Source organism: Schistocerca nitens, chromosome 12, assembly GCF_023898315.1.
Source record: "Schistocerca nitens isolate TAMUIC-IGC-003100 chromosome 12, iqSchNite1.1, whole genome shotgun sequence".
Classification (NCBI taxonomy): domain Eukaryota; kingdom Metazoa; phylum Arthropoda; class Insecta; order Orthoptera; family Acrididae; genus Schistocerca; species Schistocerca nitens.
The window spans coordinates 10,649,967-10,788,836 of record NC_064625.1 but is presented as its reverse complement, the minus strand read 5'-3'; the positions used below and the strand labels follow the sequence as shown (position 1 = coordinate 10,788,836).

At 44.3% G+C, this 138,870-nt stretch overlaps 1 protein-coding gene and 3 non-coding genes across 4 annotated transcripts; 2 read left to right on the top strand and 2 right to left on the bottom strand.

The window, feature by feature from the left end:
* Positions 1-18,176: 18,176 nt before the first annotated feature.
* LOC126215137 (synaptic vesicle glycoprotein 2A-like) lies at positions 18,177-99,783 on the top strand. The gene is made up of 12 exons (XM_049941800.1): positions 18,177-18,287; positions 21,291-21,401; positions 29,700-29,861; positions 47,450-47,612; positions 52,360-52,481; positions 60,404-60,645; positions 69,637-69,806; positions 78,233-78,397; positions 81,331-81,581; positions 86,724-86,883; positions 92,818-92,945; positions 99,588-99,783. The coding sequence occupies exons 1-12, from the start codon at positions 18,236-18,238 to the stop codon at positions 99,647-99,649; spliced, it is 1,788 nt and encodes a 595-aa protein (XP_049797757.1). The 5' UTR covers positions 18,177-18,235; the 3' UTR covers positions 99,650-99,783.
* Trnap-cgg (transfer RNA proline (anticodon CGG)) lies at positions 19,060-19,133 on the bottom strand. The gene has a single exon. It is a non-coding gene; the product is annotated as a tRNA-Pro (tRNA).
* A 1,969-nt stretch (positions 99,784-101,752) lies between the features above and the next one.
* Positions 101,753-101,827, bottom strand: Trnat-ugu (transfer RNA threonine (anticodon UGU)). The gene has a single exon. It is a non-coding gene; the product is annotated as a tRNA-Thr (tRNA).
* A 712-nt stretch (positions 101,828-102,539) lies between these two features.
* Positions 102,540-102,614, top strand: Trnat-ugu (transfer RNA threonine (anticodon UGU)). Its single transcript has one exon. It is a non-coding gene; the product is annotated as a tRNA-Thr (tRNA).
* Positions 102,615-138,870: the final 36,256 nt, after the last annotated feature.

Genomic DNA, 138,870 nt, shown 5'->3' with positions numbered 1-138,870 from the left:
CACACCAGTACTCTCCTATTGTCGGCCCCAGATTTTCTTCAACTCTGTTAATTTATATTCCCATATAATAGTTTACATTATTAATTTCAAATAAGTAAATCTGCAAAGATATAAGCTATACGTCAACTTCAATACCTAATTACACTACTGGCCATTAAAATTGCTACACCACGAAGATGACGTGCTACAGACGCGAAATTTAACCGACAGGAAGAAAATGCTGTGATATGCAAATATTAGCTTTTCAGAGCATTAACACAAGGTTTGCGCCGGTGGCGACACCTACAACGTGCTGACAACCGATTCTCATACACAGACAGCAGTTGACCGGCGGTGCCTGGTGAAACATTGTTGTGGTGCCTCGTGTAAGGAGAAGAAATGTGTCAAATCACGTTTCCGAATTTGATAAAGGTCGGATGGTAGCCTATCATGATTTTTGTACAGAAACCAGATGGCAGTTATAAGAGTCGAGGGGCATGAAAGGGAAGCAGTGGTTGGGAAAGGAGTGAGACAGGGTTGTAGCCTCTCCCCGATGTTATTCAATCTGTATATTGAGCAAGCAGTAAAGGAAACAAAAGAAAAATTCGGAGTAGGTATTAAAATTCATGGAGAAGAAGTAAAAACTTTGAGGTTCGCCAATGACATTGTAATTCTGTCAGAGACAGCAAAGGACTTGGAAGAGCAGTTGAACGGAATGGACAGTGGTTTGAAAGGAGGATATAAGATGAACATCAACAAAAGCAAAACGAGGATAATGGAGTGAATTAAATCGGGTGATGCTGAGGGGATTAGATTAGGAAATGAGACACTTAAAGTAGTAAAGGAGTTTTGCTATTTAGGGAGTAAAATAACTGATGATGGTCGAAGTAGAGAGGATATAAAATGTAGACTGGCAATGGCAGGGAAATCGTTTCTGAAGAAGAGAAATTTGTTAACATCGAGTATAGATTTACGTGTCAGGAAGTCGTTTCTGAAAGTATTTGTATGGAGTGTAGCTATGTATGGAAGTGAAACATGGACGATAACCAGTTTGGACAAGAAGAGAATAGAAGCTTTCGAAATGTGGTGCTACAGAAGAATGCTGAAGATAAGGTGGGTAGATCACGTAACTAATGAGGAGGTATTGAATAGGATTGGGGAGAAGAGAAGTTTGTGGCACAACTTGACTAGAAGAAGGGATCGGTTGGTAGGACATGTTTTGAGGCATCAAGGGATCACAAATTTAGCATTGGAGGGCAGCGTGGAGGGTAAAAATCGTAGAGGGAGACCAAGAGATCAATACACTAAGCAGATTCAGAAGGATTTAGGTTGCAGTAGGTACTGGGAGATGAAGAAGCTTACACAGGATAGAGTAGCATGGAGAGCTGCATCAAACCAGTCTCAGGACTGAAGACCACAACAACAACAACAACATGATTGCCGTTTATCGAATCGCGACATTGCTGCTAGCGTTGGTCGAGATCCAATGACTGTTAGCAGAATATGGAATCGGTGGGTTCAGGAGGGTAATACGGAACGCCGTGCTGAATCCCAACGGCCTCGTATCACTAGCAGTCGAGATGACAGGCATCTTATCCGCATGGCTGTAACGGATCGTGCAGCCACGTCTCGATCCCTGAGTCAACAGATGGGGACGTTTCAAGACAACAATCATCTGCACGAACAGTTCGAAGACGTTTGCAGCAGCATGGACTATCAGCTCGGTGACCATGGCTGCGGTTACCCTTGACGCTGCATTACAGACTGGAGCGCATGCGATGGTGTACTCAACGACGAACCTGGGTGCACGAATGGGAAAACATCATTTTTTCGGATGAATTCAGGTTCTATTTACAGCATGATGGTCGCATCCGTATGTGGCGACATCGCGGAGAACGCATATTGGAAGCGTGTATTCGTCATCGCCATATTGGCGTATCACCCAGCGTGATGGTATGGAGTGCCAATAGTTACACGTCTCGGTCACCTCTTGTTCGCATTGACGGCACATTGAACAGTGGACGTTACATTTCAGATGTGTTGCGACCCGTGGCTCTACCCTTCATTCGATCCCTGCCAAACCCTACATTTCAGCAGGATAATGCACGACCGCATGTTGCAATTTCTGTAGGGACCTTTCTGGATACAGAAAATTTTCGACTGCTGCCCTGGCCAGCACATTCTCCAGATCTCTCACCAAATGAAAACGTCTGGTCAATGGTGGGCGAGCAACTGGATCGTCACAATACGCCAGTCACTACTCTTGATGAACTGTGGTATCGTGTTGAAGCTGCACGAGCAGCTGTACCTGTACACGCCATCCAAGCTCTGTTTGACTCAATGCCCAGGCGTATCAAGGCCGTTATTACGGCCAGAGGTGGTTGTTGTGGGTACTGATTTCTCAGGATCTATGCACCCAAATTGCGTGAAAATATAATCACATGTCAGTTCTAGTATAATATATTTGTCCAATGAATACCCGTTTATCATCTGCAATCCTTCTTGGTGTAGCAATTTTAATGGCCAGTAGTATAGTTCCTCCCTTTCTTATAGCCACACTGGTGCTCTCCTATTGTCGGCTCCAGTTGTTCTTCAACTCCGTAAATTTATATTCCCATATAATAGTGTACATTATTAATTTCAAATGCAAAGATGTAAGTTATACGTCAATTTAAATACCTAATTACTTCCCGCCCACACTGTACAATAGCTCAACAAGTCAGTCTGCTCACTTAACAAACTATTGTGGTTGCTATAAATTCATATTTTTTCTAATGCATGTAACAATAAAATTTTCGGAGAGAAATGCATTATTTTTATTCTGACGTTTGAGGAGTCTACGGAGTGCTCACTGAAACTTCCTGGCAGATTAAAACTGTGTGCCCGACCGAGACTCGAACTCGGGACCTTTGCCTTTCGCGGGCAAGTGCTCTACCAACTGAGCTACCGAAGCACGACTCACGCCCGGTACTCACAGCTTTACTTCTGCCAGTACCTCGTCTCCTACCCTCCAAACTTTACAGAAGCTCTCCTGCGAACCTTGCAGAACTAGCACTCCTGAAAGAAAGGATATTGCGGAGACATGGCTTAGCCACAGCCTGGGGGATGTTTCCAGAATGAGATTTTCACTCTGCAGCGGAGTGTGCGCTGATATGAAACTTCCTGGCAGATTAAAACTGTGTGCCCGACCGAGACTCGAACTCGGGACCTTTGCCTTTCGCGGGCAAGTGCTCTACCAACTGAGCTACCGAAGCACGACTCACGCCCGGTACTCACAGCTTTACTTCTGCCAGTACCTCGTCTCCTACCTTCCAAACTTTACAGAAGCTCTCCTGCGAACCTTGCAGAACTAGCACTCCTGAAAGAAAGGATATTGCGGAGACATGGCTTAGCCACAGCCTGGGGGATGTTTCCAGAATGATATTTTCACTCTGCAGCGGAGTGTGCGCTGATATGAAACTTCCTGGCAGATTATCAGCGCACACTCCACTGCAGAGTGAAAATCTCATTCTGGAAACATCCCCCAGGCTGTGGCTAAGCCATGTCTCCGCAATATCCTTTCTTTCAGGAGTGCTAGTTCTGCAAGGTTCGCAGGAGAGCTTCTGTAAAGTTTGGAAGGTAGGAGACGAGGTACTGGCAGAAGTAAAGCTGTGAGTACCGGGCGTGAGTCGTGCTTCGGTAGCTCAGTTGGTAGAGCACTTGCCCGCGAAAGGCAAAGGTCCCGAGTTCGAGTCTCGGTCGGGCACACAGTTTTAATCTGCCAGGAAGTTTCATATCAGCGCACACTCCGCTGCAGAGTGAAAATCTCATTCTGGAGTGCTCACTGTTTAACAGATGCTGACTAAATACAGATTTGCTACGTCCTACTCCAGTGGGATTTTCTTTGAAGCGCATAAAGAAATTACGTTCTGTCTGCCCTACATAATATTTATCACACTCGCCACATTTAGTATTGTAGATACTGGACTGGTAGAACATATTCCGGTGGTCACCTTTTGCGTGTTTTAGTTTGTTATAGAAGAGTTCCTGATGATGTAATTCGCTTTAATATTTTTATTCCGGAATATCCGACCCTTTCCTTGTCTGAAATATTGCCCATATACGTCATACTGACGAAAATACTTCTCTCTATAGCTGCCATACTTGTCGGTCCTCTTATTACCTTAGTTACGAGGAGCGTTCAATAAGTAATGCAACACTTTCTTTTCTCGGTCTATTTCGGTAGATGAGGAATTTTCTGTGAGACATGAGGAAAATGCTTATATATATATATATATATATATATATATATATATATATATATATATATATATATATATATATTGTGGTGTCACCGCCAGACACCACACTTGCTAGGTGGTAGCTTAAATCGGCCGCGGTCCATTAGTACATGTCGAACCCGCGTGTCGCCACTGTCAGGATCGCAGACCGAGCGCCACCACACGGCAGGTCTAGAGAGACGTACTAGCACTCGCCCCAGTTGTACGACGACGTTGCTAGCGACTACACTGACGAAGCCTTTCTCTCATTTGCCGAGAGACAGAATAGCCTTCAGCTAAGTTAATGGCTACGACCTAGCAAGGCGCCTTTAACCATTTGTAACGTTGCATGTACCTCAAGATAGAGTCTCACTTGTATCATCCAGAATGCTGTATACCAAAGGACGATATAAAAGTTAAGTGTTCTAGTAGCTACGTTCTTTTCTTTATCACATTCATTACGAATCCTGTTCCAGACTTAACGCCAGACGGCGTGAGTTGACGCGTGCCCTTTCGGCTACTTCACTGTGGACTGGCTGCCTTAACAGTCCAATATATATATATATATATATATATATATATATATATATATATATATATATACGAAGTTCCCATAGGTGGCACTATACGCAGCCTTCAAAATGGCGTCTGTAACGGAGGTGTGTTCCCCACCAGAGAGCTGAGTTCCGTTTGGCTGAAAACCAGAGCATCACAGATATTCACAGGCGCTTGCAGAATGTCTATGGAGACCTGGTAGCGAACAAAACCACGGTGAGTCGTTGGACCAGGCGTCTGTCTTCATCGCAAAAAGGCAGCGCAAACCTGTGTGATCCCCCGCGTGCCTGCCAACCGCACACAGCTGGGACTCCTCCAATGTTGGGACGTGCGGACACACTAATTCGACGTGATGGAAGGATCGCAGTCAAACACCTCGCTGCGCAACTGGACGTCTCTGTTGGGTAGTGCTGACACCCTCATTCACCAGTTGGGATAGGCTACTCGAAAGTGCGTTCCCTCTCGTTTCCTCGCCGCCTAATAGAACACCGTAAACAGCAACGAAGGACCATCTGTGTGGATTTTCTCGTGAGGTACGAGGCTGATTCTGACAATCCTCACAGACGATCTAACTTCCAACTGGACACAAGACGCCAATGCATGAAGTAGCGCCACACCACGTCTCCTCCGAAGAAAAAGTTCATAGGCGCAGCCAGCCGGTATGACCTTGCGGTTCTAGGAGCTTCATTCCGGAACCGCGCTGCTGGTACGGTCGAAGGTTCGAATCCTGCCTCGGGCATGGATGTGTGTGATGTTCTTAGGTTAGTTAGGTTTAAGTAGTTATAAGTGTAGGGGACTGAGGACCTCAGATGTTAAGTCCCGTAGTGCTCAGAGCCATTTGAACTACCAAAGCCGCATCCGCAGCTGGTAAAGTCATGGCAAGCGTCTTCTGGGACCCTGAAGGGGTTATTCTGTTTTATGTCCTCCCTCATGGTAAGTTTATTGTGCTATCCGAAGAAAATTGAGGAAACGACTTTAGAGTGTTCGTCACCACGAAAATACAAATGAACTTCCTCTTGTTCGTGACAGACAAAGGCCTCATGCAACTCTGCGACCGGAGAGGAGCTCACAAAACTTCATTGGACTGTGCTCCCTCATCCACACTACGGTCCGCATCTCGCACTTTCCGACTTCCATCTGTTTGGGCCAATGAAGGATGCACTACGCGGGAAGAAAAAGGTGGATGTTGGGGAGCTTACCGATGTAGCGAGGCGTCAGCTCCGGCGTCGATCAGTAGAGAGCTACCAAGAGGGCACACAGTCCCCCCCCCTCCGCTCCCCCCCCCCCTGGCGCCCTTCCCACCCCCACCCCCCCCCCCCACCCCTGTAATGTCGAGTAAGGCCGTCGCTCTAAACACAAGTTATGTTGAAAAATAGGGTTTTGTAGCCAAAAGAGGGGGAATAATATGGTGTACTGGAATCCTGAATAAAACCAAACTGCTTTCAGGAAATAAATGTTTTCCTCTACTTACTGAACGGTACTCGTGCAAGAGTATCCTCTCTTCCAGTTTCAAAATTAAGATTTCTTTTACAGTTTCAACAAGGTCAAAACGTAAAGTTAACATTCGACGAAGCAGAGCCGAAAGTAATGTGGTTTTATATTTATAGGAATGACCAGATTTTGCATTACTAACCGAATCTTTAGTAACAGACTTTCTGATATGTCGGCCTCTATCATTTACAACTGTCAAATCCAGGAAACTAATTAATTCGTCTTCTTTGCGTTCGAGTGATAACTGCGTACCACTCAGAATTTCTACAATGTTATCGATGTTGTCTTTTGTGTCTCCGTAAAGTTTTCCTTTTGTATTTAAAATTTGGACTCTGCTTTCTAGGATTTCTTTAAAATATTTACATTCAATACAGTTTATGAATATATCCACTACTCTCCCAGCGAGGGAATTTCCATAGCCAGTTCACCTTTTCAATAGCATATTTTATTACTGAGAGAAGAACAGTTGAGATATAAAATATTTTTAAGCACTAAAAATTCTAGCAATTGATTTCTGTATGTTTCATCAAATTAGTCATAATAATGTCGATTATCTGTTTGATAAGTACGTTACTATAATGATTTTTTATGTCTAACGAGGTGAGGTTTGCATCATGTGGAACTTCTGTGTTACAGACTCCAAGGACTAGGCTGTAACTGTTTTTCGTACTGAACATTTGTTCATGAGTGTGTACCTTCATTAATACATTACTTAACTTTTTATTTAGTTGATAAGATGGATGACTATGTTAGTTGCAATCGGTCTAATAGGAAATACCCAGATTTCCAATTTCGGCTAAGCTCTCAAAAAATGGTTCAAATGGCTCTGAGCACTGTGGGACTTCTGGGCTCATCAGTTCCCTAGAACTTAGAACTACTTAAATCTTAACCTAAGGACATCACACACACCAATGCCCGAGGCAGGATTCGAACCTGCGACCGTAGCGGTCGCGTGGTTCCAGACTGTAGCCCCTAGAACCGCTCGGCCACCCCGGCCGGCGGCTAAGCTCTCAGCATAGGCAATTGTGGATTCATTACTTTTAAATATTCTTCCTCTTTAGGCATAAACAAAAACATTATTGTTTTTTACTACTTCTCGTTGAATTTCAATTCCTTCTCCAAATTATCTTTGGTTTCCTTCCCTGTCTGGTCAATGTACACGCTGTACTACATCGTGGCTAAGTTACAACCCTCATCAACCACTGTTTCCCTTTCATGTCTCTCTACTCCTATAACCTGCCGTCTGGTTTCTCTACAAGTTGCACATAACTTTTTGCTCCCTGTATTTTTGCCCTGCTACCTCCAGAATTTCAAGGAGCACTCCCCTCACCATTGTCAAAAGATTCCTCTGTCTGGAAATGCCATAATCGCTGGTTTGCCTTTCTTTAACCTATATTTTAAGATGAGTCGTAGGGTCAGTACTGCATTGCGTGCTCCTATATGTATCCTGAACCCAAACTGATTCGAGGGATCGGTTTCAATCAATTTTTCTATTCCTCGGTAAATAATTCGTGTCAGTGCTTCGCAGTCATGACTTCCTCAGTGACAGTTCGGCAAAATCTAAATTTGTCAGCACTTTCTTCCTTTGGAATTATTACATTCTTCATGAAGTCCGAGGGTATTACGGCTATCTCATGGACCATTAATACTGAAGTACTCCCATAAACTGTGTGTGGTGACATGCGTGCCTCAGCGATCCAGATAGCCGAACCATAGGTACAACCGTAACGGAAGGGTGTATGTGCAGAGATTACCCTAACGTGTGGTTCCTGAAGAGGTGAAGAAGCCTTTTCAGTGGTTGCAGGGGCCACAGCCTGGATGATCGGCTGACCTGGCCTTGTAACATCAACCAAAAGGGTTTTGCTGTGCTGATACCGTGAACGGCTGAAAGCAAGGGGGACACTACAGCCGTAGTTCCCGAAGGCATGCAGCTCTACTGTGTGATTCATAATTGGAATCAACCGTTTCACACAAATGCCTGGATGTAACAATTTGTAGGGATATGAAATGGAATGATCACATACGCTCAGTCTTAGGTTAGGCAAGTGGAAAGCATCGGCGGGACATGGGAAGAATACTGGAGACTGCTAACAAATCACTTGTGTGTCCCATCTTAGAATACTATTCGAGTGATGGGACCCATCCCATCACAGGGGATACTCAAAGTATTCAGAGAAGGGCTGCACGAATAATCACACGTTTGTTTCACTTACCAGATTAGACTGTCACGGAAATGTTGTAAAACCCGAATGGACTGTTGAAGGTAGACACTAATTATCCACCAAAAGCCTCCTTCGAAAATTTCAAGAGGCATTATGAAGCGAGGAACGTAGAGATATTCTTAACCCCGTACGTGTGCCACTCGCACATTCCGTGGAGTCTAAATCAGGCTAACAGCAGCAGACAAAGAGATATTTAAACGGCTTTCTGCACTTTATACGCGACTGGAACGAGAAGAGAGCTGGTATCATGCAAAGTTACCCGTCATGAACGTCATGGTGATCTGCAGGTGACGTATATAGATTTTGATGCAGATGTGGGCACTGTTTGTGGCACAGACCTTATCTCGGAGCGTACGCTGATGAGAAGAGAATAGCCTGCTTTGCGAACAGCGTACACTTACTACGTCACTCAGCATCTGAGCAGACACTTGAAAATTAGAAGTATCGCCTTTAGAGCTACTTGTTCCACCAGGACTATTGTTCTAACAGGTGATTAAGTGATCGGACTCTATGTTCACTACCCAACACACGCAACTGACCGAAAATCGGCCATCCACTGATCGTTTCATCCAGCGGGTGTGAGCAAAGTTCTCCAGCACGCACTCCTTAAAGAGATTTCTTGCCTTGTCTAAACTTCAGCACGAACTGGGATTCGAAGCCGGATTCCGAAGACCTGGATGCGAATCGTGTTAAGAGAGTCAGATGTAAAGCGCCAGGGAGTTTGAGAACTGTGACAGTTTCATTCAGTACTATTAATGCGCGAATTCGTCCTTCCAAAGCACTTATTTATCTACTCATGTTCCCAGTTTCTCATGCAGACCATCGTGTAAAACAGAAGTAGTATCAGGCGTTCCCCAAGGAAGTATTTATAGGAGGTCTGCTGCACCTAATGTACAGAAATGATTTAAGAGACATTCTGAGCAGTCAACTTACATTGTTTGGAGGTGACGCTGTCATTTACCGTCTAGTAGTCATCTGACGACCAAAACCAATTGCAAATTTATTTAGAGAAGATATCTGTATAGTGCAAAGAGTGGCAGTTGAGTGTAAGTAATGAAGTGGCCGAGGTAATCTATATGAATACTGAAAGGAGTCCGTTAAATTTAGGTCACACGATAAATCACACAAATCTGCAGGCTGTCAGTTCAGCTAAATACCTCGGGATAACGACTACGAACAACTTAGAATGGAATGATTACATAAATAATGTTGTCGGGGAAGCAAACCAACGGCTGCGATTTATTGGCAGAACACTTAGAAAGTGTAACATGTCTGCTAAAGAGACTGCCTTTCCAACGTTTGTCCGCCCTCTTCTGGAGCACTGCTGCGCGGTGTGGGATCCTTACCAGGCTGGATTCACGGCGAACATTGAAAAAAATTCAAAGAAGGGCAGCTCTTTTTCTGTTGTCACGCAATAGGGTAGAGTATGTCACGGATATGGTGTGTGAACTGAGATGGCAGTCATTGAAACAAAGGCGTTTTTCGTTGCGGCAGGATCTTCTTGTGAAACTTTAATTACCAACGTCCTCATTCGATTGTGAAAATATTCCATTGGCGCCCACCAAAATTGGGAGCTATGAACATCATGATCAAATAAGAGGAATCAGAGCCCGCACAAAGAGGTTTAAATACTCGTTCTTCCCGCGCACCCTTCGAGAGAGGAATGTCAGACCAATAGCTTGAAGGTGGTGCGATGAACCCTCCGCCAGGCAATTAATTGCGAACTGCAGAGTAATCATGTAGGTGTAGATTACAATGTACTGCTGTCGAACTTATTTGTAAGAAAGCTGGCTTGGAAAGTTCTAAATAATGGCCTTCCAGTTTCCTTATGACTCGTTTGTTCTACAGTATTTGGAAAAGTAATGTAGCGAATAGCAGAGTCACACATTAAAAGAAACAGTTGGTTAGCACTTCACAGTTTGGATCTCAGAGAAACTACACAACCGAGACATTTTCACCGAATATCAGGAACGCTGAATAACAAAACATGACCTCCCGGTGTTGGGATCTGTCCAACGCACTTAATACTGTAGATCCTTGTAGAAACTGAAACAGTCTTTGATCGCGCATGTGTTTATATAATTTAATTATTGCTTTCGAGAATTATAATCATCATCAGATTCATTTTTTCATAAACTTAGTAAACGGAGCAAATAAAACTTCTAGCCATGATTGGCAACGTCACATGATAATACGATGATAGACGGCCGCGGTGGCCGAGCGGTTCTAGGCGCTACAGTCTGGAACCGTGCGACCTCTACGGTCGCAGGTTCGAATCCTGCCCCGGGAATGGATGTGTGTGATGTTCTCGGGTTAGTTAGGTTTAAGTAGTTCTAAGTTCTAGGGGACTGATGACCTCCGATATTAAGTCAAATAGTGTTCAGAGCCATTTGAACCAATACTATGATAAAAACTCATGAGCCGTTTGCATACTATACTTACAGTTGCAACGTAAACAAGTGGCGGAGGAGGGGGGGGGGGTGGGAGGGTCACCGCAAGGTATCGCAGCTGTGAGCATAGTATCTGACGATGGTCCTATTTTACGACTCATGAATGTTCGTCATAATATTATCAGGCTTTCAGTTCTCATGACAAAGCCAACATGGTTAAAAATTTTGTTTGCTTAGTTTGTTAAGTTTAAGGAGAAATATGGACTTATAATCATCGTAACGAACGAAACTAGTAATTAAATGGTTTAAAGAGATATGCACTCAAAGACTGTTTCTAGTTTCTTCGAATTCTTAAACATGGTATCACTGCTGCCTTCATGATCATTTCACCCTTCACCATTCACCAAGTGTAGATCTTCTACTCCTTCAGAAAAGAGGGCAAGGAGAAGCGGTGCATAAATCTGGGAGGGTAGGAAATGATAATGAGGGGGGACATATTTTAGAGCTCCACTGGGTTCAATTTTGAGTCCGCTTATCTTTGTTGTATGTGTGAACAGCCTCCCGTTTAACGTACACCAATGAGAGTTGATACATTTACAGAGGAAACAGGCGTTATAGTTAGATTGTTTATATAGTAATAGAGTTAATTGTTTATAATATGCTTCAATATAATAATAAGTGGCTGTGTGTAAAGCATTATCCCTTGCTTGCGAAAGTTAAAATTCAGTTCCGTACAACAAATATAGTAACAGCGACAGTTAATGTATTATTGCACAGCTTTGTGAACAGCCATCTAGCGAACTACGAGGAAAACAGCCGATACCATAGACAAGGCTAACACTGAAGCCGCATAACACTATGGTCCCCTGCTTAACAGGTGTTGGTCCTAATTTGGAACACGGTACAGCAACAATTCCTGAGTGGCGTGGATTGCACAAGTCTTTGGAAGGTTCCCTGGGGTGTGTGAGGCCAGACGTCTGAGCACAGGCCACGCAGTCATTTAGTACCCAATCTACATCTACAGCTACATCTACATTCAAGCGCCTGGCAGAGGGTTTATCGAACCACCTTCACAATAATTCTCAGTTATTCCAGTGTCGAACTGCGCACGGAAAAAACAAACACATATACCTTTCCGTGCTAGCTCTGATTAACTTTATTTTATTATTACGATCGTTTCTCCCTATATAGGTCAGCGTCAACAAAGTATTTTCACATTCGGAGGAGGAATTTGGTGATTGAAATTTTGTGAACAGATTTCGCCGCAACGAAAAAACCTTTGTTTTAAGGATGTCCATCCGAAATCCTGTATCACGCCAGTGACACTCTCTCCGCTATTTCTCAATAATAGAAAACGTGCTGCCCTTCTTTGAACTTTCTCGATCGTCAATCCTATCCGGTAAGGATCCCACACCGCGCTGCAGTTTTCCAAAAGAGGACGGACAAGCGTAGTGTAGGCAGTCTCCTTAGTAGATCTGTTACATTTTCTAAGTGTCCTGCCAATAAAACGTAGTCTTTGGTTAGCCTTCCCCACAACATTTCTGTGTGTTCCTTCCAATTTAAGTTGTTCGTAATTGTAATTCCTAGGCATTTAGTTGAATTTAAGGCCTTTAGATTTGACTGATTTATCGTGTAACCGAAGTTTAACGGATTCTTTTAGCACTCTGTGGATGACCTCACACTTTTCATTATTTAGGGTCAATTGCCTATTTTTGCACCATGCAGATATCTTTTCTAAATCGTTTTGCAATTTGTTTTGATCTTCTGATGACTTGACTAGTCGACAAACGAGAGCATTATCTAAGACGGCTGCTTAGATTGTCTCCTAAATCGTTTATAATAGATAAGGAAGAACAGAGGGCCCATAATATTACCTTGGGGAGCGTCAGAGATCCCTTCTATTTTACTCGATGACTTTGCGTCAGTTGCTACGAACTATCACATCTCTGACAGGAAATCAAGAATCCAGTCACGTAACTGAGACGATATTCCGTAAGCACGCAATTTCACTACAAGCCGGATGTGTGGTACAGCCTTCAGGAAATCTAGAAATACGGAATCAATTTGCAATCCTTTGTCAATAGCACGCAGCACTTCGTGTGAGTAAAGAGCTAGCTGTGTTTCACAAGAACGATGTTTTCTAAATCCGTGTTGTCTGTGTCAATAGACCGTTCTCTTCGAGGTAATTCATGATTTTGGAACACAACATGTCTTCCAGAATCCTCCTGCGCATCGGCGTTAATGATATGGGCCTGTAATTTATTGGATTACTCCTACTACCTGTCTTGAATATTGGTATGACCTGCGCAACTTTCCAGTATTTGGGTGCGACATATCATGGACATCTCTACAAAGTATGATAACTATCGGACTGGTAGTTGATGGTGTACTTTTATTTCCGGCAGTGTATATCCAGTATCTTAGATACAGTGCCTGAGAAAAAAAATGGATCATCCAGAAAGAAACAAAATGGAACTTCACGGTTGGATATGGTATGTGATGTTATTTGAGAGAATCAAGTTTACAAAAAACATGGGAGTAAGAGGTCCAGTTATCGGTACGAGGCTGCACCCCTCTGGCGTGGACGCGGGCACTAGTTTTGTCGGAAAGGCTGTCACATAAAGCCGTCGTATTTTCTCCTGAGGCAAGGTGGCCCACAGCCGTTCCAGCTGGTCTCTGATATTCCGGGTATTCGCACTGGGACAGAGTTGGCGCCCGACCCGGTCCCACACGTATTCTGTCGGGGACAGATATGTCGGTATCGCTGGTCACGGGAGTGGCTCGACATCAGGCAGACAGTTCACAAGCGCTGTGTGTGTGTGGACGAGCATTATCCTGATGAAAAATGCCACTACGTTACTGTCATATGTGAGGTGACACGTGAGGACCAGTCACTACCAGCCGGCCGCCGTGGTCAAATGGTTCTAGGCGCTTCAATCTGGAACCGCGCGACCGCTACGGTCGCAGGTTCGAATCCTGCCTCGGGCATGGATGTGTGTGATGTCCTTAGTTAGGTTTAAATAGTTCTAAGTTCTAGGGGACTGATGACCTCAGAAGTTAAGTGCCATAGCGCTCAGAGCCATTTCAGCCAGTTACTACCAGCCATCACCCAAAGTCATACCTGATGACTCCCAGACTGCGACACCAGGAGTCAACCGCTGTGCTTCTCCAAGACACTGAAAGACTGGAACCTATTCCCAGAGCGCAGCCGTACTCGCGCACGATGATCCTCCTGGGTAGTCCACAGCCACGATTCACCGCTGAACACAATCCGAACCCATCATCAGTAGCTTATGCTTCGTAGTCACTGTACCCTGCCAAATGCAGCCTTTTGTAAGAACTGTTTCATCCCAAGGTGACGCATTGGTACAGGAATGTTATTAAAAGTTCCAGAACGAAATTAGCACTCTGCAGTGGAGTGTGCGCTGATATGAAACTTCCTGGCACATTAAAACTGTGCCGGACCAAGAATCGAAATCGGGACCTTTGCCCCCAAGCTGTGGCTACACCGTGTCTCCGCAATATCCTTTTTTCCATGGTTGCTAGTTCTGCAAGGTTCGCCGGAGAGCTTCTGTGAAGTTTGTACTGTAGTAGACGAGGTACTGGCGGTACTAAAGCTGTGAGGACGGGCCGTGAGTCGTGTTTGGGTAGCTCAGTCGGCAGAGCACTTGCGCGCGAAAGGCAAAATTCCGGCACCCAGTTTTAATCTTCCAGAAAGTTTCAGTCTTATTACAAGTTGATTGTAAAAACAGTAGTTGGGTGCAGATCTGTAATTCACTTACTACACGTTTCGCCCAGGTAGGGCTTCGTTAGATAACATGAAGGTATTCAGGGAGGATAAACAAATACGAATAGCTGGCTGGCATGGTCATATACCATACTACCAAGACCATCTAACAGGACACATTCAGAAAATGGGAGCAGCGTACATTCATGAACGCATATCCGTGTTCTCTGCTGCTATGACTCCTTTTGACGTCGTATATCAGATAATTCCATCTCTCTTATATTTCATATTCACGTGTTTCGTTCTGTCTTTTCGTTGCTCAGATTTATTTATTCCTCATTTCCAGTACATTCCGTTCTGGTTCTCCTTTCGATGCAGCATATGCTGATGGCATTAATTTTTACGTGACATATGCCCGTGCCGTTAATTTTAACGTGTGTCTCCACGATCTTATACTTTATCTTGGTAGTGTGGAATATGACCATTTACAACTTTGTCCTACCTGTCCACTTTCAGTTTATCTGGTGAAGCCCTACCTGGACGAAAAGCGTAATAAATGAATGACAAATCTGCAATATACGACTGTTGTTACAACCAGCCTTTTGTGTTGTTAACGGCAACCTACGAATGGGCCGGTAATTCGCCAGTCCGGGCGATGTTAGTCTCCGACCAATAGCGTGGAATGACGCAGAATGTTGCAGGGACTATATTATTTCTTCTCGGATGGCATGCGTAGATCTGAAGGGGCTACGGTGGGCCTGGTGTGCAAAACGGCGGTCCTCCCTTTTGTCGGTGGGTCGTGGTGGGCAACGGTGTGGACGAGCGAGGCGTGTGCCGGCCATCGCGTTCCCAGGCAGTCCAGCACCGGGCCACTCTCCCATCCGAATGCCCCTGAAATCCTGACACTGCACGATTCAGCCAGCCGGACAAATCTAGACCCACAGCGACGGCCCTTTGAAACTCCGTCAGGTGCTGATAACGCCGTCTCACACGAGTACGCGGAATCTCCGTAACTTCCTTAGTGGTTATTCACTGTCTGACGCTGTTCAACACCATTATACACCCTACGAGGCATGGTAACAGCAATGAAGCTCAAAATGTGGAAAATTATGTTAATGGGGATAAGGAAAAAAAACCGTGAGTTCGGATATAGCATTTGTGGAGATCTGCCGGACATAGTCACGTCGTTTTAAATATCTGGGTGTAAGATTGCAAAGCGATATGAAATGCAAAGAGCATGTGAAGGCGAATGATCGACCTCGCTTTATTGGGAGAACTCTGGGAAAGTGTGGTTCGTCTGTAAATGATGTTATTGGGATCCATTCTTGAGTAATGCTCGAATCTTAGGGATCCGTGCAAGTCGGATTAAAGGAAGACATCGAGACAATTAAGGGGCGGGGTGCTAAAATTGGTACTGGTAGGTTCTTCTCTAGAAAGATTCCCTTAACCGCCTGGGCCATCCGGACACGCTTCCTGGCTGACCCAAATTCCCAATTCGACATAACGTCAATTCAGTTTCTTTGTCCATGTACCCCTGGCTCGCAGAGTAACCTGTATTCCCGCAAGAGGGAACGAAATCTGCTGTGCATCTGCACTGAAGAAACAGTGTTTGACTGTCAATCCTATTGAAATGTCACATGCCCGACAGAACAGACACCACGCACATGATATGTTACGGTGATGCTTCGGGAACTCATATGGGAATCCCTGGAAGGAAAGCGACCATCATTTCGAGAAGCGCTGTTGAAAAAATTTAGAGAACTGACATTTGAAGCTGACTGCCAAACGGTTCTACTGTCTCGGACATGCTTTGCACGTGAGGACCACAAAAATAATATAAGAGAAATTAGGGCTGTTATGGAGACATACATATAGTCGTTTTTCCCTTGTTCTATTTGCGAGTGGAACAAAAAAAGAAATTACTAGTAGTGGTGCGGGGAACGCTCCGCCACGCACCGTAAAGTGAGTTCCATAGTATGAGTGTCCATATAGACCTACGCTGAAGCGCTAAAGAAACTGGTACAGGCACGCGTATTCAAATACAGAACTATGTAAAAAGAATACGGCGCCGTGGCCCGCAACGCCTATATAGGACAACAACTGTCTGGCTCAGTTGTCTGTTACTACTGATAAAATGGCAGGTTATCAAGATTTAAGTGAGATGGGACGTGGTGTTAGAGTCGGCGCACGATCGATGGTACACAGCATCTCCGATGTAGCGATGAAGTGGGGATTTTCCCGTACGACCATATCACGAGTGTACCGTGAAATCGGGAGTCCGGTCAAACATGAAATCTCCCACATCGCTGCGGCCGGAAATAGATCCTGCAAGAACGGGACAAGCGACGACTGAAGAGAATCTTTCAGTGTGACAGAAGTACAATCCTTCCGCAAATTGTTGTAGATTTCAATGCTGCGCCATCAACAAGTGTCAGCGTGCGAGCCATTCAACGAAACATCATCGATGTGGGCTTTCGGAGCAGAAGGCCTGCTCGTGTGCCCCTGACGACTGCACGACTCAAAGCTTTACGCCTCGCCTGGGCCCTTCAACTCCGACATTGGACTGTTGATGACTGGAAACATGTTGCCTGGTCGGACGAGTCTAGATTCAAATTGTATCGAGTGGATGGACGTGTACGGGTACGGAGACAACCTCATGAATCCATGGCCCCTGCATGTCATCAGGGGACTGTTCAAGCTGTTGGAGGCTCTCTAATGGTGTGGGGCGTGTGCAGTTGCAATAATATGGACCCCTGATACGTCTAGATACGACTCTGGCAGGTGACACGTAGGTAAGCATCCTGTCTGATCACCTGCATCCATTCGTGTCCATTTTCCATTCCGACGGACTTGGGTAATTCCAGCAGGACACTGCGACACCCCACACGTCCAGAATTGCTACAGAGTGGCTCCAGAACACTCTTCTGAGTTTAACCACTTCCGCTGGCCATCAGACTCCCCAGACATGAACATGATTGAGCATATCTGCGATGCCTTGCAACGTGCTGTTCAGAAGAGACTTCCACCCCCTCGTACTCTTACGGATTTATGGACAGCCCTGCAGGATTTATGGTGTCAATTCCCTTCTGCACAACTTCAGACATTAGTCGAGTCCATTCCACGCCGTGTTGCGTGCTGGTGGGGCCCCGCAAGATGTTAGGCAAGTGTACCAATTTCTTTGGCTCTACAGTTTAGAGCACTAATGAACTGTGGTGGTCATTTTACTGTCACACATTCTAGTCGTTCACATATCTAGTGAGACCTGTCAGTATACGAAGTCACGTTGACATCCGCCCGTCTCATCTGGCTGCTTTGCCTTTTTGGCCAGGCAGCACACAGCGGACCGCGTGTTGCACTCACTATGACGAGACAGATATTCGGTGTACGAGGTGAGGTGCTGAGGCGTACAGCTGACTGCGTCACGGGTCACGTCCTTCGCCAGGGTGGTGCGTTCGGACGCGTGTTATTCGCGCTTATCAGAGGATCCGTCGGCTTTGCTGGGTGTATAAAGGGCGGCTGCCGACGCGGCAGAAACACTCGTGAGAGGAGGCGTAAAGCGAAAAGACGGCGACGGCGACCAAGGAGACGGCGGCGGCGGCGGCAGCGGTGGCCATGGGGGCAGTGGGGGCGGCGGCGGCGGCGGCGGCGGGGGCGGACGCGGCAGGTCAGTCGCTCGGCTCCACACGGCGGGCTGCCCACGCGGCGAAGTGCTGCAAGTGGCCAGTCTTCCGAGTACAGCACTGCTGCAGGCGCTTTCATTTTGTCTCGATGGGAACCAGGTCGCGGTTGTAACTTAACAATTTGAGAGAATAATTCGGCTCAACCAAACACAATACACTATGATCATAAACTGTGACTTAAGTCATGAAGTAGCGATACTCACACATACAGATGGCGGTAGTATCGTGTACACAAGGTACAAAAGGGCAGTGCATTGGCGGAGCTGTCGTTTGTACTCAGGTGGTTCGTGTTAAAAGGCTTCCGACGTGATTATGGCCGCACGACGTGGGTTAACACCCTTTGAACGAGGAATAATAGCTGGAGCTAGACGCATCATTACGGAATTGATTGTTTCGAGACCCGCAGTGTCAAGAGTGTGCCGGTAACACCACATGTCAGACATTACCTCTCACCAAGGACCATCACTTAACGACCGACAGCAGCGGCAGACAGAGTGCTGACAGACAAGCAACACTGCATGAAATAACCGAAGAAATCAGTGTGGGACGTACGACGAACGTATCCGTTAGGACAGTGGGGCGAAATCTGGCGTCAGTGGGGTACGGCAGCAGACGGCGCAAGCGAATGGCTTTGCTAACAATGTCCTAAAGGATAAGTTCATCGTACGTCCCACATTCATTTCTGTGCCAGAATGAGATTTTCACTCTGTAGCGGAGTGTGCGCTGATATGAAACTTCCTGGCAGATTAAAACTGTGTGCCGGACCGAGACTCGAACTCGGGACCTTGCCTTCCGCGGGCATGTGCTCTACCAACTGAGCTATCCAAGCAGGACTCACGCGCCGTCCTCACAGCTTTACTTCTGCCAGTACCTCGTCTCCTACCTTACAAACTTTACAGAAGCTCTCCTGCGAGTTCGAGTCTCGGTCCGGCGCACAGTTTTAATCTGCCAGGAAATTTCGTTCATTTCTATGGTTGCTTCATACTGTGGTGGGTTCAAATGGCTCTAAGCACTATGGGACTTAACATCTGAGGTCATCAGTCCCCTAGACTTAGAACTACTTAAACCTAAATAACCTAAGGACATCACACACATCCATGCCCGAGGCAGGATTCGAACTTGCAACCATAGCAGCCTCGAGGTTCCGTTCTGAAGCGCCTAGAACCGCTCGGCCACCGCGGCCGGCTGCATATTGTGTTGCTTGTCTGTTAGCACTGACAACTATACGCAAACGTCAATGCTCTCGTTTGTATTGCCCGTGGTGAAAGTTAATGCCTAAAATTTGCTGTTCCCAACACGCTCTTGACGCTATCGATCTATGTGTATGTGCATAGCCGGCCGCAAGTTCGAATCGTGCCTCGGGCATAGATGTGTGTGATGTCCTTAGGTTAAACCTAATTAAGTAGTTTACTAGGGGACTGATGACCTCAGATGTTAAGTCCCATGGTGCTCAGAGCCATTTGAACCATTTGTATGTGCATACCGCTATCCCTTGAGCTTTGTCATTTCAGTGTATATGTAACTGTATTTACAATCGCTATAACTAAAAACTATGTACCCACTGCTGCAAGCAGTAAGCAATAGTCTGTTTCTTGCCGCAGCTTTGTAACAATTCTAGCTTCATTACAGCATCTTTCAAAATATCTACATACTGTTAACAGGGGCACTAATAACCTGTATTTGAAACAAATTGCGTAAAACTAGTGTCAAGTACGAGAACATGAGCCCCCAGCGTCATGATAGTCGTGATACTGTTTCTACACTACTGGCCATTAAAATTGCCACACCACGAAGATGATGTGCTACAGACACGGAATTTAACCGACAGGAAGAAGATGCTGTGATATGCAAATGATTAGCTTTTCAGAGCATTCACACAAGTTGGCGCAGGTGGCGACACCTACAACGTGCTGACATGAGGAAAGTTTCCAACCGATTTCTCATACACAAACAGCAGGTGACCGGCGTTGCCTGGTGAAACGTTGTTGTGATGCCCCGTGTAAGGAGGAGAAATGCGTACCATCACATTGATAAAGGTCGGATTGTAGCCTACCGCGACTGCGATTTATCGTATCGCGACGTTGCTGCTCGTGTTGGTCGAGATCCAATGACTGTTAGCAGAATATGGAATCGGTGGGTTCAGGAGGGTAATACGGAACGCCGTTCTGGATCCCAACGGCCTCGTATCACTAGCGGTCGAGATGACAGGTATCTTATCCGCATGGCTGTAACGGATCGTGCAGCCATGTCTCGATCCCTGAGTCAACAGATGGGGACGTTTCCAAGACAAGAACCATCTGCACGAACAGTTCGACGACGTTTACAGCAGCACGGACTATCAGCTAGGAGATCATGGCTGCGGTTACCCTTGACGCTGCATCACAGACAGGAGCGCCTACGATGGTGTACTCAACGACGAACCTGGGTGCACGAATCGCAAGCTGTCATTTTTTCGGATGAATCCAGGTTCTGTTTACAGCATCATGATGGTCGCATCCGTGTTTGGCGACATCGCGGTGAACGCACATTGGAAGCGTGTATTCGTCATCGCCATACTGGCGTATCACCTGGCGTGATGGTATGGGGTGCCATTGGTTACACGTCTCGGTCACTTACGCCAGTCACTGCTCTTGATGAACTGTGGTATCGTGTTGAAGCTGCATGGGCAGCTGTACCTGTGCACGCCATCCAAGCTCTGTTTGACTCAATGCCCAGGCGTTTCAGGGCCGTTATTACGGCCAGAGGTGGTTGTTCTTGGTACTGATTTCTCAGGATCTATGCACCCAAATTGCGTGAAAATATAATCACATGTCAGTTCTAGTATAATATATTTGTCCAATGAATACCCGTTTATCATCTGCATTTCTTTTTGGTGTAGCAATTTTAATGGCCAGTAGCGATAAGCGACGCATTGCTGGCCTTCTGTACATTTGCAATACTGCTCCATTGCTGTTGGTCATGTGGTCCTTATTTCAATTCACGTGCAGGTATGAAGAGCGGCGAGAATGGCTTCCGTACGGAGAAGGAACTAGAGGCGAACGGTGCAGGAGGAGGAGGTGGCGTCGCCACACCGTTTGACGAGGCCGTCGCCATGACAGGTGAGTCAGGAGGACCTCCTGTCAAAACACCTGTAAACACATTTCGTTGTCTCTGCTGCAATAGGCGTAAGGTTTTTACTCTAGTATTGCTGTTGTGTTCCTAACTTTTTTTTATTTGTAGGCTTTCGATCCGTATACGTACAGCCACCTCAAAAGTAGAATGTCAGTTATGACAATACGAACGTCAGGACAACACAAAACCCAGTTCCCGTATGGAGAAAATATCCGACTCGGCCGGGAATCGAACCCGGGCCCCTTTGGTTAGCAGTCTGCCGCGCTGGTTGCTCGTGTTCCTGAGTTCGAAGACCGGTCTCCGTGCTGTACTACGCTCTCTGCAAATCTCTCCACCTCTGCCTAACTGCCGCAACCTCCTTCCATTTCAAGCTGCTAATCGTATTCAAGCCTTGCTCTTCTACAATTTTTACTTCTCCCGCCCCCTAACCCACTTCCGGCCGGTCGCGGTGGTCTAGCGGTTCTAGGCGCTCAGTCCGGAACCGCGCGACTGCTACGGTCGCAGGTTCGAATCCTGCCTCGGGCATGGTTAGGTGTGATGTCCTTAGGTTAATAAGGTTTAAGTAGTTCTGAGTTCTAGGGGACTGATGACCACAGATGTTAAGTCCCATAGTGCTCAGAGCCATTTCAACCATTTCAATAACCCACTTCCCTCCTATAGTAAACTGACAATACTGTAATGTCTGTACCGAGCGAGGTGGCGCAGTGGTTAAACACTGGACTCGCATGCGGGAGGACGACTGTTCAGTCCCGCGTCCAGCCATCCTGATTTAGGTTTTCCGTGATTTCCCTAAATCGCTCCAGGCAAATGCCGGGATGGTTCCTTTCAAAGGGCACGGCTGACTTCCTTCCCCGTCCATTCCTAATTCGATGAGACCGATGACCTCGCTGTCTGGTCTCCTTCCCCAAAACAACCCAACCCAACTGTCATGTCTCAGAATGTGTCCTATCAACCGATCACTTCTTTTAGTCGAGCTATGGACATAAATTTCTTTTCTCCCCATTTCTACTCAGCAGTTTGTCATTGATTACCTTATCTACCCATCTAATTTTCAGCATTCTTCTGTAGCAGAAAAGATTTTCTAATTCTTAAATTAGTATTCGATGTTAAAAAAACTTCCCTTCTTCAGAAACGCTTTTTTTCCCATTGCCAGTCCAAATTTTGTAATCTTCTTTAATTCGACCACCGTCAGTTATTTTTTTCCCGAATAGCAAAACTCATCTACTACTTTTAGTGTCTCGTTTCCTAATCTAATTCCCACAGCACTGCCTAATTTAACCCTTTCAGACCCGAAATTTTTCTGGAGGAAGGAAGATTTTTCTTTATGTGGTAGTGGTCTTAGGTGTTTTTTAATGATTTTGGGAGCAAAATTTATACAAAAATATGTACCCGTTTCCAAAACGTACTTTGTTCACTTGGCTTCAGTTTAAGGACTAAAATAACTAATTATGAAATATTCTCTATTGTAATAAATAGTAAAATGGTCATTCAATAATTTCCATGTAAAATAACAACAACAATATTCAATTAGACACTGGAATATAGCGAACCATGTATTCTGGTGGTCACGAGTTGCTGCGCACTGCTACATTGACTTCCTGATATTTTTATGGTGATGCCCAACGGTTGGCAGCATTTGCACGTGATGAAAAGGTTGAACATTTACAAGTGTGTAGCTCAGGTTCGCTTAGGGTAGAAATACTTTTGTTGCAGCTAACAAACTGTAAAAGTTAATGTACACAATTGTAGCCAGAGGGTCTGAAAGGGTTAATTCGAATACATTCTATTATTCTCGATTTACTTTTACTGATGTTCATCTCACACTGACTTTTCAAAAAACTGTCCATCTGTTCCATTGCTCCGAGTCGTTTACTGTCTCTGACAGAATAACAGTGTCATCGACAAATTCAAAATTATAATTTTTTTCTTCCTTAACTTTAATTCTCTTTCCAAATTTCTGTTCGATTTCCTTTAATGATTGCTCCGCGTGTAGACTAAATAACGTGGAAGTTTACGCTACAATCCTGTCTCACTCCCTTCTCAACCACTGCTTCTCTTTCATGTCCTTCGACCCTTGCAGCAAGTTGAAAATAACCTTTCGTTCTCCGTGATTTATCCCTGACACCTTCCCAATTGTAAAGAGCGTATTCCAGTCAACATTGTCAGAAGCTTTCTCTCCAAGTCTGTAAACGTAGGTTTGCCTTTCTCTAACCTGATAACACTTAGGGTCAGTACTGCCTCGCGCGTTCACACATTTCTCTGCTACCTAAACTGGTCATCCTCAAGATCGTATTCAACGTTTTTCGATTGTCCCGTGAATAATCCGTGTCAGTATATTCGAATCAAGACTTATTAAACTGATATTTCTGTTATATTCGCAACCGTCAGCACCTCTCTTCTTTGTAATTGGAATTATTACATCCTTCTTGAAGACTGACGGTATTTCGCCTGTCTCATGCATCTTGCACACAACGTGCCCAACGCTTCCTGTGAAACTACGAAACTCGCAACAATGTCTGTTTCCCTCCATTTCTCCAGGTCCCACTTGCTTCAACTGCCAGCTACCCTTTTCCCATTTTTTTTTTTCAGTTTTGCTCTGCAGTTCATAATCAATGAATTATGGCCAGTGTCCATATCTGTCCCTGTCTTCCTTTTAAGAATGTGGCATCTGAAACTCTGCCTTTCCATTACACGTATCATCTACCGGAAACTTTCTGGTGTCTCCAGTTCTCTTCCACGTATATAACCCATTTCTTGTGCATATTCAGATATGTGTACCTGTATTTTTCGACCTCTGTAGCTCTATCTACTACTACTACTATCATCCCTCTCCTGACATCTCTGCTGAGACTCTCCCATCAGCGTTCTTTCCGGTTTTCCCACAGTAATGCTCTGCTCCAAACGCACGTTCTCATAAATTTCTTCCTCAAATTATGATCTACATTTGACACAAGCATACTTCTTTCAGTGAAGAACACTCTCTCTGCCTTTGCTAATCTGCTTGTAATACCTTTCTTACTCGCTCATCATGCATTATGTTGTTTCTAAGATAGCAGAATTCCTTCATTTTGTCTACATTGTCGTCCCTTTCATTAGTCACTCGAATACCCAACCTAAGTTCAGTATTCCTCTGTAAGCACCACATTTAAACAGCTTCTGTTCTTTCTTTGTGTGCAATGTATCTCTTCTGCTATCACACTCCACAAAAACACTTCCCGTTAGTCATTCGTAACACTTAACTACATAACCGATGTACACACAACTTAGTATTTTCAGGAAACCTTTATTCTTTATTATCTGTTTAGATTTCATGTCATCGACATTTTTCGTTATGAGTAAATTTCTTGCCCCAGTACCAAAACATGTCTACTACGTTAAGTATCTCATTTCCTAATCTAATTCCCTCGGCATTACCTAATTTACACACCAGTACCAAAATTTTACTTTCGTTGACGTTTATCTGACAATCTCTTTGAGTCTCAACTGAACTTCCAAGTACGGTTGCGTTTTCAAGGAGCCTCAAGATAGGATCCAGAAATTGATTAGAAAAGTATGGCGCGACGGGAGCTAGAGAAAATTCCGAGTCAAACAAACTTATATTGAACAAGTAGGATAAATGCCGACCGAAGGTAAGAAGTGGAAGTACGATAAAAGGAAACACATTAATTAAAGCGCTCAGTAGGAGTCGTAATAACAAGTTACGTCTGATTCTAGTGGCTCAAGTTCAAAAATGGTTCAAAATGGCTCTGAGCACTATGGGACTTAACTACTGTGGTCATCAGTCCCCTAGAACAGAACTACTTAAACCTAACTAACCTAAGGACATCACACACATCCATGCCCGAGGCAGGATTCGAACCTGCGACCGTAGCAGTCGCGCGGTTCCGGACTGCGCGCCTAGAACCGCTAGACCACCGCGGCCGGCAGTGGCTCAAGTGTTTAACGTTAACAATCGCTTGAGTATAATGGGACATGCTCATTGTCTCAGACGGAAATTCGTTGTTGTTGTGATCTTCAGTTCTAATAGTGGTGTGATGCAGTTGTCGACGCCTGACTACCCAGTCTAATCAATCCTCTTTATCTATGAACAACTACTACAAGCTACAGCAGTTTGAACCTGCTTGTTATATTGAAGCCTTCGTCTTCCTCAATAATTTCGTCCCCTCATTCTTCCTTTCATCACCAAAGTCACTATTCCTTCTTGTCTCACGAGGTTTCCAATGAAACGATCGCCTTTTTAGTCAAGTTGACTCAAATATTTCATTTTTACCCAATTCAATGCAATACCTCCTCGTTCACTATTCAGTCCACTCCCGTAATTTTTTATCCGTTGCAAAAAAGCTTTCTATCCTCTTCTTGTGTGTACCACTTATCGTCGCCGTTTCACTTTCGTTAAAGGGCTACGACAGAAACAACCGTTCTTCGCAGCCGCGCGGAGTGGCCGCGCGGTTTGAGGCGCCATGTCACGAATTGCACGGCCCTCTCCCGCCGGAGGTTCGAGTCCTCCCTCGACCATGGGTGTGTGTGTTGTCCTTAGCATAAGTCATTTTAAGTAGTGTGTAAGCCTAGGGACCGATGACCTCAGCAGTTTAGTCCGATTAGCAATTCACACGCATTTGAACAATCATTCTTCGCACACACCATTCGGGAATAGAACTGGAAAAGGGGGCAGTAGATTGTGATAACAGAAGTACCCCCCGGCACACACCATGAATGATTTGGCTTGTAGATTGTAGATGTAGATGCTGATATGAAAAGGAACAATCGTATCGGCTCAGTCGTAGGTAAGATATATGGCATTGGCAGGGTACTGGCAGTCTATAAATGAGATTGCTTAAACACTCGTTCGACCCATTATAATGGGTCCCGTATAATGGGACCCGTACCAAATAGGACGAGCAGCGGATATTGGAGCAGACACACGGGAGAGAGCATTACAGAAATGCTGAGAAACTTGAATTGGCAGACCCTATAAGGCAGACAGCAAATATGCCGCGAAAGCTTACATACAAACTTTCTACATCTACATGATTACCTTGTAATTCAAAGTGCCTGGCAGATGGTTCATCGAACAACCTTCAAGTTATGTATCTACCATTCCACTATCGAACGGCAGGCGTGAAAAAACGCACAATTAAATCTTTCCGTGCGAGCTCCGATTTATTTTATTACAATGATCATTTCTCCCTTTGTAGGTGTGCTCCAACAAAATATTTTCACACTTTGAGGAGAAAGTTGGTGATTTAAATATCATGAGAAGTTCCTGCCGCCCCAATTCGTGTATCATATACGTGTACTCTTTGCCTTCTTTGAAATTTTTTGATGCCGTCGTCAATCCTATAGGACGCGAATCCCACACCGCACTGCAATACTGCGGAATAGGGGGACAAACGAAGCAGTGTCTTTGGCAGACCTGTTACATTTTGTTATTGTTCTGCCAATAAACCGCAGTCTTTATTTTGCTTTCCCCACAACATTATCTACGTGATCCTTCAAAGTTAGTTATTCGTAATTGTAATCTGTAAGTACAGGGTGTCAGTTATGGAACCATATGAAATAGAATCGTCATAACTTCTGAGCGGTTTGCATTAGGATGTTCAAACCGCACGGTTGGCCGCGGGGGATGATAGGAACTAGTATGGCCGTATGGTTTGGTTTAGCGACGAAGCCCACCCTAATTTGAATGGCTTCGTCAATAAGCAAAATAAGCGAGTTGGGGGACTGAGAATCCACATTTCGCTGTCTCTTCACCCTTGACTGGTGACTGTGTGGTGTACTATGTCCTGTCACGGAATAATCTGTGCGATGTTCCTTGATGGTACGGTGACTACCGAACAGGTTTTGGAAGACGATTTCATCAGCATTATCCAAAGAGACCTTGATTTTGGCAAAATGTGGTTCATGCAAGACAGAACTCGATCCAATCGAAGCAGGAGAGTGTTTGATGTCCTGGAGGAGCACATTGTGGACCGCATTCTGGCTCAGGGGTACGCAAAGAGTCACCATATTCTGTGGATCCCAACGCATGCGACTAGTTTTTGTGCGGCTATATTAAAGATAACCCCAAAACCATTGCTGAGCTGAAAACAGCCATTCGGGAGGCCATCGACAGCATCAATGTTCCGACACTTCAGCGGGTCATGCAGAATTTCGCTATTCATCTCCAGCACATCGTCGCCAGTAATGGCAGGCATAGTGAACATGTCAAAACATACATCCGAATATCTGTAGTGACGTTAGGATGTTGAATAACTACTTTCCTTTTTTTTCATTAAGTTCAATAATTGTCATCATGTATTTAGTTGAACTGACAGCCTTTAGATTTGTGTGATTTACCGTGTAATCATTATTTAGCGGATTCCTTTTAGTACTCATGTTCACACTTTTCATCAGTTAGAGTCATTTGCCACTCTTCGCACCGTGTACATATCTTTCCATCATCTGACGAGTTTACAAGACGGCAAATGACAGCATCATCTGCAAACAATCTACCAGAGCTGCTCAGATTGTCTCCTCAGTCGTTCATGTAGATCAGGAACAGCAGAGAGCCAGCACGCCGGACATTGCTTCTGTCTTACTCAATGACTTTGCGTCAGTTATTACGAACTGTGACCTCTCTGACAGGAAATCACGAATACAGTCACAGAACTCAGATGACATTCCATAGGCACGCAATCTGATTAGAAGTCGCTTGTCAGGTATGGTGTCAGAAACCTTTTGGAGATCTAAAAATGTGCAATCAATTTTATATTCCCTGCCGATAGCACTCATTACTTCGTAAGAACAAAGAGATAGTTGTGTTTCACAAGAAGGATATTTTCTGAATCTGTGTTGGCTTTTTGTTAATAAAGCGATTTCCTCGAGGTAAATCATAATCTTCGAACACAGTATACGTTCCAAAATCCGACTGCAAATCGACATTAGTAATATAGGTCTGTAATTCAGCGTATTACACCTATTTCCTTTCTTGGGTATTTAAGAACCAATATTAAGGGAAGAATTCAGAGATATTCTACATCCTATCGCTCCTTCACAGTGAGAAAATCAGCCTATCAATTGAAGACATAAGGTCTGAAAATGAGTCCTTGATAGTATTTTGGCACTTTATCTTACAGGTTCGTCTTGATCACACAAACTTTTATACATCACTATTACCGGTTTAGGCTACTGCCGTCGTCAGATCATAAAATATTCTGATGCAGTATCAACGTCAAATTAAACATGTTTGTATATGAAGATAGTGACTCTTCTCGAAAGAACAGATACCATTGATGATCATGCAGCTTCTCTAGAATAAATGATAATTAATTGAAACCCACAGCTGCCGACAGGTGTTGTTGATATACCTCGATGTGTGCTCCGACCGGGACCCGTACCGGGATCTGCTGCTCACATCGGAGACGCTCTGTCCATCTGAGCTACCGAGAACACACATGAACAGGTACTATCTTCATATACATAGTTAAAGGCTACCCAGCCATTTACCTTCCTCTGTGCGGATGCGCACAGGTTGCCCGAACTCTTACGGGAATCGTCACATCAGTGTGCGCGAGTAATGAGTGGATGTACGTATTTAGTTTGTGAATAGTTGGCAATGTGGGTCTCACGGGAGGCGTGCAAGGGATAAGTCCCTGCAGTCGCGCTAATCTGTGTCCTCGGTGGCTCACAAGGATAGAGAGGTCTGCCATGTAAGCAGGAGATCCCGGGTTCGAGTCCCGGTCGGAGCACATATTAGCAGCTGTTCCCATCGAGGTAAACATGTTTAGTTTGACAATGATACTATGTTTCATAATCTGAGGATGGCGGTACACGAAATTGGTAATAGTGATGTGTAAGATAAAGTGAAAATCACCATACCACAGCCTGCACGGAGACGTTTAACCTGTGAATCCCCGTCGAGCTCCATGCGCGATTGGATTGGGGAGAAACCTAAACATTTGATGCCATAGCAAGTGCCCTCTCACATGCACTTCACGCTGTTTTGCAAAATCTCCATGTAGATGTTGATCCTCAGGTACAATGAAATCGGGAATGTGCTAACGGAGGAAGTGTGTGTGTCGAGGGTCGAGGAGGGGGTGGGGGGTGGGGGTGGGGGGGGAAGAGGGGAATGTAAAAATTCTCTAGGGAGACGAAGATGCAGGCTACAGTAGTTACGGAGGCAGGGAGAACGTTGCACAGGATAGAGTGGAGACCCGCACCAGACCAGTGACAACACCAGAGACACCGAGACGACGAAGGCAGAGGCAGAATGCTCCACGTGTATGTATGTGTGTGTTGTGTTGCAGGTTCGGGCAAGTTTCACTGGGTGCTGCTGACGGTGTGCGGCCTGTGTCTGGTCGCCATGTGCTTCGAGGTGCTGGGCATCGCCTACGTCACGCCGGCGGTGCTCTGCGACTTCGACATGACGTCATTCGAAAAGGGCTTACTCAGCGGAACCATCAACATAGGTCAGTGTCACCTGAGATGGACACGTTCCCCTTTTTTAACCTGTCCGTGCTTGTCCGTTAGCCAGGCAGGCAAACTGCGGCACGTTATCGGCCAAACGGGCAGGCTGCTTTCCTCCCGTCCAAACCAACCTGTGTCCAACCCGAGCAGGCTACAGCAGGGGTCTCCAAACTCTGGCGAATTTCACCGACAAAAAAATGTGTCACTGCACATTCTTCACGAAAGCGTCCTGCAAAGTTAACGAAATCTCAAAATCATTGTTAGCAACACTATTACTGCAAGACGTAACAGAGGCAGAGTATGTCAACGCATTGTTATTTCAAGCGTCGAACAATAAGTTTAGTTATGTAGTCCTGTAGCGAGTAGCAGAGCCAATGTTGCGGTGTATTGGTCGCGATAGGCCTCGAAACTCAATTGTTGGCAGTGTAGGTACCACCTCAAATATTTGGCGGGCCGGATACCGGGGGTGTCCGGCCAGCTAACGCGGGCCGGTTTCGGCCCGCGGGCCGTAGTTTGGAGACCCCTGGGCTACAGGACAGGAGTCCAGCCAGCCTGTCCCGTCTTCCCGCTGTGCTACGCAACGCACGTAGCAGTTTATTCTGTACTCTTTACGATAACATTGTGAGTAGGGTTTGGAAGCTGATGAAAATATCTGAGTATCACAAGACGAGACTCAGTGAATTATATGTATTCATTTTGGGTCTTTGTAGACCAAAAATGGTGGATTTTATTTGTACTTTTCTTTCCTTTTCGGCGTACTATGGGCTTTTTTATTTATATCGATGTGAATGTAGAGCAGGAATTAAAATGAATGGAAAACAAATAAAAACTTCGAGGTTTGCCGAAGACGTTGTAATTCTCTCAGAGACAACAAAGGACCTGGAAGAGCAGTTCAATGGGATGGACAGTGTCTTGAAAGGAGGATATAAGATGAACATCAACAAAAGCAGAACGAGGATACTGGAATGTGGTCGAATTAAATCAGGGGGGAATTAAATTAGCAAATGAGACACTTAAAGTAGTAGATGAGATTTTCTACCTGGGAAGCAAAATAACTGATGATGGTTGAAATAGAGAGGATATAAAACGTAGACTGGTTATGGCAAGGAAAGCGTTTCTGAAGAAGAGAAATTTGTTAACATCGAGTATAGATTTAAATGTCAGGCAGTCTTTTCTGAAAGTACTGGTATGAAGTGTAGCTATGCATGGAAGTGAAACATGGACGATAAATAATTTAGACAAAAGAGAATAGAAGCTTTCGAAATGTGGTGATACAGAAGAATACTGAAAATTAGATGGGTAGATCACGTAACTAATCAGGAGGCACTGAAAAGAATTTGAGACGAGAAATTTGTGGCACAGCTTGGAGAAAAGAAGGGGTCTCTTGATACGACGCATTCTGAGACATCAAGGGATCACGAGTTTAGTATTATAGAAAAGGTGTTTAAAAACTGTTGAGGGAGACCAGATTGAGGAGGATGTAGGTTGCAGTAATTATTCGGAGATGGTGAGTCTCGTACAGGACAGAGTAGCATGGAGTGCTGTATCAGACCAGTGTTCGGACTGAAGACCACAACAACAACAACAATCGATGTGAACGGTTTTCTCTGTAACTTCATTTTTCTTCCGACTAGTGCTCGCTATTCTAAATTCAAACCACTATCATTTCACCTTCAATACATGCTGTCTGTAATAAGCAAAACCATCTCTAAAAGTTGACATCCTTTGCACTTAAGAACTTGAAAGATGTCTATTATACTACGTAGCCAACTACAGTAACGTTTGGAAGTCAATTTTCAGTAACCTTAGTATGTACCGGCCAAATATGACCGCAGATATATCAATTTTAACTACTTTTGCAGGAGGTCTACTGCGGGTTCGCTGAATTCATTCTTCGTGGCCAAAATTGTTCACCATAAATTCCCCAAATGCATCTTAGCAAACACAAAGTTCGTTTTTCATATTATATTTATTTAAGAAGCACGTGTCTGTAAGAAGAAGTTTTTCTTGCGCACTAAGATTTCATCGTACGTATTTGCACACCGCCAGAATGTGGTTTTTAATATCCACAGATCCATATTTTTTCTTGCTACGGAAATGTTTGTCCCCCCCCCCCCCCCACACACACACACTTAGGATGCCTATACAGAACTAAATGTAGAAAGCCAATCTACATTTCTACACGGTTGTCAACCACTGAAACTGCCTCATAGACAAACAGCTTTTGCCCTGCTGGACCTGGGCTCTGTTTCCTGATTATCAAATATTCCCCAATTCTTAATTTCTCCTCAGTTTCCTTTAAGTATGGTTCGTTCATTTTGCTGTTGCCATTGTTACGATAGCTGAGCTGCAGTGAAACTACCTACGCAGACATACGGCTGGCTATCCTGTAACCACTTTGTATTGACGGCACAATCCGTTGCCGCGTGTAGCAGACTGAACCGGTCTGCTGAAGCTTGCGCGGCAGGCGCTAACGCAGGCTGGCTTGCTTCAACCACTGTGCCTCAGTACACAAAACGTACTCTCCTGTCTCCGTCGTGGCAAGCTGAGCTTCCTTAATGGTTGCGGTGGGAATAGCAACAGGCAAGCTGGCTTGAGAATTTTTACACCTCTGGTACCTACACGCCAGAGAGCTGCAATTTCAATCTGCCAACCTGTGGGTGATACGAGGCTACAATTTACTGATGTGGTTGCTGCATTTTACTATTTCCTGACAAAATCAACAAGCACAAAGTAGTCATACGAGGAGGCGTGTGAATACAGCCACAGATCACGCAGACCGCACATGACATCACTATACGGAAGCCAACGTCTCGATCAGCTGACCGGCTGCAGAATCCATTCCCGGGCGACTTCTGAAATTTTGTTCGATTTACCTCTACCTTCATTTACTAATTTCAGGAAAGATCGTTAGTTGTGCTGATCCTATAATACAAGTTCAATTAAGATAAGCTGCACAATTACTTGTATGCAGTTGTATTAACAATAGAACATACTTATAATCTTAGTCATCATAGCTGGATTTAAATGCCTTACTACTGAATCATTCGCTTACGAAAACGACAACATCTCTTCAAGTTTTGTGTCCGTTTCGGAAACAATGGCTCCATCTCTAGTAGATGTGCGAAGAAGGGCAAGCCAAAAATAGGAAGCTGCTTAACATTTCTCAATTCCATAGAGTGCTATAAAAGACTATGTACACCGCAGTCATGGTGACAAAGAACAGTGAACATTGGCAAAATGGGCAGATAATTTGTCCTTGAGAGTGGTCTGTAAGTTAATTTCATAACCTAAATGCAGGAAATAGGGTTCGGTCTCAACGTTACAACGTTAGCTGTACAACCCACTAACCATTGTAGCACAGTGAAATCAGTGTTTAAGAGAAAACAGAAGAACAAAAGAAATTACGGATTCTGCGCCACTTGTAAAGAGAGCTACAGAATAAAAGTGCTTGGATTCAACGTTGTTTTCGTCTGCGAAGGTTCCACGAAAGTTGTCAGTCCCTCATAGTCCATCGATTCACCTGATGCTACGGTATTTGTGTGTAATATTTGTGCAAATGTTAGTGGCGACGATACTGGTGCTGAAATTCAATGAAAAAAGCCTTAAGCGAATTTTAGCAATGCAAAGGAAAATTAACCCAGAATTAAAAATATTATCACGAAGTTTACTATATAGTGTCACAGAATTACGTACGCTATGACGAAATTAGGTGCATGGCCACCTTATTTGCTACATATTATAACCTCAACACTTTTTCATTCCTTAAAATGTTCTTCACCATGGATTATTAGAGCAATGTATTGGTCTCTTACACTTAAAATATACACTATGTGATCAAAAGTATACGGACACCTGCCTGAAAATGACATACAAGTTCGTGGCGCCCTGCATTGGTAATGCTAGAATTCAATACAGAGTGGCCCATCCTTAGCCTTGATGACAGCTTCCACTCTCGCAGGCATACGTTCAATCAGGTGCTGGAAGGTTTCTTGGGGAATGGCAGCCCATTCTTCACGGAGTGCTGCACTGAGGAGAGGTATCGATGTCGGTCGGTGAGGCCTGGCACGAAGTCGACGTTCCAGAAAATCCCAACGGTGTTCTATAGGATTCAGCTCAGGACTCTGTGCAGGCCATTCCATTACAGGGATGTTATTGTTGTGTAACCACTCTGCCCCAGGCCATGCATTATGAACAGGTGCTCGATCGTGTTGAAAGATGCAATCGCTATCCCCGAATTGCTGTTGAGCAGTGGGAAGCAAGAAGGTGCTTAAAAGATCAATGCAGGCCTGTGCTGTGATAGTGCCACGCAAAACAACAAGGGGTGCCAGCCCCCTCCATGAAAAACACGACCACACCATAACACCATCGACTCCGAATTTTACTGTTGGCACTGCACACGCTGGCAGATGACGTTCACCGAGCATTCGCCATACGCACACCCTGCCATCGGTCGCCACATTGTCTACCGTGATTCGTCAGTACACACAACGTTTTCCCACTGTTCTGTCGTCCAATGTTTACGCTCCTTACACCAAGCGAGGCGTCGTTTGGCATTGTTATGTCCGCACTATAACACAACAAAGTTTCCGTCTGACCTTCTGTCACTTAAAACAAAACTTAAGTTCGACTACACAACACTTCGCGGGCTGTAGCGCCAAGGAGAAATCAGAGTCACTAGTAGAGAATACGAGTCCAGACCACTGCAACCAGTCGGGTAGTAACACAGTCATCGGCGAAGATTCAACTGGTTAAACGGGCTCAGGGAGCTCGCTTAAATCGGCTGGTCCGGCCAATCAGAGTGTTGGTAGATGGCGCCCTTATACGGTTGCTCACTCTGGTGGCAAGGGCCGCTAACCCCGCGACGACGCGTTCACTTGCGCCAGTTGTGGACATCGTGTGCGGCGCCAAAGGTACTCGCTGTGTGCAGCTCGTCTTGTAGCACGCAGCGCCGAGTTGACAGCTGCTGTGCGGCGGCCGATACGACAGGCATTTACTGGCGTGTTGTGTGGCTTATGAGCAGCCGCTCGACCATGAAATCCAAGTTTTCTCACCTCCCGCCTAACTGTGATAGTACTTGTAGTGGATCTTGATGCAGTTTGGAATTTCTGCGTGATGGTCTGGTTAGATGTCTGCCTATTACACATTACGACCCTCTTCAACTGTCGGCGGTCTCTGTCAGTGAACGTGGCCGAGCGGTTTTAGGCGCTACAGTCTGGAAGCGCGTGACCGCTACGATCGCAGGTTCGAATCCTGCCTCGGGCATGGATGTGTGTGATGTCCTTCGGTTAGTTAGGTTTAAGTAGTTCTAAGTTCTAGTGGACTGATGACCTCAGAAGTTAAGTCCCATAGTGCTCAGAGCCATTTGAACCATTTTGTGAGAGAATGTCCAAAGGGCAATTCCAGAATAGAGAGACACGTTACGTGACCAAACGAATATTAAGAATGGACACTTGGTTAATCAGTTTACAAATATAATACAACGGAATGGTGACGTATAAAAACCTGGGTTTTGTGTGAGAGAAGTGGGATTTAGCTATTCCACCAGACACCTGTAAGTGGGATTAAGACCTGCTTATGGAACAAATTAATGTTTTCGGATCGTTCTATTATTCACAAACGAAAAGATGAGGTGGTCTGGTAGCTGGAATTCTCAAATTGCTCCAACAGTTACATATGTCGTAGACCTGCAAAGAAAGAAGAAAAAGGCTTTGTATTCCTAGAATTCACAAGGCACGCAACAAAGGCCAAAGTTGAACTCTCCTTTTGTCCTCAGTACTCATAAAGGAGGTTATAGTCTTGCCTATAAATCACTGTGAGAATATCATAAAGCCCCAAATACTAATAAATTATTGATTTTTTTCCCCAAGTGCTATTGTCAGTTTCTCACATTGTCCCCAGTAATCAAAAACGACATCACCAAAGAGAAAGCCGGCCGATGTGGCCGAGCGGCTCTAGGCGCTTCAGTCAGGAACCGCGCGACTGCTACGGTCGCAGGTTTGAGTCCTGCCTCGGGCATGAATCTGTGTGATGTCCTTAGGTTAGTTAGGTTTAAGTAGTTCTAAGTTCTAGGGCACTGATGACCTCAGATGTTAAGTCCCATTGTGCTCAGAGCCATTTTGAACCAAAGAGAATGTTTCACAATGTCCTCAAAACTCATCAACGATTAACTTTGGACATCAGCATTGGTTTCCTCATTGTTGTTGTTGTGGTCTTCAGTCCTGGGACTGGTTTGATGCAGCTCTCCATGCTACTCTATCCTGTGCAAGCTTCTTCATCTCCCAGTACCTACTGCAACCTACATCCATCTGAATCTGTTTAGTGTATTCATTCCTTGGTGTCCCTCTACGATTTATACCCTCCACGCTGCCTTCCAATACTAAACTGGTGATCCCTTGATGCCTCGGAACATGTCCTACCAACCGCTCTCTTCTTCTAGTCAAGTTGTGCCACAAACTCCTCTTCCCCCCAATCCTATTCGACACCTCCTCATTAGTTATGTGATCTACCCATCTAATCTTCAGCATTCTTCTGCAGCACCACATTTCAGAAGCTTCTATTCTCTTCTTGTCTAAACTATTTATCGTCGTTTCACTTCCATACATGGCTACACTCCATAAAAATACTTTCAGAAACGACTTCCTGACACTTAAATCTATACTCGATGTTAACAAATTTCTCTTCTTCAGAAACGCTTTCCTTGCCATTGCCAGTCTACATTTTATATCCTCTCTACTTCGACCATCATCAGTTATTTTGCTCCCCAAATAGCAAAACTTCTTTACTACTTTGTTGTTGTTGTGGTCTTCAGTCCTGAGACTGGTTTGATGCAGCTCTCCATGCTACTCTATCCTGTGCAAGCTTCTTCATCTCCCAGTACCTACTGCAACCTACATCCTTCTGAATTTGCTTAGTGTATGCATCTCTTGGTCTCCCCCTACGATTTTTACCCTCCACGCTGCCCTCCAATACTAAATTGGTGATCCCTTGATGCCTCACAACATGTCCTACCAACCGATCCCTTCTTCTGGTCAAGTTGTGCCACAAACTCCTCTTCTCCCCAATCCTGTTCAGTACCTCCTCATTAGTTATGTGATCTACCCATCTAATCTTCAGCATTCTTCTGTAGCACAACATTTCGAAAGCTTCTATTCTCTTCTTGTCCAAACTATTTATCGTCCATGTTTCACTTCCATACATGGCTACACTCCATACAAATACTTTCAGAAAAGACTTCCTGACACTTAAATCTATACTCGATGTTAACAAATTTCTCTTCTTCAGAAACGCTTTCCTTGCCATTGCCAGTCTACATTTTATATCCTCTCTACTTCGACCATCATCAGTGTGTCTCATTTCCTAATCTAATTCCCTCATACCGTCTCCAAAGTTAATTTTGTGACGGCTCCTAACCCCAAGGTCCTCGGTGGTACTTTTGGGGCAGCCACCACAAATTGTATAAAGCGTGGGTAGTGACCAGGATGTAGCTATGTCTGTTGGCCGAAAAATAATTAATGACAAGAATTGCGCCAGCTAGAATGAAGAGACGACTTATCCTTTTTTCTGACGAAACGTGCACCAGCAATAGAAGTAATATCCGAGAGTAACCCGTGTACTGAGCCTAGTCGAATACAATAGCAAATATCACACTGCAATGGCTCCGCTATAAACTCCGCGAAAGGCTAGCCATAGACAATCGACAATAGACTGTCCGTCTCGGGGCCAGCGCTCCTCCTCATATGCGAAAGGCAGAGGGCGCTGCGGACCCGAGCTCAGCCAACACCGACTCAAAGGAAGGCCTCGGCGCTTGTTCGTGACGCCTCGTCAGCTAGGCACTGCGAACGCCACGTCTGTTGCAGGCATACTCATAATGATGGTGTCTCCCTCTCTGACACAGGAAAATGTGAAACTATTGGCGGTAGTTGACCAACACACATTGTTCAGAGAGATTTGTGCAATCAATTAATTGTGCAGTTCATTACACTCCTTAACAAATAGTGTACTCCTGAACTTAAATTTCCACCTGTTTTAAGGATTGACATACAAAAACAACTTCATGGTCCAGCAGCAAGAGAATTCGTGCTTCTTTACCTTATTTGTAAATCTAAGGAAGTTACGTTTGTACTGGGTTTCTTTTACAAGAAACTGTGAACATATTGGTGCTCTTCTTTAGGTACCTTGGTTGACTATGGGGTGAGGAGCACTGAATGTTAATGAAATATATGGCGATTGTACACGTTGGGGGAGGGGGTGGGGGACAGAAGAAGAGGCAAAAGAGAGATACTTGTTTTATCAAATAAAATTTTTTTATCTTATAAAGTTTCTCCTTTCAGTTGCAAAAGGGGAATATTTATCTGTTCTAATGTGCATGTTTAAAAAAGTTTAAGCTCAGCAGTATTTTCGATGTATGAAGCTATTTTGTTTCCTGTTTAGAATTCCTTTCGTTGAAAACGACTGTAATGTAATGACTGGCAACAGTTGGACATTTACACTTGTAAATTAGTTCACATTTCCAGTGACGATGTCAAACGAAAATAAATGAATAAATAAAAGAAACGAGTTAATTGTAAGGGGGTTGGGGTAAGTTTCGATAACAAAATGGATCAAGTAATTATAGTTACTCGAATGTAAAATTTCCGAAGCTTGCAATGGGGCAAAGCATCTTCTCATATTGATCTACGTTTGTTTCGACAGGATTCAGTAATACAGAACTATGATATTCATTTGTAGCTTTACGATAATAAGAAAATCTTTCATCTAAATAAAACTGCAGAATCCAAAACAATACCAAACATTTTGTCCACAAATAAGAGATTTATAGTGATAAGTACGCCCAGGCGTTTCTGCCTGCAACAGACCTGGCGTTCGCCGTACCTAACTGACGTGACGTCACCAACAAGCGCCGAGGCCTTTCTTTGTCGGTGTTGGCTCAGCCGTGGCGCGACCTCTTCCGTCGGCGGTAACGCCCTGAGACGCCGACGGCCGCGACAGGAACTGTGGCCAGCGGTGTCACGGTCAGGGCGCGCGTGCACGAGTAGGTTGGTTGGTTGGGTCCGCGGATACAACATTCCTCCCCCTTGAAAGGCCACCAAGACGTCAGGTGCTGCAAGGGCCTGCCGACGAAGGGGGATGTGGCTACTGTGAGGCGATGGGGAGCCAACGGAGCGAGGCTGGGGGTCGTCGACTCCCGCGTCCCGGCATTCGCCCTGCGCTGGAGCCGGAACCAGCCGAAACAGCCCCAAGGACGCAACTCACAGCAGCCACAACGCCGCTTTTATTCCATCCTAGCCACGTGTCAGGGCTCTGGAGTTGTTTACACTGACGGTTCGATGGTTGCTGGTCGTGTTGGTTATGCTTCAACTCTAGGGGACCACTATGAACAACGTTCCTTGCCGGATGGCTGCAGCGTTTTCACCGCTGAGCTGGTCGCCATCTTTCGTACCCTAGAATATATCCGCTCCTGCTCAGTTGAGTCCTTCGTGATCTGTAGCGATTCCCTGAGCGGTTTACGAGCTCTCGACCAGTGTTTCCCTCGTTCTCGTCTGGTGATGGCTATCCAGGAGTCCCTGCATACTCTCGCCCGTTGCGGCCGCTCTGTGGACCCCCGGCCATGTTGGGATACCCGGCAATGAAACTGTTGACCGCATGGCGAAAGAGGCCAACCATCTCTGGACATTGGCCTCCCAGAGACTGATTTGCGAGCAGTCCCCCACCGAGAAGTTTTTGCGCTTTGGGACGCTGAATGGCGCGGTCGGATCACGCCCAATAAACTCCGTGCCATAAAGGAGACGACGACTGTGTTGCGGTCATCCATGCGAGCCAACCGCAGGGACTCAGTCGTCGTTTGTCGGCTCCGCATTGGGCGCACCCGACTGACGCACAGTTATTTACTGTGTCGTGAGGACCCACCTCTTTGTCGTTGTGGGGCGGCCTTGACGGTGGTCCATATTCTGTTGTCCTGTCCACTTTTAACTGTGCTCAGCCAGACGTTTGCGCTGCCTGATACGCTCCCTGCCCTTTTAACTGACGACTCTGCCATAGCGAACTTAGTTAAGCGTTTTATTCGGGCAGGGGACTTTTATCGCTTAATGTAAGTGTGTGTCTTTTTGTGTTGATTCTGGCCCATGGCCTACGATTTTAGTCTGATTTTTTAATGTGTTTCTCGGTGGTTGGCTTTTCCTTTTTTGTTTCTATGGTCGGCCAACCACTGTCACACTCTGTGTGATTTTAGTTCGTCTTGTCTGGTCTTTGTCTGAGTTTCTCTTGTTCTGTGTCGTCTGTCATCTATTCTGTTGATTTTACTCTCTGTGGGTGTTTTTAGTATTTGGATAAAGGGATCTATGACCGTAGCAGTCTGGTCCCTTTAATCCCACAAACCAACCAACCCAACTAACGCGACGCGACTCTCGTAGACGACGGCGATGTAGCCTCGGGCGACGGCGACGATGACCCGTGCGAAGTGGAGGCGACGGAGGCCCGGTCCGGAAGAGCCGAAGGGCGGGCTGGAGCAGCCCTGGCAACGGCGTCGATTTCCATCGGGGTTGGCGCCTGCAGCGGCGATGGCTGCGTGGTCGGCGAGGGACGCCCGCCATCCAGGAACCGGGGCGAGGTTTGCATGTGGGTCTGCAACGTAGAAGTCGGCGGCAGTATAGCGAGTGTGGCTAAGCCGCAGCTGATTGCGGTCGCGGCGCTGCATGCCGAGGGCGGTGGACAAAAGATACATGTGGGACCCCAAGCGCCGTACGACGGTACCCTGCTGCCAGCGGCGGCGGCGGCGGCGGCGGCCTGAAATACACAGGAGTGTGAGGCTCAAAGCGACCGTGCGGCCACAGCGGCGCTAGCGTGCGCGGGGGCTTGAGCAGCAGGGTGAGCAGAGTTCGGTGACGACGTCCGTGGAACAGCTCTGCCGGCGATGGGCCGTCGCGAGGCAGCGAACGACATGATGACAGGGATAGTAACAAAGCTCGGTCTCTCGTGCGGTTGGCGCGACGTTTGCTCATCTGTTGTTCGAAAGTACGAACAAAGCGCTCAGGCTCGCCATTGGACTGAGGGTGGAAAGGAGCACTTGGGGGATGAGCGATTCCATTATCAACACAAAACTGTTCAAAATCCCGCGAAACAAAAGAGGGTCCATTGTCTGTGACAATAAATTCAGGCAAACTTTCAATGCAAAAGATCGACGAAAGTGCGTGGATGGTACTCTGACAAGGGAACTTCCCCATCGCACCCCCCTCAGATTTAGTTATAAGTTGGCACAATGGATAGGCCTTGAAAAACTGAACACAGATCAATCGAGAAAACAGGAAGAAGTTGTGTGTAACAATGAAAACAATAAGCAAAATATACAAACTGAGTAGTCCATGTGCAAGATAGGCAACATCGATAATCTGGACTCAGGAGCGCCGTGGTCCCGTGGTTAGCGGGAGCAACTGCGGTACGAGAGGTCCTTGGTTCGAGTCTTCCCTCGAGAGAAAATTTTAATTTTGTATTTTCAGACAATTATTATTTGTCCGTCCGTCCCTCCGATGCGAGGTAACTGCGCCGTAGTATGGGGACGCTACACCTAAACAAACATGGAAACACACGACGTCAGTCGACTACAGCGCACGCAAGAGAGAGTATTCCTGCTAACGAGGCTCCCTGGCTGCCAGTTGACTGCTCGCTACTTTGGACGAGAGTGCATTAAATACGTGACACGTATTCCGTGGCCAATATGAATCCAGCAAATATAGCTCGCGACTTCAATAAACACAGACACCAAACTTATTACAGTGAACAGAGACGTCAATGAACGAACGGACAGATCATAACTTTGCGAAAATAAAGGAAGCAAACTTTTCACTCCAGGGAAGACTTGAACCAAGGACCTCTCGTTCCGCAGATGCTCACGCTAACCACGTGACCACGGCGCTCCTGAGTTTATACTATCCTTGATGTTGCCTATCTTGCGCATGGACTACTCAGTATATTTTGCTTATATTTTTCATAGTTCCATACAACTTCTTCCCGTTTTTTGATTGATCTGTGTTCAGTTTTTCAAGGCCTATCCACTGTGCCAACTTATAACTAAATCTGAGGGGGGTGCGATGGGGAGGTTCTCTTGTGAGTAGTAATATTGTTCACTGCCACGACAAAAGGAAACTTGCGATAGGCATCCACGACAATAAGCAAGCCATCGAGTACCCCAGAATGGGCCCGCAAAGTCGAGGTGAACGCAGAGGGTGTGGGCCGTGAAACAAACTTCTGGGCCGGGGCCGACTGGTGTTCGATGCACGAACGGCACTGAGCGGTTAACCGTTCTATATGTCTGTCCATTCCTGGCCATGTGCAATGCTGGCGTGCAAGTTGCTTAGTGTGAACCATTCCCCAGTGGCCCTCATGTAACAACTGCAAAACTTCGCGTCGCAAAGACATAAGAATCACCACACGAGTTTGTCCCGACGGAGAGCGAAGGAGCAAAACACCACGTTGCACTGTCAGGTCGTGGCGTTGAGCAAAGTAACGGCGCACGACGGGATTTGCAATGTTCTTCGGCGAACGGGGCCATGCCGTGCGAACAAGACGCGAAAGTTCACTCAAATCAGCGTCCGAAGCTGTGGCCCGTGCAATATTGCGGAAGTCCAGAGGAAAACTAAATACGACGTCACTGTGTTGAGAGTCGATGTGACAACAAGCAACGTCTGATTCATCAAAAGCTGTATCACGGGCGATTGACAAACGAGACAACACATCCGCATTGCAATGGCGAGATGTGGGGCGATACAAAATTTCATACTGGTAATTTGACAATAACAAGGCCCACCGTTGCAATTTCTGACCGGTACGGAGGGGGAAGGGGGGGGGGGGTGGACCGGCTTTGCAGCATGGAACAACGGCTGTAACGGCTTATGGTCCGTCACGAGAAAAAATTTCCTGCCATACAAGTATTCACAGAACTTCGTTACTCCATATATGATGGCCAAGGCTTCCTTCTCAATTTGGGAATAGTTCTGTTGTGTGGTGGTGAGCAATTTGGAAGCAAAAGCTATTGGGCGATCAGCTGAACCGACACGATGCGACAACACTGCACCTAACCCATAGGATGAAGCATCCACAGCAAGAACAACTGGTTTAGAAGGGTCGAAATGTACAACGCAACGATCACTCAACAGCGCTATTTTCAGTTTCTGGAATGCCGCTTGGCATTCGGCCGACCACACAAACGGAACGCTGCGCCGACGTAATCGGTGCAAGGGGGGAGGGGGGGGGGCAGCTATTTGCGCAGCATTGGGTATGAACCTATGATAATAGGTAATCTTCCCTAACACAGATTGCAACTCAGACAAGTTCTTAAGCAAAGGAAGGCCGGCAATGGCACGAAGGTGCGACTGCAAGGGATGTACACCTTGTGCGTTGATAACATGTCCAAGATATTCTATTTCCGTACGAAAAAATAGACACTTTTCCTTGTTCACTTTGAGCCCTGCTTCCGACAACACTGTAAATAAGCGACGAAAATTCTGAAAGTGTTCCTCTGGAGTACGACCGGCAACCACAATGTCGTCCAGATAATTTGAGCAAAAAGGTACTTTGGCAGTCAGTTGCGACAAGTAGCGCTGAAAAATTGCAGGAGCGGAGGAGCTGCCAAAGGGGAGGTGCAAATATTTAAAGAGACCCAAATGAGTGTTGATCACACGAATGTCCTGGGATGGTTCATCTAAAGGAATTTGCAAATACACATCCCGCAAATCAATCTCTGAATAGTTTCGGCCCATGTCTAGTTTGTCCATTAATTCCTCAGGGCGAGGGAGAGGACAGCTATCGACAATTGTCTGTGGATTCACTGTACTCTTGAAGTCCACGCACAAACGCAACGAACCATTGGGTTTCTTTAGTACAACTAAAGCGGAGGCCCACTGACTGGCACTAATGGGCGCAATGACTCCCTCATTTTGCAAAGAACGGAGTTCTTCTGCGACCTGGTCGCGCAATGCGTGAGGCACCGGTCTTGGTTTGCAAAAACGTGGGCGGGCGTTATCCTTCAGCGTGACGTGTGCAACATAATCACGTACGCAGCTCAAACCACTGCCAAGCAACTCGGGGAACTCTTCACAAAGAGGAACAACAGCATCAGGAGTAGGACCTTCACTAACAGCTAACACGTGGTCTCGGATGCTGAGGCCAAACAAATCGAAGCAGTCCAGTCCAAAAATGGTTTCGCATGAACGTGCGGCGACAGCATGCAATTGAATTGTCCTGGTATGCTACATGTACCCAGTACTATAATACGTTCGCCACTATATGCCTAAGCGGAGCGGAAGGCTGAGCAAGTTTAGGCTTTCCTAGCAATTCATAAACCCGGCTATTTATCAGTGTAACGGAAGAGCCGGTATCCAACTGAAATTTCACACGATCTGAAGCAATGTGCAACTCCATGTACAATTCGTTCGCCCGGAGTTGCACAGAGGGCGGCAAAGCACTCTGAACTACATTGACACTAACTACTATGCAAACCATTTGCTAGAACACTGTCTTCAACACTGTTGTCTTTAGAACTAATAGCATGAACAGAATGTGCGTGTCCAGAAGCACGAGAAACAACTGAGTTCCGTTTACGCTGTTGGCACACGAATTGTATATGTCCAACCGGTCCACAATTGTAGCAAGAATAATTACGCGATGGGCAATTTTCGCGAAGAAGCAACCTGTCCGATGTGACGCAAAAGCTGTTGGCGGGGACAGGAGCTACTTCCGCCTTGCTGATCGGGAGCACGGTCGGTCTGTTGTACACGATGTCAGACCGACACACGACAAGCGGTAGGCAAGTAAAAACTATTCTGAGCACTTTCACATGCATCTCTACTCTCCAAGATAGCTACGACTTGGTCTAGAGAGGGATCGGGGATCCGCAAAATCTGTTCCCTTACGTGAATGTCTTGCACATTCTGCGTCACGAATCATATTGTCTGCAAAAATTTTTCCACATTCACACGCAAAACGACAGTCACGAGTTAAGCCCTTAAGGTCAGTGATCCACTGTTTGTAAGTTTGACCCGGCTGTTTGCAATAACGAAAAATCTGAATCTGACCGCAGCAACTAGAGTTTGCGAGTCAAAGTACTGCGATAAGGCCTGGATGCACTGTTCATATTGCAGAAGTTCAGGTCGGGAGGCCGGGAAAAGTTTTCCCAATGAACGGTACATTTTAACACCGGCGGAGGCCTAGAGAAAAGAAAGTTTTAGCTGACCTGGGTGTTGGTGTGCTGCCATGTGCGATTCGAGTAAGGCCAGATACTCTTGCCAAGTTCCTTCCTCTTGATTGAACGCTCTGTACGGCGGCGTGCAGGTTGGTCGGTCCGTTGCGCCTACGGCAGTAGGGGAAGTCGATTGCTGCTGCGCTGCTACGAGTTGCACGCCAGACAGTTGTTGTGTCATCTGCTGCGTCTGCAAAACCAAAATCTGTTCAAGTGCGTCTCTGGATGCACTAGACGCTTGCGCCGGATTCGTAGGAGCAATGGGTGGAGGCGCGGGAGTCGTCATGTTAGTACGATGCAGCTGTTGAAAACAAGATACCAATAAATGAAACAAAGGTGCGAAGCGCTCCACACTGTAATCACCCAAAGGGGCTGACAGTCCTGAGAATAAATCAGTATATGATTTTCAGAAGGCCTCAAGCTCCCTTAAACTAAATCATAATCTTACTAAAATGAACTTGGAGTCGACGCCGGGGAAGATCAGTTTGGATTCCAGATACTGATCCTGCGACTTCTCTTAGAAGATAGGTTAAGAAAAGACAAAACTACGTTTACAGAATTTGTAGATTTAGAGAAAGCTTTTGACAGCATTGACTGGAGCATTCTCTTTGAAGTTCTGAAGATATCAGGTGTAAAATACAGGGAGCGAAAGGCTATTTACAACTTGTACAGAAACCAGACGGTAGTTAAAAGAGTCGAGGGGCATGAAAAGGAAGTACTGGCTGAGAAGGGAGTGAGGCAGGGTTATTCAATCTGTACAAGGAGCAAGCAGCACAGGGAACGAAAGAAAAGTTTAGAGTAGGAATTAAAATCCAGGGCGAAGAAATATAAACTTTGAAGTTTGTCCATGTCATTGTAATTCTGTTAGAGACAGAAAACGACTTGGAAGAGCGGATAAACGGAAAGGACAGTGTGTTGAAAGGCGGATATAACATGGACATCAACAAAAGCGAAACGAGGGTAATGGAATGCAGCCGAATTAAATCACGCGATGGAAAGGGAATTAGATTACGAAAAGACACACCCAAAGTAGTAGATGAGGTTTCTCATTTGGACAGCAAAATAACTGATGACTGCCAAAGTAGAGAGCATATAAAAAGTAAAGCATTTCTGAAGAAGAGAGATTTGTTAACATCGAATATAGATTTAAGAGCCAGGAAATCATTTCTGAAAGTATTTGTAAGTAGTGTAGCCATGTATGGAAATGTAACAGGTAAGATAAACAGTTTGGACAAGAAGAGAATATTATAAGCTTTTGAAGATAGATGGGTAGAACACGTAACTAGTGAGGACGTAATTAACAGAACTGATGAGAAAAGAAATGTCTGGAGCAACCTGCTTCAAAGAAGGGATCAGTTAATAGGACATATTCCATCAAGGGGGTCTCCAATTCAGTACTGATGGGAAGTGTGTGTGGGGGGAGGGGCTGTAAAATCGTTGAGGGAGACCAAGAGATGAATACAGTGAGCCTGAACGGATGTACGTTTCATAATTATTCAGAGATGAAAAGCGTTGCACAGAATAGAGTAGCACTGACAGTTTCATCACATCATTCTTCGGAGTGAAGCCCACAACAACAATCTTAGTAAATATGTCTGAAATTCCTACATAAAAATGAAGAAATGATGGTGGTAGGAATCCTCCTATTGCAGAAATAGTCATAAAACACGGTCATCGAAGTTCCATGGTACCTCCAATATACTCATAAATAAAATCAGGTAATGAACGAGAGCAATGTGTGGTTCTCAAGTCGCAACCAAAATTCATAAATGGGGAGAGGATAGGTCACAGTCTTCTGAGTGCTCTGAGAGGATCAACCACGACTTCCTCTGCTGTGCACATCCCTCCATCTCTGAGTTTTATTCACACACGACGTCCTCAGTTATTTGCTGTCTGAGTTATAGTCTTTGTTTTCTCCTACAATGTTTGGCCTCTATACCTCCCTCTAGCACGACTGAATGTATTCCCTGATGTGTAAAGACAACCTGTCATCGTGTCCATTCTTTGTCTCAGCGTTTTCCACACAATCCTTTCATACGTGATTCTGTCGAATTAGTTTCCAGTATCGACCTGTATCGCCGATCCTATAACTCTTACATTACTTTCTATTGCGATTTCGTTTTCTTATCAACCACAAATTGGAAACTGTGACCTTCTTCTCAGTACTCAGAAATTGCTTTCAACAATTGCCCAGACCTACTGCGTGGCTACCACGTAAACCAGATTGCTTAAATGCGTAAGAATTTTAACACAGATCTAAACTCTTCTAAGTGAATTTGAGGCTGGCGTTGACAAATAGATCCAGGTACCGAAGTTCCAGGGCGAGGTGTTGGCTGACGGCGCCCGCCGTGTTGGCAGGCATGATCGTGAGCTCGCACCTGTGGGGCTACGCGGCCGACACGTGGGGGCGCCACGTGGTGCTGTCGCTCACGCTGGGGCTCAACTTCGTCTGCTCCGTGCTGTCCGGCCTGATGCCCAGCCTCGCGCTGCTCATCGTCTTCAGGCTCCTCAGCGGTATCTGGTGAGTCCCCGCATCCACGTGTCCCTCTCTGGGAATAGACACGGATTCTGCAAACTCGTGGAACTCAGTTCGCTTTGTAAATGGGTGGTCTCGAGCCTTCACGGTCTCGTAGCCCCGACAAGTGCCCACACATCCAAGAGCTTCCTGCCGAGTGCTCCTTGATCACTATCAGTCGTTACGTTACTACCGTGTGATTGCTGCCCTCTGCCATTTACACTCTAGTGGGTATTACAGTTTCCTCGGCTGGTCACGACACTAGAATGGCTATGAGCAACCTGGATCACTTTGACTAGTCTTGAACCCTGATGACCTCACACCAGTCAAATGGTTCAAATGGCTCTGAGCACTATGGGACTTAACATCGGAGGTCATCAGCCCCCTAGAACTTAGAACTTCTTAAACCTAACTAACCTAAAGACATCACACACATCCATGCCCGAGGCAGGAGGCGAACCAGCGACCGTAGCGATAGCGCGGTTCCAGACTGAAGCGCCTAGAACCGCTCGGTCACGGCGACCGGGTCACACCAGTCACTGATCCTGAACTCATGACGTCAGATGCGACATTGCAAGCGACGTCCCTGTCTATGACCTCATCGTCACGCCGCCACAAGAAATGCCGTCCTTGCCATGACGTAATTCAGGTGAAGCTTTCACAAATTAAAGCTCAGACGTCGACATACTGCAGTATCACCGAGATCTTTACATATTTTTGATAAATAATCGAGTTCGTACAGATACTACATCTACATCTACATTTAAACTCCGCAAGCCACCCAACGGTGTGTGGCGGAGGGCACTTTACGTGCCACTGTCATAACCTCCCTTTCCTGTTTCACTCGCGTGTGGTTCGCGGGAAGAACGACTGCCGGAAAGCCTCCGTGCGCGCTCGAATCTCTCTAATTTTACATTCGTGATCTCCTCGGGAGGTATAAGTAGGGGGAAGCAATATACTCGATACCTCATCCAGAAACGCACCCTCTCGAAACCTGGCGAGCAAGCTACACTGCGATGCAGAGCGCCTCTCTTGCAGAGTCTGCCACTTGAGTTTATTAAACATCTCCGTAACGCTATCACGGTTACCAAATAACCCTGTGACGAAACGCGCCGCTCTTCTTTGGATCTTCTCTATCTCCTCCGTCAACCCGATCTGGTACGGATCCCACACTGATGAGCAATACTCAAGTATAGGTCGAACGAGTGTTTTGTAAGCCACCTCCTTTGTTGCTGGACTACATTTTCTAAGCACTCTCCCAATGAATCTCAACCTGGTACCCGCCTTACCAACAATTAATTTTATATGATCATTCCACTTCAAATCGTTCCGCACGCATACTCCCAGATATTTTACAGAAGTAACTGCTACCAGTGTTTGTTCCGCTATCATATAATCATACAATAAAGGATCCTTCTTTCTATGTATTCGCAATACACTACATTTGTATATGCTAAGGGTCAGTTGCCACTCCCTGCACCAAGTGCCTATCCACTCCAGATCTTCCTGCATTTCGCTACAATTTTCTAACGATGCAACTTCTCTGTATACTACAGCATCATCCGCGAAAAGCCGCATGGAACTTCCGACACTATCTACTAGGTCATTTATATATACTGTGAAAAGCAATGGTCCCATAACACTCCCCTGTGGCACGCCAGAGGTTACTTTAACGTCTGTAGACGTCTCTCCATTGATAACAACATGCTGTGTTCTGTTCGCTAAGGACTCTTCAATCCAGCCACACAGCTGGTCTGATATTCCGTAGGCTCTTACTTTGTTTATCAGGCGACAGTGCGGAACTGTACCGAACGCCTTCCGGAAGTCAAGGAAAATGGCATTTACCTGGGAGCCTGTATGTAATATTTCCTGGGTCTCATGAACAAATAAAGCGAGTTGGGTCTCACACGATCGCTGTTTCTGGAATCCCTGTTGATTCCTACATAGTAGATTCTGGGTTTCCAGAAATGACATGATACGCGAGCAAAAAACATGTTCTAAAATTCTACAACAGATCGATGTCAGAGATATAGGCCTATAGTTTTGCGCATCTGCTCGACGACCCTTCTTGAAAACTGGAACTACCTGTGCTCTTTTCCAATCATTTGATTTGGAACCTTCCGTTCCTCTAGAGACATGCGGTACACGGCTGTTAGAAGGGGGCAAGTCCTTTCGCGTACTCTGTGTAGAATCGAATTGGTATCCCGTCAGGTCCAGTGGACTCTCCTCTGTTGAGTGATTCCAGTTGCTTTTCTATTCCTTGGACACTTATTTCGACGTCAGCCATTTTTTCGTTTGTGCGAGGATTTAGAGAAGGAGCTGCAGTTCAGTCTTCCTCTGTGAAACAGCTTTGGAAAAAGGTGTTTAGTATTTCAGCTTTAAGCGTGTCATCCTCTGTTTCAATGCCATCATCATCCCGGAGTGTCTGGATATGCTGTTTCGAGCCACTTACTGATTTAACGTAAGACCATAACTTCCTAGGATTTTCTGTCAAGTCGGTACATAGAATTTTACTTTCGAATTCACTGAACGCTTCACGCATAGCCCTCCTTACGCTAACTTTGATATCGTTTAGCTTCTGTTTGTCTGAGAGGTTTTGGCTGCGTTTAAACAGTAGTTTCCTAACTTTTTTGTTGAACCACGGTGGGTTTTTCCCGTCCCTCACCGTTTTACTCGGCACGTACCTGTCTAAAACTTTTACAAAACACTCAACATTGTCAGTGTCGGAACAGAAATTTTCGTTTCGATCTGTTAAGTAGTCTGAAATCTGCCTCCTATTACTCTTGCTAAACAGATAAACCTTCCACCCTTTTTTTATATTGCTATTTACTTCCATATTCAGGGATGCTACAACGGCGTTATGATCACTGATTCCCTGTTCTGCGCTTACAGAGTCGAAAAGTTCGGGTCTGTTTGTTGTCAGTGAGTCCAAGATGTTATCTCCACGAGTCGGTTCTTTGTTTAATTGCTCGAGGTAATTTTCGGATAGTGCACTCAGTATACTTTTGAACATAGCACCAGTTTACAATACCATGCATTCATTTTAAATTTCCGCCACCGTAGCCTCATCGAAAGCAGCTCATGTCTTGACTCATGACGATGATGCCGTCCTAGACAGGAAGCGTGGCTTATGCCGACTCCTCTGACATATGTTCAGTGTTAATGACCGCATATGATGGTGACAAGGTTCGTGGCCGGTGGAAGTGTCCCAACTTGCCCACAGCCATTCTACTCACAACACTCTCTGTATCGGTGCTGGTCAAGAGACTGCGTGTAAAACAGGATCGTGGAGTCTCTTGTTGGAGAACAACGCCCTCGAGTCCTTGAAGATTCGACACAGCCTTAAATCTAACGGCTGCTCCCCGAACTACCAGCCATGCGAACCCGACACGATCGTGTTCAGTACTCAACGTCACACCATACAACGACAGAACTGTACGAAAATGACAAAGTCAGTCTAGGAGCAACTGTTCTCTTCTGAACCTCCACGCACTGATACCACCAACGAGACGCACAGCTGGGACTTGTCTGGGAAGATGAAAAGAATTACTTCTGGGTCGTTTTGGAAATCAGCCTGATGCAAGCACAATTAGTTTATTTTTTATATTTACCCAGACATGTTTCGACACGAATGTGTCATCTTATGTGGGTCAGACTTTTTGTTACTGTAAAGCACAATATCACATTTGTAATAATTTAGCTGCTGTAGGCCTAAGAAATACAATATTTGTAATTTTCTTCGTTTTGTTTGGACACGTACCTTAAAATTACATCGCTAACTGAACCGTATTATTATACATCGATTTTAGTGCTCGTTTTCGTCGATTTTTTGACACCATGTCATCTGCAAACTAGCCATGTAGAAAATTATTCGTATTTTTTGAGAGCTATTTCGGGGGTAGAGGTTATGTACGTTTCTGTACTTACATTTTCCGTCCTGTTTCGTGTCCCTGGTTGGTGTCTCAATCAGCTGCTGTTTAGTGCATTGCTTTCACTCAGTTTATCACAAATTTCCGCTCACTACTTCACCTCACATGCAATTACACAAAATGTGGCGAAATGTGATCTGCACAGACACTTCTGACAACACACTCAGTGAGAGGTGTCATGTTATTGTCGTTGCTCACTTGTTCATCGTTGGTCTTTGTTATGGCGCTGATTTCTTTCCCTGTATTATTGCTTTTTGTGTGTGGTAGTTCTCCCCTATTGTGAGTTTTTGATAGAGACTGTTGCTTTCTCTTATGATCTTCAGGAGCTTGTTTTTGAAGCTGTGAGAAGGTTCTGAAGTGCTAAAACATCTTTTGCGAGCCTTAAATATTATTGGAAACCAAGTCATTCTTGAAAACTACAAATCTTCTGTGGATTTTAAAATCTTCCGGGAAGTTAAAAGTCGTCCTGTGAACTGCAGTTATTCTTGTTTCAAAACTATTTTAACATTTTTAAAGTGTAATCGGCAATCATCGCCTTATTTCGTGTCAAAGTTATATGTAGATATTTTTGGAATTTATTTCTCTACATGTCTAGCCATTTGTCACATCAACAGCAAAGAAGGTAATATGCAGTAGAGACCTGTTGTTATGTGACATAGAAATGAGATAAATTATTAATACTCGGTTGTTACATATAAAACAGAGGAGAAAACTTGTTTTACTTTCACTTTCGTGGCCACGCGTTAAGTGCCAGCCTAACAGGCTACTACCTCGCTACCAGCCGTGTGTGTACGCTGGATTCGCACGTTTGCTTTTCCCCCCAGGATCTGCGGGCCGTCGGCGGTGACGTACGCCTACCTGGGGGAATTCCACTCGGACAAGACGCGAGCCCAGAGCATGATCTACGTCTGCCTCTTCATCGCCGCCGCACTTCTAGTACATCCAGGTCAGTACCGACACCGGCTACAACCAGAGCCGATATACCACTGTTCAGACGAGTGTGAGTTTTCTTCACAAAGAACTGATATCAATCACGAGTGACGGTAAGCTAAAACTGTAGTTTCTATCTGTCCATCCTTCTTCTGCAGGGCGTTTCCGTAAGAGCGGGCAAAAATGTAACAGGAGAATGCTCCACTGAACAATTTGAGACAGGAAACCTGGGTCGGAGAAGCCAGCTTACGGAGATATGCATTAAACTTGTCTACCGCTCTGTCCAGCATTACTCTTTCCCAGTTTATTTACAACTAACATGCGTACAATTTTACGCGTACTGTGCTGTTTATTTGCAGACACGTTTTTATTTCCTGAAAGGAAACAAGGAGGACGAGCCTGATTACCAGGAAGACATGATGCACACTTTGTTTACTTTATTTGTCCATAACGTGGCTCTGTTGTGTCGTATTTACGTTGTGCCATGACAGAAGGTGCTATGAATCAACTACACACCCGTTCATTATTCAGTGCTATTGAGAGATGTACAGTACAGTACGACGGAGCAGTACCGGTGCACTATTTCAAGGTCGCTGGATTGAAAGGGGAGGCACTACACCATGACCCGCGAGGTCACCTGAGCTAAAACCCCATTGATTATTTCCTATGGGTCACTTGTGTATGGAACCCCAGTGGATAAGGAGATGGAATTACTTGCCAGAATTGTAGGTGCCTATGATGTGATCGAAACACATCAGGGATATGTGTCAGGATGAGTCAGAATCTTGTTGACCGATGTCATGTTTGCGTTGAGGTTGATGGCCGTAAGTTTCAGCACACTTTGTAAGATCAGTACAAATAGAACGTTCATTGTGTCAGTGATGGTAATTAATGTAAATAAAAAAGTATACAGCAGTGTGATTTTATTCCTATTATCTCCTTAATCTGTCTTCTCCGACGCGAGGTTCAAAAAAATGTTCAAATGTGTGTGAAATCTTAGGGGACTTAACTGGTGAGGTCATCAGTCCCTAAGCTGACACACTAGTTAACCTAAATTATCCTAAGGACAAACACACACACCCATGCCCGAGGGAGAACTCGAACCTCCGTCGAGACCAGCCGCACAGTCCATGATTGTAACGCCCTAGACCGCTCGGCTAATCCGACGCGAGGTTCCCTAGCTTACATTGTTCAGAGGAACATCCTCTACTTCCATCTTAAATTTTTGCACGCTCTTGCGGAAACACTCTGTGCATTTCTTCTTCTATCTATCTACATCTCCTGTTTCTATGTCCACTCTAATATGCGAAAGTAACTCACTCTGTTACGCTTTCAAGACCGAACCACATTTTGCACGTTGAAGAATAAGATAGGCTACTTCAGAATGTGTGCAGTATACGGTACAATGACGAAAAAAACCGCAGCACCAAAACAAAATGCAGAGTAAACTAGGTAACCCGTTTAAGTTCAAAAAAATGGTTCAAATGGCTCTGAGCACTATGGGACTCAACATCTTAGGTCATAAGTCCCCTAGAACTTAGAACTACTGAAACCTAACTAACCTAAGGACATCACACACACCCATGCCGGAGGCAGGATTCGAACCTGCGACCGTAGCAGTCCCGCGGTTCCGGACTGCAGCGCCAGAACCGCTAGACCACCGCGGCCGGCCCCGTTTAAGTGATTAACACTGTAAGATCAGAGGTTAATGTAAGCACGAGATAAGCCATTGCAAATATTAAACGCTGGTACATTCCTAACCGGTTTAACCAGCAGTACGTTGAATGTAAGCAGCCAAACGTGCATGATTGTGTTGCACAGGTTCCAGATGTCAGTTTATGGAACATAGTTCCACCCCTGGTGCACTTGGTCGGTCAGCGCACAGTTAATGCTGGTTGCGGATGACGCTGAAGTTGTCGTCCGATGATGTGTCGTATGTGCTCGATTGGAGGCAGATGTGGTAGTCGAGCAGGCCAGCGTAACACGTCGACATCTTGTAAAGCGTGTAGGGTTGCAACAGCGGTATGTGGGCGAGCGCTATGCTCTTTGAAATCATCCCTTGGAATGCTGGTCACGAATGGCAGCACAACAGGTCGAATCACCAGACTGACGTACAAATTTGAGGTGACGGTGCGTGGATAGCCACGAGAGTGTTCCTCCCCTCATGCGAAATCGCATCGCAGACCATAACTCCAGCTGTAGACCCAGTGTGTGAGTGTAGCAGGCAGACAGGTTGGTTGCACACCCTCAACTGGCCTTGTCCTAATCAACACACGGCTAATACGGCGCGCGCCGCTATCCTGTGATCTTGTTTAGAGCGCGCGCTATAATCGATTATAGCTCGCTGTTCTGGTACGGGTGGCGCTCCGGTGGTGATTTGCTATTACTATTACGACACTGGCGTGTGTTTTTACGTTGGCCGGCGGAAAGCGAAAGGGTAGTCGGTTTTCCGGGTGTTGCACGGAACGTGAAGTTCGCTCTGCCTGACCTACTGGTGACTAGCGCTAAGGTTGTTGTGCCTCGCAATATGAGCAGAGTGGTCTGGGGCGGAGGCGACTCGCCGCTGTGCTGGCCGTGCGGTGGTGATTGATTGGAGTCGGCGTACTTGTTCTGCCTGCCTGTCTGATGTGGAAGTCCGGTGGGGTCCTGTGATACTCTGGCGCAGAGACAACTAGTTGCTGTGTTATTGGGGGAAACCTTTGGATAGTTTTCCTATAAGAACACACATTCCAATGGTAGCAGAGCGTGGTTCTGATCCACGGACCTCTGGGTTATAGGCCCAGCACGGTTCCACCTCCCTGACATGCCTCCCACAACTGCCCATCACTTACCCACCTTGGTTATGTTCTGTAACACACGACATATAATATCAACACAAGATAAAATTCAAAAATCAAATAACAATATAACATCCCGACAGCACATGATAACCACGGCGCCATTAACTCGGGCGCTCTTAACAAGTGCCAGAAGCCAACATACAAAAATCTTAATAAACAATTCTCGCTTCTTAAAACAAAACAATAAAAGCCAAGCGTACATGAGTAGTCAAACCACAGTCTTAGAAGTGCCTTAACGACACCAAACGCCACTATTCCACCAAGTTAATAATAACAGAGTGAGATAAAAATACAGAACATACCACTAAATGCTGTTACACAAACCACATTGACGAGATCCTGTTGTTCAGAAGACCACATATATCAAGCTGTAGTAATTCACTATGCATATACTCAAATGATTCAAATAGCTCTGAGCATTATGGGACTCAACTGCTGTGGTCATCAGTCCCCTAGAACTTAGAACTACTTAAACCTAACTAACCTAAGGACAACACACACATCCATGCCCAAGGCAGGATTCGAACCTGCGACCGTAGCGGTCTCGCGGTTTCAGACTGAAGCTCCTAGAACCGCTGGGCCACACGGGCCGGCATGCATATACTGTCCAAAACGCCAAAATGCCCAATATACCATACATGAACGCAACTCCGGGCAGGTAACATGAACCACCTACGTGAATTGTTTCAGAAAGAAACAAACAGGCCCCACCATAAATAACTCTGAGCAGACTGGGTGGCCATCGACCCACTCAGCGGGATAACCAAAAAAGATACTCCAGCTGAGCAAATAAATTGGTACCAACAACTATCGTAACGTGCCCCCCCCCCCCCCCCCCCCCACACACACACACAGCAAAAACTTCCAACAACTGCGTCTCACATCAGAATGAAGTTCAGAAACCGTTGCTGGAATTTCCAGTGGAATATCTGGCGAGCCAACCGAGCCCAGACCCTAACCTGGCAGAGGACTCAAAAATTCAGCACCTAGTTGTCTCCGGGCCAGAGTATCACAGGACCCCACCGGACCTCCTCATCAGACAGGCAGGCAGAACAAGTGCGCCGACTCCAATCAATCACCACCGCACGGCCAGCACAGCGGCGAGTCGCCTCCGCCCCAGACCACTCTGCTCATATTGCGAGGCACAACAACCTTAGCGCTAGTCACCAGTAGGTCAGGCAGAGCGAACTTCACGTTCCGTGCAGTACCCGGAAAACCGACTACCCTTTCGCTTTCCGCCGGCCACCACAAACACACGCCAGCGACGTCATAGCAAATCACCACCGGAGCGCCACCCGCACCAGAACAGCGAGCTATAATCGATTATAGCGCGCGCTCTAAACAAGATCACAGGATAGCGGCGCGCGCCGTATCAACGGCCGTTACTGACACCGAGGCAGAACCACAGATCCATCCTGCCCTCCAATGAACTCTCGCTTGACACCGCTGAAGTCGCAAATATCGGTGGTTTGGGATCAGTGGAATGCACGCTACAGGGCGTCTGGATCGGAGCTGTCCTTGAGTAACCGATTTGTAACGGTTCGTTATGTCACTGTGGTGCCGACTGCTGCTGCAGATGCAGTGCGATGCGCGAGAGTTGTGTGCCGAACACGACGGTCTTCCCTCTCGGTAGTGCCACGTGGCCATCCGGAGCCCGGTCTTCTTGCGACCGTACATTCCCGTGACCACCGCTGCCAGCAGTCACGTACAGTGGCTACATTCCTGCCAAGTCTTTCTGCAGTATCGCAGCAGGAACATCCAGCTGCTCGTAGCCCCGTTACACGATCTCGTTCAAAATCAGTGACGTGCTGATAACGGCTTCTTTGTCGCCTTAAAGGCATACTTGACTAACGTCAACTCAGGCCCAGTCTCAAAGTTAACTATCGCCCACCACCGTTACGGTGGCATTCAAAGCAAATCTGATTTGCGCCATCATAGCGGCGCCGCTAGCGCCAATCTTATGCGACTGGCCTCGAAATCTGAGAAAAATCATCTTTCATACGTACGAACAAACCTACGTGTACGACGGAAAACTCCTTTTTGGTACTGCAATATTTTTTTCCGAGAGTGCATTTACTGATTTGAAGAGTATAACGCAAAATATGGCGACGTAATTACTGTTTGCAAAAGCTGTAATCTCTTTGATTTCTGAGTTTTATCATATTTCTGAAAATGCTCTACAAAGCGCGATCACAACAAGGGTTGCAAGCCTCCTGCATGAAAAACACTACCACACCATAACACCATCGCCTTCGAATTTTACTGTTGGCACTACACAAGCTGGCAGATGACGTTCACCAGGCATTCGCCATACCCACACCCTGCCATCTCACCGCCATATTGTGTACCGTAATTTGTCATTCCACACAACGTTTTCCAACTGTTCGATCGTCCAATGTTTACGCTTCTTACACCAAGCAAGGCGTCGTGTTGCATTTACCGGCGTGATGTGTAGCTTATGAGCAGCCGCTCGACCATGAAATGCAAGTTTTCTCACCTGCCGCCTAACTGTCATAGTACTTGCAGTGAATCCCGATGCAATTTGCAATTCCTGTGTCATGGTCTGGATAGATGTCTACCTATTACACATTACGACCCTCTTCAACAGTCGGCGGTGTCCATCAGTCAACAGACGAGGTCGGCCTGAACGCTTTTGTGCTATACGTGTCCCTTCACGTTCCCACTTCACCCACTTCACTGTTGTTGTTGTTGTTGTGGTCTTCAGTCCTGAAATTGGTTTGATGCAGCTCTCCATGCTACTCTATCCTGTGCAAGCTTCTTCATCGGTTCAAATGGTTCAAATGGCTCTGAGCACTATGGGACTCAACTGCTGAGGTCATTAGTCCCCTAGAACTTAGAACTAGTTAAACCTAACTAACCTAAGGACATCACACACATCCATGCCCGAGGCAGGATTCGAACCTGCGACCGTAGCGGTCGAGCGGTTCCAGACTGCAGCGCCAGAACCGCGCGGCCACTGCGGCCGGCTTCTTCATCGGGCCGGCCGGTGTGGCCGTGCGGTTCTGGCGCTTCAGTCTGGAACCGCTCGACCGCTACGGTCGCAGGTTCGAATCCTGCCTCGGGCATGGATGTGTGTGATGTCCTTAGGTTAGTTAGTTTTAAGTAGTTCTAAGTTCTAGGGGACTGATGACCACAGATGTTAAGTCCCATAGTGCTCAGAGCCATTTGAGCTTCTTCATCTCCCAGTACCTACTGCAAGCTACATCCTTTTGAATCAGTGTATTCATCTCTTGGTCTCCCTCTACGACTTTTACCCTCCACACTGCCCTCCAATACTAAATTGGTGCCCGCATCTCGTGGTCGTGCGGTAGCGTTCTCGCTTCCCACGCCCGGGTTCCCGGGTTCGATTCCCGGCGGGGTCAGGGATTTTCTCTGCCTCGTGATGGCTGGGTGTTGTGTGCTGTCCTTAGGTTAGTTAGGTTTAAGTAGTTCTAAGTTCTAGGGGACTTATGACCACAGCAGTTGAGTCCCATAGTGCTCAGAGCCATTTGACATTTGACTAAATTGGTGATCCCTTGATGTCTCAGAATATGTCCTACCAACCGATCCCTTCTTCTAGTCAAGTTGTGCCACAAACTCCTCCCCAATTCTATTCAATACCTCCTCCTTCTCCCCAATCCTGTTCAATACCTTCTCATTAGTTATGTGATCTACCCATCTAATCTTCAACATTCTTCTGTAGCACCACATTTCGAAAGTTTCTATCCTCTTCTTATCCAAACTATTTATCGTCAATGTTTCACTTCCATACATGGCTACGCTCCATACAAATACTTTCAGAAACGACTTCCTGACACTTAAGCCTATACTCGATGTTAACAAATTTCGTTGCCAGTCTACATTTTATATCCTCTATACTTCGACCATCATCAGTTATTTTGCTCCCCAAATAGCAAAACTCCTTTACTACTTTAAGTGTCTCATTTCCTAATCTAATTCCCTCAGCATCACCCGACTTAATTCGACTACATTCCATTATCCTCGGTTTTGTTCTGTTGATGTTCATCTTATATCCTCCTTTCAAGACACTATCCATTCCGTTCAACTGCTCTTCCAAATCCTTTGCTATCTGTGACAGAATAACAATGTCATCGGCACACTTCAAAGTTTTTATTTCTTCTCCATGGATTTTAATACCTACTCCGGATTTTTCTTTTGTTTCCTTCACTGCTTGCTGAATATACAGATTGAATAACATCGGGGATAGGCTACAACCCTGTCTCACTCCCGTCCCAACTACTGCTTCCCTTTCATACCGCTAGACTCTTGTAACTGCCATCTGGTTTCTGTACAACTTGTAAATAGCCTTTCGCTCCCTGTATTTTACCCCTGCCACCTTGAGAATTTGAAAGAGAATATTCCACTCAACATTGTCAAAAGCTTTCTCTAAGTCTACAAATGCTAGAAATGTAGGATTGCCTTTCATTAATCTATTTCCTATGATAAGTCGTAGGGTCAGTATTACCTCACGTGTTCTAACATTTCTACGGAATCCAAACTGATCTTTCCCGAGGTCGGCTTCTACTAGTTTTTCCATTCGTCTGTAAAGAATTAGCGTTAGTATTTTGCAGCTGTGGCTTATTAAACTGATAGTTCGGTAATTTTCACATGGCACCTGCTTTCTTTGGGATTGGAATTATTATATTCTTCTTGAAGTCTGAGGGTATTCCGCTTGTTTCATACATCTTGCTCACCAGATGGTAGTGTTTTGTCCACTTCACTATCAAATCGGAAACAGTGGACCTAGGGACGTTTAGGAGTGTGGAAATCTCGCGTACAGACGCATGACACAAATGACACGCAATTACCTAACCACGTTCGAAGTGCATGAGTTCCGCGGAGCGCCCCATTCTGCTCTCTCACGATGTATAGTGACTACTGAGGTCGCTGATACGGAGTACCTGGCAGTAGGTGCTAGCACAACGCACCTAATACTAAAAACGTATGTTTTTGGGGGTGTCGGGATGCTTTCGATCACACAGTGTAGTATTGGTCGCTGACGTCACTTTTAAGGCTGGCTCAGCCTTTCTGAGCCACACAGTGAGCGGGGCGGTGACTGTGGCGGGGCTGTCGGCAGGTCTGGCGTGGGCCGTCATCCCGCAGCCGTGGGCGGCGCCCCTCGGCTGGGTCACGCTGCGCTCGTGGCGCGTCTTCATCGTGGTCAGCGCGCTGCCCAGCGCCGCCACCTTCCTGGGCCTGTGGTTCCTGCTGCCGGAGAGCCCCAAGTTCCTGCTGGCCTCCGGCAGGCACGACCAGGCCATCGACGTGCTCCGCCGGATGTTCGCCGCCAACACCGGTCTGCCGCCGGACGAGTACCCGGTAAGAGGTACGGGCGGGGTCCGCTCCACACGAGCGACCTTCGCTATATCTTTTTGCAACCGTAATGGTAAATTCAATGTGTGAGCGAACAGTTTTGTATCCTCGGAGTCTTTTGCGGCGGCATGACTGCATAAAATGTTCTCACCTTCCGCGCACGTCTCTTTCAGTCCTCCTCCGATTGGTGCTAGCGGTCGTAATTGTAGGTATGCCAGGTGTACCGGTATGAAATGAGCGTTTTTTTGTGAAAATGAAACACTAATTTTGAATTGAAAAGTAAATAAATTTTATTCAAAGTACTGACCATTGCTTTGTATACATTTTACCACCTTTCTGGCAATTTGTGGACACCACGGCAACAGAAATGTTCGTCTTTTGAAGCAAAGCAATCAGACACCCAATGTTGGACTTCTTCGAAGCAATCGAAGTGTTCCTCAGCCAATGCGTGTCCCATTGGTCAAAACAAATGGTAGTCGGAAGGGGCCAAGTCTGGTGAATACGGCGGGTGGGGTAGCAGCTCCCAGCCAAGTGTTTTGATTGTATCCTGAACAAGTTTTGCTTTGTGTGCAGATGCACTGTCGTGTAAAAAAATTACTTTGCCACGTCTTTTGGCCCATTCTGGTCTTTTTTCGATCAATGCATAGTTCAAATTGATCATTCGTTGTCTATAGCGATTAGTATTCACAGTTTTACCGGATTTTAGAAGCTCATGATACACCACACCTTTCTGATTCGACCAAACACAGAGCATTGTCTTCTTGCCGAATCGATCTGGTTTTGCTGTCGATGTTGATGGTTCTCCCGGATTAACCCATGATTTTTCCCGTTTAGGATTCTTAAAATAAATCCATTTTTAATCGCCAGTAACGATTCGATGCAAAATTGATTTTCTCTCATGTCTTTGAAGAAAAATTTGACAAATGGTTTTTCGTTTTTCAAATGGTTCAAATGGCTCTGAGCACTATGGGACTTAACTACTGTGGTCATCAGTCCCCTAGAACTTAGAACTACTTAAACCTAACTAACCTAAGGACAGACACACATCCATGCCCGAGGCAGGATTCGAACCTGCGACCGTAGCAGTCGCGTTTTCGTTTTTCCATCTTCTTTCATTCAAATCATGTGCCACCCATTTTCCACACTTTTAGATCTTTGCCATAGCTTTCAAACGGTCAGAAATTGTTTGTTGTGCAACATTTAGCATTGCTGCCATTTTCTTCATCCAATTCGGCGTCTTCCAACTTTTTTGGTGGTCTTCAACGTTCTTCATTTCTTATACCAAAATCATTGTTTCTGAACCGTTGAAACCATCTTTTGCATGTTGCTTGTGATAGAGCATGATCACCATATGCCTCGACGAGCATTCGATGCGACTCTGCAGCACTTTTTTTCAAATGAAAACAAAAAATTAATGCTTTCCGCAAATCATCGCTTTCTGGTACAATATTTGACATTGTTAACACGATGAAAACATATGATGTTGTTTGTTCCATGACTTGATGTATACTAAATATCTTTGACAGATGTCATACCAACCAAACAATAAAAAATTAAGGCTCCTTCCCCATAAATATTCCCTATCGACACATTTGTATCTTAACACTCATTTCATACCGGTAGACCTGGTATAAGCGGGAAATAGTGCCAGCCGGGTCAGGCAGTAGTTTTACTCCTGACGACGATGGCAGAGCTAGCCGTCGAAAGGTCGAGAATTTTTTTGCAACTGACGCGTCTTGTAAACCCAGAAGATGTTATCCAAATACGTTTGCAATCGGAGCTTGCACAGTCCACTTGGCGTATCGGCAGACTAGATCGGTGTCAGGTGCAAGGACATGGCGGGCGCAGGGAACTGTAGTGTACGTGACGTCACAGGCTTGTACACTGAGGTGACAAAAGTCAAAGGGTAGCGATACGAACATATACAGATGAAGGTGGTATCGCAGACACAAGGTATATAAGGGCAGTGCAATGGCGGAGCAGTCATTTATATTCATGGGATCACGTGAAAGCCGGCCGGAGTGGCCGAGCGGTTCTCGGCGCTACAGTCTGGAACCGCGCGACCGCTACGGTCGCAGGTTCGGATCCTGCCTCGGGCACGGATGTATGTGATGTCCTTAGGTTAGTTAGGTTTAAGTAGTTCTAAGTTGTAGGGGACTGATGACCTCAGAAGTTAAGTCCCATAGTGCTTAGAGCCATTCGAACCATTCACGTGAAAAGTGTCCGAAGTCATTATGGCCGCACGGCGGCAATTAACGGACTTTTAATTCGGAGTTGTAGTTGGAGATAGACGCATGCGACATTTCACTTAGGAAATCGTTAGGGAATTCAATATTTCGCTATCGAAAGTGTCAGGTGTGTGCCTGTTGTTGTTGTGGTCTTCAGTCCTGAGACTGGTTCGATGCAGCTCTCCATGCTACTCTATCCTGTGCAAGCTGCTTCATCTCCCAGTACCTACTGCAGCCTACATCCTTCTGAATCTGCTTAGTGTATTCATCTCTTGGTCTCCCTCTACGGTTTTTACCCTCCACGCTGCCCTCCAACACTAAATTGGCGATCCCTTGATGCCTCAGAACATGTCCTACCAACCGATCCCTTCTTCTAGTCAAGTTGTGCCACAAACTTCTCTTTTCCCCAATCGTATTCGATATCTCCTCATTAGTTATATGATCTACCCATCTAATCTTCAGCATTCTTCTGTAGCACCACATTTCGAAAGCTTCTATTCTCTTCTTGTCCAAACTATTTATCGTCCATGTTTCACTTCCATACATGGCTACACTCCATACAAATACTTTCAGAAACGACTTCCTGACATTTAAATCTATACTCGATGTTAACAAATTTTTGTTCTTCAGAAACGCTTTCCTTGCCATTGCCATTCTACATTTTATATCCTCTCTACTTCGATCATCATCAGTTATTTTGCTGCCCAAATAGCAAAACTCCTTTACTGCTTTAAGTGTCTCATTTCCTAATCTAATTCCCTCAGCATCACCCGACTTATTTCGACTACATTCTATGTGTGTGCCTATAACAGCAAATTTCAGGTATTAGCTCTCACCCATGGACGAAATTTGGACGACTGACGCTTTTGCTAACGGCACGACATCGTCTGGTTCAAATGGCTCTGAGCACTATGGGACTTAACTACTCAGGTCATCAATTCCCTAGAACTTAGAACTACTTAAACCTACTTAACCTAAGGACATCACACACATCCATGCCCGAGGCAGGATTCGAACCTGCGACCGTAGCGGTCGCTCGGTTCCGGACTGAAGTGCCTAGAACCGCACGGCCACCGCGGCCGGCACGACATCGTCTGTTGCGACGCTCTTGGGCTCGTGACGATATCGGCTCGACCCTAGACGACTGGAAAACCGTGGCCTGCTCACATCAGCCCTCATTTCAGTTGGTAAGAGCTGACTGTACTGTTCGAGTGTGGCGCAGATCGCAGAAAGCTATGCACCAAAGTTGTCAACAAGGCACTACGTAAGCTGCTGGTAGCTCCACAATGTTGCGGGCTGTGTGTATATGGAAGTGACTGGATCCTTTGGTCCAAATGAACCGTTCTTTGACTGGAAATCATTACATTCGGTTGCTTGGAGACCATTTGCAGCCTTGCCACGCTTGGCGCGGCTTCCCCTATTGGAGGTTCGAGTCCTCCCTCGGACATGGGTGTGTGTGTTGTCCTTAGCGTGAGTTACATTAAGTACTGTGTAAGACTAGAGACCCATGACCTCAGCAGTTGATCCCATAGGAACTTACCACAAATTCCAAATTTCAGGTAATTCGCAGCCATTCATGGACTTTATTTTCCCAAACAAAGATGGAACTTTTATGGATAACAATGCGCCATGTCACCGGACCACTGTAGCTTGCGATTCGTTTGAACAAAATTCTCATCAGGGCAATGATATCGCCCAACATGAATCTCATCGAACATTTTTTTATGGAATATAATCGAGAGGTCAGTTCGTACACAAGATCATGCACCGGCTATACCTTCGCAATTATGGACGGCTATAGAGACAGCATGGCTCAGCAGGTTTCCAACCACTTGTTGAGTCGATGCCTCGTCGAGTTGCTGCACTATCGCGGGACAAAAGGGGTCCGACACGATATTAGCAGGTATCCCATGACTTTTCACACCACGCTGAATATTGTAGGCTGCGTGATTTCGTATTACGTTTCCTGTTTCGTTGTTTCCGATGGCGGTGACTGCGCGTGATGTTGGTGCGTGTAAACCAGCCGCCGTCGCCATCGCGAGAAGCTCGCTGACGTTACTGGGCAGTCGAGTGTGTCGACTGTAGATCTCTACAATCATGAGTTTGTTGAAGTCTGCTCACGCGCAGAAACGCGGTACTGTAGAGTTGTCAGCTATCACCAACTGATCTGCTTACAGGTTATGTAGCACTTACATGTTCACTATACTGCGCATGAATTTTTGACGTACTTGGCCTTTTTAACAAGTTATCTTTATTGGATGTCCTGTAATATGACATGCGTTTTTTTTCGTTGTTATGTACCGGCTGTTAGATTTAAGCAGTTCACGCAGGTTTTTTTATAATCAAATGAAAGGGCGTTTACAGTTCTTTTTTTTTCTTGGCCTTATCCCATATCTTCACGCGTTCGGTTAACTAATTACTGGATTCGGTAGGGGGTGGTCCCATGCCATTCCTCTCGCCACCACTTCCCCTTGGGGCGCATTTTGTGTACCTCATGGTTTTCAGCTTGCGGGATGTTGGAAACCATCCAAAATCCACATCCACGCTGGCCACCATACAGTCGTTAATTCGCTGGGCAGATTCCATCCGCACCGGCGCCCCTCCCAGAATCCCGGACGTGGGTTGCTAACGCGCGCGGCCATTCAGGGGGGTTGAAAAGTCACCTACAGCACAGTGTCTACTTCATTATTTGAAAAAGCGTGCAGTTTTCTCTCGTGTGGAAAAGATGTTGAAAGTCTCTGGCTTCGTAAGATATAACGTGAGGTCGTACGTTGTACGTCACCTATGGCCACATGCTGAAAATTTACGGGTTGTGAGGAGTGGTGTAAAAGTAATAATAATGAGCAGTTTAGTCTTTAACTCTACTCATGTAACTACTGATACAACAAAAAATATTTAACACAGATTTAAAAACAAACATTTTTGGCCGTTGACCAGAAGAACTGATTTTAAGCCAAAATTCAATTTTTTTTCCTATTTGTTACACTTCCCATGTTGTTGATCAGATGATCGAACATTTTTGCAGTCCCATACTGGTCTCTTTTTTTGAATGACTGACACTCTTAGCAAAAATGAGAACATTCCTTCGGTATCTCAACCGGTAAAAACGGAACCCTTATAGAGCCCTTTTTCTCAGGAACAGGCAGAGGTATGAAGCTGAAATGTATGTCACGCACCAAACTCTATCATGCCTTGGCGGCATAGAAAATTTAAGCTTCTAACTCCACACAGTCAGAACATACGGGCGTTTATGTCACAACTCTGATACTCTGAAACTCATTCATGGAAACGTATAAGGTTGGCCTAGAATCATGAAATTTGGCAAGAAGCGAGGTTTCACTGTAGAAGCAAGGGAAAAATCTGGGAACTGTTACTTTGCATTTATATCACTTAATTTTTTTTATCTGTTGTCCGTCTGCCTGTTTGTCCGTCTATTAGGACTGCTTTTCTCAGGGATTGATGCAGAGATCAAATTAAAATTTATGTCAAATACTAAAGTCTACGGCCCCTTGTCGGTGTAAAATCTTTAAGCTTCTAAATCAACCCAATCAAAAAATACGGCCATTTAAGTTTCATATATTGATACTCGCAAATTCACTCACCAGAACCCGTAGATGAACCATCTACGTACATAATTAAGTATGTACGGAACCCTGAGAGTGCCTTTGCTACTTAGTCAAGTCCGTATTTTTTCTTTCAGTTGTTTAGCTGTTGACAGCACCATTCTTTCCAAATTATGGTGAATTATTTATGACTAATTTTACTAGCGAATATACGTAAGAGGAAGCAGCTATTAATATGCATCACTTCTTGAAGAGGCGTCCACAGGTTTATTGTCAGTACCACACCACAGACTATTCCCACTGATCTAGATCTACATGGATACTCTGCAAATCACGTTTAAGTGCATGGCAGAGGGTTCATCGAACCACCTTCACAATTATTCCCTGTTATTCCAGTCCTGTACAGCGCGCAGAAAAAACGAACACCTGTATCTTTCTGCGCGAGCTCAGATTTCCCTTATTTTATCATGACGATCGTTTTTCCCTGTGTAGGTCGGCGTCAACAAAATATTTTCGCATTCGGAGGAGAAAGTTGGTGATTGAAATTTCGTGAGAAGACGCCACCGCAATGAGAAATCCCTTTGTTTCAATGATGCCAACCCCAAATCCTGTATCACTTCAGTGACACTCTTTAACCTATTTCGTTTTTGTACAACCAATACTTTCTTCCTAAGTGATGAGTTGCCCCACGAAAAAATCTCATAAGCCATTAATGAGTGGAAATATGCAAACTATCTTAAGACGTATATTGTTTGTTTCCAAATTACCAAGTATGCGAAGAGAAACAGTTGCTGGGCTTAGTTGTTTCAGCAGTCCGGCAATATGTTTCTTCCAGTTCGCATTTCATTAGTACGAATACCCAAATATCTTGAATATTCTACTCTGCTTATTGCTTCTTGCTTAGGAGATACGTGAACTGTTCTTTTCGTTACCAATTTCTTTACCGTCTTTAACACGATTAGCAATAACTCTTGTGTCTGCAAAAACTACAAACTACTCTTTATGTATTATATGGTAAGCTAAAGAGCACTTAGCTCCGCAAGGAATGGGAGTGGGGATCTTAAGACTGGAAAGCCCCAGGTAGCATGGCGGTGTTTTACACCATAGAAACGGACTGGTTCATGAATTGTTGGACCACTTCGAAGCAGGCCATGTTATCTACCAGTCTTTGTGTTAGTCCTTCCCTTGATCTTGTCCCATCCACGTTACCTTTCAACACAGTCGTTAGAACAACTTCTACCTCTTCGCATTACATGCTGGTAGCAAGTTAACCACTTTTGTTTACTCGTTACTTGAGCTAGCGTGTCTGGTACTCCACTCAAGTCTCACAAATCTCTGCGTTGTTCTCCTTCTCCGCATATTCTCTTCTCTTGTGTTTCTCGTGTAATTCTCTGCGTGTCTGATATGTCACGCGATTTACTTTTCTTTCGAAAGGTTAAGTGTTGCATCTAAGACGATAGCTTTCAAAATGGGCTCTGTATTGGTACCACAGCGTCACAGCCTTTCCTGCTCTCCAATCTCATTTTACTTTTCTGTTTTTTTCACCTGTTTTGTCTTAGAAGAATGGTTTCATACCTGCAGACCACTATGAAGATAATTTTTTGTTGTATCCACGAATTATACGACAAGGGTGCTTTTCGATTATACACCATAACGTAACTGTATGCGTTTCTACATTCCTGCAGCTTGCCAGTTTCTCATTTCCCTTGTGCCATATGAAACACCCCCGTTTAATTCCTTTACTGGATTTTGTGTAATTTATCGAAGCCGCCAAACAGTTAATTATTATGATTATATGACCGTGTGGCTCAAATGGTTCAAATGGCTCTGAGCACTATGGGACTCAACTGCTGTGGTCATTAGTCCCCTAGAACTTAGAACTATTTAAACCTAACTAACCTAAGGACATCACAAACATCCATACCCGAGGCAGGATTCGAACCTGCGACCGTAGCAGTCGCACGGTTCCGGACTGCGCGCCTAGAACCGCGAGACCACCGCGGCCGGCATATGACCGTGTGCTTAATGGATGAAAGACTATAGGTTTTTCTGCTGTGGTCTCGGGGGTATTTCAACCGAGTGCGGCTATTCTGAGACTGAATAGTGGAATGATTGAAAGTTTGTCTATTATTAAGTTCCATAAAGGTTGTGATGTACAAACTGATATATATTTCCTATTAACACACAAATTCTGAGGCAGTTGCTACCGTCGCCTTACACGTCTAATTACAGTTATATCTTTTTATTGGTTGCTGATTTTCAGTACTTCGTCACACGCAATGCTGATGGTTAACATTCACAACAATCCTCACTGCAATCCATGGTTGTTGCTGGCCGACGCGGTTGACGCGAAACACGTAATCCGGCACTTGTCACTTTCTGTTTCATATCACTCGCGAATCGGTATTAGTGAGGGGTAACCTCATGACGGTCAGGGGGACGTGCTCACTCGTCGTACTCCGCTGAATTTTACCGTTTACAACTCACGCGACCACCATTCTTGCCTGTCTCTCCAGCACGACCGCTCGCTCGACACTAGTCTCACTCGACACTAGTCTCACTGCCTCCTGCAGCGCTTGACAATCGACTCCTGTCTGCTATCGACCTGAGCGTCGAATACTAGCATCAATGTTCGTGGGTTCACGGATCCCTTACACATACCTTCAACAACTTTTACTTCGGACGATGTCGTACGCCTGAGAACAATGTTTGATTTCCGTGTCCATAAAAAATTACTCTACCATTCTGTAAGTCCATATTTTGTTCAGCCGGCCGCCGTGGCCGAGCGGTTCTAGGCGCTTCAGTCTGGAACCACGCGGCTGCTGCGGTCGCAGGTTCTAATCCTGCCTCGGACATGGGTGTGTGTGACGTCCTTAGGCTAGTTAGGTTTAAGTCGTTCTAAGTTCTATGGGACTGATGACCTCAGATATTAAGCCCCATAGCGCTCAGAGCCATTTGAACTATATTTTGTTCACTGACACACAGCGCGGAACTCAATCGCAATCATCCCATTAGTCGAAGAACACGTTATCGGCTTGGGTTCTTGGACGTACAGAGTGACTTGCGTTTCACAAGACTGCAGCATGTGGAGTCCATGTTGGTTCGCAGAGATGACGCTTTCGCTGTCTGGAAGTTGATTCCAGCTGGCTCCAGAGAGTGTCCCTGATGGCCGACTACTCTGACGCCTCCCATCCCTCTGAATCCAGGTGGTGGCCCTGCAGGAGGACGGCCTGCAGACCTCGCCGGCCGGGGTGAACGCCAGGTCCCCTGTGGCCGTGGCCCGCCACATGTGGAGGCAGACCGCGCCGCTGTTCAGACCGCCGTACCTGCTCTACACCGCCGTCGCCTGCTTCATACAGTTCGGACTGTACGCCAGGTGAGCGCCGGGCTGCGGTATGTTGAAGAAAACATTTCACACAAAACGGCACCCACCTTCGTACAAATAAGCACCCCTCCTGTTCCTTTTTTGTTGATCTTTATCCCATACCTTCATGGGATTGCCATTTGGCTTTGCTGCACTTCCAGTGGCCGTGTTTGCAGATAAAATTACTAGATATAAGGTCCGCCTGCTCTGCTAACAGATAAACCCAAACGTAGTGATTGAAATTCTTCTGGGTGTTGTGCCGCGTCATTGCTAAAAACTAACAACAATAATAAATTAAAACCGACGTTTCGGCCGAATTGCAACCTGAGGAAGGCCGTTGAAATTCGGCCGAAACGTCGGTTTTACTTTGTTATTGTTGTTAGTCCATGAACCATGGACCTTGCGTTGGTGGGGAGGCTTGCGTGCCTCGGCGATACACATGGACGTACCGTAGGTGCAACCACAATGGAGGGGTATCTGTTGAGAGGCCAGACAAACGTGTGGTTTCTGAAGAGGGGCAGCAGCCTTTTCAGTAGTTGCAGGGCCAACAGTCAGGATGATTGACTGATCTGGCCTTGTAACACTAACCAAAACGGCCTTGCTGTGCTGGTACTGCGAACGGCTGAAAGCAAGGGGAAACTACGGCCGTAATTTTTTCCCGGGGGCATACAGCTTTACTGTATGGATAAATGATGATGGCGTCCTCTTGGGTAAAATATTCCAGAGTAAAATAATCCCCCATTCGGATCTCCGGGCGGGGACTACTCAGGAGGACGTTGTTATCAGGAGAAAGAAAACTGGCGTTCTACGTATCGGAGCGTGCAATGTCAGATCCCTTAATCGGACAGATAGGTTAGAAAATTTAAAAACGGAAATGGATAGGTTAAAGTTAGTGGGAATTAGTGAAGTTCGGCGGTAGGAGGAACAAGACTTCTGGTCAAGTGAATACAGGGCTATAAATACAAAATCAAATTGGGGTAATGCAGGAGTACTTTTAATAATGAATAAAAAAATAGGAGTGCGGGTAAGCTACTACAAACAGCAAAGGAAACGCATTATTGTGGCCAAGATAGACACGAAGCCCAAGCCTACCACAGTAGTACAAGTTTATATGCCAACAAGCTTTGCAGATGATGAAGAAATTGAAAAAATGTATGATGAGATAAAAGAAATTATTCAGATAGAGAACGAAGACGAAAATGTAGTAGTCATGGGTCACTGGAATTCGACAGTAGGAAAAGGAAGAGACGGAAAAGTACTAGGTGAATATGAATTGGGGATAAGAAATTAAAGTTGAAGCCGTCTGGTAGAATTTTGCACAGAGCATAACTTCATCATAGCTAACACTTGGTTCAAGAATCATAAAAGAATGTTGTATACATGGAAGAACCCTGGAGATACTGACAGTTTTCAGATAGATTATATAATGGTAAGACAGAGATTTAGGAACCAGGTTTTATATTGTAAGACATTTCCAGGGGCAGATGTGGACTGTGACCACAATCTATTGGTTATGAACTGTAAATTAAAGCTGAAGAAACTGCAAAAAGGTGGGAATTTAAGGAGATGGGACCTGAATAGACTAAACCAGAGGTTGTACAGAGTTTAAGGGAGAGCATAAGGGAACGATTGACAGGAATGGGGGAAAGACATACAGTAGAAGAAGAATGGGTAGCTCTGAGGGATGAAGTAATGAAAGCAGCAGAGGATCAAGTAGGTAAAAAGACGAGGGCTAGTTGAAATCCTTGGGTAACAGAAGAAATATTGAATTTAATTGATGAAACGAGAAAATATAATAACGCAGTAAATGAAGTAGGCAAAAAGGAATACAAACGCCTCAAAAATTAGATCGACAGGAAGTGCAAAATGGCTAAGCAAGGATGGCTAGAGGACAAATGTAAGGATGTAGAGGCTTATCTCACTAGGGGTAAGAGAGATACTGCCTACAGGAAAATAAAAGAGACCTTTGGAGAAAAGAGAGCCACTTGTATCAATATCAAGAGCTCAGATGGAAACCCAGTTGTAAGCAAAGAAGGGAAAGCAGAAAGGTGGAAGGAGTATATAGAGGGTCTATACAAGGGCAATGTACTTGAGGATAATATTATGGAAATGGAAGAGGATGAAATGGGAGATACGATACTGCGTGAAGAGTTTGACGGAGCACTGAAAGACCTGAGTCGAAACAAGGCCCCGGGAGTAGACAACATTCCATTAGAACTTGGGAGAGCCAGCCCTGACTAAACTCTACCATCGGGTGAGCAAGATGTACGAGACGCGAAATAACCTCAGACTACAAGAAGAATATAATAATTCCATAGCAGGGGTTGACAGCTGTGAAAATTACCGAACTATCAGTTTAATAAGTCACGGCTGCAAAAGACTAACACGAATTCTCTACAGACGAATGGAAAAACTGGTAGTAGCCGACCTCGGGGAAGATCAGTTTGGATTCCGTAGAAATGTTGGAACATGTGACCCTACGACTTATCTTAAAAAATAGATTAAGGAAAGGCAAACCTACGTTTCTAGCATTTGTAGCTTTTTACAATGTTGACTGGAATACTCTCTTTCGAATTCTGAAGGTGGTGGGGTCAAATAGAGGGAGCGAAAAGCTATTTACAATTTGTACAGAAAGCAGATGGCAGTTATAAGAGTCGAGGGGCATTAAAGGGAAGCAGTGGTTGGGAAGAGAGTGAAACAGGGTTGTAGCCTATCCCCGATGTTATTCAATCTCTATATTGAGCAAGCAGTAATGGAAACAAAAGAAAAATTCGGAGTAGAAATTAAAACCGATGCAGAAGAAATAAAAACTCTGATGTTCGCCGATGACATTGTAATTCTGTCACACACAGCAAAGGATCTGGAAGTGCAGCTGAACAGAATGGAGAGTGTCTTGAAAGGAGGATATCAGATAAACATCAACAAAAGCGAAACGAATGGAATGTAGTCGAATTAAGTGTGGTGATGCTGAGGCTATTAGATTAGGAAATGAGACGCTTAAAGTAGTAAATGAGTTTTGCTATTTGGGGAGCAAAATCACTGAAGATGGTCGGAGAGGATATAAAATGTAGACTGGCAATGGTAAGGAAAGCGTTTCTGAAGAAGAGAAATTTGTTAACATCGAGTATAGATTTAAGTGTCAACAAGTCTTTTCTGAAAGTATTTGTATGGGGTGTAGCCATGTATGGAAGTGAAACATGGACGATAAATAGTTTAAACAAGAAGAGAATAGAAGCTTTCGAAGTGTGGTGCTACAGAAGAATGCTGAAGATTAGATGGGTAGATCACATAACTAATGAGGAGGTCTTGAATAGAATTGGGAAAAAGAGAAATTTGTGGCACAACTTGACTAGAAAAAGGGATCTGTTGGTAGGACGTATTCTGAGGCATCAAGGGATCACCAATTTAGCATTGGAGGGCAGCGCGGAGGGTAAAAATCGTAGAGAGAGACCAAGAGATGAATACAGTAAGCAGATTCAGAAGGATGTAGGTTGCAGTAGTTACTGGGAGATGAAGAAGCTTGCTCAGGACAGAGTAGTATGGAGAGCTGCTCAAGACCACAACAACAACAACATTCCATATCTTCATGGGATTGCAATTTGGCTTTGCTGCACTTCCAGTGGCCGTGTTTGCAGATAAAATTACTAGATATAAGGTTCGCCTGCTCTGCAAACAAATAACCCCAAATATGTATCAGCAAGTTTGTGCTAAAGTAGAATGAGTTTTAAAAACGGTAAAATCCAGTCACACCACATACCATTAACTTCGTTACCTCGCAATAGAAGAAAACTTTCACATACAGAGGATATTAGCAGAAGGTAAATATATTGTAACATCACATAGTAGAAATGGGGAAGAAATTAAAATTTTTTATTATGTTTACCCAAGCATAGCCATACATGACACCAGGCAAAGCTGGTGATGTAGCTACACAGCAGAAAGAAACAATCAACACTGTAAGTTGGTTATGTACATGAGCACAAATTGCTATATCAGCACCAATCGCCAGGCACAAGGTACACATTCAGTAAAAAAACTCAGATAGAGAGAGAGAGAGTTCCGTTAGTTCTTTTTGTGTGAAGCAACAAACACTACCTCAGATGCAACAGAACATTTCAGACACTTGACAGTGCAATAAGAGCCAGTAACAAATTGTTAACAAACACAGCACCATGAGGACCATTCATTCAGCACTAGCAAAGAAGTGGGCTACAGTCAGTCATAACAAACAGAGCCTCACGTTATCACCTCCCACTGTCTCCATGAATACTGCTGTCCTTTAGCTCTGAATTCAGTTGATCTTGAGGTTTGGTGGCATTCATATCAAATTCAGTGATTACCATAGTGTAGTGACATCCATGTGCCAGATGTTCCAGCATTTCTCGTGGGCAAACGGTTTGCCATTCCTGAAGTGACAACATCCAAGTAACCACAACCTGCCACTCATGGTACTTGCACTGGCTGCCATGTACCATACTGCTAATTGGGAGACTGACGGTCTTCCAGTAGTGGTACATCTCGTGGTGCTTGTCACATTAACATCGTCATCACAGCCGGGTGAGGGGGTCTGCCTCTGTTCCTTATTATACCTGCAGTCACTTCAGGGTGCCAAGGGCTTACCTGTCTGGTGGGGCCAGGATCAATTCACTACACAATCTCCATCAGATTGGTACATCCTGATGGGTCCAGAATGAGATCGAGTATGCTGTAAGGGTGTGGGGGCATAGTTCCATGCTATGACTTCAGCTACAAACTGCCACACAGCAGCGCAGAAGACTTCGGCTGAATTGCTAGAGTCACTTGGTGGCCAGCCAGCTAGGTTGAGAACAGGAGTCAATGGGATTTCACTGTGTCACCGGTGTGACACATCAGCTGAGGCTAACGAGAAGACACAAAGGTGTAAATCTGAACAAATAAATGTTAACTTACTAATCATGTTTTATTAGCACTGAAAAATGCTCTGCAGCTTGCCGAATACATTCCTGACAATTACAGGTGTCTCCACTTCGGACCCCCAGAGTGTTATAACCAACTACATTACATTATACAATGGCACGTTATTTAACTTTTTAAGTGAACTATACAGAAAAAAATACAACAGAAACAGCTAAACACACACAGAGGCAGGTAAAAACTTAAACAACATTCAAATTTGGCGCCAGACTGACTTCAGTACAAGTGAACACCAACTGGGACTAAACACACAACAGCAACATTAATCCTGTGTTCGGGTAATGTTGGAAAATGCTATTTACTAACGAAGTTCTAAAAAATAAGCTCATCTAAAAAGACAAACTGGTCGCTTTCGAGTGCTGTAGATGGTGGAGGACTGATACCAGGCAGTCATGTTATACCCCACTGGTGACGTAAGTCATAGCAATGAAGTAGCGTGTGTGCGTGTGTGTGTGTGTGTGTGTGTGTCAGCTGGTTGTATGTAACAAGCACAGCCAGATGATGATGGAATGATAGAAAGGAGCTACCGTATCTGGACGCCACCGTGACCATTTCGTGTATGAAGCTGCCCAATTTGTTAGTGTATCATTGTAAAGTATACCATGTGAGTACAAGGGCTGATGTGGTGTTCACAGCGTAAGGACAGTGGCAGTAAGAGAATCTAACTGACCGGGACAAGAGTCCAGTCTCGCACATTGTCAACCACAACCAGTTTGACATCGAACAGGAATTGCTGCTCTAAGTGAACACAGGTTCATTTCAACCAGTTTCGGAGCGGGTACCGAAAGGGAGATGCAAGTAATGGACATATTATCCTGGGTGCTTCGCAAAAGGCCATAGCTTACAATAGCAAATAAAGCTGCTCATTTTGAATTTATCTATAAACAAAAAACTAGTGGCCGGCTAGAGGTGTGCAGTGTCGTTCAACTAATACCGATTTTGCCCCTTTTTTTCGCATGATAGAAGGCATCGAGTGCACTGATGACCCAATAAGGCGGAGGTGTTTACGTGTTTTTCGTACCTTGGCTTGAGCCCACTGTTGTGGCTCAAGCCAAAAAAAAATAACCTTGGCTTGAACCGCGTCAGTGGGCTCAAGCCAAGGTACGAAAAACGTGTAAACACTTCCGTTTTGAACCATGCCCTCCGCAGTTGTTGGAGGGCATGGTTCAAAACAGAGGTGTTACGTGTTTTTCGTACCTTGGCTTGAGCTCACTGATGCGGGTGAGTGTGAACATGGAGTGGGACATTTATGTTGTCATTCCTTATGACTCCGTGTTACCATTTTTTCTGTCTCTTCAAACACATTCTCATCTTTCAAAATGACAACAGGAGTTCCCTTCCCACTCTTAGTTTAGAAACTCATCGACATGCATACGCATTCACTGATGGCAGCAGTTCCCTTGGGGCTGGAAAGCGACTCTCATTGACAAGGCAGAACACTCGCCTCCTACACCTGTCAGTCAGCATCTTTTTACGACCATTGTTCTTAGGCCGTGTTGCATGCCTGTGAGTGTAGCACCATACATTGTAGATGCGTTGGACGGCCTGTGTTGATACACCAACAAATCAGACATCATCATCAATGGGGTGCTTCTGACCACCTCTATCATGACAGATGACAGCTGCTTTCTGCCATTCTGTCATGTCTACATATCCACCAATCTTACCGTGCTGATTCGATACAGCCGACAGTTACACCTGCATCTACATCGCTACTCTGCACTTCATATTTAACAGCTTGGAAGAGGATTTATCGAGCCCATCATCCATTTTGATGTCTTGTATCAGTGGAAGAGGGGATGACTTCACTGTCTGTCATCAGTCCCACCATGTACAGCATTCCAAAGTTAACGGTCATCTGGCCACAAAATGTTCATGTTTTGTTCTTGTGACACATTTATACATATTATAATGCCATAACATAGTCCACTGCCAGAAGAAAATAGTTCACCATTTTAGAGATTTCCAATTCGCTCAAGACTTACTGTTGCAACAGTGCACATGGAGTACATGAAGTGACTACATTTACAGATCAACAGCACAAGCAGTACCAGATATCAACAAAATGTTCAAATGTGTGCGAATTCCTAAGGGACCAAACTGATTAGGTCATCGGTCCCTAGACTTACACACTACTTAAACTAACTTACGCTAAGAACAACACAGACATCCATGTCTGAGGAAGGACTCGAACCTCCGGCGGGAGGGGCCGTGCGGTCCGTGACACGATGCCTCAAACCACACGGCCACTCCGCATGGCAGATATCGACCCCTGCAAAGTCGTCTATAATAATATGTGGTGTAGTCTACATGGGTGGCAATGCAGGCGCTGACCCTGGCATGCAGTCAATCACACAGATGGCGAATACTGGGATTTGCTATGCCAGGCCTGCTTGACCTGTTCATGTGGTTCTCTAAGAGTTGTTGTTCTCAAGTCTCTTCACATCCCTTCATATCAAACATGTGCTCAATTGGCGACCAGGGATTATGCTGGCCAGGGAAGTTGCTGCACATCTTGCAGAGCACATTGAGTTTCAAAGGCTGTGTTTGGGTGAGCGTTATGCTGGTGGAACAACATATCACATTCCTATCGCAATAATGACAGAAGGATGGGTCTAGCAACATCCTGCACATACTGAGTGCTGATTAACACCCCCCAGTGAGTCTTGGACAAATGTGCTCTACAAGAGAGCGCTCATCAGGTCTCCATCATACACGCGGATGACATTCACTAACGTGCAGGCAGAATTTGCTTTCATCACTGAAGACCACAGTGCGTTATTCCATTTCTTAAGTGATGCTCTGACGGCACAAATCAAGCTGTGCATGTTGATGCTGTGGTGTGAGTGGAAGATGGGCTAGAGGTGAGCATGTCTGTAGTCCCACTGCTAATAACTGGTTTGCACCAGTTCGTGTTGAAGGTCTCGGTTCACAAGTCCTCTTATTTGTGCACTGGTAGCTGTGCGATCTGCCACTGCTGTCTTTATGATACAACTATCCTGACAATCGTCTCGGCTGTATGGACGTCCAGAAACTTGTCTGCAGGTGTGAGAATGTTCACATGACCCTGATAGCAACATTGTTGCACAACTGATGCAGCACATCCAACATGTGTGGCAGTTCTCTGAAAGGATCATCTCACCAATTGGAAGACCAGAGTATGACCCTTTTCAAAGTTGCTCAGTTGGCTGTAGCAAACACGAGTGAATCCTGCTTGCTTCATAGCTTTGCATCATACTGAGCCTCCTGGATGTGAGCATTACTTATTAAAGGGTGGACACAGATAATACTCTGGTAGTTGTTCCACTACGCTATCTGTTGGTGGATGACGTTGAAACAATTATCAATACATGTACTATTTGCCAGGTGGCATGTGCCACCATTGGATCAAAATCGATGTCGTGTTTCCAGATATACTAATTTTTATCTCACAGTTTATTTTACAGTCTGGCGGTCATTACATGCTCGGTGTGACGGCTTTGCAGCTCCAATGGGTTCTACATGTGGCTGCCGGAGCTGCTGAACCGAGTGGGCCAGTACAACGAGGCCTACCCAGAGCACCCTACTGCCGTGTGTGACGTCATCGCCATCCTGGCAGGCCAGATGTCGCCACTAGTCGCCGTGGAACGCTTCCAAGCCAACTACTCCGAGTAAGTTCTCCAGGGGAAAGTGCGCGCAGTGTAGTACAACAATTGGGAATCGTGATTCCTCTTCCTCTCAGAAGGTAGCAGCTCAGCAGTGGTGGAGTCGCCGACTTCCTTAAGACTGTAGTTTCTGTGTTTTTCTCACAGCCCCAACGCAACAGCGAGTGCTGAAATATTTACCATCAAAGACATACAAATATTCATTTCGAAAATGTTGCCACATGAATAGATAGCGTACAATCTGGAAGTTGTTTGAGCTGTCCTATTCAAATACGAGAGTTATTGATTGGAATGAGCACACAATACCAACTGAAAGACCTAAGTAGCGAAGAGTAGCAGAAATAAATTTACCAATAAAGGGAACATCAAAATAGAGAGCAGCATTGTAGACAATGTAAGTGAACTGTGCCAGTTTGCAAGCAAAATAAAACGTGATGTACAAAGTAAGGAGAATTTCACAAGCAGACTAAATCAAGCAAAGAGAAATTCCCCCACAATGAGATACCTGCCAGTATCAAACGTAAGACTTAATTTAAGGTAGACATTTCTGAGAACGTATGTCTGGAGAACAGCGTTGTATGGAAGTGATTAGGGGACTATGAGAGAATCTGAAGAAGACACATTCGAAGCGTTTGAGACGTATTGCTACAGAAGGTTGTTGAAAGTTTGACTGATAAACTAGGAAATGAGGGGTTCTGCGGAAGCTGCTAGGAGAGGAACTTGTTGAGAAAGACGACAAGAAGAAGGAAGAGAATGTCTTAAGACGTCAGCGAGCAACTTCGATGATATTACAGAGAAAGATGTATACCGGGACATGTACAAAAAATTATCAGGTTTGGTGGGTCTAAACGCTACTCTGACACACTGTGGGGGGCCACGTCAGGTAAGTCAGAAGAATGACGAAAAAAAAGAAAAAAGAAAGAAAGACTCCAACCAAGATTCCAAAAGATGGAAAGCAATCAGTCGTCTAGCTCTTGTCATCGACCGACAGCTGTCACCCTCCGTCAGTGACGTCAGTGGGTGCAGAATGGAGGGGGTGGGGCAGCACACCGCTCCCCCGGCCACATTCCGCTCTCCATGCTTCAGAGCCGCTACTTCGGCACTGACATGATACAGGATTTGGGGTGGGCATAATTAAAGCAATGGCGCTTTTCGTTGCGGCGGAATCTCCTCACGAAGTTTCAATCACCAACTTTCCAATCCGAATGCGAAAATATTTTGTTGACGCTGACATCCGTAGGGAGAAACGATCATCATAATAAAATAATGGAAATCAGAGCATGCACAGAAAGATATAGGCGTTCGTTTCTTTCCGTGCGCTGCTCAAGATTGCAATAATAGAGAATTATAGTGAAGGTGGTTCGATGAACCCTCTGCCAGGCACTTAAGTGTGATTTGCAGAGTAAGATGTAAATGAGAACCAGCTCTATCTCTGTAACCAATAACAAATGGATACACGTTATATGAGACGTTTTACTCGAAATAGTCAAAACTGACATAATCTAAAATATTTTCTATTCGTCCTGAAACATCTCGTACGAGGTGTGATAAAAAAACTGATGGGATTTTTTTAATTTCATGGGATTTGTACATCCGATTTTCGAAACTGGTTTTATCTTGTTAGTACAGATGTTCGTGATGTATGGTTGCATACTCAGCTGTTTTGAATGTTTTGTTTATTGTTGACAGTCGAAAAGGTTATATGCGTTTTCGAGTGCTCAGCGAACTTTTACTTTCGAAAAGATGGATCAAAGAATTTTCATTAAATTTTGCTTGAAAAATGGAATAAAGTGCAGCACCGCAATCGAATTGTTGACAGTGGCTTTTAGTGAATCCGCTGTGAGTAGGACAACAGTTTACGAGTAGCATAAACTTTTCACACAGGGTCGAGAAGTCGCCACAGACGACAACAGCGCTGGATGCCTTAAGACATCAGTAACCGACGACAGTGTGGAAGGCGTAAAGAAAATTATTCTGGAAAATCGCCGAATCGCCATCAGAGCGGTTGCTGATGGCTCTCGCCAACAAATTTTTTTTTGTATATATATATTTTTTAACCAGCAAAATTTGTAAAGGAATTGTTAAATTTCGACCAAAAATGACTTCGCCTAGACATGGCTCAGAAATTGCTGAATGAAGTCGACGATCGGGAACATCTAAAGAAGGTTATAACAGGTTGTGAAACAAGGGCATATGGGTATGTCGACGAAACCAAGGCCCAGTCATGCCAAAGGAAACTGCCTGAAGAGCCAAGACGGAAAAAAAATCAGCAAGTCGAATCACACATAAAGGTTCTTCTCACTGTTTTCTTCGATTACAGTGAGATAGTGCATCATGAGGTATTGCCTTATGGTCGTACGGGCAGTAAAGAATACTACCTGGAAGCTATGCGCCCTTCGCGTGGAGGAATCCGAAGAAAACGACCGGGATTGTGGCGAAATTAGTCGTGGAAACTGCATGGCGATAATGCTCCCGCTCAAAGCTCAATGCTTTTTGGCAAATTATTCACAAAATATGACAGCATACATGTGACGGGTTACGACTGTGAAAGGAACCTGTGACCACTGGAGGTACTCTGTTTTAGTTATTTTACTTTTACCATTAGATATACGTTTAGTCTTTTGTCAAAACAAACCCATAACCATACTGTTTTGTTTCTCCACTAGATAGTTACTCCAAAAAATCATAATGCGACACACACACACACACACACACACACACACACACACACCAGTCATACCAACAAATGTAAATCCATCTGATGATGGAAGTTCAAACCTTTCAAACGCGTTGTGGAGATAAAAAAACAGTGACTGGTAAAAGTAAACTTGTTGATTTATTTGATGAAAGGTGTTTGTTTTGACAGTCTGTACTGAACAGCCGAAGCACGCAACCATCTCTGAAAAGACGGACATACAGAAACAATCAACATGTTACAGCATAACAGACGAATACACTACCACCGAAGTATCTGCCTTCGCCAACTGGACCACCGTGGACGGCTTCGCCGACAGTGGTGCCAACTGGACAGCGACCGCACTGGACAGCTCTACCGCTGGGCCCGAGGTGTGCGTGGCGACGGTTAACGAGGTCAGCTTCCAGAACTCGATGATCAACGGCGCAGGCTTCGCCATCGCCTACGTCGCCATCATCCCCCTCGTCAAGGTCGTCAGCAAGAGGCTCCTGCTGGGTGAGCAGCCCGACACCTCACACAAACAAATAACTGCAGAATGCAAACGAATAACGGGCTAATACCCAAACCTCCACATGTCAGACACTCAGATTGGTACCGAAAGTTCTATGTCGATAGAGTATCAACCAAAACACCGATTTAGTTCGTGCTCTGTGCTGTCGTCCAGTAGAACATGTCTAAATTGTAATGAAATGTAACACCAGAGCTACGGAGTATAGGAAAAGCGTATCTGTGAGCTGTGAATCTGAAAATCACTGGTAGGTGAGTAGATAGAGCATCAGACCATTGTGCGAAAGGTCCCTTTATCGAAACCCACTGATGACGACATTTTATCAGTTTACACGTGAACTTGTTTTATGGGAGAACATTTTTCTGTCACATTATAGGACGTTTCCGAGTATATAGCAATGTTCTTTTGGCAGTCTGGTTTCGCTTCGCTAGTCGAAACTAGCAAACCTATAGCGTGCACTTGTAGACAGCACCACACTTGTGTATAGAAATGTACGCTATAGGTTTGCTAGTTTCGAGTAGCGAAGCGAAACCAGACTGCCAAAAGAACATTGCTACATACTCGGAAACGTCCTTTCATGTGACAGAAAAATGCTCTCCCATATAACATGTTCACGTGTAAACTGATAAAATGTCGTCATCAGTGGGTTTCGATAAAGGGACCTTTCGCACAATGGTCTGATGCTCTACCTACTCACCTCAGAGTGGTTTTCAGATTTAGAGCGGACGGATACGTCTTTCCTATACTCCGTATCTCTGGTGTTACATTTCATTACGATTTACCCATGTTCCACTGGACGACAGCACATAGTACGAACTAAATCGGTGTTTTGGTTGATACTCTATCGACACACAATGTCTGCTGCCGATCTGAGTGTCTGCCATTTGGTGGTATGGGGTGTAAGTGACAAAAACCTGGTCTCGAGTTATTCAATTTTTTGCTTATTGTCTTCAGTAAGAGTCACACAACTATTGCTTTTATGAAAATAAATACTTTATTTTGAAAAATGCAGAACCTGCTTAATGGCACGCGGTTATCGGCAGTTATCGGTAACTGCCAATGAAAAAAAGCGCAAGTATTTACCAGTTTTTAATAACATTTTACAGATACACTATCCTGTGATTGAATTATTTTTAATTCTTCTTTGAATTCAACAGCGCATAAAGCTACGTTCAAATACATAAGCATCCGTTGAAGACACCTTGCCTTTTCTGCTGCCACGTTGTTTTTACATTCTTGTGACGGTAAAATAAAGTTCTTTATTATATCAATGGTAACTCCTTCCTTCAAAACCTTAAAGGTGTGCCTTCAAGCTCGTTAAACATTGTTCTCGAATTGATGACACCAGGTGCAGTTTTTAAACTTGGGCCTAACTACATATGGAAATATTTACCATCGTTGATTTACTACGTGTATCGGCAGCTTTTCCATAATCAGAAGAAGTCCTCAGGCTGGAGAATAGTAACTGCAAATCGACTGTTAGGTGTCGCGTTCTCCAAGTTCATTAGGTAGGGGAGACCGGGGACAAAAGTAACAGGATATGAAAGTAACATCCCTCCCCTACCTTCGCATGTAGCTCCGAAAATCACGTGAGTCAAACAATGTATTCCCTTCATGTTTCCCAACTGCCTACCAATTGTTGGCCAGTATTGGAGAGTCTCTGTTGAGTGCGGCGCAGTAAAACCTTTTTTTCAGTGTCTCATCGAAGTTTTCTCAATTTCCTTAGTTTTGTGATAACGGTAGCATCACGCTGTAAACGTAAGTCTACTGTAATAATTTAACTGTGTGAAACTTTCCGTTTTATACCACCATTATCAACTTTTTCATTGCTTGTATAGATTGTGTCTAAAATATCAATTAAACGGAAGAGCGTGGTCGGGGACAAAAGAAACGTTACTGCTGGGGACGAAAGTAACAGAGTTTCTTCCGTCCCCGTTACTGAAAAAGTATTATTAGCTGCAGGTTCCCTGTTTTTTTTTCCGTTAGCGAACAGTAGATTAGGTATGATACTGTTCGGAGTTGCAGTGTCTTGCTGAACAAACTCGTTATTACTGAACAGACTTGTTATTTACTTAGTTATTTCGTTGCAAGGAATTATGCCACGAACACGGGTTACTACTACTTCAAGAGGACTAACTTCTACTACTGTATATCAAACCGCGGCAGATGATGTTGCAAATTATAAGTTTAGAGCAGCAGCAAAGAAACACAATGTATGCCGTGTGACATTGCATCGGTACCGGTACATTAAAAAGAAAGAGAAACGATGAGTGATAGCAGCACACCAATGCCTCGTGTTGGATATAGAAGTGCAAAACGAGTGTTCTCTGATGAAGACGAAAACACTATAACTGAATATGTGATTAGAGCGTCGGAGATATTTTACGGACTTTGCCCTAAGGATATCCGTAAGTTAGCTCACGAACTGGCAACGACAAACAACATACCAGTTCCATCAACTTGGGTGGACAATCAAACTGCTGGTCCAGACTGGTTTTCAGCACTCATGAAGAGGAATCCCCAGTTGTTTATGGCACTCTTGTCACTGTTGCTATTGCCATCAACGCTCAGGGAAACAGTACACCACCTCTCTTTGTATTACCTCGCTTGAGGTATCGTGACGATTTTATTCGAGACGGTCCTATTGGTTACAGGGGAGCAGGAAATGCGAGTGGCTGGATACAAGAGGAAGAATTTTTGTTATTCTTGCACCACTTCGTTAAATTTGCTAAACCAACTCCTGAGCACAAATGTTTACTGCTTCTCGACAATCACGAATCTCATATGTCCATCAGAAGCCCGAACTATTGCAAAAGCAAGGGGATTGTTATGCTGTCATTCCCACCGCACTGTACACTCAGGATGCAGCCTCTAGACCGTTCTCCTTATGGTCCATTTAAAAAGATGGTGAATGCTTTTGCTGACAACTGGATCAAGGATCATCCGGGAAAGACCGTGTTAATTTATGACAGCCCTTCAATGGTAAGGGAAGCACTTCCACTTGCTGCAACTCCCAAAAACATTGCAACAGGATTTCACTGTACAGGCATAGTACCATTTAATAGGAGTGCGTTCAGAGAATCGATTTTGCACCATCTTCTGTCACTGATCGCCCAGCACAAGCTTCCAATTATGGAAAGCAAACTATGTCCTCAGCAGAATCATTAGCGATTTCTAGTGACCCATCTGAAGCTGGGAGGACATCTAATCCTGATCCAGTAGTAATATGCGAGAAAACACTTTCAAATGTCACAGCCTGTGATGCAGGACCTAGTGGTTTACGATCATATTCTTCAGTTCGCGCAGCCTTTTCACCCGAAAGTATTCGTCCGTTACCAATAGTAGGTCCAAGGCAAGAAATAACAAAAGGAAGAAAAAGGAGAAAGTCTACAATTGTGACCGACACTCCAGAGAAACTGGCTATAGAAGAAGAGCTAAAGGCCCGTCCACAGGAGAAAAAAGTGGAAAAGAAGCTAAATTTAAAAAGCAGCGGGCTAAGAGTGCGAAAGCAGAAAAAAGCTGAAGAATCATCATCGGGAGACAACGACAGCTACTGCCTTGCATGTGTCGATCCTTTCTGCCACAGTCGTTCCAAAGAGAAGTGGATTCAGTGTTGGGAATTGAAGGGTTGGTTTCATGTTGCTTGTACCAAAAGGGGGGGGGATATTTAAGTGTGCCACAATTGTGAATCTGAATAGGACTAAGAAATGCATTACTTTTCTCTTTTATTGACTCACTGAACATTTACTCATAAATCCTGAATTCGTTCGGTGCTATTAATTGCTATTTCAGTTAATATAATACTTGGAAGCGAATTAATTAATGTTTTGTAATGTTAATGTACTTTACGTTACTGTATGAGTCCTTTAGGTAGTGATATGTGGCTTAACTTATTATGTAACTTTCGTAACCTACCTGTGTTACTATTGTCCCCAGTAACGAGGACAAAATAACAGGCACACTGATGCCTTAAAATTAGTTTTACAAATACCAAACATATGTAATTTTGTGGAAACTAAGTTCATTTGTTTTAGGAGAGCTTCAGAGAACATACACATTAGTTCCTTTTGCTTCAAAAGTTTATAGGGAGATAATAAAAAAATGCAATATGCAAAATGTTGCTTTTGTCCCCGGTCTCCCCTACTTACATTGTTCCTGCTTCTTACATCTTTCAGTCTGGCCAAAACCTCTGTCAAATGACACAAACGAATGGCAAGAGATCAACAATTTATGATTTATCTCATCAGATCTGTCTCAGACCCAACTTTCGTTTCCTGCAACGCTAAGGTCTGCTGAGTGCTTTAAGAAGGCACGAAGCAATTTCACTGCCGCTTGTTCACGTCAAGTTTCTCTTCACTTCTAAGAAACTTGCTTTCATCATGAATTCATTCTCCCTTCTTTCTTCCTCTTCTCGTGTCACTACGCACAATGGAGTGTGGCTGCACTGTATCGTGGCAGACAAAGGTCGCACTGGTTCCTCTTGAGCTTCACCAGAGGGCGGCACATACCACTCAAACCATCTTTCGGGTCTTATATGCTCTACTGGCGCTCAGCCAGCTTTTCATGTTGGCAACGGCACTTATCTTTGATTTTCGGGTCTAACTAAAAAACATTTTTGGCATTTAGCCCATTACTGATTTCCACCGAACAATTGTAATAAGGTTGGACTGAAGTCGTAGTCCTTCTGTGCCACAGGAGGGCATAGGTCCATCACACCAAATAAAAGTAGTTTTAATTCTACATATTTTGTTAAAAATAACTACAGGCCATAAAGTGACTGAAAATATGTACCATTTGTAGGATTCAACAAAGTCATTGATCGGAATTTTTTTCTTATTTTATGACCGATTACAATCTATGAAACCTTCATCATATGAGACTGTCATCCTAAAATATTAAATAAAACTTAAAAAATCGAGCCCAACTACGTATCGTGAGGTCGGCCGATTGAAAACGTGCTGCTGCCTGTGAGACACCCTGTAGTGAGTCGCATGTTATGGTAAAGTCATAGGTGCCCCATTGACAGCTGAGATTGCTCCGCATGTTCCACAGCAGCTATTCTGGAAAAGAAACACGCACAGGGCGTACTCCCACACGTCCGTGTACACAGACGGACTTTGGTGTTGCAGCCGTCAGCCTGGTAGCATCGGGGCTGTGCGGTGTCGCCGTGCTTTGGGCCCAGACGGAGCTGCAGATCCTGATGCTGCCGATGGCGTACGTGGTGCTCTCCGGAGCGTGCGTGTCCGTCGTCAATATCGTCGTCGTCGATGCTGTCCCCACGTACCTCAGGTGAGACGCTCCACGTGTCCGTGCGCTGTTCACCTTCCTTCCATTCTGACGTAGAAGGAACGATGCATTTTTATTGAAGGCAGCTTTGCGTTGACATTCTTTGTTGTGTAATACGTCAGCACTCACAATATGACCTGGAAAAATTAGTGGCTCTGAGCACTATGGGACTCAACTGCTGTGGTCATAAGTCCCCTAGAACTTAGAACTACTTAAACCTAACTAACCTAAGGACAGCACACAACACCCAGCCATCACGAGGCAGAGAAAATCCCTGACCCCGCCGGGAATCGAACCCGGGAACCCGGGCGTGGGAAGCGAGAACGCTACCGCACGACCACGAGATGCGAGGAAAAATTAGTGGAATCACGCACAGTTTCATCGAACACATCAACGTGAAGCGGCCTTTGCATGACCAACAAAATTGCAATGCTAGCCACTTTCTGACTACCTAGTGTGTTGCTGTCGATTCTGATGAGAACTATTCAATCACTGAACTGCTCACAGTAACTCACTCTCTGTCCTACCGCCCTATTCATAACGAATCGTACTCCCATTATACCATTTTCAGCTGCTGAGATATTACCCTATACTCGTCTGACCACAACTCCTTGTCTTCTTTCCATTTCACTTGACTGACCCCTACTATATCTAGATTGAGCCTTCGCATTTCCCTTTTCAGATTCTCTAGCTTCCCTGCTGCGTTCAAACTTCAGATTCTCTAGTTTCCCTACTCCGTTCAAAATTCTGACTCGTAGAACGTTAGCCTTTCGTTGTTTATTCAATGTTTTCTTCTTGGTCACCTCCCCTTTGGCAGTCCCCTCCCGAAGATCCAAATGGGGGCTTCCTTGGAATCTTTTGCCAATAAAGAGATCATCATGACATTCTTTTCAAAAAATGCTCAAATGTGTTTGAAATCTTATGGGACTTAACTGCTAAGATCATCAGTCCCTAAGCTTACACACTACTTAATCTAAATTATCCTAAAGACAAACACACACACCCATGCCCGAGGGAGGACTCGAACCTCTGCCGGGACGAGTCGCATGGTGCATGACTGCAGCGCCTAAGACCGCTCGGCTAATCCCGCGCGGCCCATTCTTTTCGATTACCGACCACATGTCCTGTGGATACTCACAATATGTCTTAAATGCTCTGGTTTCCATTACCTTCTGCATTCTCATAACATTGACCACTGCTGGTTTTTCCGCCTTTTAGGGGCAGTTTCCTACCCCTGCCTCCTTACAAGCCCTAATTTCTCATATCTTATCTTTGTGCTCCTTAAGAGTAATTTACGTTGGCGCTAGTACAGTCGTTCTGCAGTCAGCCGCAAATGCCGCTAGTCTAAATTTCCATTATAGTATTTCGCGAAAAGAAAGTGGACTTTCCTCCAGTGATTCCCACTAGAGTTCACGGAGCGTTTCCGGAATACTAGCGCGTTGATCGAACTTACCGCTAACGGGTCTAGCAGTCCGCCTCTGAATCGTTTCTACATCTCTCTTTAATCCGATCTGGTGGGGATCCCGAACACTCGTCAGTGCAGATGTCCCACAACGAGGAGCTACACCTTTCTAGAGCTTTTCCAATAAACCGAAGTCGATCAGTCTTCTTCCCTGCTACCGTCCTTACGTGCTTGTTCCATTTCACATCGCTCTGCAACGTTACGCCTAGTTATTTAATCGACCTCATCTGACTGTGTTCTCTATCCGGATGAATCATTTTATTCTTAAGAACTGCTATAAAAGCAGAACCTCATTGTTAAGTTCATTACTAACATTTACAAAATTAGTAAAGATGTTTTGTGTTGCACTGATATGCCAAAACATTTGACCACTGCCCACCACGAGGTGGGATGTTGTCTGGTGGCGTTACGGGAACATGACGCGGTAAGGAAAATGTATTTTTTTTTTTTTGGTCATCAGTCTACTGACTGGTTTGATGCGGCCCGCCACGAATTTCTTTCCTGTGCTAACCTCTTCATCTCAGAGTAGCACTTGCAACCTACGTCCTCAATTATTTGCTTGACGTATTCCAATCTCTGCCTTCCTCTACAACTCACTCTAGTACCATGGAAGTCATTCCCTCATGTCTTAGCAGATGTCCTATCATCCTGTCCCTTCTCCTTATCAGTGTTTTCCACATATTCCTTTCCTCTCCGATTCTGCGTAGAACCTCCTCATTCCTTACCTTATCAGTCCACCTAATTTTCAACATTCGTCTATACCACCACATCTGAAATGCTTCGATTCTCTTCTCTTCCGGTTTTCCCACAGTCCATGTTTCACTACCATACAATGCTGTACTCCAGACGTACATCCCCAGAAATTTCTTCCTCAAATTAAGGCCGGTATTTGATATTAGTAGACTTCTCCTGGCCAGAAATGCCTTTTTTGCCATAGCGAGTCTGCTTTTGATGTCCTCCTTGCTCCGTCCGTCATTGGTTGTTTTACTGCCTAGGTAGCAGAATTCCTTAACTTCATTGACTTCGTGACCATCAATCCTGATGTTAAGTTTCTCGCTGTTCTCATTTCTACTACTTCTCATTACCTTCGTCTTTCTCCGATTTACTCTCAAACCATACTGTGTACTCATTAGACTGTTCATTCCGTTCAGCAGATCATTTAATTCTTCTTCACTTTCACTCAGGATAGCAATGTCATCAGCGAATCGTATCATTGATATCCTTTCACCTTGTATTTTAATTCCACTCCTGAACCTTTCTTTTATTTCCATCATTGCTTCCTCGATGTACAGATTGAAGAGTAGGGGCGAAAGGCTACAGCCTTGTCTTACACCCTTCTTAATACGAGCACTTCGTTCTTGATCGTCCACTCTTATTATTCCCTCTTGGTTGTTGTACATATTGTATATGACCCGTCTCTCCCTATAACTTACCCCTACTTTTTTCAGAATCTCGAACAGCTTGCACCATTTTATATTGTCGAACGCTTTTTCCAGGTCGACAAATCCTATGAAAGTGTCTTGATTTTTCTTTAGCCTTGCTTCCATTATTAGCCGTAACGTCAGAATTGCCTCTCTCGTCCCTTTACTTTTCCTAAAGCCAAACTGATCGTCACCTAGCGCATTCTCAATTTTCTTTTCCATTCTTCTGTATATTATTCTTGTAAGCAGCTTCGATGCATGAGCTGTTAAGCTGATTGTGCGATAATTCTCGCACTTGTCAGCTCTTGTATAAGTGGATCAATGACGAATGAGGAATTATTCTAGCGACGACACGGGCCGCAAATGGGGAACTCTGTTGACATGATCGACTTTGATAAAAGTGATACCATTACTAAACAGAGCCCGTGAACAAGTATCTCGAAAACGCCGTAGCTGGTCGTATGTTCACGTGCTTACGTTGTCAGCATCTACGGAAACAGGTAGAAGGACAGCGAAACTACCATTAGGCGCAAAATGGTTGGAAGTCCACGACTCTTCACAGAACGTGGGCTTCGGAGGCTTGTCTGCTCTGTAAAACAGGACAGGTGGTGATCTGTGGCATCTCTTCCGAAAGAGCACAGTGCTGGTGCGCGCACAAGTGTTTCGGAGCAGGCCGTTGATCGCACATTGTTGAACACGCAGCTCCACAGCAGACCACCACTACGTCTTCACATATGGACCCATCGACAGCATTAACCACCATTGCGGTGTCCACTGGAACGTCGAGACTGGGCCATGGATCAATGGAAACGTGTCACCTCGTCAGACGAATCACGTTTTTGCTACACCAGGTCGATGATCGTCTCCGCAGACGTCATCATCCACGCGAACGAGGCTCTAAACGTGCACAGCTGATGGGAGCCGTATTATGCTATGGCAGACATTCTCCTGCGCTTGCATGGGACCTGTGGTAGTAATCAAAACACGCCAACACCTGCGAACCACCTGCGTTCCTTCCGCGACGTCCAAGTCATCTTTCAGCGGTATAATTGTCCTTGTCTCGGAACCAAAACCGTGTTACAGAGGTCTGAGGAACATGAGAATGAACTCACTTTATCTTGCCCTCAAAATTCGCCAGATGTGAATCCTATGGAATCCATCTGCGTCGCCAACGGGTGTCAACGCACAAATCAACAAGCCGTTGTTTATGGAAATTACATTACTTACGCGTAGAAGTCCGGTGCCACACATTCCACACCTACCAGCAAACTGTCGGATCCGTGATACGTAGAATCGGTGATGTATTACATTCCAGAGGCAACCCAAAACGCTATTAGGCAAGTGGTCATACTGAGCGAGGTAGCGCAGCTGTTGCCACACTGGACGACGGCTCAGACCGGCGTCTGGCGGTCCCTGATTTAGACTTTCCGTGATTTTCCTAAATCACCTCAAGGCAATGCCGGGATGGTTCCTTTGAAAGGGCACGGGCGTTTTCCTTCCCCGTCCTTCCCTAATCCGAGCTTGTGCTCCGTCTCTGATGACCTCGTGGCCGACGGGACGTTAAATCACTACTGGCCATTAAAATTGCTGCACCACGAAGATGACATGCTACAGACGCGAAATTTAACCGACAGGAAGAAGATGCTGTGATATGCATATGATTAGTTTTTCAGAGCATTCACACAAGGTTGGCGCCGGTGGTGACACCTACAACGGGCTGACATGAGGAAAGTTTCCAACCGATTTCTCACACACAAACAGCAGTTGACCGGCGTAGCCTGGTGAAACGTTGTTGTGATGCCTCGTGTAAGGAGGAGAAATGCGTACCATCACGTTTCCGACTTTGATAAAGGTCGCGATTGCGTTTTATCGTATCGCGACATTGCTGCTCGCGTTGGCCGAGATCCAATGACTGTTAGCAGAATATGGAATCAGTGGCTTCGGGAGGGTGATACGGAACGTCGTGCTAGACCCTAACGGCTTCGTATCACTAGCAGTCGGGATGACAGGCATCTTATCCGCATGGCTCTAAAGGATCGTGCAGCCACGTCTCGATCCCTGAGTCAACAGATGGGGACGTTTTCAAGACAACAACCAACTGCACGAACAGTTCGACGACGTTTGCAGCAGCATGCACTATCAGCTCGGAGACCATGGCTGCGGTTACCCTTGACGCTGCATCACAGACAGGTGCGCCTGCGATGGGGTACTCAACGACGAACCTGGGTGCACGAATGGCGAAACGTCCTTTTTTCGGATGAATCCAGATTCTGTTTTGAACATCACGATCGTCGCATGTTTGGCGACATCGCGGTGAACGCACATTAAAAGCCGGTTTTCGTCATCGCCATACTTTCGTATCACGCGGCGTGATGGTATGGGATGCCATTGGTTACACGTCTCGGTCACCTCTTGTTCGCATTGACGGCACTTTGAACAGTGGACGTTACATTTCAGATGTGTTACGACCCTTGGTTCTACCCTTCATTCGATCCCTACGAAACCCTACATTTCAGCAGGATAATGCACGACCGCTTGTTGCAGATCCTGTACGGGCGTTTGTGGATACAGAAAATGTTCGACTGCTGCCCTGGCCACCACATTCTCCAGATCTCTCACCAATTGAAAACATCTGGTCAATGGTGGCCGAGCAACTGGCTCATCACAATACACAAGTCAATACTCTTGATGAACTGTGGTATCGTATTGAAGCTGCATGGGCAGCTGTACCTGTACACGCCATCCAAGCTCTGTTTGACTCAATGCTCGGGCATATCAAGGCCGTTATTACGGCCAGAGGTGGTTGTTCTGGGTACTGATTTCTCAGGATCTATGCACCCAAATTGCGTGACAATGTAATCACATGTCAGTTGTAGTATAATATATTTGTCCAATGAATACGCGTTTATCATCTGCATTTCTTCTTGGTGTAGCAATTTTAATGGCCAGTAGTGTAGTTTAGTTTTAATAAGTCTTTGAAATAGGAGTAGCCGCACAGTACTCATAGTTCTCCAGCGGGACCTACACTGACTTCACTTCCTGACCTTCTTGCAGAGCCATGGCGGTGTGCCTGTCGCTGTGTTTCGGCCGCCTGGGCACCTTCGTCACGTCCCTCATGCTGGGCGCCCTCATAGACTCCAGCTGCGTCGTCGCCGTCTCCATCCTGGGAGGATACGTTGTGTGTGAGTAAAACTAAACCCCGTCTGGGCAGCTGCAATGGCGCTTTAACAGCCAGTCTGTGTGAATCTTGAACGAAGCGCTACTGACCACAGAGCACACTGGTTCACACTGAAATTGCATGAACTAGGGAGAGGGGTTAGGGACGCCTAGATATTGTCGGCAATATTGTCATAAAACATTGTTTACACTAACTGAACACCCAGTGTAATACACCACACACTTCTCAGTTAGCACCAGTTTATAACTTACCAGTAGTCATTGTAAATCGACAGTATACATTACACTGGCGTGACAAAGAGTCCCGAGATAGAGATGTCCACATAAAGAGATGGTGGAGGTATCGCGTACAAGAGGTATAAAAAGGCAGAGCATTGGTGAAACTGTCATTTATACTCAGGTTATACATGTAAAAAGGTTTCAGACGTGATTATGCGCTCAAGACGGTAATTAACAGACTCTGAACACGAAATCATAGTTGGAGCTAGACGCACGGGGCACTGCATTTCGGAATTCAATTGGGGAATTCAGTATTCCGACATCCACAGTGTCAAATTGTGTGACGAGAACACCACAATTCAGGCGTAGGTTCTCACCATCACAGCCTTCACTGAGACCGAGAGCCGGTTGGCCGTGCGGTCTGACGCACGGCTTTCCGGGCGGGAAGGAGCGCCGGTACCCGGCACGAATCCGCCCGGCAGATTTGTTTCGACGTCCGGTGAGCCGGCCAGTCTGTGGATGGTTTTTAGGCGGTTTTCCATCTGCCTCGGCGAATGCGGGCTGGTTCCCCTTATTCCGCCTCAGCTACACTATGTCAGCGATTGCTGCACAATCAAGTTCTCCACGTACGCGTACGCCACCATAACTCTACCACGCAAACATAGGGGTTACACTCGTCTGGTGTGAGACGTTCCCTGGGGGGTCCACCGGGAGCCGAACCGCACAATAACCCTGCCTTCGCTGTGGGGCTACGGAGGTGTGAAGTGGACTGCGGTAGTCGTCGTGGGGTTGTGGACCACTGCGGCTGAGGCGGGGACGGAGCCTCTCCGTCGTTTCTAGGCCCCCGGTTAACATAACATAGGACCGAGAGCAGCGGCATCAGCATAGAGTTGTCTGTGCGAACAGATAAGCAACACTGCCTGAGATAACCGCAGAAATCAATGTGGTACACAGCCGTGCGCGGCTCGTGTTCGTACCGTTTATTGTTTAACATCTTGTCCTTGAGGTACTGCCGTCTCGTTTCTTATTCGGTTTACTGACGCCACTAAGTTGCTGGCTTAACCGCCCGTGAGTGGCAACAGCAGCGCTTATCGATAAGTGCACTGTCGTACCATCTCTGGAGCGACCGATAGTATTGACTGGTCGTCGTGTGTCTGGAGTTCAGTGGGGAGTTCAGTTGCGGACGGACCAGCAGTGAAGTCGGGGACGGAGCGCCAGTGAGGTGCGGACAGCCAGTGCCCGCCGACCGCTGGCGACACACGTGCACTGTCCGACGGAAGGAGACTGCAGCGGGAACGACAATTGGTTGGTAGTTCGGTCGGCCGTCCCATCGGGGGACGTGTATTTGGGCTTTTGACCGTTTCTGGGCCTCGTCAGTTGGTCATCTTGCCGGACGTAGGACGGTTCCTTCCTTGTGCAGATATGTCAGGTGGCCAATGGGCAAGTGTTACTTCTGCACAGTTGGGTCCGAGCCAGTGTGCCCGGGTCGCCATGTCTCCGAGTTCCGAACGGACATGGAGTTGAGTCGGGTTGGAGCTGCAGTCAGCTTCGGACAGCCAAGACTCACCCGACCCTTGCCGACACACGTAACTTGAGTGGGAACGACCTGGGTCGATCGTTCATCTGTCGTGTCATCGGTGGACGTGTATTTGGTCGCCGACCGCTTGTGGAAACTCTCTGTGTGTCGAACTGGTTCGTCTTGGTTCCACAGTGATTGCTCTTACGATTGTTCGAGTTCTTGTGCAAGTGTGTTTACGTGGAACCGTGTGTAGCTTCTGTGATTTCCACTGAGAAGATAAATGCTGTCTGCGTACTGGAATGGGCGGTTGGTCGGTTGGGAGAGAGGGATTCGTTTAGGTTGATGGTTGGTTCTACAGCCGCCCGTAGGCCGTGCTGCAACCCGATCGTTTAGTGTTACGTTTGGCTGTCTGTCTCACCTAAACTGTGGTTAGAGTTTCCTCCCCAGGCCGACCCTTGGAACACTTCTGAGCACCAATGTTTGTTGTTTGTGATGGCCATTTCATTTGGTCGCAGGTACTGTGCCAGCCTTCAGCCGTGTATTAATATTGTTTTTTATTTATTTATTTATTGTTCCGTGGGACCAAATTAAGGAGAAGTCTCCATGGTCATGGAACAATACATTAAATTATAACACGATAGTAGAAACAGATAAAATGAAATATAAAAAACATATTCAGGCGATAACTCGTAAGTTGAAATAAAGAAACTCAACAATGTAACACTGGAATTTGCTTAATTTTTTAGCTGTTCCAGGAGTTCCAATGAGTACCCGTTTATCATCTGCATTTCTTCTTGGCGTAGCAATTTTAATGGCCAGTAGTCAGTCTTCTGACTGGTTTGATGAGCCTCGACACGAACTACTCTCCCGTCCCAGCCTTTTGTAAATATTACTTATACCAAAAAGTAACCAGCTAACCCTTCTCTGCGGTGACACATTGAAGGTAGACGAGCACACTTTGGATAGTTTCGTGATGCACTCAGAAATAGGTCACGCAGGATATGATGCCTGTTCCCAAGTGAGGCAAAGGTGAAGAAGAGATATCCTAGCCTAAGAAGCCCCACGATTGTTTTTCTTTGAACAGGCAGTTCCCTCGACGACATTTATAGATGCGCCGAATCTGTCACAGTAGATTTCGGGTCAGTGATGTAAAACTTCTCATTTTTGCGCCCCGCCTTTCCGCAGTTAGAGCAGTATACTATCCGCAGGATTTGAATTTTTGAGCAGTCCCTCTGCCTTACGTACGTTCTAGTATTGTTAACTGTGTTCGAAGAATAAAATACATTACTGTGCTTCGGTGCTGGTTCTTTCGGATTTCCCTTTTTCCGAAGAGTTCTTCAATTAGCCGAGTCCGGCACAGCTGATCCCACTTCTGGACACACAGCCGCCTCAGTTTTCAGCTTTAACATTACAGCCGATAGGTACTGATGGCTCGCGCAGGTCTTCCGGTCGCATCAATGTATCACTTGCCAATAGTCCTTATAAGTGATCTCTGTACATTGTGGTAAGCTCACATTATGCAGTAAACTTTAGTTCCACAGTAACAGTTATCCAGTGCTTGCCATACGGAGCCCTGTAGACGTAACCTGCCAGTATCGGCATGCGGGTCCGATGTCACTTACAGGTCACGTGGACCAATTAAAAGACACTGACATAGAATCTGATGTGTGTACGCAGACTGAAGGGACGAATGAAAATATGTACCAAGGCTGGGATTCGAAGCTGGGTCTCCTGCTCACTACGCAGATGCTCTAAGCACTACGCCACCCTGGCACAGTGGCTGTGCACAGCCGCATGGACTACCCTTCCCTAGCGCTCCTCTCTCCTCCATACACATTCTCATTGACGCTTCAGTTCACTTGGTGTTCCCTCCAAATTCGAAACGCATTGCAGGGGATCTCCAAGTGTACCGGAATAGCACCCCAATGTTGAACAGGTTTGAATCGTGGCTTGATACAAATTTTCATTCATTGCTTCAGTCTGCATACATACATCATAGATGTCTCCTGAACAATACAGTTTCATTTACACTGAAGCGCCAAATAAACTGGTCCAAGCATGTCTATTCAAATACGGAAATATGTAAACAGGTAGAATACGCCTATATAAGACAACAAGTGTCTTGTGCAGTTGTTAGTTCTATTACTGCTGCTACAATGGCAGGTTATCAAGATTTACGTGAGTCTGAACGTGGTGTTATAGTCTTCGCACCAGTGATGGGGCACAGAATCTCCGATGTAGCGATGAATTGGGGATTTTCCCGTACGACCATTTCACGAGTGTACATGAACATCAGAAAGCCAGTAAAACATCAGATCTCCGACATCGCTGCGGGTGGAAAAAGATCCTGCAAGAACGACTGAAGAGAATCGTTCAATGTGACTGAAGCGCAACCCTTCCCCAAATTGCTGCACATTTCAATGCTGGGCCGTCAACAAGTGTCAGCGTGCGAAACATTCAATGAAACATCATCGGTATGGGCTTTCGGACACGAAGCGCCACTCGTGTACCCTTGATGACTGCACAGCACAAAGCTTTATGCCTGGCCTGGGCACATCAACACCGACATTGGACTGTTGGTGACTGGAAACATGTTGCCTGGTAGACGAGTCTCATTTCAAATTGTATCGAGGAGATGGACGTGCACACATATGGGGGCAACCTCATGAATCCATGGACCCTGCATGCCAGCAGGGGACTGTTCAAGCTAGTGGAGGCTCTGTAATGGTCTGGGTCGTGTGCATTTAGAATTATATGGAACCCCCGAAACATCTAGATACGACTCTGACAGAAGATATGTAGCTAAACATCCTGTCTGATCACGTGCATCCATTCATATCCATTGTGCTTTTCGACGGACTTGGCCAATTCCAGCAGGACAATACGACACCCCACACATCCAGAATTACTACAGAGTGGCTCCAGGAACACTCTCCTGAGTTTAAAAACTTCCGCTGGCTACCGAACTCCCCAGACGTGAACATTATTGAGCATATCTGGGATGCCTTGCAACGTGCTGTTCAGAAGAGATCTTCACCCCCTCATACTCTTACGGATTTATGGACAGATCTGCAGGATCTGCACTACTTCAGGCATTAGTCGAGTTCATGCCACGTCATGCTGCTGCACATCTACACTCCTGGAAATTGAAATAAGAACACCGTGAATTCATTGTCCCAGGAAGGGGAAACTTTATTGACACATTCCTGGGGTCAGATACATCACATGATCACACTGACAGAACCACAGGCACATAGACACAGGCAACAGAGCATGCACAATGTCGGCACTAGTACAGTGTATATCCACCTTTCGCAGCAATGCAGGCTGCTATTCTCCCATGGAGACGATCGTAGAGATGCTGGATGTAGTCCTGTGGAACGGCTTGCCATGCCATTTCCACCTGGCGCCTCAGTTCGACCAGCGTTCGTGCTGGACGTGCAGACCGCGTGAGACGACGCTTCATCCAGTCCCAAACATGCTCAATGGGGGACAGATCCGGAGATCTTGCTGGCCAGGGTAGTTGACTTACACCTTCTAGAGCACGTTGGGTGGCACGGGATACATGCGGACGTGCATTGTCCTGTTGAAACAGCAAGTTCCCTTGCCGGTCTAGGAATGGTAGAACGATGGGTTCGATGACGGTTTGGATGTACCGTGCACTATTCAGTGTCCCCTCGACGATCACCAGTGGTGTACGGCCAGTGTAGGAGATCGCTCCCCACACCATGATGCCGGGTGTTGGCCCTGTGTGCCTCGGTCGTATGCAGTCCTGATTGTGGCGCTCACCTGCACGGCGCCAAACACGCATACGACCATCATTGGCACCAAGGCAGAAGCGACTCTCATCGCTGAAGACGACACGTCTCCATTCGTCCCTCCATTCACGCCTGTCGCGACACCACTGGAAGCGGGCTGCACGATGTTGGGGCGTGAGCGGAAGACGGCCTAACGGTGTGCGGGACCGTAGCCCAGCTTCATGGAGACGGTTGCGAATGGTCCTCGCCGATACCCCAGGAGCAACAGTGTCCCTAATTTGCTGGGAAGTGGCGGTGCGGTCCCCTACGGCACTGCGTAGGATCCTACGGTCTTGGCGTGCATCCGTGCGTCGCTGCGGTCCGGTCCCAGGTCGACGGGCACGTGCACCTTCCGCCGACCACTGGCGACAACATCGATGTACTGTGGAGACCTCACGCCCCACGTGTTGAGCAATTCGGCGGTACGTCCACCCGGCCTCCCGCATGCCCACTATACGCCCTCGCTCAAAGTCCGTCAACTGCACATACGGTTCACGTCCACGCTGTCGCGGCATGCTACCAGTGTTAAAGACTGCGATGGAGCTCCGTATGCCACGGCAAACTGGCTGACACTGACGGCGGCGGTGCACAAATGCTGCGCAGCTAGCGCCATTCGACGGCCAACACCGCGGTTCCTGGTGTGTCCGCTGTGCCGTGCGTGTGATCATTGCTTGTACAGCCCTCTCGCAGTGTCCGGAGCAAGTATGGTGGGTCTGACACACCGGTGTCAATGTGTTCTTTTTTCCATTTCCAGGAGTGTATGTGTTTGCCTGGAGTCCTACACGATATTAAGCACGTGTACCAGTTTCTTTGACTGTTCAGTGTAATTCAAGGCTCGCGGCTTGGTCTATAGTTGTGTGCTTGGATTATTGTTATGGGAGATTAGGGTACTTCGTTGTTGAGGTTGAGTTGGACTGCCACTGGCATGTCTGAAGTTGAAATTGTAAAATTTAGAAATCCAATATGTCAACTAAATACTATCAATAAAGCGACTGAATGGGTTATCCAATAGCACCATATTAACTATCTCACCGCGCCGCTCTTGGCGCGAAGTATATTTTTGCTGGGCATATCCAGACACTAATTCGAGACCTTTTCATTTTCTTTCGCAGTGTGTGGGTTCTTGTCGCTGCTGCTGCCATCTGAAGAAAAGATGAAGAAACTTCGCCAATGACGACCACTGGACCTCCATCTGGAACAATACGATTAAGAACACCTTGTCTGTATTCGAAGTCTTTGTTATGTGCGCCTTTTCGCCAGATCCAAAACTTAACTGCTGTAGCCATGGAATAAAACATTCCAACGAAAGTGTTCGTCTCATTTTTTGTGTGCCACTAGAGAAGCTTTCATTTCCTTACACCGACGGACTATACAACAGAAGAGACAACTGTTTATTTACCTGGCCATTGGGTATATACAGTCTTCATTATCACCTCGAAAAGATACAAGTTGGAACCATGTAATATGGTAATGGTTTTAGCACTTCTCTGGGTGTTCAGCCCTTAATGGAACACATTTTTTGCAAAGAGGGATAACCTGGCTTCCCCTGGCTGAGGTGTTCACTCCAGAAGACTTCATTTTGGCTTTTGAGGAAACTTTTCATTACGAAAGTTGTAATTCTGAAAATGTCTGCCACGTTTCCTTTTCTTCTTTCGAGAAAAGAGGGTACTTGGGACTGCTTGACGATGCTTCTTGACTAGGAATTTCTTTTTGTAACTGCCTGGAATTTGGCTTGGAGTTTAATGCTACACCTCGATCAGCCTCACTGAGCCGGTTTACCCGTTCTAGAGAAAGGTTTAAAATTATCACTGACGTGCAAGCGTTTTCTGGTTGTTGATTTTAAAAGTGCTGTCGAACACGCTGTTTTTAAACTCCTCCTGATGCTACCGTCGAGATTAGGAGAGAAGCAAGTTGTTTATTGACTGGGTTACGTTCGCCCAAGAGTAATATTGGGTTTATGGATAAGTTTGTAGCGTGTTTCCTTAAGGGGCTCCGGAACGCCCTATACTTGCAATGTTAAAATAACGCTTATAAATTACATCTTTCCTCACAAAGTATTTGAGGTAGGAAGTTGAACTTTTTACAGATTATTTATTGGAATATGGGCTACAACTTAACACAGGGATTTTACAAAATTTTAGTTCAGTTATTAAAGATGATTTTTTTTCAATTGTAATGAAAATTCACAACATTTTTTTGCAATTTTTTATTTATATATTCAAAAATATACAGTTTTTTGGAAAAAGGCTGTGTTAAATTATGCAGAAGGTACTGTGTAACATTTACTGAAAGTTTGAAACAAATATGTTTGGAAGATCCTTAGAAAACATGTAATTAGTATGAGAAAATAAAAGTTTTGGGAATCGAGCGACAAAGATTGGATTAACTTTTTAGTGCATTCCAGGTCCATAGGATGGATTATCTTCATCCTCTGCAAACTCCTCCTCCAGCTTCCTCTTGTTCCTCCTCCTGTTTACTCTTGCTTGTATTTCTAGACTCTTTACAGCCCTGTCTGCAGCCCGAAGGCGTTCCTTGTCTAAAGCAAGCATCGCTCGTACCATGTTAGAACCTATCTTCATTCCCATATTTCTAAATACCTTGCACCTTACAATGTTGCCATCATTGAAAGTCACAACAGCATCATACACACCAAAGTGAAGTGTTTCTATTCCAACAAATACAGTCTTGGGGATTCTCGACCATATAACACTATTTACACTTTCATTGGGGTTTTGAGTTTTTCCGTGAATACACTTTTTCAACAGTTCAGGTGCTGCTAAGTCTCTGAAAATAGGTTTTATCACCTCCATTATTGCATGAGGCAGACTATGCTTATGAGTGTACACTTCACCAGTTAGCAATCCTTTGTTGTATTTACACCAACTGTCTTCTTCTTTGGGACACAAGCTATGTTGGGGATTTTCATCGGTTGAAGAAGTATGTTTACAGTAATAACACATACCTTTGGCTTTCCAACATTTCTCCTTTTCTTAAAAGCCTTCAGAGGATTTCTAATAACTTTACTTTTACTCATTATTATACTTCAACAAAACAGAGACTCAAGAAATAGAATTAATTACGAATATTTTCGAGATAACGACAGAGTAAATAAACATGAAACAATCGACAATCACACCAGCGATATATATTGAACCATCACAGGTTATTTTAACTATATATGACCATGCAGCTTTGCTAGAATAGAAATGAAATTAAATGAACACCCTAGCTGCAAGCAGGCGTTGATACACTTCGTTGGGGACATGTTGAAAATGTGTGCCCCGACCGGGACTCGAACCCGGGATCTCCTGCTTACATGGCAGACGCTCTATCCATCTGAGCCACCGCGGGCACAGAGGATAGTGCGTCTGCAGGGACTTATCCCTTGCACGCTCCCCGTGAGATCCACCTTCCCAACATGTCCACAACACTACATTCGTAGTGCGCCTATTAGATGTTTGCCCATCATACTCATTACTCGTGGCAGATTAATCTACCAAGTCCCGTACGAGTTCGGGCATAGCGTGCGCGTTCGCACACAAGAAGGTCAAAGGCCGGGAACCCATATTTTTATTTTAACTATATATGACCATGCAGCTTTGCTAGAATAGAAATGAAATTAAATGAACACCCTAGCTGCAAGCAGGCGTTGATACACTTCGTTGGGGACATGTTGAAAATGTGTGCCCCGACCGGGACTCGAACCCGGGATCTCCTGCTTACATGGCAGACGCTCTATCCATCTCAGCCACCGCGGGCACAGAGGATAGTGCGTCTGCAGGGACTTATCCCTTGCACGCTCCCCGTGAGATCCACCTTCCCAACATGTCCACAACACTACATTCGTAGTGCGCCTATTAGATGTTTGCCCCTCTTGTGTGCGAACGCGCACGCTATGCCCGAACTCGTACGGGACTTGGTAGATTAATCTGCCACGAGTAATGAGTATGATGGGCAAACATCTAATAGGCGCACTACGAATGTAGTGTTGTGGACATGTTGGGAAGGTGGATCTCACGGGGAGCGTGCAAGGGATAAGTCCCTGCAGACGCACTATCCTCTGTGCCCGCGGTGGCTCAGATGGATAGAGCGTCTGCCATGTAAGCAGGAGATCCCGGGTTCGAGTCCCGGTCGGGGCACACATTTTCAACATATCCCCAACGAAGTGTATCAACGCCTGCTTGCAGCTAGGGTGTTCATTTCATTTCATTTCCATCACAGGTTAGCCACAACACATACTTTATCTCACATCACTAAAATGTACCTGATGAACACGGACGTTAATAATAACACCATTTGACAGCAGTTTAACAGCGCCACAGTGCGTCACGCCCATGTAGAACACATTTCAAAAAAAATTTATAAATAGTTGTAGTCTTCGGAATTGAATAAATTATATATCTATTAAAAGGTAATAGTCTGCAGATTCAGAAAACGCAAAAAAGTAAAAATTGAACTTTTCATGATTTTGAGCCTTTCCGGAGCCCCTTAAGCACACCAGTACAGAAAACAGAGACTTTGTTCATCACAATATAGTCTCCTTCACTATTTACAACAGTTTACCAACACTGAGGTAACTTTTCGATTTCGCGACTGTAAAAATCAGGTGGTTTTGATGCAAAGTTTAGAGCGCATTTTAATCCAGAAAGGAACTTCCTTGAAAGTTGTTCGACAGAGAGCGGAAAAGGCGAAAATCTGAGCGCGCAATATCACGTGAATAAGATGGGTGCGGAATGACATCCCAACCCAATTCCGGTATAGTGTTTCTTGCAGTCTAGCAGAATGCTGGGAGGCATTATCGTAGAGTAGCATCACTTCACGCAGTCTTCCTGGTCGTTGTCCTTGGACTGCATCTGTAAGACGTTTCAGTTGTTGACAGTAAATGGTTCAAATGGCTCTGAGCACTATGAGACTTAACTTCTGAGGTCATCAGTCCCCTAGAACTTAGAACTACTTAAACCTAACTAATCTAAGGACATCACACACATCCATGCCCGAGGCAGGAGTCGAACCTGCGACCGTAGCGATCGCTCGGTTCCAGATTGTAGCGCCTATAACCGCACGGCCACTCCGGCCGGCTGACAGTAAATGGCAGCAGTGATGGTTGCACATTGAGGAAGCAATTTCTAGTACACCAGCCCGTCGCTGTTCCACCAGATGTATGACATGATCTCTAGCAGATGCACGCAGGTTTTTGTATGGGGAATTGCTGCTTTATTTGGGCTCACCCATTCCTTCCTTTTCCTTATGATAGCATAAAGACATCATTTATCATCACTAATAACGATACAAGATAGGAACAGTCAGTGTTGTTAACAAACCACCTGATGACGAGCATGTAGATAAGCACAAATGGCCATCCGCTGGTTTTTGTGATGTTGCTTTAGAGCACGTCGTAGCAGCCGAGAGAAATGACTCAGTTCACTCAAGGGGGATACTGACATTTTCATCTTACTCATGGGCAAGGGCTATGCTACTGTGGTGTTGGACAAGCGGAATTACGTCAAAATATGCTGTGTTTACTACCTGATCCAGTGTACAGCATGTTCAGTGCTGATCTGACAAAAAGTGTTGAGGGGAAGACTCACAATTTCCTAAGTAAAAGTTCCTTGTTGCGAGAGGTTATCAAGAGACTTGTTTCTTACTGCTTACTGTACTCTTCTATCTAGATTATGTCACCTTGTGAAGATCTACAATGAAGGTACACCTCTTAGGTCTATTTCCAGTAACAATGGAGCGCCAAAATGCAGTGTTCCAAAACACCCTCCTACGCTGTTGAGTGCACTAGTTAAACGATATGAGTGTCAAATTAAGAACCTGCCAGATTTATTGGGTCGATTGGAGGGAGTTACTTCATTTTAGTAAGTTTCGACGTGGTCTCTCTCTTCACTCACTTTCGTTTATATGATTCCTTACAGTTAATTGAGGTTAGGCTTAGTGCTGAAGTAAAGGACCTATTTCGACATGTGTTAACTCACACTTACTTTTTAGGGTTCCATGCCTCAATCTGTAAAACCAGAATTGTTATAGGGTCACTGTGTTGTCCATCTGCCTGTTTGTCTGTCTATTCGAAAGCTAAGAACCCTTTTTCTCAGGAACAGGTAGACGTGGGAAGTTGAAATTCGCCTCAGATAGTAAGGCCTACGATCTCTTGGCAGTACAAAAATTTTAAGCTTCTATGTCAATGCAATCAAAAAATTCTCTCATTTAGGTTAGTTATTTTGATATTAGAAAACTCACTCACCTAAACATCTAGGTTACCTCCCGTTGATCTATAATCATGAAATCTTGGGTTGTCGGGTGTTCTGCCGGATATCAGCGTCGTACTTGCACGATATTTCGGTCACGTAGCTCGTAACCTTCATCAGGTGCGACCTGAGACTGCTCCTCGAGTGGACCACTCGAGGAGCAGTCTCAGGTCGCACCTGATGAAGGTTACGAGCTACGTGACCGAAATATCGTGCAAGTACGACGCTGATATCCGGCAGAACACCCGACAACCCAAGATGTCATTAGATCGCCGGGAAAGCCTGAAGAGTTATATAATCATGAAATTTAATAGGAAGCATGGTTTCGCAGTTCAAGTAAGGAAAAAATTATAAAATTTTTAAATTGTAATTATATCACATAATATACGAGGCGTGTTTTTTTTAAGTAAGGTCCGTTTGAACATAAGTACGCAATAAAAGGTTATTTCAAAAAAGTAAATTTATTTTCAGTAAGTACATACTTCACTCTATTTTTCGACATAGTTGCCAAAATTGTTGAAGCATGTATCATACCTCTCAGCTAATTTTAAAATACCCTCTTCATAAAAACTTGCTGCCTGCTCCGATAACCAAGAGTTCACTGCTGTTTTCACGTCGTCGTCATCACTGTAACGGTTGCCACTGAGGCGTTGTTTGAGGTGGAGGAACAGATGGTAATCGTTCAGCGCAAGAGCAGGACAGCAGGGTGGGTGGTCTAAAACTTCCCAGCCAAAACTGTCCAATAAATCGCGGGTCTAACCGGGAGTGTAAGGCCATGGGTTGTGATGGAGAAGGACAATTCCCTTTGTCAGCATGCCGCGTCTTTTGTTTTGAATCACTCTGTGTAGCCTTCTCAGGGTTTGGCAGTATGCTTCTGCATTGATAGTGATTCCTCGTTGCATGAAGTCGACCAACAAAACACCATGTCTATCCCAAAACAACGACGCCATTATTTTGCGCTGGGACAGAGTCTGTTTGGCCTTCACCTTTACAGGTGAGTGTGTGTGTCTCCATTCCATGCTCTATTGCTTCGATTCGGGCGTGATATGCGAAACCCATGTTTCGTCTCCAGTTACGATCTGACTTAAGAAGCCGTCACCTTCTTCGTGATAACGAGTCAAGAACTTCATCTTTGGTTTTTGTGGTCCTCTGCTAGGAGTTTCGAGACCCAACGGGAGTACAGTTTCCTAAACTTTAGGCGTTCAGAAACAATGTTGTAAAGCACTGATCTCGACACGTCAGGAAATTCGTTTGAGAGGCCTGTTACTGTGAAGCGCCTGCTCTCACGAATTTTCGCTTCACCTAAAGCCACCAAATCGCCTGTAATCAAAGAAGGGCGACCGGAGCGGTCCTCATCATGGACGTTGTCACGGCCATCTTTGAATTCTTGTACCCACTTACGCACTTTGCTTTCATTCATAACAGTATCACCGTACACTTCGCAAATCTTTCGATGAATTTCGGCAGCAGACAGGTTCCTTGCTGACAAAAACCGTGTCACTGAGCGAACCTCACACGCGGCGGGCGAGTTGATTTTCTTGAACATTTTGAAAGCACAGAACAGAACCGTAGAGGTTAGCTACAGAGCTAAAACTGAGCACAGTTGTTCCCGAGGCAAGCTGGTACACGACGCACGCGCTCGTTGCGGTATGCGCGCTAACTACTAGCATCTGCAACAAAACGGACCTTACTTAAAAAAACACGCCTCGTATATGTTTCTGCATTCATCATCTGCCAAAAGCAAAATAGATCAATATTACAAGAGGTTAAAAAAATCAGGCAGCCAGTTGCCAAACAAAGGATTATGAGCCCTTGATCTAGTTTTGATATTTCTAAAAATATCTTCTTCAGAAGGAGAAGGTTCCTAAAATGTATATAACCATTTACAAAATTACTTTTACAAACATAATAAAATATTAATAGAAAAATATTTATGAGGTAACGTTACCACAAAAATATTTTTCTATTAATATTTCGCTATGTTTGTAAAAATAATTTTGTAGCTGGTTGCATATATTTTTAGGGCCGACTCCTTCTGAAGAAGACATTTTTAGAAATATCGAAACTTAGGTCATGGGCTAACAAACCTATGTTTGGTGACTGGTGGGAAGATTTTTTCATCCTCTTCAAATTTACACAGTTGCTGTTTCGCAGCCATGTTTAAAATTTAGAAGAGTGTTACTGAATGCAAAATGGTTCAAATCTTATACACTCCTGGGAATTGAAATAAGAACACCGTGAATTCATTGTCCCAGGAAGGGGAAACTTTATTGACACATTCCTGGGGTCAGATACATCACATGATCACACTGACAGAACCACAGGCACATAGACACAGGCAACAGAGCATGCACAATGTCGGCACTAGTACAGTGTATATCCACCTTTCGCAGCAATGCAGGCTGCTATTCTCCCATGGAGACGATCGTAGAGATGCTGGATGTAGTCCTGTGGAACGGCTTGCCATGCCATTTCCACCTGGCGCCTCAGTTCGACCAGCGTTCGTGCTGGACGTGCAGACCGCGTGAGACGACGCTTCATCCAGTCCCAAACATGCTCAATGGGGGACAGATCCGGAGATCTTGCTGGCCAGGGTAGTTGACTTACACCTTCTAGAGCACGTTGGGTGGCACGGGATACATGCGGACGTGCATTGTCCTGTTGGAACAGCAAGTTCCCTTGCCGGTCTAGGAATTGTAGAACGATGGGTTCGATGACGGTTTGGATGTACCGTGCACTATTCAGTGTCCCCTCGACGATCACCAGTGGTGTACGGCCAGTGTAGGAGATCGCTCCCCACACCATGATGCCGGGTGTTGGCCCTGTGTGCCTCGGTCGTATGCCGTCCTGATTGTGGCGCTCACCTGCACGGCGCCAAACACGCATACGACCATCATTGACACCAAGGCAGAAGCGACTCTCATCGCTGAAGACGACACGTCTCCATTCGTCCCTCCATTCACGCCTGTCGCGACACCACTGGAGGCGGGCTGCACGATGTTGGGGCGTGAGCGGAAGACGGCCTAACGGTGTGCGGGACCGTAGCCCAGCTTCATGCAGACGGTTGCGAATGGTCCTCGCCGATACCCCAGGAGCAACAGTGTCCCTAATTTGCTGGGAATTGGCGGTGCGGTCCCCTACGGCACTGCGTAGGATCCTACGGTCTTGGCGTGCATCCGTGCGTCGCTGCGGTCCGGTCCCAGGTCGACGGGCACGTGCACCTTCCGCCGACCACTGGCGACAACATCGATGTACTGTGGAGACCTCACGCCCCACGTGTTGAGCAATTCGGCGGTACGTCCACCCGGCCTCCCGCATGCCCACTATACGCCCTCGCTCAAAGTCCGTCAACTGCACATACGGTTCACGTCCACGCTGTCGCGGCATGCTACCAGTGTTAAAGACTGCGATGGAGCTCCGTATGCCACGGCAAACTGGCTGACATTGACGGCGGCGGTGCACAAATGCTGCGCCATTCGACGGCCAACTCCGCGGTTCCTGGTGTGTCCGCTGTGCCGTGCGTGTGATCATTGCTTGTACAGCCCTCTCGCAGTGTCCGGAGCAAGTATGGTGGGTCTGACACACCGGTGTCAATGTGTTCTTTTTTCCATTTCCAGGAGTGTACATCACTTTTTCAAACCAACAGCTCAATTCATGGAATCAATACTAGAAATAAGAATAATCTTCACAAAGATTTAAAGTCACTTAGTCTTGTACAAATAGGTGTACATTATTCAGGAACACACATTTTTTTTTTTTTTTTTTTTGGTCATCAGTCTACAGACTGGTTTGATGCGGCCTGCCACAAATTCCTTTCCTGTGCTAACCTCTTCATCTCAGAGTACCACTTGCAACCTACGTCCTCAATTATTCATTGACTTCGTGACCATCAATCCTGATGTTAAGTTTCTCGCTGTTCTCATTTCTACTACTTCTCATTACCTTCGTCTTTCTCCGATTTACTCTCAAACCATACTGTGTACTCATTAGACTGTTCATTCCATTCAGCAGATCATTTAATTCTTCTTCACTTTCACTCAGGATAGCAATGTCATCAGCAAATCGTATCATTGATATCCTTTTACCTTGTATTTTAATTCCACTCCTGAACCTTTCTTTTATTTCCATCATTGCTTCCTCGATGTACAGATTGAAGAGTAGGGGCGAAAGGCTACAGCCTTGTCTTACACCCTTCTTAATACGAGCACTTCGTTCTTGATCGTCCACTCTTATTATTCCCTCTTGGTTGTTGTACATATTGTGTATGACCCGTCTCTCCCTGTAGCTTACCCCTACTTTTTTCAGAATCTCGAACAGCTTGCACCATTTTATATTGTCGAACGCTTTTTCCAGGTCGACAAATCCTAAGAAAGTGTCTTGATTTTTCTTTAGCCTTGCTTCCATTATTAGCCGTAACGTCAGAATTGCCTCTCTCGTGCCTTTACTTTTCCTAAAGCCAAACTGATCGTCACCTAGCGCATTCTCAATTTTCTTTTCCATTCTTCTGTATATTATTCTTGTGAGCAGCTTCGATGCATGAGCTGTTAAGCTGATTGTGCGATAATTCTCGCACTTGTCAGCTCTTGCCGTCTTCGGAATTGTGTGGATGATGCTTTTCCGAAAGTCAGATGGTATGTCGCCAGACTCATATATTCTACACACCAACGTGAACAGTCGTTTTGTTGCCACTTCCCCCAATGATTTTAGAAATTCCGGTGGAATGTTATCTATCCCTTTGCCTTATTTGACCGTAAGTCCTCCAAAGCTCTTTGAAATTCCGATTCTAATACTGGATCCCCTATCTCTTCTAAATCGACTCCTGTTTCTTCTTCTATCACATCAGACAAATCTTCACCCTCATAGAGGCTTTCAATGTATTCTTTCCACCTATCTGCTCTCTCCTCTGCATTTAACAGTGGAATTCCCGTTGCACTCTTAAAGTTACCACCGTTGCTTTTACTGTCACCAAAGGTTGTTTAGACTTTTCTGTATGCTGAGTCTGTCCTTCCGACAATCATATCTTTTTCGATGTCTTCACATCTTTCCTGCAGCCATTTCGTCTTAGCTTCCCTGCACTTCCTATTTATTTCATTCCTCAGCGACTTGTATTTCTGTATTCCTGATTTTCCCGGAACATGTTTGTACTTCCTCCTTTCATCAATCAACTGAAGTATTTCTTCTGTTACCCATGGTTTCTTCGCAGCTAACTTCTTTGTACCTATGTTTTCCTTCCCAACTTCTGTGATGGCCCTTTTTAGGGATGTCCATTCCTCTTCAACTGTACTGCCTACTGCGCTATTCCTTATTGCTGTATCTATAGCGTTAGAGAACTTCAAACGTATCTCGTCATTCTTTAGTACTTCCGTATCCCACTTCTTTGCGTATTGATTCTTCCTGACTAATGTCTTGAACTTGTGATCTGAGTCTACATCTGCTCCTGGGTACGCCTTACAATCCAGTATCTGATTTCGGAATCTCTGTCTGACCATGATGTAATCTAATTGAAATCTTCCCGTATCTCCCGGCCTTTTCCAAGTATACCTCCTCCTCTTGTGATTCTTGAACGGGGTATTCGCTATTACTAGCTGAAACTTGTTACAGAACTCAATTAGTCTTTCTCCTCTTTCATTCCTTGTCCCAAGCCCATATTCTCCTGTAACCTTTTCTTCTACTCCTTCCCCTACAACTGCATTCCAGTCGCCCATCACTATTAGATTTTCGTCCCCCTTTATATACTGCATTACCCTTTCAATATCCTCATACACTTTCTCTATCTGTTCATTTTCAGCTTACGACGTCGGCATGTATACCTGAACTATCGTTGTCGATGTTGGTCTGCTGTCGATTCTGATTAGAACAACCCGGTCACTGAACTGTTCATTCCTATTCATAACGAATCCTACACCTGTTATACCATTTTCTGCTGCTGTTGATATTACCCGATACTCATCTGACCAGAAATCTTTGTCTTCCTTCCACTTCACTTCACTGACCCCTACTATATCTAGATTGAGCCTTTGCATTTCCCTTTTCAGATTTTCTAGTTTCCCTACCACGTTCAAGCTTCTGACATTCCACACCCCGACTCGTAGAACGTTATCCTTTCGTTGATTATTCAATCTTTTTCTCATGGTAACCTCCCCCTTGGCAGTCCCCTCCCGGAGATCCGAATGGGGGACTATTCCGGAATCTTTTGCCAATGGAGAGATCATCATGACACTTCTTCAATTACAGGCCACATGTCCTGTGGATACACGTTACGTGTCTTTAATGCAGTGGTTTCCATTGCCTTCTGCATCCTCATGTCGTTGATCATTGCTGATTCTTCCGCCTTTAGGGGCAATTTCCCATCCCTAGGACAAGAGAGTGCCCTGAACCTCTATCCGCTCCTCCGCCCTCTTTGACAAGGCCGTTGGCAGAATGAGGCTGACTTCTTATGCCGGAAGTCTTCGGCCGCCAATGCTGATTATTTATCAAAATTTAGGCAGTGGCGGGGATCGAACCTGGGACCGAAGACGTTTTGATTATGAAGCAAAGACACTACCCCTAGACCATGGGTAGAAAGCTTAACAACTAATGAAATCGAGTTTAAGAGAAGCCTAAAGGATTTATTGGTGGCCAACTCCTTCTACTCCATTGATGAATTTCTCAGTAGAACCAGCTGGTTTATATATATATATATATATATATATATATATATATATATATATATATATATATATATATATATCTATATATATATATATATATACACTCCTGGAAATTGAAATAAGAACACCGTGAATTCATTGTCCCAGGAAGGGGAAACTTTATTGACACATTCCTGGGGTCAGATACATCACATGATCACACTGACAGAACCACAGGCACATAGACACAGGCAACAGAGCATGCACAATGTCGGCACTAGTACAGTGTATATCCACCTTTCGCAGCAATGCAGGCTGCTATTCTCCCATGGAGACGATCGTAGAGATGCTGGATGTAGTCCTGTGGAACGGCTTGCCATGCCATTTCCACCTGGCGCCTCAGTTCGACCAGCGTTCGTGCTGGACGTGCAGACCGCGTGAGACGACGCTTCATCCAGTCCCAAACATGCTCAATGGGGGACAGATCCGGAGATCTTGCTGGCCAGGGTAGTTGACTTACACCTTCTAGAGCACGTTGGGTGGCACGGGATACATGCGGACGTGCATTGTCCTGTTGGAACAGCAAGTTCCCTTGCCGGTCTAGGAATTGTAGAACGATGGGTTCGATGACGGTTTGGATGTACCGTGCACTATTCAGTGTCCCCTCGACGATCACCAGTGGTGTACGGCCAGTGTAGGAGATCGCTCCCCACACCATGATGCCGGGTGTTGGCCCTGTGTGCCTCGGTCGTATGCAGTCCTGATTGTGGCGCTCACCTGCACGGCGCCAAACACGCATGCGACCATCATTGGCACCAAGGCAGAAGCGACTCTCATCGCTGAAGACGACACGTCTCCATTCGTCCCTCCATTCACGCCTGTCGTGACACCACTGGAGGCGGGCTGCACGATGTTGGGGCGTGAGCGGAAGACGGCCTAACGGTGTGCGGGACCGTAGCCCAGCTTCATGGAGACGGTTGCGAATGGCCCTCGCCGATACCCCAGGAGCAACAGTGTCCCTAATTTGCTGGGAATTGGCGGTGCGGTCCCCTACGGCACAGCGTAGGATCCTACGGTCTTGGCGTGCATCCGTGCGTCGCTGCGGTCCGGTCCCAGGTCGACGGGCACGTGCACCTTCCGCCGACCACTGGCGACAACACCGATGTACTGTGGAGACCTCACGCCCCACGTGTTGAGCAGTTCGGCGGTACGTCCACCCGGCCTCCCGCATGCCCACTATACGCCCTCGCTCAAAGTCCGTCAACTGCACATACGGTTCACGTCCACGCTGTCGCGGCATGCTACCAGTGTTAAAGACTGCGATGGAGCTCCGTATGCCACGGCAAACTGGCTGACACTGACGGCGGCGGTGCACAAATGCTGCGCAGCTAGCGCCATTCGACGGCCAACACCGCGGTTCCTGGTGTGTCCGCTGTGCCGTGCGTGTGATCATTGCTTGTACAGCCCTCTCGCAGTGTCCGGAGCAAGTATGGTGGGTCTGACACACCGGTGTCAATGTGTTCTTTTTTCCATTTCCAGGAGTGTATATATATATCAGCTGGTTATATATATATAACTTCTGCACAATTCCAGTGCAGTAATGTGTTCATTGTAAATAAGTGAGTGTCTATAAGTTCAATGTAACTTCTGCACCAGTTCAGTGGAGTAATGTGTTCATTGTAAATAAGTATTTAGTAGTTGTATTACATGTTTATTATCCTATAAATAAATAAAAAACTTTTTTATTTTAAATTCAATGCATTAGTATTTGTAAAATGATTATTTCATATAGCGTTCATTAAAAAATGATGACCATGCCACTTGGGACCTGTGGAATGGTGCATTGGCTTGTTTATTTGAGTTGTAAATCTTTGTCATGTATTGTTATTTATCTGACATGTTCTACATCCTGGAGAACCTCCTCACTATGGATCAATTGGAATGAAGGTAAATCTAATCTAATCTAATCTAATCTAAACGTAAAATGTAAGTTGTAGACATGGTTTGGTAAGTAAATAAAAATATTTTATTAAATCTCCTGTCTCTACATAAGTAAACTGAAGTAACTGCACGCATTTTTTATTTTTATTTTATTTATTTATTTATTTGTATGTCCGAGCTAGCCTGAGAAACTACTGTAGAGATTTTAGTATGGTCTTTGATATCCTGAGATCGATATCTTGCAGGTATCGATAACAGGCAAAAATCGTAGAGATTCTCGATTCCCGGAGTGGATGAACTGTATTGGCTAGTTAAATTTGTATGGAACTCCTAGTGCGCGAGTCCTACTCGCAGTTGGCCCACCGCCCTTTTTCTTTTTTCTGAGGGTGGCCTTTTCTCCTGACCTAAAACACTGAGCCAGCGTGCCATTCAAACCCGTGCCCTTCAGTACTGAAAGCAGCGACGCTATCCGTTCGGCATTCTAACTCTTTTTGATATACGTGATAGTATTTTAGCTTATAAAAAGGTCGTAAGAGCACATTCCTAACTAACACATAATTTTGTACGGTATACCTCATTACGTTTTACCTCGGAATGCGTTTCTATTCGGATAATGACCCACAGCCCACCTCAAACACATTGTAGGCCCCTTTTTAAAGCATTGAAAATTTTAACAATTCCGTCATTATACATTCTGAAATGTCTGTTGGTGATCAAAAGAAATCAGGACAAAATGAAAACCAATACAGACTTCCATAATTACGATACACGGCAATGTAAAGATCTCCACATACAAGCTGTAACAAGGACCCGAAGCCAGAAACATGTATGTAATCAAGGCATCAAACTTTTTAATGCACTACCATAACATATCAAAGAGCTGGAAAACGAGGATAAATTTAAAACTGTTATAAAGAACCACATGCTTGACAAATGTTATTACAGCATAAGTGAATATCTCTGCGCAACTGTATAACAATATATGTTTAAGTTAATGTGACAAATGAAATTACATCAGTGCATAAGAAATTAAGTTATAAAAACACTTATTAGTTGTATATTGTATTAAACGTAAGATAGATTAATATGAATTCAGCACAGATACAAATTTTGTAAAGATATTATATAGTTGTTAAAATGTACCCTGACAAATCCTATATCACAAATGTGATCATTGGGGTGATAATAAATAAATAAATAAATAAAATAAATAGATCGATGTCTATCATATATAGGGTTTCCTTCCGTACCGGTATATCGGCATCGTCGCCGTTATAGACCTCCTTGTCCCGACAAGAGCCAATTTTGTCCCCATTTTGCAAAATACTGTTACGAGCTTGGATCAAGTACTTAAGTAACGTCATTTGTTAGCGCAACACGTAAATGTTGTTAGTTTTACTTATGTCAACAAGATTACGTCGACAAAGTCGTCTCGCAGATGGCGCTGCATCTAGCGCCATGTACATCTAGCGCCATCATTCGAGAAAATACCAGACTTCGCCAGGAGTACAGGGCTGGAACTATTTTGAAGCGCTACGAGGAAGAATCGGGTAGTTGTCATTTGAACAGCGATCTGAAAAGACCATTCTTTGAAAACGTAATATGAACAACGACTAAAAGTTAATAATGTTTCAAGTCTTTACTGCGGATATGTAGGCCGTGAAGTGTATAGTGACGTGTGCTTCGATGGCTAAAGTGTTATTGTCGAGTCTTTACCGCCTACACGAAAGGGTGGCCTTTTGTCAAGAAAGGAGGTACGGATCAGGAAGCGTTGTGTGAGATTTGTAGCTGTTTCATCTCGGTAACTCGCGGAAGTAACGCAGATATGAGGCATCACATTTCTGCGAATAATCACACAATAGATTCGCGGTAGCATCTACATCAAAGCCTATTTCCACATTCGTCATCCAAGAAGACACCCAGGAAAAACTGCTCGTTACTACTTATAAAGCTGTCAAGCATCATCAATCTTTCAGTTCCTTTGACTGTACCGTAAAACTGAATGCCGAAATGTACCCTGACTCCAAAGTCGCCGCAAAGCGGTCTACCGCCAAGACCAAAACTACAGCGATTGAAAAAATATTCTCCCACCACACTTCGTGTTCAATTGCATAAAACAACTGTACAGAGTTTCATTTTACGGCATAGGCACCGACGCACCGAACCACAAGGCTTAAAAGATGTTTCCTTCAGTTGTTCAGTGCTTTACCGAAGCTGACGGAATCCAACAGAAGCTGTTGAAGTCTGATTCGCTGAATAATGGAACACCGGACACAACTGCCAAGTTTTGCCTAGACATTTTAAGGCAACTGCAAATTCCGTTAGATAAACGAATCGCTTTATGTGAAGATAATACCAATACCATTTTCGGAGGGCTTCATCGAAGCGGCCAGCGGATTGTGTTTAACCAAATCACAGAACTAGGAAAAAATGTAGAAGGCACTGAATGGGCTATCCATATTCTCCACAATACTACACCAAGCGCTGGTGGAGCCATAACTGTCGCCATTTAAATAATCGTCATGATAATATTTGATTATTATTCAATATACACGGTAAGGACGGAGAAACTGAAGAGTTCTGCTTATACGTTGATGTCAATCATCCGACTCGAAAAAATTTGGGTGTCGTTAATGCCAGTAGTTGAGAGAACTATTAAGGTCTGGATTCCATTAAAATAACTTTTTGACGTCGCCGACAGGCCACCTAAAATAATTACAGATTTCTTTCAGCAGTCTGATCAGTGAAATTTACTTCATTTTTCTACAGTTGAACTTGTCTCTGATTGAAAAAAAAACTTTATAAATCTCGGAGAAGGATGCAGTCTCGATAATTGAAACAAGAAATACATTAATCCACTCTCAAGCATGTCTGAAAGAAAGGAAGACTGTCCCAATTTTATTGGCATGCAAACCAAGATGAATTTGAACAAATTAAAGAATGAGAACCATAACCGCAAAATAATTAATCTGACTTTGAAATTTGCCAGAAGAGACAATGGCTTTCTGTACAATAACATTTCATTACTTAGAGAAACGGGCTGTTTCTTTTAATAAATAACAAGTATTTGATTGGATAATGCCATCTGAAACCGCAGATCGGGTGATGATTGAAAACACTATTATACAGGATGTTTCCGTAAGAACATGCAAAAATCTAACATGACACAGAGTAGGCTCCACTGAACAATTTGATGCAGGGAACATAGGTTTGGAGAAACCAGTTTAAGGAGATATGGAAGTAAACTTGTCTACCACTTAGTCCAGCATTACTGTCTTTGCAGCTTATTTACAACTAACTTGCGTACAAGTTTACACGTACTGTGCTGTTTGTTTACATGTACATTCTTTATTTCCTGCTTTAATATCTTCCTTTAATCTGACCAGGTACGGATCGTAAACACTCAAGCAATACTCAAGGATTGGTCGCACCAGCATCCAATATGTAATTTCCATTACACGTGAACCACTCTTTCCTAAAAGTCTCCCCATTTGCCTTCCCTATCATAGTTTTAGCATGCTAGTTCCACCTCGTATTGATTTGCTACGTTATGCCCAGACATTTAAATGACATGGCTCTGTCAAGCAAGATGCTGCTGATGCTGTATCCAAACATTACTGGTTTATTTTTCCTACCGATCTGCATAAACTTAGAAATTTTCTACATTTAGAGCAAGCAGCCATTCATCACACCAACTAGAAATTTTGTCTAAGTTGCCTTGCTTCCTCCTACAGTCACCCAGCAACATCTTCCCATACAACACAGCATCATCGGCAAACAACAGCAGATTGCTGTCCGCCAAATCCTTTATGCATACAGAGAATAGTGCCAGCCAGTCCTGTCACACTTCCCTGGAGCACTCCTGACGATATCTTTCTCTCTGACGAACACTCATCGTTGAGGCGATATACTGCGTTTTATAACTTCTTCGAGCCACTCATATATCTGCAAACCTATTCCATATGCTCATACCTTCTTTAACAGCCTGCAAATGGCCGGAAATCTAGAAATGTGGGATCTGTCTGTTGCCGTTCATCCATAGTTCACAGTACATCATGTGAGAAAAGGGTAAGCTGAGTTTCTCACAAATATTGCTTTCTAAGACTACGCTGACTCATGGACATAAGCTTCTCGGTCTCAAGAAAATTTATTGTATTCAGACTGAGAATATGTTCTAGAATTCTGCAGCAAACTGAAGTTAGGGATATTGGTCTGTAATTTTGCGGGTCCATTCTGTTGCCCTTCTTATACACAGGAGTCACCTGCGTGGTTTTCTTTTTTCCTCTCTCCAGTCACTTGGGACTTCGGGCTGGGCGAGAGATTTGTGATAAATGCAAGGCAAGTAAGGGGTCAATACCATAGAGTACTCTTTGAAAACCCGAATTGGGATTCCATCCAGATGTGGGGAATTATTTGTTTTCAACTCCTTCAGTTGTTTCTCTATGCCAGGGATGCTTATTACTATGTCATCCATACAGGAGTCTATTTGATGGTCAAATGACAGTATGTTTATTTGATTCTCGTGCATGAATGGTTTCTTGAAGTTGCTGTCTTCAACTGCCACACCAGACTGGTCAACAAGTGACTGGATGGAAGCCATTATCATTATGGGGGACAGAATGTGTTAGTAGGGGAAGGAAGGAGCAGAAGAAAGAGTTGTGGGAGAATATCGGCTTGGAGGGAGGAAAAGGACGGACAGCTCATGTCGGTGAATACATGTCTAAAAATCACAAGAGTTGGGGGTATATTTGGAAAATACATTGAGATCCAGGAAGATTCCAGCTAGATTACATCATGGTCATACAGAGATTCCAGAATCAGATAGTGGATTGTAAGGTATACCCAGAACCAGATATAGATTTATATAATTCAACGATCGTAGTCATCCAGAAGAAATGATGTGGAAATAGGTGGGATACTGTGGTGCTGACGAACAATGAAATGCACTTGACTTTCTCTAAGGCTGTGAAAAAAGTGGTAACAGATAAGACACCAGGCAGTTCAGCTGAAGATAGATGGAGATCCCTAAACAGGACAATCACAGAAGTTAGAGAGGTGAACATTGGTACTATGAGAGCAACGGCAAGGAAACCTTGGGTAGCAGGGGAAATACTTCAACTTATCAATGAAACAAGGAAATTAAAAAATATTCAAGGAATTTCAGGAAAATTGAAATATAAGTCACTTAGGACTGAAATGAACACAAAGGGAAAATAAGTTAAGGTGCAATGGCTGTAGAAAGAATTTAAAGTAACTGAAAAAGAAATTGTCAGAAGGACTGATTCAGCATACAGAAAAGTAAAAGCAGCATTCGGTGAAATTAAAGGTGAGTGCATCAATAGTCCATTAAATTTTGGGCATGCATCCGCGCAAATAAAATTGCCTCCACTGATATTTCGGCCGCGTATCGTCCGGCCATCCTCAAAGTGAGTCACAAGATTGACGACAAGATGCCAAGCGTGGCCTTATATGCTTCACCGCAGCGGTACTGCGCATGCGGGTCACAGATGCGATGCTGGTCGGTGGCAGAGAAATACGCTTACGACGAAGTTTAAAAAGTACGAGGTGCAGTACCACCGAGATTTTATGGTCTTCCTAAAGTTCACAAGATGGCTAAGGATGAGCGTCTAGAGGACTTGTCTATGAGACCTATAACGAGCACTATTGGTTCACCAACGTATTTTCCTGCCAAATATTTAGCTTCCTTATTAAAACCATTGATAGGAAAATGTAGTCGCCACATTAGTAATTCTATGGATTTTATTCAGAGGCTTGGCAATGTCAGGCTAGATAGTACAGATGTCTTGTTAGTTTTGACGTGGTATCATTATACACCAAGGTACCTTTAGTTTCCTTTAATTTACGTCTATGGTCACAAACTTTTTGTTAACAGATTACCGGTTTCGGTCTTTAACGACCACCATCAGATCTGTTTCACAAAAACAAAGTCCTAATGTACTGCAGCCATAGTGGCACCGTCAAATGTTAAATGCGGAATCTCCACCAGCATCGTCAAATACATATAAATAACATCACATGCACAGCATCGATCGTCAAATACATATAAATAACATTACATGCACCAGTCATGTTGTCAGTAGTACTACTGTCAACATGATTGGTGCATGTGATGTTATTTATATGTATTTGACGATGCTGGTGCAGATTCCGCATTTAACATTTGAGGATGCCACTATGGCTGCAGTACATTAGGACTTTGTTTTTATGAAACAGATCTGATTATGGTCATTAAAGACCGAAACCGGTAATCTGTTAACAAAAAGTTTGTGACCATAGACGTAGATTAAAGGAAACTTATTACATATACGGGTCACCGTTTTTTTCGCGACGATGTCACAGCTTGTGTGCATTTAAAGGACTCTTTTACCTCTTATCGGCCAACATTTTGATAAGAACATTACGGCCTTATCTGAACAACAGCTTTTATCATCTTATTTTCAGTATAATGGTGAATTTTATGAGCAAATTGACGGCGTTGCCATGGGAAGCCCCCTCTCCCCTCTGGTAGCTAATTTATTCATGGAAGACTTCGAGGACAAGGCACTGGACTCAGCAAGTTTTAAACCAACGGTCTGCTGGAAGTACATGGACGACACATTCGAGGTATGGCCTCATGGGATGGGTGAATTACATAGATTACTTGAGCATTTGATTTCCATCCATGCTAACATTAAATTTACTATGGAAATAGAAATAGATGGCTGCCTCACCTTTTTGGATGTTGCCGTTCGCCGTAAAGGCGATTATGACATGCCGTATATCGGAAACCAACACACACAAATCTACATGCCAGTAGCTGCCATCACCCTTGACGGATCATAGGTATCCTTAAGACCTTAGTGCATCGGGCGCACTGTATATCAGATAAAGACAATTTGCAAGAAGAGTTCACATACCTCAAGAGCATTTTGAAATCAAATGGATTTTCTCCGCAACAAATTCGTAGAGCATTCGATGCAAAACCTAAAATGCAGGTATGTGATAGGGAACAAGATAGTAATTCCTTTAGATCTAGTGCGTTTTTGCCCTATGTGGGTGCTTTTTCCTCGAAGATAGGCCGTATTCTTGAGAAACACTGTGTTAAGGTGATCTTCCGGCCACCCCACGAAGATTGCCAGATTCCCTGCGGAAATTGTGAGAAGTCGTACATAGGTCAAACAACACGCACCGTTCATGAGAGGTGTGTGGAGCATCGAAGATACACACGTTTATTACAGCCAGACAAGTCAGCTGTGGCCGAACTTTGCATTGATACAGGTCATTCCATGAATTACAGTGATGTGAAGATTTTAACATCCACCTCTTCTTTTTGGGAATCTGTCTTCAAGGAAGCTATAGAGATTAGATTAGCTAATAATTTAATAAAGCAGAGATAATGGTTTTAATTTGGACAAGGCGTGGAATCCGACACATCGATAAGCGAATCGAATGTCTGTACGCCTTTGCCACAGGCGGCGCATGTGTAAGCGTATTCCTCTGCCGCCGACCAGCATCTGTGACCCGCATGCACAGTACCGCCGCGGTGGAGCATATAAGGCCGCGCTTGGCATCTTGTCGTCAGTCTTGTGACTCACTCTGAGGATGGCCGGACTATACGCGGCCGAAATATCAGTGGAGGAAATTTTATTTGTGCATGCCCGGAATGTAACGGACTATCCATTACGCCGCGAGAAGTTGAAAATGCACATCGAGTGCATCAATCTTCAGAGTGCAATGGAAATTCCACTGTTAAGCACAGAGGAGAGAGCTGATAGGTGGAAAGAGTACATTCAAGGCCTCTAAAGACCTGGCAGTGCAGTTTATGTGCCAATGGCTTTCGGCGGCAAGGGACGCCACACGGGAAGTAGTTCCCGTGACGTGTCTGATATCAGCACACGAGAAAAATTAGTTTTCAGATTTTCTTGCTGTAAAAAATACTGTACGTAAATGAAGCAAAGCTGTACCAACTGCTGCAGTTAGTTTGGCAGTAGAAGTTCACATTTTCCTTTAAAAAATTGTAAATGATTAATTGAGGATTTACTATTTAATACCTCTCATTCAAGTGACCCACCAGGTTAGCGGAGAGTACTAATGCGCTGCTTACTTGAGACAGGTAGGCGCACAGGCCCCGGATCGAATCCACCCGACTGATTACCAACGAGGGCTGGTGTGCCACCCAGGCTGGACGTGATTTTTAGGCGGTTTTCCACATCCTACTAGGTAAGTACCGGGCTGGTCCCCACGTCCCGCCTCAGTTAGACGACTCACAGACATCTGAACATGTAAACACTATTTCACGGCTTACACTTGACGCAGACAGCTGGGGTACACTGATTCCGTCCCAGGGGGTACGAGGTGGCGACTGGACCGGCATCCGGCCACCCTCTGACGGTAACAATGTCAAATCCATAGTAACAAGACCGACCCCACCTTGAAGTGGGACAAAGACTTAAGTAAATGATGATGATGATGATGACTTCTCAGTCAAGTCTGAGGAAACTAATTAGCACATACAAATTATTTTTTTGTGTCTTATGGTTACATGCTGTGTCTTGATAACGAAGTGTCTATTTTTTTGATATTGGTCATAGTTATTGTGTTACTTATTTTCTAAGTATTGCATATCATAAATTTTGAAAGGTCTGCAATGAGAGATGTGTTCGACGGCTACTTCATGTTACATTCACTTTAGGTGATATATTGCTGAATATAAAATATAGTTAACATAATGAAATTGTTTTTAAAGTTGGAATGAACCAGAAGTAAATCAGTTGTGCTTGGTTGCGCTGAGCGCACAGATTGACCACGCCATGGGCAAGTACTGTAGCCTACAGCTCAGTCGTGAACAGTTCATTTAAATAGACACACATTTTTCAAATTAGCGACTGTGAATTATTATTCTGCTTTCTGCATCTTTCAGACAAGGTTGATAAAAGTTTCTTTATGACACTTAAGAATCATCATTTGTTTAACAAATACAAAGTTCTGTGAAATCTTCAGGTTAAATAATTCTCATTTTAACTACGTCTGAGATCTGGTCAGGGAAGCTGTTGGGAAGAATCCATCAAATAGATACTTGTATCCAATAACGCAAAATTAGCCACAGCACTTAAGTCGAGTAAGAAAATTAAAAATACTTTGAAGAGTGCAGTAGTTTATTTAACATTTATTCTGTAGTGAATGGTGTTTTCCACATACCTGGCAACTATAAACAAAAGCAGAACAGTCACATTTGCACTTCAGGTAGAACATTCTATCATTTTCAAGGCAGTAAAGCAAATTTGCATTACAGTTGGCATGTTTTGCTCAACTACATAAGAAATTATCTGATCTGTGGCAACATTTATTAAGCTGAGTCTGTTGAAGCCACAGAAACATACACTCTAGTATCTCATAATATAATTAACTTCAGAGCAAGCTATGTCACATTTTTGGTGAAGAGCTGTTTTGTAGACTACTACAATATTGTGTCTGAATATATTGTCAGGTAGAAGGTGTACTTAGATGAATGACGAACACTAACTTCACTTAATGAAGGTTTATTCAGCACTTGCACATACAAGAGCGTGGAGTGAACTGCCTCTGGTCAGAATACATACAGTATACATACAGCTACAGAACATTCCAGAATAGTGATTCTTGAAATTTGTGGATACTTCTAGAATGTACTCGAATCGAATATAGAAATTAAAATGGTACAGTCCATGCGAATTTTGAACTCACGACCTCCATTCAACAGTTTAGTATCATAACCACTACACCACAGTACTACTGAGCCTCTCCTGCAACATTACTCCCTCCTTAGGAGAACAGCATCTTGGTGTTACGTCGTCCTAGTCTAGGAACGAGCCATCGGTCCTGCATACTCCGACTCCCGATGACTGACGTTCGCCCTGGCAGTGATCGTCTTAGAACTTCCTTTGCCGCTACGCTCGTCGTCACCTTTCCGCTTGTTGCCTATTGCTGGACCTTCGAATTTACCCTGGGTTGCAGGATCCTTATAGGACTTCATTCGGAGGACGTAGACCACATCTCTGATCGTTCGTCGTCTTGTGTCGGGGTCAAAATCTTCAACTTCATAAGTAACATCGGACAGCTGTCTTACAACCTTATAAGGTCCAAAGTAGCGCCTGAGGAGCTTCTCAGAGAGACCAACCTTCCGAACAGGAGTGAAGATCCAGATGAGTTCCCCAGGCTGATAGACAACAGGGTGGTGACTCGCGTCATACCTTCGGAGATCGTTTTATTGAGGCTGCAGCATGCGGAATCGAGCTAACTGTCGAGCTGCCTCAGCTCTGGTTAACACTTGGCCGATGTAATCGTCGTCCACGTCATCAGGATGTAATGGAAACACAGTGTCTATCGTCGTAGTCGCCTCACGCCCATGTACCAGGAAAAATAGCGCAAATCCTGTGGTGTCTTGTTTGGCGTTGTTGTAGGCAAACGTCATCCCAGTTGCTCTGCTCAACATTGACGAACATTGATAGTATGTCGGCCAAGGTCTTATTAAGGCGTTCAGTAAGCCTGTTAGTTTGCACATGGTAGGCAGTCGTCATGTGATGAGTAATGTTGTACCGACACTTTATCTCTGTCACAAGATTCGATTGAAAAACTTTCCCTCGATCTGTAATTATCGACGTTGGGGCACCGTGTTTTAATACAATGTCTTCCACGATGAATTTGGCTACCTCGGATGCTTCGGCTGTTTTCACGGCTTTTGTATTGGCATAGCGTGTCATATAATCAGTGCAAACAATAAGCCATCTATTGGCACTAGCAGACGTTGGAAATCGTCCGAGGAGGTCAGTCCCAACATGCTGGAAAGGCGTTTCGGCTGGTGGAATTGGTATGAGTCGGCCAGGTGGTTCCTGGGGAATTGCCATTCTCCTCTGATACTCTCGACACTGCGACACATAGTGACGGACACTCCTAAATAAACCTGGCCAGAAAATTCTCTGTCGGATTCTATCGTAAATCTCAATAAATCCTAAATGTTCGGTCTCAGGTGTGTCACGGAATTTCTGTAGAACATCTAAGCGCATGTGTTTAGGAATCACTCTTTCCAAACGGATCAAAGTTTTTCTTGGAAAGTAATCCATTAACTACATTAAATTGTCCTTTCACATCCTCTGACCGATTTAAGGCAACCATAATTTGAGATATCTTGGCATCCTTCTTCTGCTCAGCAGAGAGATCCTGGAGTGTAGCGAGACAGTCACTATCTTCATCAAAGTCTTGATGGTCTTGCACAGGGTTTCTTGAGAGACAGTCGGCATCTTGGTGTTTTCTATCACTTTTGTACACTATGGTAATTTCATAGTCTTGAAGACATAGAGCCCACCTGGCGAGTCGTCCTGTTGGACCCTTAAGACCTGTCAACCAACAAAGTGAATGATGGTCTGTAACAACTGTGAACGGTCTTCCATAGAGATACTGTCGAAATTTGCATATGGGCCACATCACAGTAAGACATTCTCTTTCTGTAGTTGAGTAGTTTCCCTCGGCTTTTGTAAATGTCCTAGAAGCATAAGTATTAACCTTCTCTTTTCCATCCGAAATTTGCACCAGAACAGCACCAAGCCCATACCCACTGGCATCCGTGTGAAGTTCTGTAGGTGCTCTCTCATCATACAGACCAAGTACAGAGTCAGTCGCCTCGTGATGACTGGGTGTTGTGTGCTGTCCTTAGGTTAGTTAGGTTTAAGTAGTTCTAAGTTCTAGGGGACTGATGACCATAGATGTTAAGTCCCATAGTGCTCAGAGCCATTTGAACCATTTTGAACAGAGTCAGTCGTCAGAGCTTTCCGCAGCACATCGAAAGAATCTTGTTGAGCACCACCCCATATAAATTTAGCATCAGCTTTTAACAACTCTGGGAGTGCCCTGGCTTTGATACAAAAGTCTTATCAAAGACGGTAATAAGAACATTATCCGAGGAAGCTTCTCACATCTCTAATACTTTTAGGAATAGGAAGTTCCGTTATAGAGCTCACCTTTTCTGGGTCTGGTTGCACACCTTCGTTTGACACAAGGTGTCCACGTATTTTGATTTCTTTTGCTCCAAAGAAACACTTTCTTGGATTAAGTTTCAGTCCGCCTTGTTGGAGACATTTAAGAACGGCCCTCAGTCTTTTTATATGTTCATCAAATGTCTCTGAGAACACTATAATGTCATCCACTTCAGGTGATATAGAAGATTATCCATCATCCCTTCAAAAGTTGCTGGTGCATTACATAAACCTTAAACTCACACAGGCCCTCGGGGGTGATGAATGCAGTGTTCTCACCATCAACCTCACTTGCTTCGATTTGCAAGTATCCCGAGTACATGTCCACGGTTGAGAAAAACTTAGCCGCCTTCATTCAATCTAGTGTATCGTCAATTCGTGGAAGAGGGTGTACAGCCTTTTTAGTTATCTTATTAAGCTTCCTATAATCAACACAACAGCGCCAGTTGCCATTCTTCTTCCTGACGAGGACCACTGGTGATGACCATGGGCTCTGCGAAGGCTGAATGATGTCATCATTTTCTCTACCTCGTCACGAATTATTCAACGTTCCGTTGCTGACACAAGGTATGCTCTCTGGCTTATTGGTTGATGGTCTCCAGTGCTAATCTGGTGCTTCACCGTCGATTTGTCTAATTTGCTCTTCACCTGTGGATTGAAGAATTCAGAGAACTCTTGAAGAATGGCAAGTAGCTTCTTCTGTTGTTCCTTAGTGAGATCTGGTGATAGCCGAGCTAGAAGATCTTGTCTCGTTGTGGTAGCACTAATTTCGCCCACAGATGAGGCATGGGAGGTTTCTATGATGCTCAGCTGTTCTTCAATTAACGGCTCAGCGTTTGCTATGCACATGCGTCTCGGAAGGATCTCTGGTTCTCGGCGACAGTTAACTATCCACAGTTCACCAAATCCGTTCTTAAACGAGACGACAGAAGCTGGGATGACCAAGTCATTCTTCCGTGGTATGCTTCTCTTACATTCCACTACAAGATCCATGGGTTGATGCATGGCATGACACGTGTCAATTACCTTTCTAGCGCTGACTGCAGGAATGATCACTTCATCCAGCACACATAGTCTCCACACACACGGATGCGCATCTTCCTGTCCACAGTATCTCATCTCGTCTAGCATAATCTTAGTGCAACCACAATCTACATATAATTGGCTGAGAAGCTCCCAAAAGTCCCATCTGAGAATGACATCATGACTACACTCTTGTAAGTGTATGGCCACTTATATCCACACGAATGTTACATATTCCTGTAGGTTTTATATGTTTCCCATTAGCCACCTTCAGCAGAGATGTTTTGTTGACGAATACGGTTTTCTGCAACTGGCGACATTACTTCTCCAAAATGACTGAATATGATGCTCCAGAGTCCACAAGAGCTTGGACTGGTCGATCATCCATGAGGATATCGACCAAGTTTCCTATCATTTTTTAGTGATCGACAGTGGAGGATTTTTCTCTTCGGCGGCCTCACCTCCAAGAAAGGCCGCACCCTTTAGTTTTCCAGGTTGCGGCGGCAAGGTGATCGGCTGGAGCTTCTAAACGGCGATAGAGACCTTGATCGGCGTGTTGGGGAGCGTTATGTCCAGCAGTTAGCTTGCGGTGATGGTGACCTACTTCGTCCTGCACCGACATCTTCTTGTTCATCTTCGTCATCCCGGAGTTGGCGTCGGTCTGCTGTCTTCTGGCGCGGGCATCATCAAATATCCACCGCCTTTCTGGACAATAGCGCACCACATGTCCCAGACGTCCGCAGTGGAAACATACTGGTTGGTTATCGTGGGTCCTCCAGAAGGCAGTCTTCCTTAGTGCCCAAACAGGTTCTTCATGCAGCACTGTAGGAACGTAAGTCCGCCTGGGTTTGACTTTTTCACCGTTTTAAAGGGAAATGAAGAACTAGAGACTGGCTTCAACGTGTTCCACTTCCTCCATTATGACCTCTTGAAGCGTCTCGGTTTTTTGCTCGCCGTGCAATCCAAGTGCCATCTGAACTTCCTCTCTCACTATCTGACGAAGAATACTTGTGAAATCAGTTGCTTCCTCCATCACAGACATCGATACGACATTTGGAAGCTGTTCAAACTTCTTTTCTGATGCTTTGTCTCGATATACTGCCACCATTTTATGAAGTCGTCTGCTGTCGAAACCCCCTTCAGGAGTAGGGCTCGATACATGTCCTCAGCAACACCCTACATGAGATGTGCAACCTTATCTTCCTCCTTCATTCTAGGATCCATTATTTTACACAGCTCCAAGACGTCTTCAGTGTAGGATGCTGTTGTTTCTACTGGACGCTGTGCCCTACAATTTAATTTATCGTCAGCCTTGCATTTCAGTCGTTGTGTGTCGTCGAAATACTTGCGCAGTTCCGCCTGGAATACTTCCCAGCTTGTGAGCTTCTCCTCGTTGTTCTCATACCATTGCTTGTCAGTGCCCTCCAAGTAGAAAAATACGTTAGCCAAACACAAAGTGTCATCCCATTTGTAAAATTTGGCAATATGCTCATATAGTTCATATACCTTCAGTCACTTATTTGGATCTTGGCCATCATCACCAGAGAACCCGGAAGGATGTCTCATGTGGTGACACACAGTTGCTGTTGTTGTAAAGACTTCTTCTCCTGCCTCCGGCAGATTGCGATCTGCTGAATATGGCTCAGACTTGGGCTTCTCGCCACGTAAACGGTGGCTCCTTTGTGGCCTGATGGGAACGACTGTGTTGTTGACTAATGTGCACTGTCACAAGTTCCAATACCCAGCGTCTCCACCAGAATAACGTCACGTGGAAGAAGGTGTACTTAGATGAATGACGAACACTAACTTCACTTAACCAAGGTTTATTCAGCACTTGCACATACAAGAGCGTGGAGCGAACTGCCTCCAGCCACAACACATACAGTATATATACAGCTACAGAACATCCCAGTACAGTGATTTTTGACATTTGTGGATACTTCTAGAATATACTCGAACCAAATATAGAAATTAAAATTGTACAGTCCAGGTGAGGTTTGAATTCACAACCCACCATTCAACAGTTTAGGATCATAAGATCATAACCACTAAACCACGGTACTACTCAGCTCCCTCTGCGATAATATGAACTGATTTAAAGGAAAGAGGACCAAGCGAAATGTCTGCAAAACTACATCCAAGATTTAACGTCTCTCTATTTTGTGGTATCTGTACACAATTCTACATCTATACTCTGCAAACCATTTTGAAGTACATGGCTGTGGATATGTCCTATTGTACCAGTTGTAAGGGCTTTTCCATTCCGTTCACATATGGAGCATGGGAAGAATATCTGTTTAAATGCCTCTGTGTATGTTGTAATTAGTCTGACCTTGTCCTCATGATCTCAATGGGTTTGATACATAGGGACTTGTGGTATATTCCTAGAGTCGTTATTTAAATCTGATTCTTGAAAGTCTGTAAGTAGGTTTTCACAAGATCTATCTTCAAGTTTAGTTTGACCAGCATCTCTGTTGACAGTCACCCAAGTGTCAGACAAAGCTGTGACCATTTGTGCTGCCATTCTCTGTATACATCAATATCTCCTGTGAGTCCTGCTTGGTATGGATCCCACTCTCACTTGAGCAATATTCTAGGGTGGATGATATGAGTGATTTGTGAACAATCTACTCTGTAAACTGATTGCACTTCCTCATTACTCTGCCAGTAAACCAGAGCCTGCTACCTGCTTTACCCATTATTGAGCCTATGTGATCATTCCACTTTGTATCCCCATAAACAGATACACACAGGTATTTATATGAGTATACCAATTACAATTGTGACCCGTTGCTACTGCAGTCACAGCATACTGCATTTTTTTCGTATTGTGGAGGGAACAATTTTACATTTCTGAACAATTAAAGTAAGTTACCAGTCTGTGCACCACACAGAGCCACAAGAGAACATGCTCTGTTGTTGGAAAACATTATTAAAAGTCTATCTGACCCATCACATAAAGAACTCGGTCAACTTCAAGAGTACAGTGAACCAAAGAAATGTGCAAAATCTAAATTTGTTTCCAGTGCGTTAAAAGTTCCGTTAAGAAATCGATTTCAACATCTTATTACGGATTGTGAACTTAAAAATGTTGAAACAAGCAACTCACACCAAGACTATGAATCGGAATCGGCGGACAGGAAATTTACAAAGCGCAATAAGTCAGTAAAACGTAACTGTCTCGATGTTGCAAACAAAGTGACTCCTAAAAACTTTAGTAGGCCTACAGCTTTGCTTGCTGACAGCCACGGAAGAGGAATTGCAGGAATTCTTCGTTTCCAGCAGGATCTCAATGTGACAAGTGTTGTGAAACCTGGAGCAGGCCTAAAAGAAGTTTTGAAAAACTATAAAAACAATAATCACGTGACACAAAGGGAATGTATCGTAATATTGGGCGGTGCAAACGATGTATATAAGAATGAACTAATAGTAGCCGAGTGCTAAGAGATGCGCTACGTACAACAGAGGATCAAAAAGTTATTGTTGTAGGCATTCCACACAGACATGACCTTACTGAATCTTCTTGTGTGAACAGAGAAATCCAAAAAGCAAACAGGATGTATGAAAAGATCTGCAAGACCACTTCAAATGTTTTTTCCTCAGTATTGACGATCTTGAAGGACAGCACTTCACAACACATGGTATGCATTTAAATAAATGGGGCAAATCGCTGCTCAGTCAAAAGATCAAAATGGTAGTGGATATTGTTTCTCCTAGATGTAAGAAAAGTGATCCTATTCCACTACCACTGGTAAAGGACGCCTGCAAAGTATCTTCCCTACCATGTACTCCAGTTGCAGCAGTAACACAACATCAGGTATCACTCATTACAAAAGAATGTGCTGGAAGAGAGGAAGCTGTAACTACAGTTACAACAGGTAGAACACCTCATTCAGGAACTAGGATAACAGAAACAGCAAAAGTGGCAGCATATTCAGCAACAAGTGTACCAACAGGTGATCCAGCTGTCCATTCTGCAGCAACATTTGAACTACCTACAGTGGGAACCCAGCCACTTAGATCATGCCATGAACAAGAAGACGCGAAGAGACCTCCAAGAGTAGAAGCAGTATCAAGTGTAGCGGGCAAACGGAAAACTGTACCTCCATTACGTCTAAATGATTTTTTAGTAGAAGGCAGCAAGGGGAAGAAGCCCATAAGATAAATAGTACCAGAGATTTAATAGCCTCTCAGCAAAATAGTGCATCTGTAAAGAAAGACAGGTTTGATTTTATAATCTGTTATCTTAACATTGAAGGAGTAAGGGATAAAGAATTTATTGTCAATGACTTTGGATTAGAAAATAAGTTTGATATCTTTTGTTTAAGTGAACACTGGGCTAGTGAGATTGAACTTACATTTATTAAATTTGATGATTATATTCTAGCCAGTAGCTACTGCAGAAAATTGCATTTAAGAGGTGTTGTGGCAATATATGTTAACAAGTCACTTAGCGGTACATTCAATAGATTAGATCTAGATTTTCTGTGTGATGAACAGAACTTTGAAGCTGCTGGTATAGTAATAGACAGTTTTAAGTTAGTTGTAATTTCCCTGTACAGGTCACCTAAGGGTATAACCAATGTATTTTTAGAAAAACTGGATCTGCTGTTACATGTACTTACAGATACTAGATGGATACATTATGATATTGTGATAGGTGGAGATGTGAATGCTGAATTCGATGTCACAACACAAAAACGTACTGTCACTGAACTCCAAAACCTACTAAGACAGTGCAACTTACATTCAGTCAATAACAAACCTACAAGAGAACATGCATGTCTTGACAATATTTTTGTAAATTTTAAAACAACAGAAGAATCATGTTTTGTGACAGTATTTCCATATTCTGATCATGATTCAGTATCTTTAAATTATACAAGTAGGTTCCCTCTTGATAAGAGTTATGTAAATAAGTTTGTCCCAGAAGTTGTGGTCACTAGACCAGTCACAGATGAGAAAATTGACATGTTTCGTACGTCCCTTTCTAACAGAGATTGGTTTGGCCTGTGTTATGATGAGACACATTATACTCTAAGTAATTACCTGCCAGCAAAGGTACTATTTTATAGGTTTCTCAAAGCATTTTTGGGACACTTTAATGACTGCATACCAATAAAGAAATGCAAAGTAACTGACAGAGTCCTAAAAGCAAAAGTTCCAAATAGACAAAATACATGGTACGCAAAACAGCTGTCTACTATGAAAAATCAAGTTATGTTGTTGTACAATATTTATAAAAATCTGAAAACCAACCATGCTAAACTAGTCTATGTTAGATCTAGGAATGAGTACAAAAAAGCAATTGTGGAAGCCAAAAAAGCACACAATCTCTGAAGTATTGAGAAATCCACCAATAAGTGCAAAGCAGCATGGACTCTAATAAATAATGTCGCCAAAGATAAAAGAAGTGACAAAATTAGTATCTCTCCCCAGGAATTTAATGACTGTTTTATTAAATCAGTTGAGGAAGTAGGAAGTGCTATAATTAAACCTGAAATCAGCTCATCACAGTTACTGTCAAAAAATATTGCTAGGTCATCAACAAACACAAGTACCTTCAATTATTCTGAGGTCTCACCTGGTTTTGTGTTAAGAATAGTGAAGCAGTTAAAATCATCAGACAGTGTAGACATATATGACCTGTCTTGTAACATGCTTAAGAAAGTAATAGACAGTATAGTGTACCCCCTAACATATTGTATAAACTAGTGTATACTGGAGGGTTTTTTCCCTGATGAGCTTAAACTGTCTAGGGTAGTTCCAGTACATAAAAAAGGAGATAAAAATTCTGTCTCAAGTTACAGGCCAATATCCATAGTCCCAGTTTTCTCAAAAGTTCTAGAATGCACAATTTACCAACAATTATCTGTTTACTTTGATAACATAGGATTAATAAGTGGATCACAGTATGGCTTTAGGAAAAACCTGTCAACCATTGATGCCATAGACAATGTTGTTAAATACATCCATCAAGTATTTGAAGATAAATGCTTTGCCCAAGTGACTTTTTGTGACCTAAGCAAAGCCTTTGACTGTGTAGAACATACACTACTACTCGAAAAAATGGACTTTTACGGTGTTAAAGGTAACAGCCTTAAGCTATTAAGATCATATTTACAAAACCGCAAGCAAGCCGTCTGTGTTGGGAAAGAAATGTCCAGTATAGAACAAGTTGAGGTAGGTGTTCCGCAGGGATCCGTGCTGGGCCCTTTCCTTTTCCTAATAATGATAAATGACCTGCCATCATTTATCAAATCCAGAACAGTACTCTATGCTGATGATACAACATTTCTGAACAGCAGTAATGATCTTAATAGCCTTAAAACATGTGTTACAGAGACAATTGAGCAAGCTTCACTCTGGTTTAAAGCAAATGGGTTCTTGCTTAATGAAAGCAAAACCCAGCAGATGGTATTTAGTTTAAAAGACAAGTTTCCATCAGATGATCCTAGTTGTGTTAAATTTTTGGGGGTATATTTGGATGATAAACTTTCTTGGAATCCACATATTAAGTATATTAGCGGTAAATTGTCTAGGGTAATCTATTTGTTAAGGCGATTAATGCACTGTGTACCTAAAAATTATGTTAGAGTATCTTACTACTCATTTTTCCAAAGCATCATATCCTATGGCATTATTTTATGGGGAAACTCCACTTGTGTGCATGATATACTATTGCTGCAAAAGAAAGCTATTAGGATAATTACAGGCTCACCATACAAGGCTCATTGTAAACCTTTGTCTACTCAACAAAAAATCATGACAGTAATAAACCTATATATTTATTATGTTTTAATCTACACAAAAAAGAACTTACATAAAGTAAAACGCAGGGCAAATATACATTGTTACAGCACTAGGACAAACAGCTCTATCTATACGCCCTACCACAGACTGTCAAAATCAGTTAACAGTTATGAACTTATGGGCCACAAATTATTTAACAAACTTCCACAAGGTATACAAAATTTACCAGAGCAACAATACAAACACTTTATGACTGGTTAGTTGTAAACCCATTCTACAATGTAAAGGATTTCATGACCTGTGATATTAAACTGTAAAGTTCTTAACAATTCTGTCCTTCTATAGCATGTACTGTACTGTATTGTATTATATGTATGACTTTGTCTATTGCTGTAATGGCTTAAAGGCAATAAAATTATAATAATTATTATTATTATTATTACTATTATTATTATTACTGAACTCTTAGAAGTATCTGACTGAATATCTGTGCAACTTCTTTCAGACAGCACTTTGCTATAGATAACTGCATTATCTGTGAAAATCTGAGGTTGCTATTAAAATACACAACATGGAAATGCTGTTTAGAAATTGAGAAGTAATACATCTACCTGACTGCATCTATTCATGCCTTTCAGTATGTCGTGTGAGAAAAGTGAGGGTTGGGTTTCACATGGTTGATGTTTTCGAAATCCATGCTGGCTGGCATGGAGCTAACCATTCTCTGTGAGGTACCTCATTATGTTTGAGCTCAGAATATGTCCTAAGATTCTGCAACAAAGGATTTGAAGGATATTGGATGGTAGTTTTGAGGACACTTCTGCTACAAATCTTGTATGTAGGTGAAATCTAGTCTTTCTTCCAAGTTTTTGTTCACGGTATTATGATAGAGTACAGTTAACAGAGGACTAACTGAGCTGCAAATTAGGTGTAGAATCTGGTAGGGATTCCACTGGGCTCTGGGCTTTGTTCAGTGAGTAAGTAAAATCTTCACTGACTGCAAATGTTAAGGGGAGACGGTGGCAGTCTTGCACTGATATTTTTGTAAATTCGTATCTTTGTCATTTTTGTTCAATCTCATTGAAATTTTGCACACTTATGTATAGAGATCTAATATGATTTTTTCTTTTAAATAGAATTTTTAAAAACAATCTAATGCAGTGAGACAATTTTGAATTTTTTATTGCATTACTATTTTAAGGTACACTTTTTCATAATTTTGAGGCAAATTTTTTTAATGGTAAAATAATCTACACTAAAAGGTGTACAATTAAGTGCAGTAACTTTTTGGTAAATTAATGCTATTACTTTCTGTGGTATTTTGGATTCGAACATTTTTTACAAGCAAACTTTTCAATATATTATCAACCACAAAACTGTGTATAATATCTCGATTAAAATTTTGTTCCACTTAAATATTACTTCAAAGTAAAAGAATAGGTGTGCCAAATTTCACTGCTATCCTTCCAGTAGTTTCTGATATATGTGTTCCTGAAAGCAGAAAACCTTAAGTTGCAGAAAAATCATTATAAAGTTTGGATTAAATGTAAAAAAAAAGCCTATCATACCTTAGCTAAAACTGCCAATATCCATATTCCATTTCTTCTTCATCATCCTCTACAGCTCTCTTAGCTTTTCTGCTCCTTTGCCTAGCAGTTTTTTGTATGTCCTGGACTGAACTCTCCGCCTTCGCGATTCTTTGCTTATCGATGATCTGCCGTATCTGCTCAGTGACGACTCCAGGAGTAATGCCCAACTTGCTGAGGATGTGAAATCTTGCCACATTCCCATCGTTAAACACTACTGCAGCTTCCAAAGCAGAAATCTTCACCATCAAATTGGAAACAAACATAGTCTTTGGACATCTTTTCCAAATAAGAGCATTGAAACTTTCATTTGGGTTCTGTGTTTTCCCATGCAGACATTTTTCTAGCAGTTCTGGTGAAGCCAGTGCTCTAAAATTTGGTTTAATGGCCACTGAAACCTCATAAGGACGGTTATTTTTATGGGTATAAGCATCCCCACTTTCCTTACATTTAAAAAATTTGCACCATTCATTAGAACTGAGGCCATGTTGAGGTGTAGTGTCTGTCAACAAGAAATGAAACCAAATGGCTCATACTACTTTCCTCATACTGTCCAAGCTTGTGAGGTTATTTTATTTTGCTTATTTTTTCATAGTTCCACACAACTTCTTCCTGTTTTCTCGATTGATCTGTGTTCAGTTTTTCAAGGCCTATCCAATGTGCCAACTTATAACTAAATCTGCGGGAGGTGTGATAAGGAGGTTCCCTTGTGAGAGCATACAAAGAGAATGGAAGAACAAGACTGAAGTGGTTTGGATTAAAAAGGGTGTGAGACAGGAAGGAAGAAATGACTTTCGAATGGGATTAAAATTAGATATGATCCACTGATGACATTGGACATTTATATCCGCAGCGAAAGAGGAGAACAATTAAGGGACATTCTGAGTGGAACAGATATTTTAATGAGAATGGAATATGGATTGAGAGAAAATCCATGAAAGGCAACATTAAAGAGAAGTGCCAAAAATGATAATAGCAATAAACTTAACAATGGAAAGTGGGAATGTGAATTAGGCAAAGGTAAAGAATTCTCCCACTTTGGAAGCAAAATAAGACATTACAGATGAAACAAGCAGGACATACAAAGCCAACTAGCACAAGCAAAGAGGGTATTCTTGGCAATGAGAAGTCAGCTAGTATCAAATATCGGTCTCAGTCTGAGGAAGAAACTCCTGAGAAAGTACTGTATATTTGGAGCACAGCATTGTACAATATTGAATCATGCATTGGTGGAAAACTGGAAAAGAAGAGAATCAAATTGTTTGAGATGTGGTGCTGTAGAAGGATGCTGAAAATTAGGTGGACAGATAAGATAAGAAAGAGTAGATTCTTTGTAGAATTGGCAAAGAAAAGAGCATACAGAAAACACTGACAAGGCGAAAAGACAGGATGACAGTACATGTGTTAAAATTTCAGGGAACAACCTCCATGGTATTAGAGGGAGCTGTAGAGAGTAAAAAACTGTAGGGGAAGACAGACATTAGAATACATCCAACAAGTTATTGAGGACTCAGGGTGCAAGTGCTACCCTGAGAAGAAGAGGTTGGCACAAGAGAGGAATTCGTGGCAGACTGCATTAAAACAGTCAGCAGACTGATGATTAAGAAAATTGAAGTGTTAGTGTTGCACACATTTTTTTTCCAGCAATTACTTCAACTGCTGACGTGTAATGGTCAGTACTCCTCTTATGTATTCCCTCTGCTCGGAGTAGCACACAGAGCCTGCTGACCTTGTGGTGGTTGTGGTGATTCTTGAGGTTGTAAATTAAGCCTATTGGCTGCAATACACCTACATCAGTACTGTAGCTTCTATGGACTCACAAAAGAATGAATCTTGTGATGACTTCTGCATGGAACTGCTCAAAGGAAACTATATTTCATCAAAGGGCTCACTGCACACGTGTACATTGTAAAACACAATAAAATTCATTGGAGCACAGAATGCAGTGCTTAGTATCACAACAAAACAGTTGAATATATTGAATGTAAAATAGCAGCTTCTACATCAGGAGTAGCTTTCATTACAATTTCTGTAATTTCAATCAAACTTCTTTCCGTTACCGAATTTGAATTCTACATGCTACACATATAAGGCCTACAAAATTCAGTTTTTGTATTAAGTTAATACTTAACAGTACATATCACATGATTGTCATCAGTGCTTATTGCTGATGAGTGTCCACTATGTCCTAAGACTCTCATTCTTTTCTGTGACAAAGATGTCTCCCATCAACAATAATTTTTGATAATACCACAAGGTGGATTTGTATACCTGCGAGATTTAAAGTTCATAAAAATATGTTGGTGGGAAAGTATATTGTCATCAACTAGTCACTGAAGATATATGAAATTTCAAGAATCTTTAGAAACAAAAAATGAATTGTGGTAGTTCTTATTTCCTTGCTTGTTAAGTACACATCATTGTACATGAATATGGGTCAACTGAACCTATTGATACCATATGTCAGCATTATCCCGGGATATACTGATGATATGGTGTGTAGCATCATACATGAACAAAGGAAAAGAACCGCTCACTGACAGTTTTTTTTTTTCTTCTTCTTATTCAAGGTATGGATTATGTTGAAAGTTGAAAATTGTGTTGTGACTCTTCAAAGCCAACTATTGTGAATACAAAAACCTTGTGGTGGCATAGTGATCTGTAGTGTAGCTTGATGCACAAGTTAGTCTGAAAAGTGGCAGTTTGGTTGTGAGTTGGTAAAGTGGTGTCGAAGGCTTCAGTTAATAACACCACAGTAGGTGTACTGCTAGGTGCAACATAATCACAAATGTGTGTCATAAATTTGAAACATTTCGATCGTGAGGTAGCTGTGAGCCTAATAATCACACAGAGAATAGTCAAATGTGCCTGACTTTTGGGAAATAACATGTTTAATTTAAGTAAAGTAGAAAATATGCAGTTCTTTACTTACATCATTCAGCTCACTGCGACTCTTCTATAGCTGATTTTACTTTCCTGTGTTCTACATTAAACTGGTTCAGCAAACCATACATTTTTGAATAAAATTCTTTAGAAGTGGTATTGTGTCCCACAAGGCACAGTGTATTTTAAAATTCTTAACAAAGCTTGATGGCAGAAAAATAATATTAGAGCTGTCACACAAAAACATGGCATGCTCCATAAAGGGAAGTGGCCTAGCACGTGATGAAGCCTGAAAGTAAGCTCATAACACATATTATTCTATTTGAGATAAGCTTTACTGTTGAAATAAAAAATGCATATTGTAAATGAAGTAATGGAAAATACAGGATAAATGTATTGTATTGTAAATGAGGTGTTTATACTATTTCGGCTGATCTATGTACACTTATTCTTTCACCATTATGTGTACATGTTCCTTCCCTATTCTTCCTTAAAATAATACAACAAGAAATTTATTTCTATTTGGTGTTCACAAAATTTAGGGAGCAGGAATGCCTTCTAAAAAGAATAGTTCTTGCTTTAACTTATTGTTTGCTTTAACAAAACAAGCCTGAACTGTGTACCATTTCAGGGACCCATTATGCATTTCATTTAAACATACATTAAGAGGCTGTACACACAATTTGTATTTACATTGATTAGTTTAGAACTGACAAGGACTGAAGCGGCTACAGAAAGCTGTGGGAAAAGGAATGATTTTATCAAAGAAAGAAATTTACTTACCCACATTAGTGAAGGAATTGCGATCAGATGCTTTCTGGAATTTTTGAAGGCTTGATGAGAGATGCTTATGAAATTTATAAATAAAAAGAGCATCCTATGTAATGAACAACATGGATTCAGAAATAAGAGGTCAATGACAACTGCTGTCTATGAGTGCATCAATTCCATCCTAAACCCGATGGACAAAAAACAGGAAACACTAGGAGTAATTAGTTACTTGTCAAAAGCTTTTGACATGGTGGACCATAAAATTCTGCTATCAAAGCTTGAAAGATATGGAATTCGAGGTCTGACCAACAAGTGGATCAGGTCCTTCCTGACTAATCGTAAGCAGGCAGTGTGCATCAAGCACACAAATATTCAACTAAAAACTGTATCTAATCACTTATCTGACTATAAACAAAGTAAATGTGGTGTACCCAAAGGATCAGTAATGGGACCCTTTCTGTTTCTTCTGTACATAAATGATCTAAGCTTAAATGTTGATGCACACAAAACAATCATATTTACAGATGACACCACGATTCTACTAAAAGGAGAC

Excerpts from the sequence above, each read along its gene's own strand:
- LOC126215137 (XM_049941800.1), top strand. The coding sequence starts at position 18,236 with ATGGGGGCAGTGGGGGCGGCGGCGGCGGCGGCGGCGGGGGCGGACGCG. Across the intron at positions 18,288-21,290 it reads GGCGGGGGCGGACGCGGCAG|GTATGAAGAGCGGCGAGAAT; the intron begins GTCAGTCGCTCG and ends ATTCACGTGCAG. Across the intron at positions 78,398-81,330 it reads TTCCAAGCCAACTACTCCGA|CATAACAGACGAATACACTA; the intron begins GTAAGTTCTCCA and ends AACATGTTACAG.